The sequence below is a fragment of the Triturus cristatus genome, chromosome 2_2 (assembly GCF_964204655.1).
Source record: "Triturus cristatus chromosome 2_2, aTriCri1.1, whole genome shotgun sequence".
NCBI classification, from domain to species: Eukaryota; Metazoa; Chordata; class Amphibia; order Caudata; family Salamandridae; genus Triturus; species Triturus cristatus.
In genome coordinates this window covers 652,640,621-652,784,799 of record NC_140582.1, presented here as the reverse complement: position 1 = coordinate 652,784,799, position 144,179 = coordinate 652,640,621, and the positions used below count along the sequence as shown (strand labels likewise).

At 46.6% G+C, this 144,179-nt stretch overlaps 1 protein-coding gene across 2 annotated transcripts; it reads left to right on the top strand.

Annotated features, from left to right (window-relative positions):
* Nucleotides 1–43,071: 43,071 nt before the first annotated feature.
* On the top strand, nt 43,072–124,712 carry SCRG1 (stimulator of chondrogenesis 1). 2 transcript variants are annotated; one of them, XM_085641842.1, is made up of 3 exons: nt 43,091–43,345; nt 93,051–93,314; nt 123,328–124,712. In XM_085641842.1, the coding sequence occupies exons 1-3, from the start codon at nt 43,164–43,166 to the stop codon at nt 123,380–123,382; spliced, it is 501 nt and encodes a 166-aa protein (XP_085497968.1). In that variant the 5' UTR covers nt 43,091–43,163; the 3' UTR covers nt 123,383–124,712. The 2 variants fall into 2 exon arrangements, with proteins under 2 accessions (XP_085497969.1, XP_085497968.1); XM_085641843.1 differs by lacking the exon at nt 123,328–124,712 and having other exon boundaries at nt 43,072–43,345; nt 93,051–93,318.
* Nucleotides 124,713–144,179: the final 19,467 nt, after the last annotated feature.

The window sequence follows — 144,179 nt, the reverse complement described above, 5'->3', positions numbered from 1 at the left end:
TAGTGAGTCCGTGAGAGTGAGACAGTCAGTGTGAGTGAGAGTGTCAGTGTCAGTGAGAGTGTCAGTGTCAGTGAGAGTGTGAGAGAGTGAGTCTGTGAGAGTGTCAGTGAGCGTGTGAGAGAGTGAGAGTCTGTGAAAGTGTCAGTGAGAGTGTGATAGTCAGTGAGAGTCAGTCAGCCATTAATGCAAGGCATTTGCAGTTAGGGTGAGTACTCTTAAGCTCAACTTTCATTGTGACAATGGTTCGAATATAAAACCCGTACATGTTTGCTTGCAGAGTTGAACGATTTGTGGCTATTCCTAATGCTCTGAGGATACTACATTATTATATGCAAATACATACATGCAGAACAAATCAAAGAAACAATTATAGTGAATTGAATCCGCATGTTCTGAAAACCTGTAATTTCCCATCTTTCAAAAGAACACAAGCAGCAGCTGTTTTAAAGCACTGGTGCTTGTGCTCATCATTGCTAATTTATATTAATCGATTTCATTTTAAAGTAATTTAATTAAGATAGAGAGACAGCACATCGGGTAAGGATTACAACGCACCTGAGAAAACACATTAAACTCTTATCTAGCCCAGGAGTGGTGCGTGCATGCGCACGCATGCGCGCAGTCATCACTTTTTCAAGCACTGCACTCGTGCTTGTGGCGCGTCGCAGTGCGCTCCTGCAAGGTGGATGCCGCCACAAGCACATGTGCAGTGCTTGAAAAAGTGAAGAACGACGGCTAAAGGCCCTCCTATGCACCACATGCGCGCTGCGTAGGCAAGACCTAAAAAGGGCTCAATAAACGATCCCCACTGTTAGTGTCCCATTTCATTGATTAATTCTACTGAAAAGATCATGGGATGAAACTTGTTGGATCACGTGCAGTTATGGGCTAAGGTGCGTAACAAACTCTCGGAACTCTAATTTGGTTTCCGCTCCAGTCTAGGCACAGTTGAGCAGTCCTTAAATCTATATTTGCCAAATAAACTGTGGCCAAGCATGGCAAGTTATCCCTGGCATTTATGGATTTGATTCTGCTTTCGACTCTGTCAATAGGTCCAAACTGTGGGGTATTATGACCGATAAATTAACTATCTTATTAAAATTCAACCCCTCTTTCTGAGGCTTAGAATTTGGACCAGGAGCCAGACCTCCTTCAATAGGACTGTACTTGCAGACTGCCTGAAACTTGACCTTTGCCTGAGTATCCCTTGGATGAAGTATATTCAGAACAGATGTTGCAGCTTGGGGCGGGAGGATCTGTTTACCTGTCGCAGGAGTGCATCAGCCAGCTCTATTATTCCCTTGAAGAAAGTGTTTCTAGAGGGATGCCTGGAGGGCAGAATGCAGAGGGCTGCAGATAAGCCAACAGTCCAGTCTGTTTTGGGGATTTGTTCAGGCATCAGTCCCACACCATATTTAATATGGGTGGGCAATAAACACCATAAATGTTTGCTAGTCTGATTCAGGTTTTGTACTGTGCACTTTTTGGATGCTTTTCCCTCACAAGGTTCCTATTTTTCCCACCTACCTTTGTGTCCCTGAGAAAAACAATCACCACAAATTATTTGACATTTTATGTTCTTTTGTAAATTTTACTTGCTTGTGGGAGCCGGCCTCGTGGCGTGGTCCTGTTTCCCCGCGCTAAGCCGCACGAGGTCCCATGCACATCGGGGCTCCTCCATTTTGGATTATACGTCACTCCACGTGACCACCTGCGTGACCCTGCTCTACCCGGCCTCGGTCCCAGCGAGGCCCGACATCGAGACGCCAACGCCTGGCCTGGGCGATACCACGTGAGCCCTTCCCACTCCCGGCGGAGGGCAGTATCGATGGGACCCCCAACCGTCCTTCCACACCTAGGTGCGATCGCCCCACAGCTCTCTGGGGCCTGGCGCCTCTCCTGCTGGGCGTCTGGCCGCTCCCTACTCGGCCTCTCCGCCCCCTCCGGGCGCAAGGGTCCGGACATCAAAGGGCTCCCGTCCTATATCTGGGGCGACCCAACAACAGGACAGCAGTTGTATCCTGGAGTCAAGAGCCCTGCTGATCGGATCGCGGCTGACCCTACGGAAGAAGACTCACCCTGAACCCACCATTTGAGCCCTGCTGACGACGTCGCGGCTCCACCGTGCTTAAAGACCTTCACGAACCTTTGGGGCCCTGCTGACGCTGTCGCGGCCCGACCTTGTTGAACATCACCATCAGAGCCTAGCTGACCTCGTCGCGGCTCGACCGAAGCGGACCTACCACCGGAGCCCTGCTGACTGCGTCACGGCTCGCCCTAAGCGGCACTACTACCCGAGCCCTGCGGACGCCGTTGCGGCTCCCCACGTCCGAGCCGCTCTGAGATCAGCGCTCAAGGCCTGGCGCAGAGCCCTCCCGTACCTGTTTGGTACTAAGACTGTCCCGCTACCCTATCCCTCCAACAGACATTGAGACTCTTATAGGATCCCTCGATCCCACTGTAAATATTGAACGTATTACTGCTGATAAAGAACCAAGTCACGCAACTGATATTGAGTCCTGTGTGGTGGTGTTACTGGGCCGAGTACGATCATAGGAGAAAGACCTCCCCGAGGGGGCTTCTCAGCGGCGCTCGGCTATAACTTTGCGGGAGGAAGGTGCCCCGGAATAGTCTCCCCGACTACCCGGTGGGCCTCCCTCTAACATTTGGTGGCCAGCGACGGGATCCGAGCCAGACGCAATCGTACAAGCAAGTAACGCACCCACTACCTGACCAGATGGGAAAAGAAAAAAGGGAACCATGGATGGCCAAGAAGCAACCGTGGCCGCAACCTTCCAGTTGGAAAAACTGGAAGAATACACCCACAAAGAACTCAAACAATTCTGCAAGGACAAAGGGATCCCAACCACAGGATTGGGCACCAAGGAGGAAATGCAGAAAGCCCTGAAAGCCTGGGCAGAACCCGAGACCCCTCCACCCCGAGCCGAAGGGACCTCGGCCCGGGACGGAAACCTGCCGACCACGACCCCGACAGATGGGGAGCGGACCGTCCCAGACACCAGCCTTTCCCCCGAAGAAATACGAGAACGGGAAAGGGTCCGGACACACGAAATGGACCTCGCCCGACTCCGGCTGGACGGTGAGCTCCTACTGGCGGAGAAGAAGATAGCCTTGGAGCAACTACGGCTGCAAGAGGAAATCAAGGAAAAGAAAAGGCATCGGGAACTAGAGGAGAGACGGCTAACCCTCGAGCACGAGAGGAGCCTTAAAGAACTTGAACTAAAAGCTAAAACAGGGGAGACCAGCAACCCCAGAGGCCGGGACGCTCTGCCCCTGACCGAGCCAAAGGTTCACATCCCCAAGGATGTCGTCAAGGAGTACTATAAAAATGACGACATCCAGCAATGGTTCCGAGCGTACGAAGTAGCCATGACCTCCCATCGGGTACCCCGGAAGGATTGGGGTGCCGGCCTATGGGGGAGGTTCCTCAGCGAGGGCCGGGATACCCTGCTGCAACTCCCCGACGCGGTGATGACCTCATACGACCACATGAAAGAAGCCCTACTCACACGCTACGGACTATCAGCCGAGATGTACCGGCAACGCTTCCGAGACTGCAAGGAGCTCCCCGGTACCACATGGGTTGAATACGTGGACTTCTTCAGCCGAGCGTTGGAAGGATGGATAAAAGGAAGCAAGGTCACCTCATATAATGAACTGTTCGACCTCATTGTCTGGGAGCACCTCGCCAACAACTGCTTTGTGGAACTAAGGCAGCACCTCCTGGACAGTAAACTGACCGAGCCCCGGAAACTCGCCGCCGAAGCGGACCGATGGGTCAACACCCGGGTCCCCCGGAACCCTGTGGGGGACTACACACGGAGTACCACGGGACCTCCCCGCCAGCGAGGCGGAGGAGGGGGGTCCCACCGCAGTCGAGAATTCCCAGCCGGGCCGCCCAGAAGCCCACCACGAGGTCAAGCAACCAACCACACTTCCCCGACCCAGGGCCGAAGGGGGACCCCTATCGCACGACCTGGACCACGACCGACAGTGACCTGCTTCGGCTGTCAGCAGACCGGCCACTATGCAAGTGACCCGGCATGCCCCGCGAACCGACGGAACGGGACCACTGGGCCCCCTCCCCGACAAATAGCCGCCGCAGCCTTGGGGGAGGGAGAAGACGAGGAGGAAAACCACGACGACGGGTCCCCCGAGTGGGAACCAGCGGCCATGTCGCTTGTATGCCTGGGCTCCCGAGAAATGGTGCCCGAGCCGCCATCCCCAGCAACACCCAGAAGTACCAACAGTGGGTCACCATCAACGGGCGACGGGCCGAGGCCCTCCGGGACACTGGGGCCAGTGTGACCGCTGTCCGCTGCCATCTGGTGACCCCCGAGCAAATCCTGCTGCATGTCCTATGCCCTGTCCGGACCGCGGACAACACCGAGAGCATGTGCCGGATGGCCAGGATCCCCTTCGAGTGGGGAGGAGTGTCCGGCACCCTAAAAGTAACTGTCCGCGACGACGCCCCGGTGGACTGCCTCCTGGGGAACGACCTAGAGAGCTCACCCTGGGCACAGGTGGAACGCCGAGAGCATCTGGGGATGCTAGGACTACCCGAGTGGGCCTGCGCCACCACTCGGTCCATGACCGCCCAACCAGCCGCTGCCACGGCCCCCGACCAGCCGACGGGCCCCGAACTATCCACCTCCTCCGGCACGGAGGAACCTGATGAGGAGGCCGGGCCATCCGAACTTTCTCCCAACGAGGCCGCCCCCCTCAGCGAGATCCCCGAGCTGGCCCAGTGGCGCCACGACGGGGGCCCCACCCGCGAACAATTCCAGCAAGAGCAGAAGGCCTGCCCGTCCCTCGAGGGGGCCCGACAGCAAGCGGCCGCCCAGGCTGCGGGGGACCCCACGGGAACCCACTGGGTCTATTGGGACAATGACTTATTGTATAGCGAGCAGAAAGTCGCCGAACTAGGGGCCGGCCGGGTACTGGTGGTCCCCCTCCGATTTCGAGAGTTCCTCCTGAACCTGGCACATGACGTGCCCCTCGCCGGACATCTCGGCGGGACAAGACTTACAGCCGCCTCGTGACCCACTTTTATTGGCCCCGAATGAGAAGAGACGTGGACCAGCACTGCCGGTCCTGCCCGACCTGCCAAGCTAGCGGGAAGACTGGGGGACGAGTGAAAGCCCCCCTCCAACCATTTCCAGCCGTCCACACCCCGTTCGAACGAGTGGGAATCGACATCGTGGGGCCCCTCGACCCCCGAACCGCCCTGGGGCACCGCTTCATCCTGGTATTGGTCGACCACGCCACCCGGTACCCAGAGGCCGTCCCCCTCCGAACTGTGACAGCGCCAGTGGTGGGCCGGGCCCTGATGGGCATCTTCTCCAGGGTGGGGTTCCCCCGAGAGGTGGTGAGCGACAGGGGTACGAACTTTATTTCGAAGTACATGAGATCCCTCTGGCAACAATGTGGGGTCACATATAAATTCACCACCCCTTACCACCCACAGGGGAACGGACTGGTCGAGCGGTTCAACCGAACACTGAAGGGGATGATCAAGGGCCTGGAAGAGCCCCTAAGGAGGAGATGGGATGTCCTGCTGCCCTGCCTCCTGTTCGCCTATCGGGAGGTACCACAGAAATCCCTGGGCTTCAGCCCCTTCGAACTGTTGTATGGGCACCCCGTCCGAGGGCCCCTCAGCCTGGTCAAGGAGGGCTGGGAGGCGAACGTCCAAGATGCCCCCCCCCGACGTCTACCGGTACCTCCTGGCCCTGCGGAACCAGACTCGGAAGTTCCGGGCCCTGGCAGAAGCCAACCTCGAAGCCAGTCAAGAAGACATGAAACGCTGGTATGACGAAAATGCCTCAGCCATCGAGTTCGAGCCGGGCCAGCAAGTCTGGGTCATGTCACCCGTGGACCCCTGCGCCCTGCAGGACAAGTGGACTTCAAGGTAGTTGAGAGGAAGAGCCCCGTCACCTACCTGGTCGACATGGAGTCCCCGAGGAACCCCCTCCGGGTCCTGCACGCCAACCGGCTCAAGCCCCACTTTGCACGAACTGAACTAAGCCTACTGCTGGCTACCGACGATGGGGGCGAAAGTGACTCCGAGCCCCTACCAGACCTCCTAGGGTCCTCGGGCCAAGACGGCTCCTTGGAGGGCGTCCGCCTCTCCGCCACCCTGACACCAGAACAGCGCCGTGATTGCCAGAAGCTGCTGCAACCCTTCGCTGCCCTCTTCTCTCTCACGCCCGGGGTGACCCCCTGGTGCGTCCACGACGTGGACACGGGGGACAGCCCCCCTGTACGACACCGCGCTTATAGAGTACCTGACCGAGTCCGAGCCTGCATAAAGACCGAGGTCGCCAAGATGCTCGCCCTCGGAGTCATCGAGCCTTCCGACAGTCCGTGGGCCAGCCCGGTAGTCTTGGTGCCGAAGGCCGCCGCCCCCGGCACGGCCCCTGAACTCAGATTTTGTGTCGACTACCGGGGCCTGAACGCCGTCACCAAGACCGATGCCCACCCCTTGCCACGAGCCGACGAGCTGATCGATCGCTTAGGGGCCGCCCGCTACCTAAGCACCTTTGATCTCACCGCTGGGTACTGGCAGATCAAGCTCACTCCCGGCGCCCAAGAACGATCAGCCTTCTCCACCCCCGATGGGCACTACCACTTTCGGGTAATGCCCTTCGGTATGAAAAACGCCCCAGCGACCTTTCAGAGGCTAGTAAACAAGGTCCTGGCCGGACTAGAAGCCTTCAGCGCGGCCTACCTCGATGACAATGCTGTCTTCAGCGACCACTGGGCCGCGCACCTAGGACACCTGGGAGAAGTCCTGGCCGCTCTCCAAAGAGCCGGGCTCACCATTAAGGCCAGTAAATGCCAGATCGGTCAAAGATCTGTGACCTATCTGGGCCACCAGGTGGGGAGTGGCCAGGTGGCGCCCCTCCAGTTAAAAGTCGACGCCATCCAGGCGTGGGAGCCCCCCGCAACCCAAACCGCTGTCCGGGCCTTCCTAGGCCTCACAGGCTACTACCGACGATTCATCAAGGATTATGGCAGCATTGTGGGGCCCCTGACGGAACTCACTTCAAAGAAACAGCCCAAGGCGGTGCACTGGACGCCCCGCTGTCAGACCGCGTTTGATGCTCTCAAGGCGGCCATGTGCGCTGCCCCTGTGCTACAGGCCCCCGACTACAGCAAGGAATTCGTAGTCCAGACCGATGCATCGGAGTACGGGGTCGGGGCGGTCCTCTCCCAGCTGGACGCCAAGGGCCTCGACCGACCGGTGGCCTTTATCAGCCGCCGACTGCTGCCGCGAGAACAGAGGTGGAGCACCATCGAGCGGGAGGCCTTCGCTGTGGTATGGGCTCTCAAGAAGCTCCGGCCCTACCTTTTTGGCACCCACTTCAGGGTCCAGACTGACCACCGGCCCTTGCGGTGGCTCATGCAAATGCAGGGCGAGAACCCCAAGCTGTTACGCTGGTCAATCTCGCTGCAAGGGATGGACTTCACTGTAGAACACCGGCCCGGCAACGACCACGCCAATGTTGACGGCCTGTCCCGATTCTTCCGCCTCGCCGAGGAGAACCCCCAAGGAGATGGGTGACTCTCCCTGCCTTCAGCTGGGGGGGATGCATGTGGGAGCCGGCCTCGTGGCGTGGTCCTGTTTCCCCGCGCTAAGCCGCACGAGGTCCCATGCACATCGGGGCTCCTCCATTTTGGATTATACGTCACTCCACGTGACCACCTGCGTGACCCTGCTCTACCCGGCCTCGGTCCCAGCGAGGCCCGACATCGAGACGCCAACCCCTGGCCTGGGGGATACCACGTGAGCCCTTCCCACTCCCGGCGGAGGGCAGTATCGATGGGACCCCCAACCGTCCTTCCACACCTAGGTGCGAAAGCCCCACAGCTCTTTGGGGCCTGGCGCCTCTCCTGCTGGGCGTCTGGCCGCTCCCTACTCGGCCTCTCCGCCCCCTCCGGGCGCAAGGGTCCGGACATCAAAGGGCTCCCGTCCTATATCTGGGGCGACCCGACAACAGGACAGCAGTTGTATCCTGGAGTCAAGAGCCCTGCTGATCGGATCGCGGCTGACCCTACGGAAGAAGACTCACCCTGAACCCACCATTTGAGCCCTGCTGACGACGCCGCGGCTCCACCGTGCTTAAAGACCTTCACGAACCTTTGGGGCCCTGCTGACGCTGTCGCGGCCCGACCTTGTTGAACATCACCATCAGAGCCCAGCTGACCTCGTCGCGGCTCGACCGAAGCGGACCTACCACCGGAGCCCTGCTGACTGCGTCGCGGCTCGCCCTAAGCGGAACTACCACCCGAGCCCTGCGGACGCCGTTGCGGCTCCCCACGTCCGAGCCGCTCTGAGATCAGCGCTCAAGGCCTGGCGCAGAGCCCTCCCGTACCTGGTTGGTACTAAGACTGTCCCGCTACCCTATCCCTCCAACAGACATTGAGACTCTTATAGGATCCCTCGATCCCACTGTAAATATTGAACGTATTACTGCTGATAAAGAATCAAGTCACGCAACTGCTATTGAGTCCTGTGTGGTGGTGTTACTGGGCCTAGTACGATCATAGGAGAAAGACCTCCCCGAGGGGGCTTCTCAGCGGCGCTCGGCTATAACTTTGCGGGAGGAAGGTGCCCCGGAATAGTCTCCCCGACTACCCGGTGAGACTCCCTCTAACATTGCTGTTGAGGAAACATTATTTATTGTCCCTTCTTAGGGAGTGTTGGACCCGGCCTGGTGGCGTGGTCCTGACTTCCCTGGGGTTGGGCCCGTTCCCCGCCCTGGCCTCCACGGGCCACCCGTTCGTGCCGCACGAGGTCGCATACACCTCGGGGCTCCACCATTTTGTTGCCTGCCATGTGACCCTGCACACCAGTCCACCTGACTCCGCTCAACCCGGCCTCGGCCCCAGCGAGGCCCAGACATTGAGGCACCAAGAACTGGCCAGGGGGTATCACGTGAACACCTCATCGCCCTGGCGGAGGGCGGTATCGATGGGACCCCCAACCGTCCCCACACACCGAGGTGCGATCGGCCTCCATCTCTCCTGGGCCCGGCGCCTCTCCTGCTGGGCGTCTGGCCGCTCCCACCCCGGCCTCTCCGCCCCTCCGGGCGCAAGGGTCCAGACTTCAAAGGGCTCCAGGCCTATATCTGGGGCGACCCCGCAACAGACCGGCAGTTGTATCCCGGAGTCGAGAGCCCTGCTGATCGAATCGCGGCCGACCCTACGGAGAAGAACTCTTGCTTGAATCCACCACGAGCCCTGCAGACTGCGTCGCGGCTCCTTCTTGCTGAAACCTTGAAGCCCCCCGGAACATCAGGGCCCTGCTGACGCTGTCACGGCCCAACCTCGCTGAACCCTCCCTCGGAGCCCTGCTGACGACGTCGCGGCTCGAGCTGAGCAGAAACCATCTTGAGTGCCCCGCTGACCTGGTCGCAGCTCTCCACGAACTGAACGCCAGAGCCCTGCTGACGCCGTCGCGGCTCGACCCCTCCGAGATCCGGAGGTCCTCCAGCTTGAGGATAAGAACTGGGCCCCAGGTACCCTCGTACTGAGCTCCTGCCAAAGACTGTCCCGCTACCCCTTCCCTTCTAAAGAGACACTGAGACTTTTGTGGATCCCCCGATCCTTTTCGTGTAAATATTGATCCCGTAACCTTTAAGTGCTGATAAAGATTTGCTCGTCTTGAGACAACCTCCTTGAGTCCGGTGTGGTGGTGTTACTGTGCTAGTGCATGATAGGAGAAGGATCTCCCTCGGAGGCTTCTCAGCGGCGCTCGGCTACTTCGTACAGTGTGGGGGCCCCTCTGGGTGGTCTCTCCGACTCCCCGAGGTCCGCCTTCCAACATTTGGTGGCAGCGGTGGGATCCGAGCCGAACGCAGTACGTACAAGCCAGTAACCCACTAGCTACCCATCCAAACAACCGGAAGTCATGAGCAACCAAGAGAACAACACGACCACGGAGTTCCAGCCCGAACGGTTGGAGGAATACACGCACAAAGAGTTGAAACAGTTCTGCAAAGACAAGGGCATTGCAACCACCGGCCTAGGTACCAAAGAAGAGATGCAGAAAGCCCTGAGGACCTGGCTAGAGGCCGGGGCAGGCCCCTCCCAGGACGAAGGTCCACTGCCCCTGACTGTGGCCACATCAACCGCACCAACTCCGGCAACCGGAGGAAGAAACAGCCTAGAAATCGGCCTCTCCGAAGAGGAGATAAGAGAACGGGAGAAGGTCCGGAACCACGAACTAGAGCTCGCACGACTACGGCTGGACGGCGAACTCCAGCTAGCAGAGAAGAAACTGGCCCTAGAACAGCTACGGCTACAAGAGGAGATAGAAGAGAAGAGACGGCACCGAGAGTTGGAGGAAAAAAGACTGACCCTTGAGCACGAGCGAAGTCTCAAAGAGCTCGAAATCAAGGCAAAGAACGGGGGGACCGACACCCCCAGTAATAGAGACACCCTACCGCCTACCGAAAACAAGGTACATATCCCTAAAGATGTCATCAAGGAGTACTACAAAAATGACGACATCCAACAATGGTTCAAAGCATACGAGGTGGCCATGACCTCCCATCGGGTGCCCCGAAAGGACTGGGGCGCCGGCCTGTGGGGTCGGTTCCTTAGTGAAGGTCGAGACACACTGCTCCAGCTGCCAGAGGAGGTGATGACCTCCTACGACCACATGAAGGAGGCCCTGCTCACCCGCTACGGGCTAACCGCGGAAATGTACCGCCAGCGGTTCAGAGACTGTAAGAAGATCCCGGGCACTACCCACTACCTGGGTGGAATATGTGGACTTTTTCAGCCGGGCCCTAGAAGGATGGATCAAGGGTAGCAAGGTCACCACCTACGGGCAGCTGGTCGACCTCATTGTTTGGGAACATCTCTCCAACAATTGCTTCGTGGAGCTAAGGCAACACCTCCTCGACAGCAAGATGACCGACCCACGTAAACTCGCCGTCGAGGCCGATCGATGGGTCAACACCCACGTCCCCCGGAACTCGATGGGGGAGTACCAGAGGAACCCCACCGGACCTCCACACCAACGCGGTGGAGGGGGAGGGCCGAACCGGAATCGGGACCCCCCCGCCGGGGCCCCCAGGAGCCCGCCTCGAGGGCCGCCGCCGCAACACCTCTCCCCGAGCCTAGCCCGAAGAGGGGCGACCTCAGCCAGAACCGGACCACGGCCCCCAGTAACCTGCTACGGCTGTCAACAAACCGGACACTATGCCAGCGATCCGGTATGCCCCCTGAACCGAAGAAGCGGGGCCGACGGGCCCCCGCCCCGACAGTTGGTGGCCGCCGCCCTGGGGGAAGGAGAGGAAGAAGAAGAAATCCTCGACCGAGGAACCACCGAATGGGAGCCGGCGGCCATGTCCCTGGTCTGCCTGGGCAGCCGAGAAATGGTGGCCCGCACACCAATCCCAAGCAACACCCAGAAATACCGGCAGCAGGTCACTATCAATGGCCGACGGGCCGAAGCCCTTCGTGACACCGGCGCCAGTGTCACCGCTGTCCGCTGCCACCTGGTGACCCCCGAACAAATCCTACCCGATGTGCTGTGCCCCGTCCGGACGGCCGACAACAGCGAAAGCCTGTGCCAGATGGCCCTGGTCCCCTTCGAGTGGGGAGGGGTGACAGGCCTACTGAAAGTGACTGTCCGGGACGACGCACCAGTGGACTGCCTCCTGGGGAACGACCTAGAGAGTTCCCCCTGGGCTCAAGTGGAGCGACGAGAGCACCTCCGAATGCTGGGACTATCCGAATGGGCCTGCGCCATCACCCGGTCCATGGCCGCCCAGGCCCCCCGCTCATCCCAGGCCCCCGGTACCGCCCAGCCCGAGGGGCTCGCACCAACCCCCGCCTGCAGCAAGGGGGAGGCGGACACCGACACTGGACCGACTGAACCCTCCCCCGAAGAGATTGCTTCCCTAGGCGCCCTACCAGAACTTACACAATGGCGCCACGAAGGGGGCCCCTCGCGAGAACAGTTCCAGCAAGAACAGCAGTCCTGTCCCTCTCTCGAAGGGGTCCGACGACAAGCATCCGCACAAGCCGACGGTGACCAGACCGGCACCCACTGGGTCTACTGGGCCGAGGGCCTATTGTACAGTGAACAGAAAGTGGCAGAACTCGGGGCCAGCCGCGTGTTGGTGGTCCCTCTCCGCTTCCGAGAGTTCCTTCTCAACCTGGCACATGACGTGCCCCTCGCCGGGCACCTGTGACAAGACAAAACTTACAGCCGTCTGGTGACCCACTTCTACTGGCCCCGGATGCGAAAAGACGTGGACAACCACTGCCGGTCCTGTCAGACCTGCCAAGCCAGCGGGAAGACCGGGGGTCGGGTCAAGGCCCCCCTCCAGCCCTTTCCAGCCGTCAGCACCTCGTTCGAACGAGTCGGGATCGACATTGTGGGGCCCCTGGACCCCCGGACCGCCCTGGGCCACCGCTTCATCCTGGTCCTCGTGGACCACGCCACCAGGTACCCGGAGGCTGTCCCGCTAAGAACTGTAACGGCCCCCGTGGTGGGCCGGGCCTTAATGGGAATCTTCTCCCGAGTGGGATTTCCCCGCGAAGTGGTGAGCGGCCGGGGCACAAACTTCATCTCCAAATACATGCGGTCCCTGTGGCAGCAGTGCGGGGTCACGTACAAATTCACAACCCCCTATCACCCCCAGGGGAACGGGCTGGTAGAGCGCTTTAACCGAACTCTAAAGGGGATGATCCAGGGCTTGGAAGAGCCCCTCCGGCGGAGATGGGATGTCCTATTGCCATGCCTCCTGTTCGCCTACCGGGAAGTCCCGCAGAAGTCCCTGGGGTTCAGCCCGTTTGAACTATTGTATGGACATCCGGTCCGCGGGCCCCTCAGCCTGGTCAAGGAGGGCTGGGAGACGAAGCTCCAGGGCGCCCCTCCTGACGTCTACCGATACCTCCTGACCCTACGTAACCAGACCCGCAAGTTCCGAGCCCTGGCCGAAGCCAACCTCGAAGCCAGCCAGGAGGACATGAAGCGGTGGTACGATCGGAACGCCTCGACAATCGAGTTCGAGCCAGGCCAGCGTGTCTGGGTCATGGCCCCTGTTGAGCCCTGCGCCCTCCAGGACAAGTGGACTGGGCCCTTCAAGGTGGTGGAAAAGAAGAGCCCCGTCACCTACCTAGTTGACCTAGAGTCCCCCCGGAACCCCCTCCGGGTTCTACATGCTAACAGGCTCAAACCCTACTTCGCCCGGACCGAACTGAGCCTGCTGCTGGCGACCGACGAGGGGGGCGAGGACGACTCCGAGCCCCTACCCGACCTCTTGCAGAACGACGTCCACGATGGATCCATCAAAGGTGTCCAGCTCGCCTCCTCCCTGACCCCGGAACAGCGCATCGACTGTCAACAACTGCTGCAGGACTACGCAGCCCTCTTCTCCCTCACCCCGGGGGTGACCCACTGGTGCGTCCACGACGTCGACACCGGGGACAGCCCCCCCGTGCGACACCGAGCCTACAGGGTACCCGACCGAGTACGGGCATGCATCCAGGCCGAAGTAGCGAAGATGTTGGCCCTCGGGGTCATCGAGCCCTCTGACAGCCCGTGGGCCAGCCCTGTCGTCCTGGTACCAAAGGCCGCAGCCCCCGGCCATCCCCCGGAGCTGCGATTTTGTGTAGACTACCGGGCCCTGAATGCTGTGACCAAGACGGACGCCCATCCTATACCCCGGGCCGACGAACTCATCGATCGCTTGGGGTCCGCCCGCTACCTGAGCATGCTGGACCTCACCGCCGGGTACTGGCAGATTCAGCTTACCCCCGGCGCCCGAGAAAGATCCGCCTTTTCTACCCCTGATGGGCATTACCACTTTCGGGTGATGCCCTTCGGCATGAAGAATGCCCCGGCCACTTTTCAGAGACTCGTAAACAAGGTCCTGGCCGGGCTCGAGGCCTTCAGCGCGGCCTATTTGGATGACATTGCCATGTACAGCAACCACTGGGCTGAGCACCTAGTTCACCTCAAAGCCGTCCTGGCCGCCCTCCAAAGGGCTGGGCTCATGATTAAGGCCAGCAAATGCCAGGTCGGCCAAGGATCGGTGACCTACCTGGGCCATCAGGTGGGAAGCGGTCAGGTGGCCCCCCTCCAACCAAAAGTCGATGCCATCCAGGCATGGGAACCTCCCACTACCCAGACCGCTGTGCGGGCCTTCCTTGGCCTCACCGGATACTACCGGCGGTTCATCCGGGACTATGGGAGCATTGTGGGGCCTCTCATGGAGCTCACCTCGAAGAAGCAGCCCAAGAAGGTGCACTGGACTCCCCGCTGCCAATCAGCTTTCGAGACTCTCAAGGCCGCGATGTGCACTGCCCCTGTGCTCCAGGCCCCTGACTACAGTAAAGAGTTTATCGTACAGACAGACGCCTCCGAATATGGGATCGGGGCCGTCCTGTCTCAGGTGGATGAGAAGGGACTTGACCGCCCAGTGGCCTTCATCAGCCGACGGCTGCTGCCCCGGGAGCAACGATGGAACACCATCGAGCGCGAGGCCTTCGCTGTAGTGTGGGCCCTTAAGAAGCTCCGGCCCTATCTCTTCGGTACCCACTTTCGGGTCCAGACCGACCACCGGCCTTTGCGGTGGTTAATGCAAATGAGAGGCGAGAATCCCAAGCTGCTGCGATGGTCCATTGCCCTGCAAGGGATGGACTTTTCGGTTGAGCACCGACCCGGCAATGACCACGCCAACGCTGACGGCCTGTCCCGCTTCTTCCGCCTTGACGAGGAGAATCCCCAAGAAGATGGGTGACTCTCCCTGCCTTCGGCTGGGGGGGACGCCTGTTGGACCCGGCCTCGTGGCGTGGTCCTGACTTCCCTGGGGTTGGGCCCGTTCCCCGCCCTGGCCTCCACGGGCCGACCCTACGGAGAAGAACTCTTGCTTGAATCCACCACGAGCCCTGCAGACTGCGTCGCGGCTCCTTCTTGCTGAAACCTTGAAGCCCCCCGGAACATCGGGGCCCTGCTGACGCTGTCGCGGCCCAACCTCGCTGAACCCTCCCTCGGAGCCCTGCTGACGACGTCGCGGCTCGAGCTGAGCAGAAACCATCTTGAGTGCCCCGCTGACCTGGTCGCGGCTCTCCACGAACTGAACGCCAGAGCCCTGCTGACGCCGTCGCGGCTCAACCCCTCCGAGATCCGGAGGTCCTCCAGCTTGAGGATAAGAACTGGGCCCCAGGTACCCTTGTACTGAGCTCCTGCCAAAGACTGTCCCGCTACCCCTTCCCTTCTAAAGAGACACTGAGACTTTTGTGGATCCCCCGATCCTTTTCGTGTAAATATTGATCCCGTAACCTTTAAGTGCTGATAAAGATTTGCTCGTCTTGAGACAACCTCCTTGAGTCCGGTGTGGTGGTGTTACTGTGCTAGTGCATGATAGGAGAAGGATCTCCCTCGGAGGCTTCTCAGCGGCGCTCGGCTACTTCGTACAGTGTGGGGGCCCCTCTGGGTGGTCTCTCCGACTCCCCGAGGTCCGCCTTCCAACAGGGAGGCAAACATTCGCTACTGTAGAACGGCTTTCACTTATCTGCAAACGTTGCCCAACATTAAGATCTGTATGCTTTCTGCTGTATACATTGAACGTGCCATAAAGCAAAGGGCCACCACTCTTATGTGATGTTTTACCGACTTTTTATTCGCATGCATGTTCTTTTTTTTTAATGGTTATTATTGGATCACTGTATACTGATGTTGTGTTTTTTATATGTGTTGTGATTACTTTCATACATTTATGCTCTAACTAGGCCAAATAAAGTTATTTGAACTGATAGTATGGCTCCAAAACGTGTGCACCTAGCTGTGGATAGCCCAGCCACTCTTTTGATGAGCTATGGAAAGCGACAAAAACCCATGACATTGGTTGAACCCTGAGTATGGTGTCAAAAGACCCAAGGAAGGACCAGCACCCACCTGCACCCCTGCCCAAGTAGGAGAGGAAAATGGCAACACACTATAAGGACGCCCTTCCAGATACAGTGAGCAGCGCCGGGAAACAGTTACGGACTGCACCCACTACAAAGTATGAGTCTCCAGGGCAACTGCCACTATCCCCCAGTGGTCAGGGTAACACAGGGCCTGTTTATAATACTAATCTGGGGGTTGTGGGGAAGAGTAACATGGTAATGTTTCCTATGCCGCAGGGGGACAGACCCAGCCAACAACCAGGTCTGGCCCTTCCCCCAAGCAGACAGCTGTGTTATCTCCCCTCTCACAAGATGCAGTCTCAGCTAGGGATTCTGCACTGCCAGTGCCGTTGGAGTCATCAACACCAATAGCAAGTTCAGGATCGGCATCTACAGCTTGCGCTGTAGTTTGGGAGAGAGGACCCAACAGTTCAGCAGTGCAAGTTTAGGCCCTGTTGGCAGTTACTACAATGCACACTGGTGGGAGCATGGGACAGGCTTCGTTCAACTCTAGCCCCAATCTCATCGGCATGGACTCACCCACCCTTGCTCCCCCATCTGCGATAGCGAAGCATTTATTGCCAGAAACTAGGGAAAAGATTCAAAAAGGGGAGTTTTGTGAAGTGTTTGACCTGATAAATACAGGTGAGGTCCCCGGGAAAGGTAAACCAGGTAGGGAGTGTGAGAAGTTGACCTGGCATATGCTGTCCACTAGTTCTAGTGGGCACTTTGCACCAGTCCAAGCAACCCCTTAGAGGTGATAGGTTAAAGACAACCTTATTTGAAAGCTATCCTAGTGGTAGCTATGGAGAGCAGCCTTCAAGCTAAGTGTTGAAGGAATGTAAAGCAGCTTGTTTTACCAGTCTATAATCTCTTGAATGACCAAATGAAAGGAGAACCACACCAGGTATATATATAAAATATATGTTTTTATTACTAAACACACCTGACTAGTCTCTTTATGAGGCTAGAGGTCAAAGCACATATGTTACACTTCAAATATCACAGTAAATTAACACAATATACGATAGGCCCTAGGGGCGAACCAAACCATATATTAAGAAAGTGGTATAAGAACCACGACTTGACTAGACACAAGGCCTAGAGCCTGTAGAATCGCTGGGACCCCAAGGAACCACCCAAGGTAGTGACACAGGGGACCCATGTGGGACATGTGCAGTGTGAGAACACAGCCGCGAGCTTCGTTAGCTTCTACGGGGAAAGTCGCGGATGGAATTTTAAAGTTTAAGGACACTTAGAGGTGGACTAGGAACAAACCCTTTTGGACTTAGATGGTTCTAGGGCCAACACCCACGGGAGCACCGTAGTACTCTTGTTATCTCACCCAGGGAAGCCGGGTGCCAAGGTGTCAAATGGTGTCCGGTCACGTCGTCGTTTTCTATGGCAGGATACTGAAAAGTGCTGCTGCCGGGAAGAGGAGTGTCCGAAGAGATCCAAGCCTGGATCAAAGATGCGAAGAACCTGAAAGCAGAGGGGACAGAGTCTGGGTCACTTGCACTGACCCGGGGCACGATAGATGAATGCCCACCGATGTCGAGTGCTACAAGTGCGAAGAGGGGAGGCATGAGTCTTCAGCCACGAGGACCAGGAGGTGTCGAGGACAACCAGGAACTGGATTCGAGCTGTCCCACGAAGGATGTCGAGTGCTGCAGTGTCGGTGCCTGGATTGGACACAACAAGCCTTGGCAACAGCAACCCGCGGAGGAAGAGGAAAGATGCTTTGGTGCAGACCAGCAAGGTCCTGGGGACTCCCCAAGCAACAGAGAGCCAGGGCACATCTGGTGCAACCAGGGAAGCCTAATTAAAGTTAGTGTTGCCTTCACAGGGACCCACAAGTCAACGGACCAGGGATCTCGAAGGTACCTCAAGCGAAAATACAAAGGGCCAGCTCACGGAACACTCGTGGAGTGTAGGCCAGCAATCTTCAGTGGAAAAGGTGCTCGGGTCTGGGCTACAAGTAACCCAATGCACAGCCTCAAGGGACTTCGAGAAGCGAATGCACTTACAAATGTGCACGTGCCCAGGGGTTCCAGTTCCACGGTACCCACGAGGGCTACGGGTCCCAGCTTTTCTGGAGACTTGGGTCAGCCACTGGGGAGTCTGTAAACCCACCTCCTGTGTTGCAAATACTTCAGAGTCCGGTGGGAGCTTCGGAGATGCAAACTGGTCAGATGCGTCTTTGGTGCCTGCCTTGCAAGGGAGTAACTTCTTTACTCCAAGGGAGATTCTTCAGTCATCTAGTCATGTAGATTGTCGAAGTTCCGGGATTTCTGTATCAGAGTTTCATCCAGGTGTAATCTAAAATCCTGTAGCCAGGGGTTCCTTTCTTATACCCAAGGAAGGGGTTGGACATAATCTGGGGACCCACTTATGGAAGGGTCAAGAAAGAGGAGTGGCTACAACCATTTCCTTTGTCCAGTTTCGTGCCAGAGCAGGGGCTGGTAGCCCCTCCAACTGGTTTGAGCTGCACTATGCACAGGAACACCAAATGTGCCCCCAGTGCAGACTTCAAAGCACTCTTGGAGTGCACCCACCCAGCCCTAATCCACTAAAGCCTGTCTGGGAGGTGATAACACCTCCCTGTGACAGGAAACCTATTGTCCAGGCCTCCCCTGCCGGAGTTTCGGTCAGCAGCAGGAGGCCAGACTTGTGTCTGGGGCTGGCAGCATCCATTTTGTGATGCCAGGGCTCTGTTAGCCGGTACCGGGTATACCGTACTGTCATGCCTCTCCCTCTAGAAGGGTGGGATCATACTCCAACACCAGTTACTGGTGTGGGGGTATGATTCCAAGGTGTTTGACACCAAACAGGACATGTTTCCATGCAGCCATCCCAAAGTTAGAATTTACCACGAGGTTATAATGCACTTAAGAGTATATGGTCAAGCTGCATCACAGACAACCCCGGAGAATAGATTCCGAAGGCTGCAGAGGGGCTCTGCTCATGCATGGGCACCCTCTCACATAAAACCAAGCACCCTGGCTTCAGGATTGATAAGGCCTACCATAAGGGTGACTAATAGGTTTATATGTGCAGTGATAGGGTGAGATATAGTGAACCTATATCTCAGCAAGGGGTGCATACACCACCTTACTCAGGCTGCAGTAGCAGTCCTGTGGTGTTATTTTGGAAGGCTTCCCAGGGGTGGCGTAATATATGCTGCAGCCCCTGGTAGGCCTCTGGGGTACCTATGCCCTGGGTACATAGTATACCATATACTAGGGACTTATAAGGGCACCCCAGAATCCAATCTGTGGTGTACCTAAGGTACATGGAATCAATTTAGAGAGGAAGCAGCTAGGCTGGAATCCTGAATAGCAGTGCCCCAGCCAGACTAAAGTCGAAAAACTGTGAAAGATCAGCAAAAAGTTGGGGTAACAATAAGAAGCAGATCCTACTCTCCTACACCCCCCGCCCCCCAAACGCAGGGACATTAAACTAAACATGACCAGTTGAGTCTTCATGTTCTAAGTGGGAGTATCTGGAGAGTCCATCTGCATTGGCATGGTTACTCCCAGGTCTATGTTCCACTGTATAGTCCATCTCTTGTAGGGAAATGGACCACCTTAAAAGTTTGGGGTTTTCACCCTTCATCTATTTTAGCCATAAGAGGGGCTTATGGTCTGTCTGAACAATTAAGTGAGTGCCAAACAAGTATGGCCTCAACTTCTTCAGAGCCCAAACCACAGCAAAGGCCTCCCTCTCAATGGCTGACCAACGTTTCTCTCTGGGGGTCAGCCTTCTGCTAATAAAAGCTACTGGCTGATCCTGACCTTCATCATTCAACCGTGATAGTACAGCCCCTACCCCCAACTCAGATGCATCTGTTTGCACAATTAACTTTTTGGAGTAATCAGGACTCTGCAGAATGGGAGCAGTGCACATGGCCTGCTTTAGGTCATCAAATGCCTTTTGACAGCTAACTGTCCACTGAACTTTCTTGGGCATTTTCTTGAAAGTAAGGTCATTCAATGGAGTCACTATGGATCCATAACCTTTTACAAATCTTCTATAGTACCCAGTTAGGCCCAAGAAAGCTCTGACCTGAGTCTGGGTGGTTGGAGCAACCCAGTCCATGATGGTCTGGATTGTGCTCTGCAATGGTTGAACCTGGCCTCCAACTACAAGGTGGCCCAGGTACACAACCTGACTCTGCCCTATCTGGCACTTAGTGGTCTTGATAGTTAGGCCTGCTTTTTGCAGGGCCTCCAAAACATTCCTTAGGTGGACCAGGTGATCCTCCCAGGTGGAGCTAAAGACAGCAATATCATCTAGATATGCTGCACTATAGGCTTCCAGGCCTGTAAGGACTTTATTCACCATCCTTTGGAAAGTGGCTGGTGCATTCTTCAAACCAAAGGGCATCACCACAAATTGGTAGTGCCCACTAGGGGTAGAAAATGCTGTATTTGGCTTTGCATCATCAGCTAGTCTGATCTGCCAGTAGCCAGCTCTCAAGTCAAATGTGCTCAGAAACTTGGTTGAGGTCAAAGTATCTATAAGCTCATCTGCCCTTGGGATGGGATGGCATCAGTTCTAGTGACTGCATTGAGACCCCTGTAGTCTACACAAAACCTAATTTCTCTCTTGCCATCTGTGGTGTGAGGTTTAGGTACCAGGACTACTGGACTAGCCCAAGGGCTAACTGAGGGTTCAATGACTTCCAAATCCAACATCTTTTGGACTTCCGTCCTGATACAGTCCCTGACATGATCAGGTTGCCTGTAAATCTTATTTTTTAACAGGCAGACTGTCCCCAGTGTCCACTTCATGAGTGCACAAGGTAGTCTGACTTGGAGTCAGTGAGAACATATGCCTAAACTGGTTGACTACGTTCCTGCAGTCAGTTTGTTGCTGGCCAGTGAGGCTGCCTGCCATGGCTACACTATCTACTGACCCATCATCAGGGTTCTGAGAGAGGGTCAGGGAGTGGGTCACTCTCTGACTCCTGTCCCTCGTCAGTTGCCAAGAGCAAGCCCATGTCAGCCCTGTCGACATATGGTTTCAGTCTGTTGACATGGAGTACCCTATGGGGACTCCAGGAAGTTCCAAGGTCTACCAAGTAGGTTACCTCTCCCTTCTGTTCAACAATTGTATGGGGGCCACTCCACTTATCTTGGAGGGCTGCTGGGGCCACAGGCTCCAACACCCACATCTTCTGCCCTGGCTAGTAAACAGTCAGCACAGTCTTTTGGTCATGCCAGGCCTTTTGTAATTTCTGGCTAGCCTCAAGGTTTTTAGTCGCCTTTTTCATATAATCTGTCATCCTAGAGCGGAGACCAAGTACATACTCCACTATGTCCTGTTTAGGGGGTTTGAGAGGTAACTCCCATCCCTCCTTCACCAGACACAATGGACCCCTAACAGGATGTCCAAACAAAAGTTCAAAAGGGCTGTAAACAAGCCCCTTTTGAGGAACCACCCTGTAGGCAAATAAAAGGCAGGGAAAAAGTATATCCCATCTGCGCCTAAGCTTCTCTGGGAGACCTTTAATCATGCCCTTCAAGGTTTTGTTGAATCTTTCAACTAAACCATTGCATTGTGGGTGATAGGGTGTGGTGAATTTGTAATTCACTCCACACTCCTTTGACATTGCAGTCAAGTAACTAGACATGAAGTTTGCTTCCCTGTCTGATACTACCTCCTTAGGAAAACCCACTCTTGAGAATACACCCAAGAGGGTCCTTGCTACCACAGGAGCTGTGGTGGTCCTAAGTAGAATTGCTTCTGGGTACATAGTGGCATGATCCACCACCACCATGATAAATCTGTTCCCAGAGGCTGTCTGATGATCCATGGGACCAACTATATCAATCCCCACCCTCTCAAAGGGAACCCCCACCACAGGTAGTGGTATCAGGGGGGCCTTTGTGGTTCCACCTGCCTTCCCACTGGCTTGAAAGGTGACACAGGAGCGACAAAACTCCTTGGTGTCTTCAGACATGTGGGGCCAATGAAAGTGCGGGACAATTCTGTCCCAAGTCTTGTTTTGGCCCAGGTGACCTGCTAGGGGAATATCATGGGCTAGTGTTAATAGGAAGCCCCTAAACTTCAGAGGTATTACCAACCTCCTGGAAGCACCAGGCTTGGGGTCTCTACTCTCTGAGTATAGGAGTCCATCATCCCAATATACTTTATGGATGCCACTAGCATTCCCAGCAGCCTCATCAGCAGGTTGCTTTCTGAGGGGTTCAAGAGAGGGGCAGCACAGCTGCTCCTGGCTCAGATCTGCCCTGCAAGGGACCCCTGTCCCCAAGAACTCAGACCGATCAGGCTCAAGCTCCAATGGGACAGTTCCTTCTTCAGGACTAAGATCATCTCCCTCAGGAGGCTGATCTGTACTCTGAGTCAGGGGGGAAGGCACGGCCTTAACCTTACTGCTCCTCCTCTTGTGAGGCACCTGGTCCATTCTTCCAGGATCCAGGGCTTGTTCAGTGTTAGACATTTTGGCCTGAGACCTGGTCACAGCAAATACATGTGCAGGGATTCCTAGCATGTCTGCATGTGTCCTAAGCTCCACTTCTGCCCAAGCTGAAGTTTCTAGATCATTGCCAAGCAAGCATTCAACAGGGAGGTCTGCACTTACCACAACTTTCTTGTGGCCAGTTACCCCTCCCCAGGAGAAATTAACAACTGCCAAGGGATGGTCTGTCCTGGCATTGCTAGCATTGGTCACTTGGTACATTGCTAGCATTGGTCACTTGGTACTTCTCACCAAGTATAATCATTGTGACACTTGCTCCTGTGTCCCTGAATGCCAAAGCCTATTTTCCATTTATCAAAGGCTGCTGTCTGTATTTGCCCAAGTTACTGGAACTCACAAAGGAGGACATGTCCATGCCTCCATCACAGATCGGGACAGCCTGAGTTGGAACTCTGACTAGGCCAGAGTCCATCTCAGAACCCAGGGTTAACCCTACTACACCCTTATTCTGAGTACCACCAATTGTAGCTGCACTAGGGGGAACAGTTGCCTTAGGGGCAATGGTGGCTGGAGTTGAGTCTTTGGACTTTGTTAAGTCACTAGTCCAATGGGTTTTTTGCTTACAGATTTTACACCATGGTTTCTTTTGGCCTTTTCCTTTGTTAGATTGGGACTCCCCCCAAATGCAGATTTTTGAGGATCTTGAGAAGACTTCTGGCCTTTACCCTTTTCCCCACCCTTGTCAGAGTTCTTTGAATCTTGCTTCTTTGTGTCACCACCTTGGTTCCGAACCTTCTGCTTCACCCTGGTTATAACCCATTTGTCTGCCTTCTTTCCCAATTCTTGGGGAGAGGTCAGATCAGAGTCCACCAGGTACTGATGCAACAGCTGATTTTGACAATTATTAAGGATTTGCTCCCTCATAATTAAGTTGTACAATCCTTTGAAATCACACACCTTACTGCCAAGTAACCAGCCCTCCAGAGCCTTAGTAGCACAATCTACAAAGTCCACCCAGTCTTGATTCTGTGCCTTTTGGGTATCCCTGAACTTTAACCTGTATGGTTCAGTGGTTAGGCCAAACCCTTCAATCAGTGCACTCTTCAAGATTTGGTAATCATCAGCATCCTCCTCTCTAACAGTGAGGAGCTTATCTCTACCTTTGTCTGCAAAGGAGAGCCACAAGATTGCTGCCCACTGCTCCTGGGGGACCCTATGAACTTTACAGGCCATTTCCAGTGCAGTAATCCATTTGTTGATGTCATCCCCACTCTGGTAGGGAGGGACAATCTTGTTAAGGTTTCTATGGTCATGAGACCTTTCCCTAACACTAGGGATGTTGCTGCCACCATGGGGCTCTACCCCAGCTTCCTTCTAGTTTTCTGAAGCTGTAGTGACTCCCTTTCTAAGGCGATCTGATCTCTTTTGATTCTAAGCTGAGCTTCCTCATACTTGAGCAGTCTCTCTTTCCTCTCATGAGAGGATTCCCTCCTATGAGAGGTAACAAAGGTTCTATGGAGGTGTCAGAATGGTTAGACTCCTGAGAAGGAGATCTTGACCTTCTAGGCACTCTCCCAGGTGGGATAAAGAGAGGGCCATCTTCCTCATCTCCAGGAGGAGTTGTATCTTCCAGGTTAAGATCATTGTCATCTTCCTGGCCTGCTCCAGAGGTCAGGTCAGGGGTATCTGCACCCCTGGGCCTTTCCTCATCTGCTGCCCCACCCACTCTGCCTACCTCTTCAGACCCTGAGGTCCTTCTGAGATCATCTAAGAGCAGTACCTCTATGAGGCGTTGGGTGTTTGCACTTTTCCCTGTCTTCAATTTCCTAGTACTACACAATGCTCTCAGTTTCAAGAATGGGAGGATGCTAGAAGCCCATTGGCTTCTGACAGAGATCCACTAGTTCCTAGTCTTGAAGACACCACTAGTGAGGTATGGTGTATGCACCTACCTACTCTAGTGTGGCCTACTAAACTCTCTTGAGTTGTGGAAAGGGTGTGCTAAGCCCTTGACACACAACTCCAAGTTCAGTAGAACTTACTGTAGTTTAAGCTTGAATTATATGTACCTCAGGCACCTTTAGTGGTTTTCAGTTAGTCAATCACTTGAGATTATCTGGTAAAACAATGGCAAGCTTGAATGCCAACCGCTGCACACTAATGTGAGAAGTTGGCCTGGCATATGCTGTCCACTAGTTATAGTGGGCACCTTGCACCAGTCCAAACAACCCCTTAGAGTTGATAGGTTAAAGACACAGTAAATTAGCACAATATACGATAGGCCCTAGGGACAAACCAAACCATATATTAAGAAAGTGGTATAAGACCCACGACTTGGCTAGACACAAGGCCTACAGCCTGTAGAATCGCTGGAACCCCAAGGAACAACCCAAGGCAGTGAAACAGGGGACCCACGGGGGACGTGTGCAGTGTGAGAACACAGCCGCGAGCTCCATTAGCTTCTCTGGGGAAAGACGCATTGGAATTTTAAATTTTAAGGACACTTAGAGGTGGACTAGGAACAAACCCTTTTGGACTTAGATGGTTCTAGGGCCAACACCCATGGGAGCACTGGAGTACTTGTGTTACCTCACCCAGGGAAGCCGGGTGCATAGGTGTCAAATGGTGTTGGGTCGCGTGGTCATTTTCAATGGCAGGATACTGAAAAGTGCTGCTGCCGGGAAGAGGAGAAGTGTCCGAAGAGATCCAAGACTGGATTGAAGATGTGAAGAACCTGAAAGCAGAGGGGACACACCTGAACCTGGGCTTCTATGGGAATTCACAAGGGCATATTATCAAGCCCATTATCGCCGCTTTAGCGGCAGTTTCCTGATAATATGGCCCCAAGTGTTTAAAAAAATATGGAAGACCGAAAAAGCAGCCCGCCCACAAAGGACATAACCATGCACAACCCTTTAAACAAATTCCCTTTGCCTATTTGCCAGCACATATTAGAACACCTCTTGGGAAAGTACAACCACAGCTGTGACTCACACTTGCGGTATTAAGATTTATGGGATGGCTTCCACATCCCATCAAACGCCTCACCAATTCCAGCACCACCTAGGAATCAACAGTTTCTTATGCATCAGCCGGAGGTAGACAGGGAAAAGATACAGAAGGAAGGGCAGACCCATTTGATCCCCACCTATCAATAGTGTGCTAACCATTAGGGCTGAGTCCTAAGAAGGAGCCAGGCAAGTGTTGCCTTAATCATGACGTGTCTTTATCCTGCCCAGCTGTCTGTTAATGATGTTAATGATGGCCTGAAGCAAGAATTGTGCACTGTTAGGTAAACTTCCTTTGATGAGGCGATTGGGAAACTGCAGAAGCTGGGGCAGGTGGTGTTGATGGCCAAATCTGACACTAAAGCTGCGTTCCACCTTTTGATGGTACACCTGAGGGACACCTGTCTTCTGGGATTCACCTTGGAAGGGCATTACTATGTGGACCTGTGCATGCCCATGGAGTGCGCGATAGAGTGCTTGTTTAATGAAACCTTTGGCTGGTTCCTGGAATGGGCAGTAAAGGATCTAGTGGCTTCAGATGACATAATGCACTACTAAGATGATTTCATGTTCATGGGATCACCTGGCTTCCCAGCTTGAGGGAGGGCCCTCCTGGGCTTCCACAGGCTAATAGAAGCATTGGGGGTCCCGCTGGCAGAAGACAAGATGAAGGATCCAGGAACCACTCTTCCCTTCATGGGTATAGAGATTGACTCAGTTGTGGGGGTTATAGGCTAACTCAGAGCAAGGTCTCTGTTTTTCAAGCTTCCATTGAGGCATGTCTAGCAGCCAAAAAAGTTACTCTACACCAGCTTCAAGTCCTGGTGGGACAGCTGAATGTTGCACTTCACAGCATTCCCATGGGGAGGGCATTTTCCAGAAATATTGCCATATTCATGTCTGGTCTCAGGACTAAACATCACCATACCAGGCTCTCTCCTGCAGTCAGGAATTATTTATCTAGAAAGAATTTCTGGTTGACTTTAACAGTACACTTCTGTGGCATCAGCCAGCACAATCTAACAAAGACCTGGCTCTTTACACAGACGAGGCAGGGTTTGTGGGATTTGGGGCAGTACTTGGCAGCAAATGGTGCATGCAACACTGGCCAGCAGATTAGGTAGCATCTGGGATCACTAGGAACGTTACATTCCTTGAGTTGTTGCAAATCAGGGTGGCACTGCAGATCTGGAGGTCACTCTTGGCCAACAGAAGGATTGTCTCCTGGTCTGATAGCATGTTGACAGTTGCAGCCGTTCTTTAACAATCAAAGTGTTAAATGCCCCTTTGTTTTGAAACTACTTAAGACCCTCATACACAGTTGTCTCGCATCAAATGTATATTTCCCCGCCAAGCTCATCCCTGGGGTACAAAATACAGTGGCTGATGCCTTGTCCCGCTTTACGTTGGCACAGTTCAGAGTATGGTGGCCGCAAGTGAACAAGATGATGATGGACATTCTAAAGGACTTGTGGAAGCTTGGTGCCCCATTGTCCGGACCTGATTGCAGCACCTCTGGCCCCTAGGATGATGCCGGCATATGAGGCAGCATGACAAGCATTTGACACAACTTTTGATTCTGGTGACGGATCTGGATGGTTTAGCCCAGATGGTATCTTGCAGTTCAAGGCAAAGCAGAGGGATCAGGGCAAATCCTTAGCCCTGGTTTGAGCCAGCTTTCAGCAATCGCCTTATTCACGGGTCTGAGGGGCATTGAGGATCCTACAAAAGACTTTAGGGTTAGGAGGGTGACCAGGGGATGAGTGGCTCAGGATGGCAGGAGTAAAAAGAACAATTGATGGATAGAATGTTGACCAATGTCAAACATTCACCCCAGTACAGAGATCTAGGCCGAAATCCATCTTTATTTTGCTCCCCGTGCCATTCCAGTTTAAACCCAGCCATATGAAAATCAGTCTGACCATGCTCCCTATTGAAACAGTCCAGCCTGAACTGCCAAGTTAGGTTCTCCCTGGACAGAAACAAGCATCCTATGACCGGTTTCAGGATTTCATCTCTCATCAGCCAGGCTAGCTTGACTCCAGTGGCATGGAGAACACAGGATCCACGTCTCGGCATACCCATCCCACTCGGGGTGACAAATGCAAAAAGAGCAATTGATGGACAGAACGTTGAAAAATGTCAAACATTCACCCCAGTACAGAGATCTGGGCCTAAATCCATCGTTTTTTTGCTCCCCATGCCATTCCAGTTTAAACCTAGCCATATGTAAATCAGTCTTGACCCTGCTCCCTATGGGATCAGTCCAGCCTGAACTGCCAGGGCAGGTTCTCCCTCGACCGGAAACAAGTCTCCTAGGACCGGTTTTGGGGTTTCACCCTTCATCAGGAAGGCTAGCTTGACTCCAGGTCAAGGGTCTAAACTGGAGTGGCATGGTGAGCAAAAGAACGATGGATTTAACGCAGATCTCTTGACTGGGGGTGAATGTTTGATTTGCTCTGCATTCCATTCATCATCTGTGTGTCTTTTGCTTTCTCGCCCTAAGTGCTCTAGGTATGGCCATATGTGGGTCCTAGGCTCAATGTGTCATTGGATTCAAGCTAGCCCTGCTGATAAAGGGTGATGCCCCGAAACTGGTCCCAGGATGCTTGTTTCCAATCCAGGGAGGACCTGGCTTGGTAGTTCAGTCTGGACTGTTCCCAGGAGGAGGGTGGTCAAGACTGATTTGCATATGGATTGGTCTAAACTGGGGTGGCGAAGTGAGCTAAAGAATGATCTCTTGACTGACGGGGGGTAAATGTTTGATTTGCTCTACATTCCGTCCGTCATCTGTGTGTCTTTTGCTTTCAGGATGGCAGGAGTCCTATTGACATAGCTAGGCTGTCACATATCGTTGGTGTACTGACTGATGTGTGCTCATCACGTTATGAAACATGGTTCTTTGGCCTGGCCTACTCTCTCGCTTTCTTTGGGGCCCTCAGGATATCAGAACTGGTTGCGGCATCAAAGGAGGATCTAGTTGCTGGGGTTGGTATCTCAGGCATATTGCTGTCTGACGGCTCTCTCTGGCTTAGGATAAAAAAAAGTCTAAAACAGATCAATGGGGAAAGGGCTATGGGTGCATTTCTCTGCAGCCCCTGGCATGGCCTATTGCCATGTGGCCCTAATGCAGAAATATTTCCGCTGCCAGCCCCAGAGCAGTCATTCCAACCTGTTGGTACATGCGGAGGGTGTCGCACTCGCGCTTTCAATTTACATATGTGTGCAAGAGGCGTTGGCCTTTGTTGTGGAACATACAGATCACTTTAGTTCCCATTCATTACGGATAGGTACGGCCACTACAGCAGCAACGCTGGCTTTGTCTCCCAAAGCCATAAAAGGAGTAGGCAAAAAGAGATCTGCATGTTTTGAGCATTATGTCAGACCTCACGTGGTCTAAAGGAGGGCCTTCTCCACATCGTGCACTCTCCCCACAACACCCCCACCTGTCTTGCCTGTGCATACTTGGCCACATATGGGGCGAGTTCCAGTAACAATTGCCTCCTTTCTTCTCCTGCAGCCTCCAATTGCAGGATGGTGAATGTTTGCTGGTGTGGTCATTTTTTTATCCGCAGAGCAGATGAGCAGCTTTGTGGATCCTGGCTCGAAAGTGCTCAACTGGTGGCAAGAGTCAAGCTTCACTGAGTGGGTATCTGGGATCTCAAACTGTAGAATCTTTTTGTCACTTTTTGACAGCGATCAACGCTGGAGGCATCTCATCGCCTGATATTCTAGTTATCCACGCGGGGGAACTACATGGTTCCCTTGGGTAGGCAGGGCTTGTGGAAGGCACTATTCTTGGTCCTGTCTAAAATGAGAAAGAACCTCCTAGGAGCCCCAATACTGTGGTCAGAGGTTATACCTAGGTTGGTATGGCTGGGTGGAGAACACACTATGAGCAATTAATGACTCTGTGAAGAAGCTCAACCATTCGGTGCAGAAGATTCTGGAGTGCTCCTCCATGGGCACGATCTGGCATAACCTACTCCAGCTCTCTAGGGATGAGCTGTTTCACAGGGATGGGGTGCATCTGTCACCCAGGCGCAGCAAGCTCTTCATTCACACAATGGACAAATTCATCTGCGAAAGGGCGAGTTCTCCAATTACCTCATTGCCCAGTGGCCAGTGGCACAATTTCTAGCATTAGAGAAATGGTGCCACCCAACATTTGGACTGATTTCCTGGACTGACTCCTTGGCAGGGTGTTGATTTGCAGGGGCACGGGGCTGGCAGGAGGGGGGACTTACCTACTGGTGGTCCTGTACCTTTCTGCCCTACCCTGAGATGTCTGGAGGTGACGATTTAAGGGGGCTTCTTCTGGTGACAGCTACTCCAACAGAGGTGGAACGCTATCCGGTGCCCTGGTGTTACATGTTGATGTGTAATTGTGGGTGTTGCCCATCCCTCTGTGAGATAGAGGGGAATTTGTCATTAAAATGTGTGTTGCCAGTAATCTGTCTGATGACTGTGGGGAGGGAAGGGGTGATGTATGCAAAAAGGGACCTCGTGGCACAAAGCATTCAGGAAAGCTTGCACTGCAAAGTATACATCAAAGGATAATTCTTGTTATTTGTTGTACAATCACAATATATGCGCTGTGCCTATCTGGCATCCTTTATGCTCAAAGCCAATGTCTACGTTATGATGGTTTTCATTGCTCCTGGATTTTGTGGATTAAAAGGGCTACATCTTGGGGGCGTGGCTTGCAGCCGACAGCAATGGCCGCAGCCTAGGAGAGCTCCGCGCTCACTAGTCTCTTTCCCCCAAAATCCTGACATTTATCCGCGTCCACGGCGACAAGAACCAGCTGCTCCAACTACCGGGAGGCTCCGGTGCCGATCGAGTGCCGTCTGGGAGCTGAAGGTGCCGCCGCAGGGTCAGCATCGACGAGGCCGGAGGTGCGGCCTACTCCCCGGGACTGCGACCGGGGCCTAGAGTACACGGGCGCGGCCGAGGAAGTGGCGCGCAGCGTTGCCCCACTCCGAGGACCAGGACGCCGCGTGGGACGAAGCAAAGCGGCAGCGGAGCACGACACGTGGGGGCGCCGACCGGCGTGGACCGGGGCCTCGTGGCATTCAGGGCCCTGCGGTGCGAGGTCGAACTGCGGGACGGGGCACACACAGAGGAGTAGAGACGCGGTCGCGCGGCCCAGACACGAGTCACAGAGGTGTCCTGGCCCCCCCCCCCACCCCGGCACCAGCGGATAAGGGGCCCTGCTGCCTACCAGTCTGGAAGTGCCCCGGGATGGTCGGGACGGACAGCAGAGAGGGTTGATGAGCCTGAACTCCCTCGGAACGTGGCGGGGACAACACTGGTGATCGGATCAAGCGCCTAAACCCCCCCCCCCTGCACAATCCTACCGGGGTGCGGCAAGAACACAGAGTGGACACGACGCACCGTGGGCTGCATATGGTGCTCCCCGTCGCGACCTGAGGAGAGTAGGAGCGTTCTGGACGACGATCCCCTGCACGAGCGGAGGCGAGGAGGGAAGGGAAAACCGAAAGGCCGAGCGCTGACCTGTAAGGCGCAGTCTGGCAGCGGCGACTACCGACCTGCCCGCTACACCGCGAGGCGAAGTAAGCACCATGGGGGGGAAAGGCCAACGGGGGCCGCAGACAGGCAAATTGGATAAATATGCCTACCACAGGGAGAGCTCGCAGACCCCAGAGACTCCCAGGAAGAGTGAGGACACAACGCAGGCCGGTCAGCCCGGGGAGATTACCCTGCAGGATATAATGCGCACACTGACGCAAATGCAAACGGCGATAGGTACGATCTCCACGGACATTACACTGTTACGAGCAGACGTGTCAAAAATCAACGACAGGCTGAGGGAGGTGGAAGACACGACGGCCACCCTGTCCATGGAGACAACGCTGCTCACAAACAAAGTAAGGGCACTGGAACTGGCGCAGAAACAACTGGAGGCGAAACTGGACGACCAAGAAGGGCGCGCCCGCCGCAATAACATCCGCTTAGTAGGAGTGCCGGAGACCGTGCGCGGTCCGGCGCTGGACTTATATGTGGAAGACCTCGTCAAGAACAAACTCCAACCTAGAGGTTTGTCGGAGTTTTTCTCAGTGGAAAGGGCGCACAGGGTGCCAGGTGGGCCGCCCAAGCCGGGAGCCCCACCACGACCGATACTAGCAAGAATCTTCAACTTCCGCGACCGCGACGCCATTTTGCAGACAGCGCGAGTCGCTCCCCCACTCCGAGTGGAGAATAGCAAAATAGAGATATACCCGGACTACACAGCGCTGGTAACGAAGCAACGCAGAGACTTCCTGGACGTGAAGAAAGAGCTACGGAAGAGAGAACTGAAGTATGCAATGCTCTTCCCCGCGAAGCTCCGGGTGGAGGCGGAGGGCAAAACATGGTTCTTCATGTCCCCGACGGAAGCCACGGAATGGCTGGAGGGCTGGCGGAAGCCAACGGGACGCACGGGAGCGGCGCAGAGACATGGACAGTCCGCGGGCAGGGCGGAGGTATCGGACCCATTGCAAGAGGAGGCGGACGAACGACTATGACACCGGGCCAAGTACGATATGAACGTGGCGCTCGCCAGACAACGGGAATGGAATGACGACCTCGGTCGCTCCTGGAGGATGGCCGTGGTGGTTGGACCTGGCTGTCTCCCCGGGGCCTCTCGCCGGTGATGGCTCAGAAGGCCTACGAAGCCTGGAGACGGCGCCATACTGTAGAAAGCTGAGGAGGAGGCTTGTACGGCCGGAGCCTGAGCCCTCTTCACAGCCGTGGACATGATGAAGCTCTGAGGGGGAGACTAAGACTGGGTGCAACGGGCATCTCCCCCCCTGGCACACAAGTACACAGTTATGGGGACAAAGCACTCTGCTCAGTTGGGGGTGGTGGGTAGTTTGGAATCTGCCGGGCAGGGCAGCAGGGAGGTGGGGGGGGGCTGGGGTGTTTACAGGGGGTTTTGGTTCACAAGGTTTTATCTGCATACCGCAAGCTCAGTCAGCATCTGCATAGACTCTCCACACACCGATCATTATACACCGCATATACCACATACGATAGCACATGGGGCTGGACGCGGAACAGACCTTTGGGACGACCGACGATCCGCACACCACTGATCACACCAGTACTGGCAAACACCTAGTGGTTCTGTCCTGGAATGTCAACGGGTTGGGGGACAAGATTAAGCGGGGACTGGTGCTAAAATACATTAAACGAAAGGGGCCGGCGGTGGCACTGCTGCAAGAAAGGCACTTGGTGGGCACTGCATGTCAAGCCTTAGACAGATGGGGGTATAAAATGGGAGTACATTCGGAGTTCACCTCTGGATCCCGGGGGGTAGGTATACTAATTCATAAGCGCTGCCCCCTGATAGTACAACAGACATGGACCGATGCGCAGGGCAGATTCGCCGCTTTGGCGGGCCAATGGGAAGGGAAACGGTACAACTTCGTATCAGTATATATCCCACCAGCATTGCATGGCACCGCGCTCCCGGACCTGGGCGCATTCCTGTTGTCGCTCCCACAAGGCGCAACGATTATAGGGGGGGATTTCAACGCCGTAGTTAACACCGCCATGGATAGGCGACCCCCCAGAGGCCCCTGTAGCGCTAGTTCGAAACTTAAAGATTTTGTAGATACGGTCGGCCTCACAGATACCTGGAGAGCGAAATTCCCACACGACAGGCAGTATACCTTTCACTCAGGGGTGCACAACAGTGAGTCGCGGATATATCACATGTTTACCCAGATGCTGGGATTGGAACAGGTAGCGGAGGTGACACACTTGCCCAGGGGAATCTCGGACCACTCCCCAATCATGCTCACATACTCATCAGACATCCCGGGAAGGCGCAGACTCTACCCAATCTACCCACATTATTTAGCGATTAAAGAGATCAAGAAAACGTTGGTCACCACCACGAAACAATACTTTAGTGAGAATGAGCGCACGGTGGAGTCGCCAACGGCGCTCTGGGAAGCCTATAAGGCGGTCCTGCGGGGCCAGGCCATTTCCTCAATATCGCACCACAAGAAGCGCCAGCGCCAACAACTCCACGCGCTAGAGGAGAACATGCAAAGGGCAGAGGCGGACTACGCCGCCGACGCTACAGAGGCGGCAACGCATGGGCTACAGCTGGCGCAACAAGAATACAAGACATTTGTGTGGGAGGAGGCGAAATCTAGACTACAGACCACAAGACACACAGTATACGAGCAGGGGGACAAAGCGGGAAAGCTACTGGCCTGGTTAGATAAGAAAGACAAAGCTGGTAGGTGGATAGCAGAGCTGGCCGCACCAAACGGCGCGCCAATCACAGACCCCCAGGACATTGTAGAGGAGCTCGCGGCACATTATGAACGCATCTACACACCAACCGCAACGGCCACTATGGAAGAAAACAGAGCCTTCCTGCACGACATTCAAATGCCAAAGTTGGCTCACACAGCAGTGCAGGCGCTTGAGGCGGACATCACGCTGGAAGAAACGACTCAGGCCATACTCGCACTCCACACGGGCAAGGCTCTGGGGCCTAATGGTATCCCGGTGGAGCTCTTCCGACACCTGATTACGGTCTTAACGCCCCACCTCTTGAACATGTATAATGACAGCTTGGAAAGGGGGGAGCTTCCCAGAGACCAGAGCTTGGCCACGATAGTAGCAATACACAAGCCCGGGAAACCGCCAACCAGTTGCATGTCCTACCGGCCCATATCCCTGATCAACGCAGAGGCGAAGATACTAGCCAAAGTGCTAGCGAGGCGGCTCCAGCCTTGTCTGGGGTCGGTGGTTCACCCGGACCAATCGGGGTTTCTGCCGCATCGGAACACGGCGCTGAACCTGAGGCGAGTGAATAGTGTCATGGCGCGCAAACCCCTCATCCAAGAGGACGCCATAATTCTCTCCCTGGACGCGCAAATGGCGTTCGATATGGTGGAATGGCCGTTTTTATTCGCGGTACTTCACCACTTAGGTTTCGGTCCCAAATTCATAAAATGGGTGGAACTGCTGTACACGAAACCCATGGCGCAGGTTGTAGCTAATGGGAGAATCTCGGGCACCTTCCCTCTGGCTAAGGGGACTCGGCAGGGCTGTCCATTATCCCCTCTTCTATTCGCACTATTGTTAGAACCCTTGGCGGCGTGGATACGACAAGACCAGGTAATCCGTGGGCTTAAATGGGCGCTGGGGTGGGAAGACAGAATATCACTCTACGCGGACGACATACTCCTCTATCTGGCCTCACCGGCCCGATCACTCAATTGCCTCATGGATATTTGTGTGGCGTTCGGCCGGGTCTCAGGGTATACCATAAACTGGGGAAAATCACATATTTATATACTCTCAGGCGATAGGCCTCGACTCCCACGTAACTGTGCTGCTAAAATAGTGACTGAGGGATTCATGTATCTGGGCATCTACATCACGGCGCAGGAACCCCGCTTCATAGCTGAAAACCTTAAAAAACCACTGGAGCGTCTACGCAGGGATGTGCAGTGCTGGCGGTCTCTACCGCTCACCCTATTGGGCAGGGCAGCCCTCTTTAAAATTATGGCGCTCCCGAGGTTTCTGTACGCCCTACAAAATACACCATTCCCGATAGCCCCAGCATATTTTCAGGAAGTGAATAGTGAACTCAGTAAGCTGCTGTGGGATGGCAAGGCGACACGTATAGCGATGCACAAACTAGTGAAAGGTTGGTATGATGGAGGGATAGCACTCCCACACATTAAGCTGTATTACTGGGCCTCACACCTGATGGTAATCAACCAATGGCTTCATGCTGATCAGGGAGACCCGGCCTACCGTATGGATAGGCATCTACTGGGGGCGGATAACCTTATGGGAATACTTTATAATAGGACTCAACATAAGCATCTTATAGGCCCTACAGCACATACAATTAAGATCTGGCATGCAGTACAGAAGGAGATGCGATGGGAAGGAGTCATCACGCAGGCGACGCCACTCTGGGACACCAATAAACTGGGCAGGCTACGGAACACGAAGGGGTTTAAACAATGGGATTTGATCGGTATCTCAAAGGTAGGGGATGTGTGGAAAAAGGGGAGCCCCGTCCCGTTTGAGCATTTGCAGCGGAGCTATGGGATGGCGGACACTGAGGCGTTTTGCTACTTACAGATAAGGCATGCCCTTACGGCGCTTATACCACAAGGCACAAAACTTCCAGAGTCCACACCCCTTGAGGATAGGCTCCTTACTGATCATATGACGAAGAAGGCTATCTCCCTCACATATAAAAAACTCGTAAACAACCAACCAGACCCGACACAAGCCCTCAAAACTAAATGGGAGGCCGACGTGGGGGAGCTGGATGAGACTGATTGACAGGATGCGCTGGCATCGCCACGAGAAGTGGCGATATCATCCAGATTTATATTAATACAACTTAAGATACTACACCGTACCTATTATACCAGGACACTACTACATAAACTACACAGAACCGACAAACCACTTTGCGTCCGACAGTGTGGAGAGCCAGGCACGTTCTGGCACATATTATGGCAATGTGTACACATCCAGAAATATTGGAAAGCAGTCATGCGTACAATTGCGCTAGTCACAGGGGCAACATTAGTCCCTGAATCCAGGGGGTGCATCTTGAACATCTGGGAAGAAGCGGACATTACGCAGACAGTGCAAACATGGGTAGCGTTGGGGATGGCTTTGGCGAAAAGAGACATTGCGCAACAGTGGGGAGCCAGGCAGGCTCCGACCCTCCAAAAATGGTGTAATGGTATGGACGACCTAATGGTGACGGAGAAATCGGTCTATGTGCACAGAAGATGCCCCAAAAAATGGACTAAGATATGGGGGAAGTGGAATGACTATCGAGGGAACATTTGTGACCCCCCGCAGGATGAATCCCTATCAGATGACTCAGACTAACTGGGGGTGTATGGGGTGGCATGACACGAGATGTTTGACACGGTGGAGGAGGAGGGTGTTGGGGTCCTGAGGAGACAGAATGGGACCTTTGGCGCTCGGCAGCGGCTGACACGAGCAAACTGTGATGCACTTGATAATGCACGATATGGTATTGCAGTATTGGTTACAAATGGAAATGTTAATAAAAAGAGTTTAAAAAAAAAGGGCTACATCTTGGTGGAACCACCTTAACCAGCATTACGTTGTCTCATTCTTTGGGGATCTGGGAGGGCGGTTTCAGCAGGGTGGGCCGCAACTTACACGTTGTGAGTGCTCTATACATTTCCAGCAGAGGCTTATGTTAACAAAACCAAATGTACAAAAAGTCAAAATTCACTAAGTTGGGTGTAGAGGGTTCACAGGCGCTCATATAGTTTTTACACTAATATTTGGTGAAACTCAATATAGTACGGTGCATCCAAAATGGGAGGAACCCACCCCACCTCCCCAAAACTCAATCCAAGATTGATTGCACAATTCTCAGTTTTTAGAGCCCCTATCTTCAATAATAATACAGTCATTAAACAATAAATCACAAAGTAAATAGTGAAACTCTTGATTTCCTTTCTTTAATTTTCACAGATCCTCCAATCCCTTATGCCATCACGTTTCGTCGTAATGGGGAGTAACCCTTCGACTTCCTCAGGGCTGGAAGTAATACAAAATACGCATATGTAATGACATTACCATATACACCAAAATAAAACCATAATTCCCAAACTGTTGCAACCCAGTGCAAAGGGCTATTCAAATCAAAAATTGTGAGCAATGTGAGTACATAATTTATAAACAGTGACTTAAGAAGGATTTCATCAAGCAAATGTACAAAGAAAGGTTTGATATCATCTCTTTTTTTTTTAAAACACATCAACAACCTATATTATGGCCATTATCATCAATATTCTAGTATTTCTTAAACACAAATTCTTGTAACAAAAACACATTAACATCCAGTATCCACTGTTTGTGTGACATTGTGATGATCTAACTGCCACCATAGTGTAGGTTTATATGCATAGGGCAAAGATGTACCTCTATCTTTCCTTTGTATGATTCTGTAGAACCAAACATATGATAAAATGAATTAGTAGGCAACGGTCTCTCACGATATCTGTTTTGATCAGAAAGAGCATCATCTCCCGTCAACCAATCTTACCTCCAATACGTAGTCCAATATACAAAATTATTCAACTCTATGTTAAATTGTATCTTGCTCCCCGTGTAATAATAATCCCAATCCTAAAAGGTAACATGACGTATTATAACCATAACATAGCTTAAGGGCCGAAGCACTGCATTTATGTCATTCCATTCCCTAATTTCAATGAAGCACGTTTCTCACCTCCCAACATTGAAGGTTCTCCAAAGCAAAATTAAGTGCTGAAATCACTTCTCAGTTAATTCCACAATCAATATATTCCTCAGTGATGCTGATAACAGATCACCAGGTTCCTAAGAAAGTTTAGAACACAATCAAATATAGTACACCACCACGAACAACATAGATTTGAAGAATTTTGTATATTGGACTGTGAATTGGAGGTAAGATTGGTTGATGGGTGATGATGGTCTTTCTGATCAAAACAGATATTGTGAGAGACCGTTGCCTACTAATTCATTTTATCATATGTTTGGTTCTACAGAATCATACAAAGGAAAGATAGAGGTACATCTTTGCCCAAGCATATATGGCTCCTAATCACAAAGGGTTCTATACATATAAACCTACACTATGGTGGCAGTTAGATCATCACAATGTCACACAAACAGTGGGTACTGGATGTTAATAAGTTGTTTTACAAGAATTTGTGTTTAAGAAATACTAGAATATTGATGATAATGGCCATATTATAGGTTGTTGATGTGTTTTTTTTTTTTAAAGAATGGTATAAAACTTTTCTTTGTACATTTGCTTGATGAAATCCTTCTTAAGTCACTGTTTATAAATTATGTACTCACATTGCTCACAATTTTTGATTTGAATAGCCCTTCGTACAAAAAGTCAAAGTTGGAGGGGTGGAGGCCTCCATTTGCACTAAAGTGGGTGCAGTGGGTGGCACTCATCAAATGTAATGTAGAGGGCTGGAAGAGTGTTCAAACGACAACCTCAAGAGGCCGGATCAGGTTGAAAGCCTTGCCACAGCGGTTGCAGATTTTACCGCAAGAGATATTCAGATGAGGAAAACATATGAGGTAATTATGGGGCATATTGTCAAGGACAGCGTTAAAAATGATCGCCGGTTTAGCGGCAGAAAACTGCCGCTATAGCGGCGATAATGGGCTTGATAATATGCCCTTGAGAATTCCAATAGAAGCCCATGTTCTGGTGTGAACATGGGCTTCTATTGGAATTCTCAAGAGCATATTATGAAGGCCATTATCGCCACTTTATCGGCGGTTTTCTGCCGCTAAACCGGCGATAATTTTAACGCCGTCCTTGATAATATGCCCCTAACTTATTCAAAAGTCCGATTGGCCGCACTCTGCTCGTCCTACCAGCGTGTTACCCCAAAGCATTGTGGTCCATGAAGTAGCGTCGGCGAGTACGCCTATGCCAAAGTTTAAAGTGAAAATGAGTGTCGCGTTAGCCATCCCTGGACACGTGTTTCGAGGTAGTTGCCTCTCGTCAGCAGGGAGTAGGTATGTGTGTGGGGTTGCTGCGTAGGCTGCCATAAAAAGTATTCTCAGGTAAAGTACCACTCAAGGCGCGCAGGTGCCAAGCCATGGGCTCGTCAGCCCCACCGGCTCAAGGGAGCCTGAATATAAACAAAAGTCTGATTGCCGCACTCTGCTCGTCCTACCAGCGTGTTACCCCAAAGCATTGCGGTCCATGAAGTAGCGTCGGCGAGTACGCCTATGCCAAAGTTTAAAGTGAAAATGAGTGTCGCGTTAGCCATCCCTGGACACGTGATCAGCACCTGCGCGCCATGAGTGGTACTTTACCTGATAATACTTTTTTGGCAGTCTACGCGGCAACCCCACGCACTCACCTACTCCCTGCTGACGAGAGGCAACTACCTCGAAACACGTGTCCAGGGATGGCTAATGCGACACTTACTTTCTTCGAATACTTTTGGCACAGGCGTAATCGCCGTCGCCACTACATGGACCACAGTTCCTTGGGGTAACATGCTGGTAGGACGAGCAGAGTGCGGCCAATTGGATTTTTTGTATTAAGGCTCCCTTGAGCCATTGGACTGACGAGCCCCGGATCAGCACCTGCGCGCCATGAGTGGTACTTTACCTGATAATACTTTTTTGGCAGTCTACGCGGCAACCCCACACACTCACCTACTCCCTGCTGACGAGAGGCAACTACCTCGAAACACGTGTCCAGGGATGGCTAATGCGACACTTACTTTCTTCGAAAACTTTTGGCACAGGCGTAATCGCCGTCGCCACTACATGGACCACAGTTCCTTGGGGTAACATGCTGATAGGACGAGCAGAGTGCGGCCAATTGGATTTTTTGTATTAAGGCTCCCTTGAGCCATTGGGTTGACGAACCCCGGATCAGCACCTGCGCGCCATGAGTGGTACTTTACCTGATAATACTTTTTTGGCAGTCTATGCGGCAACCCCACACACTCACCTACTCCCTGCTGACGAGAGGCAACTACCTCGAAACACGTGTCCAGGGATGGCTAATGCGACACTTACTTTCTTCGAATACTTTTGGCACAGGCGTAATCGCCGTTGCCACTACATGGACCACAGTTCCTTGGGGTAACATGCTGGTAGGACAAGCAGAGTGCGGCCAATTGGATTTTTTGTATTAAGGCTCCCTTGAGCCATTGGGCTGACGAGCCCCGGATCAGCACCTGCGCGCCATGAGTGGTACTTTACCTGATAATACTTTTTTGGCAGTCTACGCGGCAGCCCCACACACTCACCTACTCCCTGCTGACGAGAGGCAACTACCTCGAAACACGTGTCCAGGGATGGCTAATGCGACACTTACTTTCTTCGAAAACTTTTGGCACAGGCGTAATTGCCGTCGCCACTACATGGACCACAGTTCCTTGGGGTAACATGCTGGTAGGACGAGCAGAGTGCGGCCAATTGGATTTTTTGTATTAAGGCTCCCTTGAGCCATTGGGCTGATGAGCCCCGGATCAGCACCTGCGCGCCATGAGTGGTACTTTACCTGATAATACTTTTTTGGCAGTCTACGCGGCAACCCCACACACTCACCTACTCCCTGCTGACGAGAGGCAACTACCTCGAAACACGTGTCCAGGGATGGCTAATGCGACACTTACTTTCTTCGAATACTTTTGGCACAGGCGTAATCGCCGTCGCCACTACATGGACCACAGTTCCTTGGGGTAACATACTGGTAGGACGAGCAGAGTGCGGCCAATTGGATTTTTTGTATTAAGGCTCCCTTGAGCCATTGGGCTGACGAGCCCCGGATCAGCACCTGCGCGCCATGAGTGGTACTTTACCTGATAATACTTTTTTGGCAGTCTACGCGGCAACCCCACACACTCACCTACTCCCTGCTGACGAGAGGCAACTACCTCGAAACACGTGTCCAGGGATGGCTAATTCGACACTTACTTTCTTTGAATACTTTTGGCACAGGCGTAATCGCCGTCGCCACTACATGGACCACAGTTCCTTGGGGTAACATGCTGGTAGGACGAGCAGAGTGCGGCCAATTGGATTTTTTGTATTAAGGCTCCCTTGAGCCATTGGGCTGACGAGCCCCGGATCAGCACCTGCGCGCCATGAGTGGTACTTTACCTGATAATACTTTTTTGGCAGTCTACGCGGCAACCCCACACACTCACCTACTCCCTGCTGACGAGAGGCAACTACCTCGAAACACGTGTCCAGGGATGGCTAATGCGACACTTACTTTCTTCGAATACTTTTGGCACAGGCGTAATCACCGTCGCCACTACATGGACCACAGTTCCTTGGGGTAACATGCTGGTAGGACGAGCAGAGTGCGGCCAATTGGATTTTTTGTATTAAGGCTCCCTTGAGCCATTGGTCTGACGAGCCCCGGATCAGCACCTGCGCGTCATGAGTGGTACTTTACCTGATAATACTTTTTTGGCAGTCTACGCGGCAACCCCACACACACTCACCTACTCCCTGCTGACAAGAGGCAACTACCTCGAAACACGTGTCCAGGGATGGCTAATGCGACACTTACTTTCTTCGAATACTTTTGGCACAGGCGTAATCGCCGTCGCCACTACATGGACCACAGTTCCTTGGGGTAACATGCTGGTAGGACGAGCAGAGCGCGGCCAATTGGATTTTTTGTATTAAGGCTCCCTTGAGAAATTGGGCTGACGAGCCCCGGATCAGCACCTGCGCGCCATGAGTGGTACTTTACCTGATAATACTTTTTTGGCAGTCTACGCGGCAACCCCACACACTCACCTACTCCCTGCTGACGAGAGGCAACTACCTCGAAACACGTGTCCAGGGATGGCTAATGCGACACTTACTTTCTTCGAATACTTTTGGCACAGGCGTAATCGCCGTCGCCACTACATGGACCACAGTTCCTTGGGGTAACATGCTGGTAGGACGAGCAGAGTGCGGCCAATTGGATTTTTTGTATTAAGGCTCCCTTGAGCCATTGGGCTGACGAGCCCCGGATCAGCACCTGCGCGCCATGAGTGGTACTTTACCTGATAATACTTTTTTGGCAGTCTACGCGGCAACCCCACACACTCACCTACTCCCTGCTGACGGGAGGCAACTACCTCGAAACACGTGTCCAGGGATGGCTAATGCGACACTTACTTTCTTCGAATACTTTTGGCACAGGCGTAATCGCTGTCGCCACTACATGGACCACAGTTCCTTGGGGTAACATGCTGGTAGGACGAGCAGAGTGCGGCCAATTGGATTTTTTGCCCCTACGTTATTGTAGGTTTTCGGAAATACCACTACAATAAAGAGCAATAGTGGTATTTGTAAATAAAGAGTCGTCACAGTTGTTTTTATTTTGCATTGTAAGGTTTTAAAATATTACCTTTTGCTAAATAAGGAAGGCCTAGCCTCCCTTCTTTGCTGTGTTTGGTTAGATCTGCCCAGGGCATTTAGAATGTGTCCCCACAGTGACATTCTCTGCAAAATACACCCAGGCTGACTTAGGGCAGTAGATATTGCTTTATGATGTACACTATGTACATACACCTCCACCCCTCCCCCACTAGCATACATCAGTCACTGCTGCAAATCTGCAGAACATGTGCCTGACCCGTATATACCCAGCCAGCGCCCCTCCTTTCCCGCCACTAAGCCACATAATTACATATCCATTACAATTTCCTGTGACACTGGAGAGGGATTACCAAACAAGTTATCAGATCAGCGGACACGTCGCATATATAGACATCTTTCAGGCAGGTCCCGTGAATGCGTGAGGCGCGGAGGGGGCTCAGAGCGCGTACAGTGGTTCTTTAATAAGCCTCTGGGCCAAAATGTGCAAAGGTGGACAGGAAAAACGCGCGTTGTGTAAAACCCCAGAGGCCGAATAAATGCCTCCAGTTTGCAGGATGTATTTCTGCTCACTGTACTCTATTGTAGGAGCTATCCCCCAAAGGCGAGCTCTGGCTCTCAGCCCCTGCCTCCCCGCCACGCTCCCCGGGCAAGACAGGGAAGAAGCCACTGCCCGCTTCATGCCTTGTTCCTTGTGGCTGAGAAGGCATATACTGTTCCCCCCGGGCGAGCCCCCCTCCCTCTCCCGGCGTCTGTATGGACTGGTTGTTGCTGCCGCTGGAAAGGAGCCGTTCATTGATTTCTAGGGGTTGGACGCGGCTGAAGAGAGGTAGTTATTCCTGAGCGCTCCTGGCCACGTTTTGGCTGCGATGAAGATGCTGTTGGCCCAAGTCTGGAGACAAAGGCGCGTTTGTACCTCCCTCCTGCCAAACCAGCCCCCTCTGCCCCCCGCGCCTCTTTTCTTTTTTCTCTTTCGCTCAAATGCTCGGCGTGAGCCTGCCGGAGAGACACATCTATCTCGAAGCTGGGAGGGAGAGCAGCACGGAGACAGGTAGGTCCTCTCGCGCTTTCACTCGTTTACGTCACTGCTGTGCACGGGGCCTGGGATGCGGTAAGAAGGACAAAGGCTGGCAGATGCAGCGCCGGCGGCACAATACAGTTTCACCAAAGAAGCGCGCTTCCAGCATAAACACATTATTTATGAGCGCAGGCTCTGCCCGCGAGGACATACTCCCGAATTCTCTTAAAAGAGCTAAGAGAATAAGGACACTGGCTACACGAAATAGTTTAAATATAAAAAGTGGCAATTTGCAAGAATGGCACCTATATCAAGCAGTTGCATTTTAGGAGGCTGTACATGACTGGCCGAGGCTGGGGTCTGATGTGAGCACGTGGACGTGTGATTCAGATGTACAACACTATCAGTGACAGTTGAATTGGCAGAAACCTGTTAAAGAGACCATCCAGCGAATGATGTCTCCATAGGTCTCAAACCCATGATGACACCTTGAAACAAAGCACGGACCCGGAACGCCACTTTGTGGTGATTGCTTGAGATGCAGGACTGGGTAAAGAGAGCACCTTGTTTCTCTACACTGGGTGCCCCTCTAAGACTGGCCTGGGGATCAGAGAATATTCCAAGTGTTTCACTGTCCTGAAAATGCAAACTTTGTACCTCAAATGCTGTCTTGGCGATAGAGCGTCTCATTGCTGGTAGCGCTTAAGGCACCCGCCTAGTTTTGCCCTACAACCGCTCCTCTTTAGCTCTCAAAAGTGTCCATAAACACATGGTTTGGAGATTCGAGTCTTCTTTTGGCACCCAGTTTTTTCTAGAGAATACTTATTCTGAGTGAAACGAGCATCCTGGTAAATGGAAGTGGTGCTCATGTACAAGGAGGCAATTCATCGACTCTGTCCTCCGTAGACGCGTTGCTGCTCTGCTGAGTACAGGGTGGTAACTGTGCAAGCAAAATAAAGGGCGGACTAATGCAATGTGAGCGTAGCATTCACAGTGGGGCGCATTTCAAGTCACGACTTTTGCAGCAATGTGGACGGATGAAAATGTCATCATAACATCATCCCAATCAATCTGTGCTATTGCCATGAATGCCATCTGCAACACGACGGGGTTACGTTTTTCAACACTGAGGGGTCATGGGAATTACCTTTTATTTTACGCGTTCCACAGTGGACGCAGAGTGGTTTATTTTCTGATTTGCACAATGCCCCCTCGCCCCCATGTCCACAAATAAGAACAAATATTACATTTTTGAACAATGTTAAATCCACTCGCATGTGACTTATTTGGAGCGAGGGGCTGTTTCTCAGCGCTCCTAACTTCGGCAGATGAGTTTGGGCACAAGAGGGCACATCTGTTTGGATGCGGTGTCAGTTTTGACATTCGATCGTGTAATCTGGAGTACGTCACAGTGCAATAATGATGCTTGGAATTGACGCCAGTCAGAGCTTTAAGTGGGCCGGGTCTTTCCGGTGCAGAGCACCGGCAGTTTTTTAAAGGGGCCATCGAAACGGGTCTCTATCGGGCTCTGTTTTGTGCCCTGGCACGAACCGTCCGTTTGTTTCCGAACTGAAGTGACAGCAGCGCTGCTCACACTGCTCACTTCTCACTGGTGGAGAAGTTACAGCATGATGTCATGCCAGGTGAGCGTTGTAGGGGAAGGAAATCCTTGGTGTCACCAAGGCTTTAAGTGTTAGCTTTTTCAATATTATATACAAGCCATAGTTGCTGCTTATTTATCTTATGCAACTAACATCATTGACAAAGCCAATAGCCCTGACTTGTTGTAGGTATGATGTTACTTGTTGTATCATGTATCTGGATACAATGGCAGAAACAGCAAAATAAAAGTCTCGCGGCACACTATGCTAAACGCAGATTTTTAGTTTACGTATTTTTAATCCACGCCCCTAATTACATTGGCCACGCCCCTTTGAGAGACCCCTGAGTTTTTTCATCCCACTTAAAGCCCTGACGCCAGTGATGAAGGTGCTTTTATATTCTGCAATCTCGGGGCGCACAGGGCATATTATGTAGACAGCACCCACGACGCCTCCTGACGTACTCTCAGCCTGGGCTAGCCCCCACTCCACGGTCCGCTCTGCACATAGTTAATGTGCATGTGAAGAGGGTGAGGAGTGCCAATACCTTGGATGCAGACGCTGATACCCCCGCGCCCCCCCCCCCCACACACACACATACAACTCTCTCCCCATCCCGCTGACACGGACAAAGAGGGGCAGTGGCGGGAAACTCTTTCAATGTGCTCAGGGAGAAGGCGTGGGGGGATACATTACTCTGACTCCTCCTCCCCCCCCCCCACCTGTCCTGCTCCACCCCTCATCCTGCTGGGAGTCCGTCAGGAGGGGGGCAGGGGGCAGGCATCGTCTGCCAAGGGATGGAGAAATGGGGGACGAATGAGGCCTCCGCACCAAGAAGCCCAAGAGAGGAGTCAGTTACATGCTTGTCTGCGTCTGTGAGAAAAATGGTAAGTAACGAGCGCAGTCGATGTTTGTGCAGCAATGTTAATGCCATTTCTGAGATAAAATCATGATACGCGACATTTTATCGTGCGGTTTCCAAAATAAATGCAGAGGTTACGATTCACAGAACGAATCTGAGACAAAATCCTAACTTTACTACTACTAAATGCCTTCTGTGAATACCAAAAGTAGCAAGTTTAGGATTTTGTCTCAGATTACTTCTGTGAATCGGGCCCATTGTGAGGACGAAACATACACCATTATATATTATAGTTTCCCTTGAATTCTAACAAAAGCAGTATAGTTTCTGCCTTATTTGGAAGCTTTTTCCTCGAAACTTTAAAGTTTGCGTGCGAGTGTCTTTGTGAAGCATCAGCACATGCGCCTTCACTAGGATGGTGCAGCTGGTCCCCACAGAGAAGGCAGTGGCTCTGCAATCATTTCGAGGAGTTTAGTTTTAAGAGAAATATATGTTTTGTGTGTATGTTTGTTACTTATAACAACGAATGAGGCACTTGGAGCATCTTCCCAACAGAAAAAAACACGCATTGATCAATTTGAACTTCCTTCTTCAGATCTCCTTTAAAATGGGTGTTAGACAAACTATCCGTAATGTATTTTTTCTTTTTTTAATAAAAGACGAATATGTGAACTGGATACATTTTAATACCCACGTTGCCTTGCACCATTGTCCACACAATTATAGGGAAGGCTTCTTATAGTGTTTGTGCTTTAGCGGCAGTTGTAGATGGTATCGCTTTAAGAGGCCTGTTATTTTTCCAATGACATTGTTCTGCCAGATTTATTGCCTGGATTCTTGATGTAGAATTGTGGGGGACAGGGGAGTTGACTGTCTTGACTGAAGGCAGGTACTGTGCTGTCTCTCAAATAAATCTTTTCAAAACCCCTCATGGAATATTGGATTTACAAAAAATGTTGTGATAATCTGAAGTAGTACCTTCTAAAATTGAGAGCACAGGAGTGGTGCCATTTGTGTAGGATATCCCAAGACCTACGCAAGCAGTAGCGGAGTTTACTGTTTCTGGGATTAAGGACCTATTTTCCGCATTACACGCTTCATAGCGCTGCCAGCAGAGAACACCCACGGATCCTTTGGTGATTTGAAGAGCATCTAGGTATACTTGGGTCTTTACTATATGTGTGAAGTGCTGCATCTTTTGAAAGCTGCGCGTCTTGCTCCTGAAGTTTCCCCTTGCATTCTGTGGCAATTCCTTCATGAGATTTCTTTGCGGTATTCTGAGGTGACTTCTTCACAGGACTCTGTGGAACTACGTGGTGCTACGTCAGGACGTGGATGCAGCTCATCACGTCAGTATTGCCTCAACAGCACGTTCAAGGCCAGGATGTTCGTCACGTCTCAACGCCATTTTGGAAACAACCTAGCAACGATGCACTGTTATCCTTGTGCCTGTGCTGAACAGCACCAACGCACACAGCTTAATTTCTACGTGTTTGTTCTACGCTGATGCGCACAGCTGGGTTCATGTCCTGTTAAAGCTGTTTTGCCATTCGTTGCAGGTTTTACACTAACGCCTTTCTCACACCAATACATATAACATCCTGGTTTAACTTGAACTCTGTGCACAGTAATCTGTTTCTATTCATCCTGCCGCTGATTGGCCCAGCAGTTTTAAATCCTTATGAATCCACAATGTTTACAAACTGCTGTGCACACCAGTAGCAGGATGAATAGAAACAGCTTGAAGCAGTTTGAATGGGCTAACCTCTATGGTGGTATGCGGTGTGATGCGATATAACCACAACTCGGTCTGTCTTTCCAGTCCCTACCAAAATCACATGCCCACAAAATACTATCCTTCAACACACGGTTGAACCTTTTCACTTGACCATTGCCCCTAGGTTCATACAGCGCGGTGGCATCATGTTGAACGTTGCAATATTTAAGAAATTCAATCCTCTCCTGTGACTTTAGCTGCACCCCATTATCTGTGATGAGAGCCTCAGGATATCCTTTCCTTGCAAAGAGTTCCTTATAGAATTCAATAACTGTCACAGTGGTAACCTGAGACACAAACTTAATCTCTGGCCACTTTGAGTGGTAATACACCATAACCATGGAAAACCTACACTCATGGGGTGAAAAGTTGAAAAGGCCAGAGATATCAAAGCCTACCTTCTGTCATAGGAATCCAGGCCACTCAACAGGTCACAAAGGAGCCAGCAACACTTTGAGTATTTTCTCACTGTTAGCACACACTTCACACTCACGTACCATTATATCCCCCAAATCTGTCTAAACCCGGTCACCAAAAGGTGGTCCTGGTCATCCTCTTCATAGAAGACATTCCTAGATGTCTTTCATGGGCTATCATCATAATGCAATCACGTAAACCTACGGGCGGCAGGCCACCCTTGAATAACATTTCTTCTTCCACTTCCAATTACTCGGATGCCCTCCAATAAGGATACAACTCTGCAGGAATCTCCCACCTTCTACGCCAGCCATCTTTCACATATTCCAACACATTTTTTAGCAACTGATCCTCTTCCACTGCAACCTTCCACATCCCTTCTTCCATGCCCTCAAAACCCCTGGACATGAAATCGGCAATACTGTATCTCCTTCTTTCTTACTTTCCTCGTTGCTGTCCCATGGAAGCCTCAATAAACAATCTGCAGTAACATTTTTTGCAGGTACCTGTTCAACCTGGTAATTGTACTCTTGAAGCCTAGACATAAGCCTAGCAATGCGAGCAGTGGCACAACTTCCCCCACCAGGAGGCAACACCCCAACCAATGGTTTGTGAACAGTCTTCAGGATAAAACGAGAACCCCAGACAAAAATCTGGAAGTTCTCCACTGCCCAGCCACTCACCAGAAGCTCTTTTCCTATAACTACATACTTCCTTACTGCCTCACTAAGTGCATGATGCATAAGCCACATTCCATTCTTCTACCCCACATTTCTGTGACAACACCCTTACCACTCCATAAAGACTGGCATCTTCAGTAATTTTGCATTCTTTGTTCACACAGAAAAAGGCTTTAGAGTAGGTGCTCCCACAATTTCAGATTTCACCAAATCAAAAGCATGTTGTCTGTCAGACCCCAATTCCAGATTTCTCAGAGTTAGTTCTCTTAAAGGCTCCATCTTTGTCGCAAAGTCCTTAATAAACTTGCTGTAGTACTCGCAGAGACCAGCAAATGAGAGCAACTTTTCTTTGTTATCAGTTGCAGGGGCATTGACAGTGGCATCCACCAATGACTGCTTTGGCACCACACCCTGCTTGGAAAATGTATGTCCAAATTATTCCACAGATTCTTTAATTAACTTGAATTTGCTCTCATTCAGCGTCAATCTCTACTTGCCCAACTCTGCACAGACCTCCTTCAATTGCTTCAAATGCTCTTGCTTATTCTTCGAAAAAATCAAAATATCATCTTGAAAGCACTTGACAAAAGATTCCATTCCCTTAATCATATGAAACTTTGCTCTCTGGTAAATGGTTGCCGCCGGTGCTTGGCCAAACGGCATCCTATTGAACTGGAATAATACTTAAGGGGTAATGAAAGCGGTCAGAGACCTAGATTCTTCACTCAGTTCAATTTGATGGCATGCTGAAAGCAAGTCCAGTGTAGAAAACACTGCTGCCCCCTCCGACATACTAACCACCTCATTAATATTTGGTAGAATATGGCAGTCTACTACAATGTTTTCATTTAATGCTCTAGGGTCCATGCATACTCTCAATGTTTTATACACTTTGGGGTCAAACCTATGGGAGATGCCCATTCGGAAGACTCTACTTCTTCGATAATCCCTCCATCCAACATGTACTTAAGGATACTACTAAGCTCCTCTCTCACATTAATGGGCACTCTTCTAAATTTTTGTTTCATCTGACTTGCCCCACCTTTGAGCTTAATACAATGAGAATATCTATGCAGCTTGCCCAACTTCCCTGAAAAAACATTGGGATATTGAGAAATGAACCAGGCACAATCCTCTGGGTCACTGACCACTAGTACGGGTTCCCTACTGAGAGGATTTAAAATGATGGCCAGCTTCCACTGACCCTTCCAACCAAACATGTTCTCTCCTTTCCTAGCCACATATAGTTTAATATAGCCGTTCTACCCTTGAACATAACATCCACCTTCATATACCCTTCCCTTTCAATAGTTGACCCATCAAAGCTCTGTGCTATTACATCAGATTATTTCAGTTCACTAAAATCTTGACACCCCCAAACTTCTCTAGAAAATACTCCTTAGTAATTATAGTCCAAGAGACCCCAAGTTTGCCATAAGCTCCAGCGCTCTATTAAGCACTTGAACTTTGCATTTGGGAGGCTTAATGACTTCTCCCTTCCATTCCAGATTATTCAAAGATAAAACTATTCCCTTATCCATGTCAGTATCTGATCCACATACACACACGTAACACACTCAGCTTCCTTCGCAGTCGCTGCTTTACTAATGGACAATGCAACACCTTTCTTCCTTTCTCCATTACACACATGTGAAAAGGGTCCCTTATGCCCACAATTGCTACACTCTCTGCCCACAGCAGTGCAGTGAGGTTGGGACTACCACACCTATAACAAGTATATGCTATGTCATAATTCTTTCCAACTAGCACATTCTTGCGGTCCAAATTGTCTACCACAGCACACACTTCATCCAGAGACTTCACATTCTTTGTGGCACTATCCTGCACAGATTTAATCCAAATCTCAGACTGTTCTATGGCTTTAGCAAAAGCAACCACTTTCTGTAAGTTTGGTCCCGCATAGTTGTTCTTGCACTTTTTTATTCCTAACAATTACTATAATCTGATCTCTTATCGCTTCCTCTTTTAAGGCTCCAAAGTTACAGTGTAAAATGAGACTTTGCAACGTGGTCAGAAAATCATTAAATGAATCCCCCTTCTCGTTGAGCACTAGCGTAAAATTTGAATCTGTTCAACGCCAAACTAAAGAAAGGCTTAAACCTAAGTTCCATCCGTAGAAGAGCCTCTTCAAATGCATTATGCTCCCCTTCTCCTTGAGGAGAAACTGTCGGTAATGTACTAAAAACAAACAAAGTTTCAGACCCCAAACAATGGAGAAGTATGTTCTTTTTCCTCTCCGTACCCATCCTATTACCATCAATAGCCTTCATATAAGAGAGGAACTCCTCCTTCCACCTTGCCCATGGTAAAGGAGGATCCCCTTTATTTTGTAAAAACTTTGCAGGAGGTGAAAACTGCATGTTTTGTACTACCAAAACAACAATTACTTTGTTCAGAACAAAATTCAATTCAGGGGTTAGGCTACAGACAACACCATATGGCAGGCCCACACTTCTACAGGGGTTATCTCTGAATAGGATGATGGCATAAGCTGGGCCATCCTGTAATGAGCCCTCTCGAATGGCAGCAGCAAAACTGTCAACACTGACAATTCACACGCATCACACGTTCTCAGCAGCCTGATGCCACACACAGAGACATCAACCAACACGTGTATGAGGCACACAACATAAATTACATAGGTGACCAGTAATTCCACCCATGCCTCTAGGAACATTAGCCAAAAACAAAACTCAAAACCAAGCTACATTGGTGTAACCTGACATATTTATGTCTCTCCTAAACCTCAGAGTACCATAACAGGAGGTGTGACAGACACTAGCATTACCAATGATATGATGGGAAAACACAACAAAAACCACCTCCTTCGGTGGTACAAAAGAGCATCATGGCAGAGCCTGACAACAGTGCAGATACATTGATATTCCACTGCAGCAAAAGGAAACTGTAGAGCCTGGAACATCAAAGAAACAAATAGACAGCATATAGCCAACAGGTATGGCCTGGGTAGTGCAAATGAAACAAACATCGCTGAACTCACAAATAACTCTTACAGCCAAGTTTCTTCCCTGGGCCCTACTTTATTTAATTTTTATGTTGTCCCTCCAACTTTCCTTATCCATTCCTGTGGACTCTCATCCGTGACATACACAAATCACTTTGAAGCATGACCCAAACCAAGAAGAGGGTCATTCTAATTTCATAACTGTCTCTGGGCTATAGATGATTGGATGAGTAGCAATTTAACTCAAGAAAGACAGAAGTCCTTCTGTCTTGCCTTTTTCGTCTAGTCCAGGCTTCTCCAACGATTAACTCAAGAGCTACTGGTAGTTCTCCGGCTACCTGTAAGTAGCTAGAGATGTGCATCCCAGGCTTTTAAATTAGAAGCTTTTGCTTGGTTTAATTAATATATGTATACCACAATTGAAAAACAGGTATTTGGGATAAAAATGTGTTAATTTTTTTTCTATGCTGCTGTTTGGCGAAAAGTGATTGAATTTGTAAAATATATTTGAAGCCGATATAGGAGTTATAAATCATGCACCCTACAGGAGATATTATGCTCATATTCCTAACTTGGTATAGGGACACTGAAGCCAATACTGGTATGTGTTACCCATTTAGAGGCATTCCAAGTTGATAAAGCCTTTGTTATGTTTTTGCTGGCAACCCTTCCAGATGCAGTGAGGTGATCACTGCTAGTAATCTTGCATATAGTGGCCCCTAAAGTAATCTGGTCTGATATTGTAACTATTACATCACTAACCATATGAGTGGCTCAGGATGATTTTCATTAAACAGAAGTAGCTCATGTTACAAAAAAGGTAGCCGATCCTTGATCTAGTGTAACTGTTGCTGGTCTATGCAGTGCCCTCTCCTGCTGCCATCGTTACAAATCTAGGTGATACCTTTAATTAATTATCGTCTTAAGCTCTTCAGATAAACAAGGCAAGGTATTGAATATTGTTTGATCTGGGAATGCTCAGGGAAAGTTTGCTTTTTTCTCATGTCACTTTGCAGTGCTAAAGCCAACACTGACTGTTAGAGCCTGTTCAGGGCCATAAATTTTAGGCTACGGTCGTATATCTTGGTATAGTGGTACCAAGCAGCTGTGTCCTCTGGTAGAACTCACAAGCCCATAGGAGTGCTGTTCCTGGCTCTTCCTGGACAGTTGCACCTCCTGCAGGTTTGGCAGGTTCCTTCTTTCTTTCACCAGGCAGCTTGGCTTCTAGGCACCTCAAGTCAGATAAGCACCTTCTTCCAGCAAGGCAAGACTTCAGGCGATGTACCCTCACCCCTGGGAAGCTGGGTGTCAGTCAGACACCAGCCTTGGATGCACAGCAGCCCTCTAAGTACTCTGTGAAGCACTCACTTCCATGGTCATAGACAACTTAGTGCTGGAACAAGTGAGTCAGCAGGTCCCACTTTTCTGCAATCAAAGCGGACAGGAGATGTGGGCAGTAGACTATACTACATGGAGTCTTTCTCCATAATTGAGCAGGTCCGTTTGTTGAAATGGTATAACTGGTGGGAAAGGCCAACTACTTCATTGTGGTTCATTAAAGTGTTTTACCTCACCATGACATATGTATATTGGCATGGGATGGACCATCTCAACATCCTGGGATTTTCATCCATTAGCCTCTTGAATGGTTAGTGATCTATCTGTACCACAAATGAAGGACTAAAGAGATATAGCCAGAACCGTCTCAAAGCCCACAATGTGACAAAGCATTCCTTGTAAATGGCCACCCAGTTTTTCTCTTTAGATAGTAACACATGACTAATAAAGGACATTGGATGCTTTCTACATTTGTATTTAAGTTGAGCCATTGCCACTCTAGCTCCATAGGAGGAGGCATCCATCTGTACAATAAAGGGCTGACTGTAGTGAGGAAAGAGGGCAGTAAACCCCAAAAAACTGGCCCCCTGCCGCCTGGACCAGTGCCTGCTCGGACGCCACCCTGCTCACCCCAGGCTGTGGGAATGCAACCATTCCATTGCCTTTAATGCAAAGAATATCTTCTGTCTGCTCCCCTGGCTCCGTGGCCTGCTAAAGCATGGCGCCAGACTAGTAGTCAAGGAAAGTAAGGCACCGGACGGATAGAAGTCGCACTTTGGAAAGTGCAAAAAAAAAAAAACAAACAGGACGTGAGCCTGCAACTGCCTCTTACTTTTAAACTCCCGGGGCTCAATACCACCGATGTGCCCCCTCCCTAAAGAGTACAGCTGGCCAGTACAATTCCTACAGGCCCAAGTTCACTTCCTCTGAGTGCAACAGCACCCTGAAGGCGGGCTGAAAGCAAGAACCTCAGCAATGGAGAGAAGACAATGCAGTGTAAATATGTAATATATATTTGTCCAACCCTAATCGCTTCAACTTCTCTTAAAATGTAACCTTGAGGGAATTTGCACCTTGTATATATGTAACTCTTACCACTAGTATCTGTAGTAGACTTATATATTTACTACCATTCTTATGTAAGCTTAGAGTTCTTTTATGTAGTTTATGTACTCTGAAGTCCTTATGTAATGCAACTGGTTCTATTGTAAAGCATTCTGACACCTTCGGTAAAGTTTGTGTTCAATAAAACACATAAATAAATAAATAAATAAATAGTCAGAGGCTTTCAGTACAGGTATATTGCACAGTTCTTTCTTCACGCCCTTAAAAGTTTTCGACACTTCGCAGAATATTTCACCTTCTTGGGCTGCTTCTTGGACTTTAAAGATGTTAAAAGTGCCTCCATGGTCCCACAAGTAGCTATAATGTAATAACCAGTGAGACCTAGAAAGGCTTTCACTTGTGTCTGGATAGTGGACCTTCCCAGTCTAATACTGACTGAATCTTGACATTCAATGGGTTAATCTTCCAGTTACCCATCTGCTATCCATGGTAGACATCTCCACCTGATACATGGTTGCTTTGATCGCCAGCTTCACACCCTGCATCCTGATTAGCACACACACATTCTAGATGCTGTAGGTGATCCTCCTCCACAGAAATGCTAAATATCTGAATGTCATATAGGTAGAACACACAGAACTCTACTAGCCCTGACATAACATAATAAACAAGGTGCTAGAACGTGTCAGGAGCATTTTACAACCCAACAAGCATTACTTGAAACTGGAATAACCCCTCTGGTGAAGAAAATGCAATATTTTCATTGGCACCAAGTGCTAAAGCTATCTACCAAAAGCCTTGGTGAGATCAAAGATGCTTTAGTACTTTGCAACACCCAGGCAGTCCACAAGATCATCAGCTTTCAGAAGCAGATGTGTATCTGTCTTAGTGACTTCGTTGAGGGCTAGGTAGTCCACACAAAAGAGCAATTCAGTGGAAACTACTTGGGCACCAATGGCACTGGACTGGTCCACAGACTGCAAGATCTTTAAGTCACTCCGAAGTCCAACATCTTATCCACTTCTGCCTTGATGCACTGCCAGGCTTGATAAGACATACCATAAGTCTTGCTTTTAATAGGCAGACTATCTCCTGTGTCAAGCTGAGGAACACAGACAAGTATCAAGCCTGGTGTCACAGACACGAAATGGGAAAATTGTCCCAGTACCTCCCTACATCCTTTCTGCTACTCCGGCATCAACTGAGGGGCAAGTGATATCCCATCAACAGATCCATCCTTCATGTTAGCATGCAGTAAGTCCGGATGTGGCTCACTGTTCCCTTAACAGCATCAGTCATAGCCATGATGCTAACTGTGTGACCTCTCCAGAGGTAAGGTTTATATGGAACACCCTCCTGTGTTTTTTGTGGCATTTGTGTCCAACAAGTACTTTACATCAAAAACCTTCTGCACCACCTTGTATGGTCCACACAACGTATCCTCTACAGCTCTAGGACAAATGGGCTCCAGCACCAACACCTCCTGTGCCTCCTGGCACCCAGGCATTGTTACTTTCCAGTCATACTACTGCTTGTTCAGCTTCTTTCTAGCCTGAAGGTTTTCCTTTGATTGACTCGTGGATTGTGTCACCAAACGTCCTGAGGTCAATCTCATAGTCCACTACATCAGTCTAAGGTGATCCACCAACGTATCTGTCTCAGATCAAGGTGAGTCCACACACTAGGTGACCAAAAAGACGTTCAAAGGGACTGAAACACACTCCTTTGTCTGTGGAATTTCCTGTAAAGCAAATAAGAGACATGCCAAGAACAGATCCTACTACATCCAGAGGTTGTCTGGTAGAGTTCTCATCATGCTCTTAACACTTGACCAAACTGAGTTTATTATTGATAATTAATTGTATTTGTATTGAAAACATGAAGAAAGAAGATATAGGGAAATTAATTTATTGAGAAGTAATGTGTTGTCACTGTCCCTGCAACTCAGTGGAAATATCCCACAAAAGCTTCAGTGTGGCTCACAGCGCTTTTTCGGAAAGCAAAAAAGTTGGACAACAGCCAAAGTTGACTGTGTGTGGACATACTAAATTAAAATATTTGCAAAAAAATTACAATGAAGTTGACATGTAATGCACAAGGTACAGATGCCCCCTACTGGTCATATCTTTGAAAAGTAACTTTCAGTCAGCTGCAGCACTCCAACCTCTTTTCCTGCACCCCTCACTGGGTCTACCCAGCAGTGTGAGATGCAATCTAGGAACGGGGCCCAATGGTATTTTCGGTGGCAATTCTAATGCCAGAACACAAGCAACGAACGGAGACTGTTAATGCAACACATAACAAAGGGATGGAAGGAAAGCTTGAATTAATCTCAGCCTAATGTGAGATTCCAATCCATTGTTTTTCGCTACTTTTGACAGAGACCAGCTGTATGCAAATCAGCCCGATCTTGCGCCTATAAGAACATCCCAGCCCGAATAGCAAGGCCAGGTCCCCTCCAGATTGAAACGCAAACAATGTCAGACAGGTTTCAGCATACTTAGGCCTCATCAGTGAGGTGCAGCTTGAGTTCTGTTGCACAGTGAGCATGAGACCCACATCTGGGCATTCTTATCACACTTAGGACAGCGCTTTAAATGGGCCGGTACTCACCGGTACTGAGTACCGGCACTTCCGATTTTTTTTGCCTTCAGTACCGGCACTTCTCTGTAGCCACGGAGAGTACCGGTACCCTGATCCAGAGGACGGCAGGCGCAGGTTAGGTTTCTGCTCCAGTGCAGGGCAGATGCCGCTCTGCTTCCGAGGAGTATGTTGTGTAATTAGTTAACCTGTTTTATTGCCATAAACGCATTTCTCGTGTGTTTTGACATGTGCTTCAGCTGGTACAGAAGTAATTAGGTATGATCAGATCTTTCCCTTCGCCCCGCCCCTAGCCCCGCCCACTTGCCACACCTCTATTTTAATTAGTACCTGCACTTATTTTTTACCATTTAAACCACTGACTTAGGTAGGCTACAACAACAAAGAGATAAAAGGAATGTTTCAATAGGCACAGCCACTGGCAGTCACTCGGGCTACATTCTCATCCATGTGTTTTTTGACTATTGTGCCACTCTAGACAGGGAACAGCAATACGTAAATTAGTCTTGGTCCTGCTCATATTGGAACAGTCTCACCAGAACGGCTAGGTCAGGTCACTTCCAGATGAGAACACAAGCAACCCCAGCCTATTTGGGCCTCATCAGACAGGTGGAGCTTGAGTCCAGTGGCACGGTGCGTACATAGTCCTTTTCTGGCAACACCTCCCACAAATATGGTTTTTACTGCAACAAACATCAAAGAGACTGTATTGAGCTGTCTCTCAACTGACAGCAGTGGACCACACAACATTGGAAATCAATGCACATCACACACTCCCAGCACTCTGACATCTCTATGATAGATAGAGATGACTAAGAGCGACAGGGTGTAAAAATGAATTGCAAAAAAGACATAATCATAGGGGTTTTCCACTGAAAGCTAATTCTACATTCCTCATAGGCTCACTCTTTCATTAATGTGAATTCTAGCCTACCACCAAGCAATGCTGGATTACAAGGTAATGCCCTGTAATTTTTACGGCCACTTCTTGAGGAAGTTCAACTATGCATTAGGGAGGATTCAAAAGCTGATGTAGGCCATGTATGTATGTCTAGTTAATCGGGAATACTAATCCATCGCTATATTAAAATATATAACTACTTACATACTGTATAGATATACCTACTCATCAAACACAGGAGGAATCAGCAGGCACTATATTAAAAATATATACCCTACTTACATACTATATAGATATACCTACTCATCAAACACAGGAGGAATCAGCAGGTACTATATTAAAATATATAACTACTTACATACTATATAGATATACATACTCATCAAACACAGGAGGAATCAGCAGGCACTATATTAAAATATATAACTGCTTACATACCGTATAGATATACATACTCATCAAACACAGGAGGAATCAGCAGGTACTATATTAAAATATATAACTACTTACATACTATATAGATATACATACTCATCAAACACAGGACGAATCAGCAGGCACTATATTAAAAATATATAACTACTTACATACCGTATAGATATACATACTCATCAAACACAGGAGGAATCAGCAGGTACTATATTAAAATATATAACTACTTACATACTATATAGATATACATACTCATCAAACACAAGAGGAATCAGCAGGCACTATATTAAAATATATAACTGCTTACATACTATATAGATATACATACTCAACAGACACAGGAGGAATCAGCAGGCATTTCACGAGGGCGGACAGCATCCTTTATTTGCATGAGAAAAGTTTAAATCCACACTCAAGGTGCAAGAATGAAAAATGGTAATTGAACTGGTACAAAATGATTCTATAACAGCAAACAAATATATCAAATGGAAAAACATAACAAAGTAACAGCACTCTGCGATGTTTGAGGACACAAATACTGGGTGCAAGGTATGGAAAAAGGCCATGAGCTGCTCACAGATCACATGGTGAGATTTAAGGCAATGGGGTTGGAAGCAGAGCATGGCTTAAAGTGATGTGCTGTAATCAGTCACAGCACGTGGCCAAAGGCTAGTCACCGCGGATTCTGCAGGAAGAGGGGCTGGGTGCATAGTTTGGTAAGAGGGCATAAACCTCACTGTGCCATTAAAACTCAAATTACACGTCTTGATAAGGCCCAAAAATGCCACATCATGAGGCCCAACAATCGCCAAACCAAGTCTCGAGTTGCTTTTGTTCCAGTTCAGAAGGGACATGCCTAGCAGTTCAGTCTAGATTATACCCTTTGGGTCCGGGCCTAGGCAGATATACAGATAGTTAGCCCACCTCTCAAATGGCACAGCTGAGATAAAAATGATTGAATGCACTGTACACAGGATAATTACCTGTTGTTCTGAATGCATTTCCATCCATCACTTTTCTGCAGTCTGATATATATGTGCATGCTTAACCTAATGCTTATACTGGAACTTCTCGGTTGATCTCTTGTATGGATTTGTAAGTAGGAATAGAGTATACATGGGTATATATATTTGTGTATGATCGTATATTTCACTTATATTATATGCTTTTGTATATGAATATGAGTGAGTTTAGGAAATTGAGTTCCTGGTTGAGGGGCTGAAACGCTACTGAAGCATCAACCACAATTTTTGTCATGGTGAAATATAAGCAAACCCTACATTAACCTGTGCTCAACTCTCTGGTAGCTTGGCACAAAAGCAGTCAGGCTTAACTTACAGGCAATGTATAAAGTATTCATGCAGTACACAAAACAATATTGCTTGTCAGCGCCGGGACACCTCTGTTTGAGGTAGCTGTTGTGCTTTTTTGAATTGTATTATTATTAATATTAAAGTGAAACACACATTAATGCTGAATACAATAAGGCTAATTTCGTATCTGGGTCAATAATTCTTATTAAAACCTTGATTAATCACACCAAGGAATTGTGTTTTGAAACTCAATAAAATAGAATGGCGAAAATAAGTGAAAAAAACGAAACTAGTTAAAGTTGAGTGAAGACTGACGGTTAAGTTACTACTAGCTACATCACAAATCCTACAAAATGGTAAAATCACAACTCGAGGGACTAACTTAACATAAACCCTTACCCCACTATCCACTCTTTCTTACATCACACATTATATCTGACATTCAATACCACATTACAACATCTACACGAGCGCATGTGATATCATTGAGTGTTACATTGTTGGTTGTAACATATGGGTGTAATCCCACCTTTCAATGTCAAATACACAAAAATAGCAAACAGTACACAAACTACCGCCATACAGCGAAATATGGTCTGTTACATTACACAGAACAAGATGCCTTGACCATACTAACTAATTTATGCATCCCTAATGTCTTACACCTATATGAAAAAACAATACCGACTAACAGTCTAAAAAATATAATATATATTGCTACTCAGGTTTCATTCCTAGAGATTAGTGAATGAATCTCTTACACACTCACCGACATATTCAATCAATCTCTTATGACCATATGGTTTGCCCCTTTAAGACATAACTGCAAGTGTGGGTGTTAACGTTGAGATTGTACCTTAACTTGTGATTTTACCATCTTCTTAGATTTTGTATTGTGGCTAGTATTGACCCCCGCTAACCTTTACCTTATGTTAGGTTAAGTTGTTTCCAATGAATAAACATCTACATATACCTCTTTTCAAGTCTACCTAGTTGCTCATCTGAATTCCCCTCTTGTACCTCCTTCGCTGGATGCTTGTACCAGTCTCACACCCTCTGAATTACTTGAGTCATTTCTCAGACATAACCTTGTTTATCCAGCAATGGCAGTCAGATGTATTTTTCTTGTTTGAAATCTCCCTGGAATCAATCCTTCCCAAATCCGCGTGGCGCCGAATATCCTGGCAGATGCCAAGGAACTGGAAACAGTTCATAAAAGCCTGGCGCTGAGTTCTGGCTCAAAATGACAGTCTTGCTTCATCGCAGCTCCTGCGGCCACAATGTAAAGGTTGTCAGCTTGAGATAGATGTTTTTCTCTATTTGATTTCAGATTTTCATCATGTCGCGCAGACACTATTCATTGTACAGCAGGTCAGAAACAAACCAACATAAGGGGATGCAATGATTTAGCAAACTGTGTGTGAAAGCCTTACTTCCCTTGGATGTATGTACATGCATGCACAGCCCGATTTACAAAGAAAAGCTTACATTGGCTCCCATGTGGTTATAACTAAGTTTGGAACACATTTCGCCTCTGCAAAGAATTCCAGGAATACTTCTAGGAAGTGACTGCCTAAGCCAAAACCAGCACGTCCATTAGATGACGTAATATGCCATCAGCAAGAGGCAGCCAAGAGTGACCTATTGCACGTGGAACTGGAACCGTGGTCCCTTTGCTCAGGGGATGGAGTGGCACTGGCACAGGAAACATGCTCTTCTGACTGTGGCGTTGATGCACCGTTCTTGGTCACGCTTTTCCACGAGCAGCCACAGGCATGGTTTACACAGTCACAAATGTGGCAGGTGAACATTTCCACGAGTAAATGTAATGCTTCGGTCGGGAGCGTTGCTTGGTGAGTAAGACTGGGGGGAGGGCTGGAGCTTCAGATTTTCGAACAATCACGTTGGCATCTAAGGCTAAAACACATTATACAACAAGCAACGTGCATAAGGGGGACTAAAGGGACAGTGGAAAGGAAGATTAATTCGGATGGGTAGGGGTACTAAGTGAGAGAAAACACAATAATGTGCAAAATCTCCAACATTGTTGAAGAGTTTCAAAACATAGAGGGAGATAGTGTGTGTGTCTTTTTGTCTGTGTGAATGCAAAACTTACTGGTGAAATCCGACAGACATCTCACCAAACCCGACTGAAAGCACCTGTACCCCACTATTTACCAGAAAATACATCTATTAGGGGAGGTGTAACACCCCAAATACCCCCCTGAAGCTCAGCCCCTGGCTCAGGTGCATTTACATTGAATAACGTTTCTTGTTTGCTCATGGTTAAAATATTTTTTTTCTGACTGGTAAACCACTTTTCCTTTACCCCAACCGATTTTGGAGTTAAGCCTCTCTCTTTCAAACTCTGAACATTGTTTTAGTCCCACACTGCCATGATTAAATCTGTGACCATTTGTAGTTGTTAACCAACCTTTTCCAGATGTTCCCGCCATCTAATGTTTTAAATCCATTCCATGATGGATTTCATACTGTCATAATTTTAAGTGTATGTAAATCATTTAAAAGAAAATTAAATCAAGGTTCTAGAATCTAAATCAGTCCTAATTTGTCTGAGTGACACTTTCCTGAAGCTCTGCTACCTACCTTTGATCTGACATCGCACCTCGGTTGCCCAACGGCCATGACATTTTATATACATTTTCACAGAAGGAAATGGGAGAAGTCATGGACCTAAAGAAATAAGGTAGCTCACCAGGTACATCGAAGGATGTGTGGAAAGGTGGACTTTTGACAAAAATCAATTACTCATGCACTACTGAGAAAGCGCCAAACAATATTCAACCACGTATCAAGATTTGCAATCAAATATGTCCACCAAAGCTACTTAGAAGAACTCTACAATTCTATGTACATTGCATTGTCTTATTGGAGATCTTTTGAATTTTTTTTAAAGTTTCCAACAGGTGAAGGTGAGTTCTTGGTAGACGTTGAGGGGTATTTCCAAACTCTTGTAGAAATTAGGATACTACCCACTCCACATCACCCCTTTAAGTCCAGAGTTCCAGAAAGCTTTGCTTAGAGTTCACATGCATCTCTCTACCTTGTGATAGCCTGGTGCCATTTGGGCATTATCTTCTGGTTATTGATTTTGAGAGAGAAGAGAAAAGTGGCAAATTCACAGCTTTGAAATGGCAACCTGTTGACAGTGTGAATCACATGTGTGATTCAATACACTGCAAAACATTTGCCTATCATAGAAATTACTTCATTGGCTTACGCTAATCTACCTACTTCTACTTCAGGGTATTTATTGTAATTGTCAACATCTACGAGCAGATGTCTTCCATTCAGCAAACTGGCAAAATCTGCAATAAGGAGTGACCATGGCTCTGATGGTATTTCCTCAGAATGATCAGGGAAGGTGGTTCTGGTGGCCCAGTTACTTACCATTGAAAACAGCTTTCTAACCTGTCTCCCACTTGCAAGTCTAGGTCAGGGAACTACACATTTTAGTGCTGAAATGGTGATGGGATTTGATAATAAGAAATAAGACTATCAGTGCTCAATTTGGGCCGGTGGGTGCCGGAGTGGGCTACCAGCACTGATTTTTGTGGACTAGCACTTATTTTTACTCATGAGACATTGGTTGAAAGCAAAAGAGGGAAAGGGGGAAGAAGTAGAAAGAGAAAGACAGAAAAAGTATCGGACAGGGATAAAGCAGGAACTGCCACAAGTGAGATAAAGGGACTGGGAGTGTCTGATAGTTGATGGAAAAGCCATCATGAGTTTGATTCAACACTATGCACCGTTGCCATCCAGGGTGCCGACATTTAAAAGTACCAGCCACGGGTTTCAGAGCTGATCTTTGGGCACAAGCACTGATTCTATCCCAAATTAAGAACTGAAGGGTACCTTTTGGTATATATCAGAAACGTTCATTAGTGGTCAGGGTTCAACCATGAATGTTCAGCGGAACTCTCATCGTGAAGCATATTATGTTCGGCCATGTTGACAGTGGTTCCCAATTCATCTGTTTCATCCCGATGAAAATCACTTCCCTCATCTGTTATTTTTTTGAGAGGACTGTCCAGGGTCAAGATTCGAACATGGATTTGAATTTACTCCTGTGAGATGATCACCTAGATGAACAGTCTCCAGGTGATATCTCACTTTTTTATTGTGTTTCCCCTTTTGCATACTCTGACATTGATAACTCATCATTATTCCTGAATTGACACATTGGTATTCATGGTGGACTTCCAGGTGGAATAATGAGGGATAGAGCCATTCAGGTGGCAACAGGTGATTAATGCAGATTAGTTCTTGAAGATGTATGAGTGGTATTTCTATACCATACTATACTATCCACTCCATAATATCTTTCTTCAGTCCAGACATGCAGAGTGTAAGAAATTGGGTTTCTGTTTGACCGGGGTGTGAACCCTGGTCAAGCAGTAATCACAATCCTAGTCTGGGTAAGGCACAAGCAAACCCCAAATTAACCTGTGCTCTCCCTCTGATCGCTTGGCACACAGCATTCAGGTTTAACTTGAAGGCAATGTGTAAAGTATTTGTGCAACACTTTAAACAGGGAAAACACCACACAAAAGGATGCCACACCAGATTTAGAAAAATAGTGTATATTTGAATAAATAAAACGACCAGAACCACAAAAATCCAATTAGGTAAACTAGAGATATTAAATTTCAAAGTTTTAGGGTAAATTAGCTCCAATAAGCACTAAGTACCAACAAGGGATATCCGGTCGCTCTGGACCGGGACAAAGTCACAAGTTCAGGCCGACCATGATGGAGCACGAGTCGGCTACAGGGACTAGGTTAAGTACCTTAAATCCTGGTTGCGAAGCATTGCGTGGATTCCAGGCAAGAAGCGTTGCACAGTCGAAGCGATGCATCGGTTCTGAGATAAAGTGAGGCTGCGGTGCTATGTCCTGTAAGTCATCATCGAGCATCTCATCAACGGGACTTGTGAGGCAAAGTCCAGACGTCGAGGTTGATGCACGCAGCTGAGGCGATGCGTTGGTTCCAAGTAGCTGCGAGGCTGAGATGCAGAGGCCAGCGTCATTGTTTGAACTGCCGTCAACGAGAGATAAAAGGACCTGGGTCAGAGGCGCCCTGCGCTGTAGACGATATGTCAGTTGCGAAGATGCAAGGTTGATGAGGACTTTCTGCTCCAGGCCTAAGCCACACAGCAGCGGCGATGCATCAGTTCTGCTCGAGGATGTACCACTATGCCATGGAGATGTATCTATTCGGCTTGAGGACGTGCCACTCAGCAGAGAAGATGTGTGGGTTCCACTGGTAAGCACCTTAGACCCACCCCACTTCCAAGGGTCCAGGATTGGGAAGGCACCACTTGGCAGGGTAGACTCATAGATGGCAGAGTCTAGGTGCAGTTGCAAGGTTGTTGGAAGCCTGTTATGTGCCTGAGGCTTCAGGTCAGAAGGCCAGCCAACTAGCCCTTAGAGTCACTCTGCCTGCTGGGTTCAAGAGATGCAGGTCCAGTCCTCAGCCAGGCAAGAAGGCAGCAGGTCTGCACAGAAAAGCAGGAGTCAAGCAGTGTCAGAAGCACAGCAGTCCTTCCTGACAGAGTATCCACAGGTTCTGAAGTGGTGGTGTCTGAGGTACAGTACTTATATCCAGTGGTGCCTTTGGAGTGAGGTCTACTTCAAAGAGACGCCTTTGAAGTGAACCGATATCTTCACATGAAATAGAGAAGGCAAGCACTGTATCAACGTCATGATCAGCATGCACATCTAGCAAAAGATAAGACTCTCGAATTACTGTGAATATTTCACTGGCCACACCTGTCAAGATGTGTGGGGGCATACGGCAAAAGTGTTGTTGTTGTATTGCAAGTGAAAGCATTATCCATGTCAGCTGCACCAATAGAACACTTGAGAGAGTTCAGGGTCCCTGGGTAGTGTGCATTGATTTTCAATGAGATGAAGTGTTCTGGTAGCAAAAGATGGCTTCACTATGGATGCAGAAGCATTCCCACCAAACAGCAGAAGGCTTCAAAGAGTGCTTAAATCCTGCCGGAAAAGTACTTGGTCCACTATGGGAGGGCCTGCAGGATGCATTCCAATAAAGGAACAGAATTTTAATTGCAATAGAACAAAAAACAAGTGTTGAAATTAGTGGGCACCAAGAACGGTACCATATTATCCACAAACAAATGTTCAAGAGGAACATTTCAAACACACGTTACTTGATATCCTCAGAACTCTACAACAAGAAAAAAAGCTGAAATTGTACCAATATGTAGAAACACTGGTCCTTGCTACAACCGTACAAAGAATAAGGTTACTCACCTTCTTATCTCATGTTGGAAGAGATGCTCGTTTACCAGTTCATTTATGTTGTGCAGTACGCCTTGAAGAAGAATATGCAGGGTCATATCAGAAGTATGCGCACAAATTGGACTATATCAAGCTTATTTATTTGCAAAATGCTATTGCAGACAAGAATGCCAGTATGTTCAGTATGATTAAAGCAACATGTGATGGGTACGAAAGTGAAGCAACAAGACTTACAAATTGGAGATAGAGTGTTTATTTGACAGCTGGGTCATGGAGCACAAAATAATCTATGGAATAAATGGCTATCGGAACCTTATATGTTGGAAGGTAATTTCCGTGTATGCAAAGTGCGACAGTAAGGGAAGGCAGTATAGAATCCTGCATAGATTTAACAAACATTTCAGAGACTACAGAGGAACCTGTTACCACTGATAAACTAAATAAGGAACAAACTGCGAAATGTAACGTGTTTGGGAAGTAAAACAAGATCTGACAGAGAATGAGAATTCAAGAGACCCTGAGGACTTTAAAAGGTTTGGTAAGAAACTCCTGGGCGTAGTTCGCGAAGTGGCACTTCGCGAAGCTACGCAAAGTGAAGTTCGCACTACGCGAGCTACGCGTAGCACTTCGCGAACTGCGTAGTACCTTGTTCGCACTGTGCCAGATGTCGTTTTCAATCATTGCACAGTGCGGACAAGCAACCGGCACTGTGCAATCATTGAAAATGGCATCTTGCACAGTGCGAGCTGTAGTTTTCTGCTGCTCGAGTAGATTTTTACTCGAGCTTCAGCTTTCTCAACGCGAACTGGTAGTTTCTCATCGCGAGCGGTCGCGAGCATACGCGACCACTCGCAATGAGAAACCTGACCTCCTCGCGTTGGGAATCTCGCCGGGAGGTTTATTTTCCATGCTCGCGATCGCCAACTTGCAGTTGCTGATCGCGAACAAGGAAAAAGTCTCGCCGGGATGTCATTTTGCTTGCTCGCGGTCGCCAACTTGACGTTGAGGACCGCGAGCAAGCAAAAAATGACCGCAGCACTACGCAACACTACGCTACGCGTGTTCGCACTGTGCTACGTGCAGTTCGCGTAGTGCGAAGTAGCGCAAACTTCGCAAACTACGCGAGCGTAGCGTAGTGCTTTGCCCAGGCTAGTTTGAACAGATCTATGGTTATTAATAATCAACCCCTAGTACAAACACCAGTCCCTGAATGCCCATATGAGACGCTAGCAGAACAGGCACCACTGGAATCAGTGTTTGCAAGTTTGTCTGTTGAACCCACGACAAGTGTAAGTACATCTGAATGGGAACTTCTTGAATTACGTAGATGATCAGGAAAGGATCTCGGCCTCGTTACAGAATTCTAAGTGTTTTCTCAACCAGTGAAACTTCAGCACACGCATCGGTGACGGAGTTTATCTGGATAGGTGAAAAAGAGCATAGCAAACAACTTGTTCATTCTGGATCGCAGGAAGTGTTTAAAGAAGGGTGTAGAGTAACACTCAAGTGTAGTGTGGCACTCAAGAAACCACACTAATATTTATGATGTACATTAAATATTTATATCTGCAGAAGTATTGCAGAATACATAGTCTGTGCTACGGAAATGGGACCATATGTTCGATATGTTTTGCAATTACATTATTGAAATGTTTTAACATTTATTTTTAGAATCTGCAATATATATGCTGAACATGGAAATTTTGGTCCCAGCATGACTCATTGCTCAGTAATTTATATATGAAGTGTTTGATTGACATTCATAATTAAAGACCACAGGGTTATTTAATTTACTACATGGATTAGCAGCGAAATTACTTTAGCGCAGACTCCAAGGCCAGGCTCGGTGCAGTCAGAAATAGATAGAATCTTCACGATGTGAAGCCTTGGTTCTGTTGAATGGTTTTCAAAGCAATGCCCGACAGGAGAAACAGTAAGAACTAGGAAGAGCTGAAGTACAAACAGTGCGAGAGGGACATGGCAACACTGGGAAAAAAATGAGGCCAGGGGAGACTTAGGGGCATATTAACAAGGAACAGGGAAAATTAACGCTAAGGGCGCTTAGTGTTAATTTTTTTAACGCCCGCTATCGCTGGATAATATCGCCTGGTTATCGCGTTATTAACAATGCTAACCACCTAGGCGATAAAAAATCCAGCGATAGCGGCATTTTGGGAGATTATCGCTGGTAATGCAGTGAAAAAACTACAAGGATAGGGATATCCTTGTTGATAGCCCATGGTGGATTTAGCCATGTAATCCACCTCCCATTGGAATACATGGCTAAATCTGAAAATTAGCAGACGTAAAAAAGCAGCGTTAACCGTGGTTAGCGCTGCTTTTTTTGTCTCTAACAGGGTTAGCGTAAAGCTTGATAATAGGAGTAATTTCTCCTATTATTTTGCTCTGGAACGCCCACTTTGCATCTCATTAGCGATGCAAAGGGAAGCATAGTGAAAAAGGGTGCTAACATGCGATTTTGCATTTTAGCACCCTGTTGTTGATAGGGCGAAATTTTTATCTCCGCTTCTTTGGCTTTTAAAGCCAAAAAAGCGGCGATAAAGCCCTTGTTAATATGCCCCTCCACTTTTTAAATAAGAGAAAAGGTTTTCAATTCTCGGAGATGGATAAGAACATTATCCATGTTCTGCCACCAGGTGGCACTGAGCTACAGAACACTGAGCTACAGAGGTGTTCAGTGAAAATAACTGTTGTGATTTATGTAAGCTGTCCTATCCAAGTATGTAAGCTGTCATATCCTACTAGGGAAGGCCAGGAAGCCTTAACTTGTTGTCTCTGAAAGTGAAAGCTTTAACACTGCCTCCAGGAGCATAAGCTTGAGAAGGTTATATTTCTTAAAGTTCTGTGATAAAATATACACAATGCTTTAACCCCTTCGGTGCTCATGACGGAACGGTTCCGTCATGAGCCACGGTTGAGCTGTGCTCATGACGGAACCGTTCCGTCATGACCACGCCCGCGCAAGATTCCGTCAGCACAGCGGCGGAATCTGCGCAGCATGGAAGGGGTTAAAGCAACATGCTATTTCAGTTCTACAAGTCTTCAAAATGTCAATAAAGTTGTGCTTCAATTACTTAATAATACGAAAATTGAAAATACATTATTAGTGACCACCAAGCTGCAAAATAGTCTTTCAAAGCCACCTGAAAACAAAGGATGTTTCAGTAAACTAATGCAAGATCTTTTCTGCCTATAGTTAGGTGAGCCAAGTGGCAAACAGGCCAGAGAAGTGCATGCATAATTATTTCTCTAAGAGAACTCAGGATTACTACTGAACAGCGAATTCCTAGCTATATGAACTGAATATATTTATTAAGCACAGGTAGAGAACGGAAGATTTACGTATAAGTTTATTAAAGGGTTTATGTTTAGCTAAACTAAGCATGTGAGTTTAATCTCCTGTATTGTTGTTTAACAGTATATATTTACACCGTTTTGGTTTAATAACACTTTTGAACGATTGCCTATATGAGTATTTCAAAACTGTATACATTATTGTGTAGGGTTATTGCTATAAATGGCGACACAAGTTACATGAACTTATATTACAAAGTTGTTATTTATACGCGCCAGAAGTATTCAAAGCACCTTTTCTGTTTTACACTCAAATCACTAAAACTAAGGGGGTGATTTACTAACATTCTTCACTGGGTTTGCATCACAAAGGTGACGCAAACCATCACAATATGTTTTTTTATTATTTCTTTTCGTTTCCAGCGTAAAACATGTTTTGCGGTGGCAATTGATTAAAAGTAACACAAAGTAGCTCAAAGTGCTACTTTGCTTTATTTAGCGTCAAGAGGGTGTTACATGAGCGTTCCCATGCAAACACCCACCGTTTTAGATGCAAAACACTATTTATCAAAAATGTGAGACAGGGTTTTGCGTCAAAAGATAATGTCTTTGGAAACCAGGTGTTAAAAGGAGAAATGTTTTCATTTCTTCTTCCTATTTCGACTTTGCTTGTGTGCTGCACTGTATAGCACACATACAAAGTAGGGAAAGTTTTTGAAGTTGTCTTAGCATAGTATTTTGCACTGGAAGGGAACGATTCCTGTACAAAACCTATGCTAAACTCACGCATACACCCGTAAACTATGGCACAAAGGTGTGTGCCTGGTGCACGGCAGCAAAACTTTGCACGAGTGCTAGGTAGAGGGGAGGAGAGTGTCATACCTCTGTAGATATGGCGCTCTCCTGCTCCCTCCCTGTCACTCAACACAGCACAGCATTTTTGGCTGCTGCGCTGCATTGGGTGACAGTTTAGTCAATCTGCCCCTAAAGGCTAAAAGGGAAAGGTCCTAGGTGAAGTTGGAAAGTGAGCTACTGCAGTCAAATAAAACACATGCAGCAACATTACACATCACAAACTCCTGTCTGGGATTAGTGAGACTAGGGAGACAGAGACTACATACGCGGAGAAGAGGGAACAAAAGAGACTTCCAAAGAATTGAAATGTATGCACTGCACAGAAAGTGGTTCTAATTTCAGCAGGGCACGCCTGACAAGTTTAGGAGTTCTGATCAGCTGGTACTGTGGTAACACTTCGAAAATGCAATAGGGTCTCCTGGTCTTACAGAATTTTGTAGTTCAGATACACGAACTGGAAGTTAATACATTATTTTGTCGGCATCTGTTGTCAGGTTTTCATAACCCTCCAGATGCAGTCCAATTCTTTTCAAAACAAAGGTAATGTTTTCTGGGCTTTAGTGGAGTGTGCTGCATAGATGCACTTGGAGTAGTCGAACCCAGACACAACGACTGGTGCTATCCAATGTCAGTAGGAAGAGGAGGATCCTGCGTTAGAATCTCATGAAATATAAATTCGCTATTACAGCCACATTTATTTGTAGCATGAAGGATAGATAAGCATTTGAGGTTGCACTGCAGTTATGAATGTATTGATTGGGGGCCTTGGCCATGCTCATCGAGTTAGGCCACTTAAATGTTAGGTGTCTTAGGTTAACTGGTATCAGAAGAACTGACCTCCATCTTGGAGGTGTTGAGACAGGATCAAATAGTATCCATTCTACACTGGATTCATTCAAGACAAACAGCAATCCTCATTGAGGTGTGCCTTGGTATAACTGGCATTCTTCTAGAACCTACTTTCACAGTGGCTTAGAATCAGAGAAAGTAATCTGCTGCTTTGCCACTAAACAGGGCAAAAGATAGAACAAGTCCTGTGGCTTTATGAATATGTTGGCTATATGAATAGTCAACTTTCAGCTGTACGTTGAGTTAAGAAAGATTGAGAACCACTGGAGTTATGTAGTGTCAACATGCAGCAAGTGCTTGGAGCTGCAATGTTGAAACCAATGATAAAGAATACTAAAGACTGCCAATAATTAAAGGATCTTGAAAGCAACCACATAGTCCTATTTGTGGCTATTTGAAGCTCTTCTGTCAGAGTGCGAACAGCAACCGATTTGAGATAGAAGGTCCACTTTCATAGTCTACTACCATGATGCAGTGTGTAGACATGGATGAGAAGAGTGAATCCAATAACCACCACCAATGTACACACTAGTGCTAGACGAGTGAGGTAATCCTCTCACCCAGGTCTACACACTGCATTATGGTAGGAGACTCCCAATCTGTCGTCATGTCTTTTAGCGCTTTGAATTTATAACCTTTTGTTCTGTTTGGTTTAATTTAGTACAAAGGTGGACCCCGTGATTGAGGGCCAATTTCTGTATCATCTGGCTTACTTCTGTGAGGCCGGTATCAAGGTTTTTATAGCTGTTATTGCAGGGGATGGCGGTATTTTGGTCCTGGCGAATGCCCCTGGACCCCTTTTGGGTTCCTAATAGGGTAGAGTCATGTTGACCTCATGGGAGAGTATTCTTTCCAAACTCCCTGTCAATCTTTTCTTTTAAATCCTGTTGTGAGACCGGCCTCACGGCGTGGCCCTCTCCATCATCCAGCCAACCTGCAACCACCCACAAGACACGACAGCCCCGACTCCGGCCGCCCCAGCCACCCCCGATCCGCGGGCCGGCCAGAGGCCTGACCAACTCACCACCCTACCACGCATGTCCAACCAAGGAAGCGGGAGCCTCAACACAGACCCAGAGGCGCCAGCCCAGTCACACCTCGGGTCGCCTTCCCCGGGAGGACTCAATCGGCCACCAGGCCCCTGGGGAGCAGGCGCCTCCCCTACCGAGCGTCTGGGGTCCCTCCCAGGGCCACCTGAAAAGACCAAAGAAGTGAGCGGCAGGAAATCCCGCCGAACCCCCTCCGTCACCCCAGTCCCCCCCTCTGCGAGCACTCCGGACTTCAAAGAACCAGCGGAGTATAACAAGGGGTGCCGGAGAAACAAGGACAGAGAAGACCTGGAACCATCTGAGCCTGCAGACGCTGTCGCGGCTCCTGAACGCTGAAGTCACCTGGGCCTGCTGAGTGACTCGCGGCCTCTTGCTATTGAACCATCTGAGCCCTGCGGACTAGGTCGCGGCTCCCGAACACTGAACCACCTAGGCCTGCTGAGTGACTCGCGGCCCCCAGCTATTGAACCATCTGAGCCCTGCTGACGGAATCACGGCTCCTGAACTCCGACCACCTGTGCCTGCTGAGAGACTCGCGGCGCTCCCCTTGAGGACGACTCGGGAAGAGATCGCCCAGAGACACGACACCCTCCGGCTCGAGGATTGTGAGCTTCCGCAGGGTATTTCGCAGAGACACTATCTTGAAAGACTGTCCCGCTACCCCCATTCCCCACGACTAACTTGTGGTACGTTGTGCCACTGCGGTACTATTCGCCTTTTGGGTCATAAAGATCCCTTGAAATCATCGATAAAATAACTTATCGTCCTACAAAGAATACGTGTGGTGTCCCTCTGTTCACAGTGCAGTTCAGGGTGTGCGCGCCTGGTTCGGCTTATTTGGGAGAGGTGGGTCAAAGGGGTGGGCAGGACGTGTATCGAACCCCCCTCCGGCGAACGCCTTTCCAACACCTGTCCACTGGGCACCAGAATAACATTGATTTTATCCCACCAGGAGACAGTTTTACTAAAACAAACCCACCTCTTTTTTTTGTTGAAATGAAATAGCACTCTGCACCTCAATCAAACATTTTTTGCTCACCCAATCCAAAACACCCCAGCTCCTCTCCATTGGAAAGTTGTTGCCCACACCGGGCACCTTGCAGTGCAGGTGTGAGGAGGGAATCCTATGATGAAGCATGACACCTTCAAGTGAGTCAGATTTCTCGTCCTAAGAAAAGCATTCTCCAATGCAAAACGATCCCTAGAGTTTTTCTTTCCCTTGTATGTACCAGACGTACTTCTGTGTGTATTTTACATGTAAGAGACTCAACATAGCTACTGAGTGACTGCATTCATAATTCACTCATCCCCCGACCACGTCTGTGAGATTCTGTGACTCCACTGCTCAGTTGCACAAATTCGGGTGCATGTGGGGTAGAGATATAACCTGCAATGGATTTTTGAGAAAAGATTCTGCACCATTTGCAAATGGGTGCCTAAGTCCCAGATCTCCCAGGCAACACACCAGGATGGTGTTTTCAGCCATGTCAAACGCTGTTGATCTATTAAATAAGAGCACTGACCACACTGCCATCCAACACCATCCTAAGGTTGCCCAGGATTGCTATTAAGGCTGTTTCAGTGGACTTATTGGGTCCTTTGTCCACCATGAAATAATCCAGGAGGATCTTGGTCTCTGTATATTCCTCAAGTGGGGACAAGATGCAGGCTTCTAGAGTAGCACATTTGCTTTCAGGGAGACGGATAGAGGGCTGTTGCTGCACATCAAATTCTAAAAAAGGATTTACATTAGACAAAACCTCTGGGTCAACGGTAGGCTTCTTAAGCAGGTAAGCTGAAGACAACATGCGTGAGCTTGCAGGGGACAACCTCTGGCAGAGATGTATGTTTAGGTTTTGATTATCAGTGCAGACTCGGTGATCTAACTTGGCCACTCTGGATTAGCAGTCATGTAGCTCAGTAATGAGGGTCGAAGGCCATGAGGATCTTTGAAATGTCAGAGTCTAGGAGTGAAGCTATGGAGGTGCAGACCAGAGGGAAGGCTGGGAGAGGCTAACACAGTGCTGGTTTGAGATGGACTGGCCTGCTGAAATATAATTGTTAAGTGTCCACTGGTCGCAAGAGCAGGATTGAAGTCTTCTGCTCATTGAGGTAGCGACAGCTGAACTTTTAGGAAAATTCCCTCTAACTGGTGGTAAATCAGGGTTAGTCTGGATGCATCAGATGTGGTGGGATTTCAATATACGTATTAGAGGGGACTCTTTGAGGGACTCTAACTAATATTGTTTATATATGGGCCTAACTTAACTTGCTGAGTGTGAGCACGCAAGAAAAAGAAAACTAGTTGAGAGTGGTTCCACTGATTGTTGCATGCCTGGACAAGGGATTTAACAAGAGTTGCTACTGGATGGTGTTGAAGCTGGCTAGAGGTCCAAGAGGATTAGTGCACAGGATAGTCCCTGGCAGTAAGAGGCTCTACTTTTGTGTTAAGTAAGGTGTTTTTTCTCAAAGGGTGAAGCTGGAAGCCTAATTGGTAGTTGCTCAGTGAGTTGTTCGTCTTCAGACGCAAGGAACGTTTTATCAAATGACAACCTAACTGGCTGCAATCAGAGTAGGAAAGTAGGGAGAATCTGTAGGAACCGGGTTCCATCAGCTATTTCTGGGCCAGGTCCCCAGGGAAATATGCTGAATTTGTCCTGGTGAAATTTTCAGACACCTGGACATAATTCAGCAGCACCTGCAAATTGCCTGCATTCTATTCAGAGCAGCAACTTGCGGGCAGTGAGGGAGCTTTCTTATTTTTACTTCCGACTGGGCATAAAACAAAGGCCTGATTTAAAGAGTGATCAGCATCTCTTTTGTTCAACTATCATCTTGGCTGGGAGCCAACTGTAGCCTAACACCTAGAAGTCAAGAAAACAAAGGCAAGCAGCTTATCACATCACAAGTATTTTAGAGAAACTATGACTTGGAGGTAGGTTTTTGACTTAGTTCAATCCCCTATGTACGAGCTCTGCGTACACTGTAAGAATGCATGATTTATATGTGAGTATGGTTAATTACACAAATCATGATTTAAAAGGCACTTTTTTAACTTTGTTATTTTATAGTGCTACTCATCCCAGTGTAGAGTGTCAGAGAGCTTAACATGACATACAAAGGCACAATACATCATACAAGTGTATAAATAAATGCCCAGGAAATGTAACATAATAAGAGTTATAAGGTGTAGGAATTACATATTGCCCATACTTACTTGACTAAATGTTAAGAGTGACTGATCGTGAGAAACACAAAGTCAGGATATACAGCAGAGCGCAGTGACTGTGGTTGTCTGCACTAAAAAGACTGTATTACTTCCCAAAGGAACTATTACTTGCAATCTTCGAGTAACAATAGATTGAGAAAGAAAACAATAAGTATCTAACCTCATGACTTATAGTATGCATGCAGCTCCTTGATGCTGATAAATAGATCACAGTGCTGTGTTAGAAGGATTGCAACGTATGACCTGGAAGTAAGAAAATGATCTCAGGGTCACAAAAAGTATGGCCATGTCCGAACTGGGGTGGCAGAGTGGGCTAAAGAACGGTGATGGATTAAACCCAGATCAGTTGACTGGGGGTGAGCGCTTGCAATGTTCAACACTCCGTCCATCATTTCCTTTGGTTTTTGCTTTGTTCGCCATAAGTTGGCAGGGTATGCTCAGACGTGAGTCCCTTGCTCACTTTGCCACTGGATTCAAGCAAGCCTGGCTGAAGACGGATGAAATGCCAGAAACCGGTCCTAGGAAGCTTGTTTCCCGTCCAGGGAAGACATGGCTTGGCAGTTCGGGCTGGACTGTTCCCATGAGGCACAGGGTCAGACTGATTTGCATATTGCCATGTCTGACCTGGGGTGGCAGAGTGGGCTAAAGAACGGTGATGGATTAAACCCAGATCAGTTGCCTGGGGGTGAGTGTTTGCAATGTTCAACACTCCGTCCATCATTTCCTTTGGTTTTTCACTAAAGGTTGTCCACTTATCTAGCTACATAAAATACAAATCTGTGACATGCATGTTGCATGATTTGCTTTGCAGCAGGCACATTAATCATATTTGCTACTTTGTGAGTCAAAACGGTGACCGGACGACTCTCCAAAAACCGCTATTATAATCCAAAATTGCTGTGAACACAAAGATCTATGTAGCAAGTGTATTAACCCTCTAGGTTATTTTAAAATACAGCCTCTTTGTGAACAATTAAGTAAGCTATAATAGATTTACTGTCACATATGTCCTTATTTTAAATTTCTTTGCAGCAGAATATATATATTTTTTTTTTAAATGCATAAATTGACTGATTCTGCTTTTCAAGCTCTGCCCATTGTGATCCGCAACCTTTTCTCTGCCATACCTTCACCCCCACTTTCTGGGTTCCTTCAGTAATTTCTTTCAAATTCCAGCGCTGGTTGCAATGCCTCTGTCATACATTGAGCTAAGAGTAGAATGTCCGTTCTGAAGACTTTCTGGATCAGAGTTAGTTTTCTCTTAAGACTGTCTGATTATTGCATGTGTGAGATTTTGGGGATATTCTCGGAGAATAACGAGGCACTCTTAACGTGTGAGATCTTTGGAGAAAGTGTAAGGAGCGTAAGGTTGAGGTCATTATTAAGTGGTAAGGTTTTCTCAAAGATACTTTTTATTTTTAAAGAGAATGAAGTGGCAGTATGAGACCCTAGCAAGTTTACCAGACTTCATTGTTAGGACTGAGGCTGTGTTTTCTCTAATGGTGAATATTTTGTTATGGAAGATGCATCAGTTGTTCACATAGTCCTGTATAAGGTTCAAAAGAAACCAGCTCACTGTAATATCTGCAGAGGCTTTCGATGAATTCTATGTGTTATTGATTCCGGTGGGAGCCTTCGGAGCCCTGGCGTCAACCGAGATATGCTTCACTGTCTCCAAAGGCCCCAGCCCCTTCACTTCAGTAGGTCTATTTGTTAGTGAGCATTCTGCTTTATTTCTTGTTTTCATGGGAGGAGCCCGTGAGGGCAGTCAGCTGACAGGGCACTTTATTTTCCAGATAGGCCAGGTTTTCCCTAAGGTCTAACAGGGCTATTTCTTTTGGATTTTGAGGGTTTGATGTTTCTCCTGTTTCAAAGTGGGAGGAAAGTAACCTAGTTTGCTGACTGCTTTTTCTAGATGCAGAGGTCCAGGGGATGCTCTGACCACTACACTGAGGTGTAGCTATCAAAAGAGCAGCGGAAAAACGAGTCAGCCACACACTGCTTAGAAAGTCAAAAAATCAATCAGGAGACATCTTTGCAGAAACACCAGAGGTGTTGGTACCTACTGTGCTTTGCACACTGCTCATGAAAGGTCACAGACTCTTGAGATCTGCCCAGCCTGCACATAGTTAATAAAAATGAATAATCGATGAAAAGAGGCATAAAGTGCGTTAATTGTTGCAGTCAGGCTTGAAGAAAAGAAGTGAATGCTTGCAGAAATACAAAAATTGATACCGAAAAAGGATTTGCTAGTTGTACATTGTTCCAGAGAATACCCTTTTCACCCTTGCAGGTATTCACTACAGAAGAGGTTTTCTGATGGTTGGGGAAGAGCCCCTTGTGCCAACATTCTTCTACCTCTTCTTCCACAGCCACTTCCAGGTTTCATCATATAGCTGGAAAATGGAGGCTAGAGGGGCCATAGGTTTCACAAATTTAATTTGAATGAAACCTGATGCTTCAAAGAGCAGGTCGTTTACATGAGTAAAATCGATAGGTATAAATAGCCCGGCCTCATTACAAATACGGTAGAGAGGAATCCCCATCATAAAAAAAGTATTCAGCTATTTCCATACATCGGATTACAGGGTCTGAGGACATTGGACTCCGTTTTACTGGGTGTGGATCCATACGCCATAAAATCAGGAGTCCTCCGAGCAGATTCTGTGGTCACCCGCAGAGCCCAATCCCAATCTCTCCCACCAACACTACAGAAGGAGCAGCTAACCTCACCCACCCAGCTTACTCCTTTTTTATTAGGTCTCGCTGAGCTAGCGCATGCGCTGCTCGGAGACATTTAGTAGGTGAGTTTTGAAAGTGCTACTGGTTGGCCTAGCGCTTGCGTTCACGCGAGCGTGCACGCACGCAGCCGCCATCTGTCTCCTTGGTCACGGGTCATTAAGTTGCTTTTTTATTTCCCGTGCTTTCCCCTCTGCCTCCGTCCGATCACTTTCACTTTCGTGGCTTGGCTGTTACAAGCAGAAATCAAACCAACATGAGTGCATAAGGCCCAACAATATCGCCGAAAATGTCCACATGTGGGCGTTGTTGGGCCTTTTATGGCCACCTTCATAATCATCTACTGCATTTAAGATTCGCCTTGTGGTTGTGAATCTTAATAGTTCTCCAGAGCGAGCCTCACCATCTCACCTAATGCCCTTTGACCATCTGGGAATGCGCAGGGAGGTAACTAAAAATGCGAGAGTGAGCCTTCCTTGCAGTAAGTTAGCGAAAGTTTACTTTTTAAGCCAGAGAACAGAATAGCTGGGTCGTCTGGTTCAGCCCGCTATGCGCCTGACTTTGGAGACATCGTCTATCTTTGCGTGGCTTGTCTTGTGTGACATAACACCCATTATAGTAATCTTGGCTAATTATGAACGCTATGCCATGGTATTGGCATGATGCTCTAATTCCTTGAGTAGATTTAGCATTTAATTGCACTATGCCATTCTTTAACCGTTTACGGTGATTTGACCTGTGGGATACTGGTGACATTTGCATTAATCTCGCACATCTTTGTGTTTACCTACGTAGGACCTCTACTTGGCATGAATACTGCGTGTTGAATTAAGTTAATTAACACCTCATAAGAGATCCAGAATAATAATATGCCTCATTTAAGATTTTATTTTTTACTTACTCAGTATTTTATATTTTCTCTTCTATGGACTGACATCGAGGGGTGAGCACAAATATTTGAGTTAGCTGCATGTATGGTCTTTTACTGTCTTGACATTGGTGTTGTATTCACTTTGTAATACTGCTATTTTAATGTGATTTCATCAGCCCTCTAATGCTTCTTGTCGTTTGTATGCGTCACTTGTGACCTGTGACTCGTGGAACTGTTGGCTGTGTTAAGTGCATTACCGATGTATTCATGTTGATGTACAGAAACTAAAGTGTCAAGAAAAAAATGTGTGGATCGAATTAAAGACTATGGACACCTCACGACTTCATGTTGGACGTTTAATTTTTCTTGAACTCTGAGTGCTCAGGACAATTGTTTTGTATTATTTTAACCCATGTGTTGTGGGTTATATTTGGGGCTGCCTGCTAGCCAACCCATGTTCTTGAGCACCATTTATTTGTAACTTTTCTTTCTTCTTTCCCCGGACTAGTTCGGTGAGCGTCCTGCTTTTGGCCTGGCTACTATATTCCTTCCATTTTATTTTCTATAGCACACATAAAAATGTAAATGCCAGTAAGTGAACTGAACAATTATTTCAGATAATATTAAAATTCACAAAGCACAAATGAAGCACATTTGTTTGTAATTCTGAAGTGTGGTGGAAACAAATTATGTAATATGATCAAAACAAATCACTACACAAGGTGATGTTGATTTCCATAGTTTCAACAGTAAAACTATGTATCTGTGCAACATTAAGGGTCATTTCAATAGAAAATGTGTTTTCTGTAATGGCAGTGCACTACTAAACCATGCATACTCTACTCTACGTCACTCCATTCTATTCCACTCTACGTAAATCTGTGCCTATCCACTCTGACACTCTACTCCACTCTTCGCCACTTCCACATTATGCCATTCTACTCTGCCATTCTACTCTGCCATTCCACACTACGCCACTCTACTGCACACTATGCCACTCTATACCCCTCTACTCCACAACACTTTACTCCAATGTATGCCACTCCACTCTTACTATTCCAATCTATTCTACGATGCTATACTCCACTCTGCCACTCTATGCCACTCTATGCCACTCTACTTCACTCTACACCACGACACTCCACTCGGCTCCGCTCTACGGCACAGCACTCCACGCCACTTTACTCCACACTACTTTACTCCACACTGTGCCACTCCACTTTATGCCACTCTAATCCATTCTAACCCACTCCACTACACACTTCTGCACTCTGACACTCTACAACACTTCTGTCTATGCCACTATACAAAATTCCACTCATGACACTCCACACCTCTTTACTCCACTCTATGTCACTCTACAACACTTTCCTCCTCTCAGTGCCACTCCACAACACTACTCTACGAAACTTCACTCTACGCCACTTCACTCTACGAAACTCTATTTTACGCCACAACACTCTAGTGTCAGAGTGGAGGGTGTAATCAACTCTATGATGAATATGTGTTCTGTTTTTCGAAATATGTTTACCACGCATGCCACAACAACGCATCGTTACAACAACCGCGTTGTTATTTCACATACCGTTACAACGCAAGTCGTAACAATGAATTGCGTTAGGGGGGCGCTGGATGTTGGAATAGTATAAATTACTATTCCAACTCCAGTCTGTGCGGGCACTAGGGAAGGTGTTGGATTTTATATCCAACACCTTCTGCCTCTCAACGCAAGTCGTTGTTATGACATGCTTTGTAACGGTATGCGAAATAACAACGCGGTCATTGTAACGACCGCGTTGTTATGGCATGCGTTTTCTACTCCCTCCACTCTACCCTATGCCACTCCAAGCCGCTTTCATCCCCTGTACACTACTCCACTCTACACCATTTGCCTCTTCTCCATTCCACATTACTCTTCTCCACTCCACATCACTCCATGCCACTCCACCCTACGCTACTCCACTCTACCTGCACAACATGCAGCACTCTACTCCACAGCACTCTACTCCATAGCACTCTACTCCACTCTGTGGCACTCCACGACACTCCAATCTGCTACACTCTTTGCCACTCCACTTTACGCTACTCCAGTCTATGCCCCTCCACTCTAGCTGAAAATACACCAACTTGCATTTGTAAAGAGAGATGGGCCAGTATTGAGGCAACATGGTGTCCCTGGAAAAAAAGCTAAAAGATTCACACTTTCCTCTTCCTGACCTCTCACCCCGTTTTTAGGTCTCGCCTACACAGCGCTCTCCCTCTCTACCTCTCTACCTCTACCTCACTGTACCTCTCTATCTATCTCTCTCTCGCTCTCTCTCTCTCTCTCTCTCTCTCTCTCTCTCTCTCTCTCTCCCACTCTCTCTCTACCTCTCTCTACCTCTCTCTACCTCTACCACTCTCTCTCTCTCTCTCTCTCTCTACCTCTGTCTCTCTACCTCTCTCTACCTATCTACCTCTCTCTACCTCTCTATCTCTCTCTACGCCCCTCTCTCTACACCCCTCTCTCTCTACCCCTCTCTCTCTCTCTACCCACCTCTCTACACACCTCTCTCTACACACCTCTCTACACACCTGTCTCTACCCACCTCTCTCTACACACCTCTCTCTCTCTACACACCTCTCTCTCTCTGTCTCTACACACCTCTCTCTCTCTCTCTCTCTCTCTACACACCTCTCTCTCTCTCTACACCTCTCTCTCTCTCTCTCTCTACGCACCTCCCTCTCTCGCTCTACACACCTCTCTCTCTCTCTACACACCTCTCTCTCTGTACCTCTAAGTGGCAGCCAGAGCCTGATAGCACTGCTTGTCCTTTAAAAAAACAAAACAAGCATTGGCATAGCCAATAGGTCTCGCCTTTGGGGCCTTATAAGTGTTTAACCATGCAACAGTTAATGTTGTTGCACCAAGGATATTGTGCTGCATAACTAAATACTTATAAGGTCCCAAAAGCGAGACCTATTGGCTATGCCAATGCTTGGTGAAGGACGTGCCCTGCCCATGGACATCTTGACGTTGCATAACCCTGCGGCCCCACCAATAACATTCACCACGTGCTCAGAGCAGGAGCAACATTTCAGTGGTTGTAGCCCTGGAATCAGGGGAAAACAGCAGAAAATTCATTAATGTTACATGTGGTCATTCCCTATTCCAGGGATAAAACCTCACAATGGTCGGATTTAGATGTGAAGATACCAACCAGAATCAGTTTCTGGACCCCAATATCCCTGCACCTCAATCTGGCCTACTTGTAAGGAGGGCCTGGGTTTCGGCAATCCTCATAGGTGCTGGATTGGAACATTTTAAAAAAAGCTTTAGGGCCTTAAATGTAAATTTATTATATTGATCCTATTCTGACTTCTGCTTTTGCCTAATTTTCTTCTAGGCTGCACTCAATCTCCATTAATTTTTTCCAACTATAGCTAAAAAGCGAATGGATGCAGTTGGTGGTGTACTCTTAACTCCCACAATGAAGATGGGGAGTAAAAAGCAGGACTGTGTCAAAAGCTGTAGGCAGCACTTAACTATATGCTACAGAAGGACAGTGGTTCGAATGAAGCACATGGAATAGTACAGCTAATTATACAAACTTTTTAGATTCAATTCAATTAAAGAAATCTTTATTCGGCCAGTCTGGCCATAAAAGACAAAGAAAAATAGTGCATGACTTAAAATAATTCAGTAACTTTAAAATCCACATTTGGTACACCAACGGGGATAAAAATCATAAAACAACAAAAATACAAATCAGTAAAATATAAATTCTAAAATCCAAGAATATACAACAGTTGTAGGAAAGTGGGTTTCTGCTGCAGTAACCCCCCGACTTTTTGCCAGACTACTGATGCACTTTTGACTTGATGTGCCCTGGGTCCCTGCCAATCAGGTCCCCAGGGCCTGTGTTCTTTGCCCAAAAACTAACCCAATTGGCATCTCCGGCCACAAATCAGACCCTGGTAAATGGTAACACAAATACCCAGGGCACTGTGAACAGGGAAGACCTCTAAGGGCTGCAGCACGTATTGTGCCACCCTTAGAGGCCATGTACCTTTACACACACACACTGCCTTTGCAGGCTGCATGTTTTGGTGCAGAACAAAGTGAAGCGTCGACATGGCACACATCACTGTGTGCCATGCCTACAACCCACTGCCCTGGCATAGATCAGTCACCTCTCTAGCTGGGTACCCTATGCCAGTGGTGAGGGTACAGGTGCATGAGCCATGTACCCGTACAGTGTCTAAGTCCATTCTTAGACATTGTGAGTGCAGTGCTGCCATTAAGAGTATATGGTGCTGGGAGCTTGTCATGACAAACTCCACAGCACCATAATGTTTACACCGAAAACTGGGAAGTTTGGTATCAAACCTCTCAGCACATTAAACCCACACTGATGCCAGTGTGAGATTTAATTAAAAATGCACACATAGGGCATCTTAGAGATGCCCCTGAAACACGACCAGGCTCTGGTGGGTTCCCTGACTGGTACACACCTGCCTGCCACCACAAGACATGTTTCTGGACCCCTAGGGTGGGAGCCTTCACTCCCTCAGCCCCGAAACAAAGCCTTTCCTGGGTGGAGGTGTTCACACCTCCCCCAGGCCAGGAAGAGCTATCAGTGGCAGGGGAGCTTCAAAGGCCTGACAGCCTTTGTAATGCGACCCCCAGCCTCTCCTGCTAACAGGAGCAGGCCCCCTTCCTCTACCCCCTCCTTTTAGGCGGGAAGACAGGCAGGAAAAACTAGCCAGCCCAGAAGGTGTGCCCACCCGTGCCAACTCCACCCCTCAGGTGGGGGAGGGTGAGGTGAAGCCACCTCTTCAGTGCCCGCCATCTTGCGGATGGCAGGCACTCCCCAATCATGATTAGGGATTGAGCTCATTCCCCCACGTAGGGTGAGCACACCAAGGGTGTAGTCACCCTAAGGTCAGTAGCCCATTGGCTACTGACCCCAAGACCCCTAAACGCCCCCCTAAATACAGTATTTAGGGGGCAGCCCTGAACCAAGAAAGCAGATTCCCGCAACCTAAGAAGATAAAGGACGAAAGAAGACGCCCAGCAGAGGAGACTGCTGAGAACAACTGACTTGGCCCCAGGCATACCAGCCCGTCTGCAGTTTCTGGAGATCCTGCGCCAAAAATCATCTTGTCCTGCTGCCAGCGACCTTCAGAACCCCTGGGAAGACTGACTGCTTTCAACAAAGACTGGATCTCCTGTGAACAGCAGCCCTGTTCAAAAGAAACTCCGAAAACAGACTCTGAGCCTGCTGAGGACAAAGAAACCCAACGCCTGGAACTACCACTGCACCCGTCGCCTACGGCCCGAGTTTGAGTGGCTCACCAGTCCCAGCAAGTTCCCCCAGCACCCGAGTCCACCGTGAGTTGACCCCTCCAGGACTCCCAGACGTCGCCTGCAGCCTCTGCATGGCGACCCCCCTAACCGCGAGTGGCCCGGTAAGGTGAAATCCGACCTCAAACGACACACCTGCATCCAGTCGCGCTGCACCCTGGAGAAAAGAACCCGAGGTGCACCTACGTACCCGAGCTCTTAAACTTACCTGCCCAGCTGTTGGTTCCTCCCAGAAGTCTTCCTGGACCAAGCCTGCAGCTAAAAACAAAATCGAAAATCCCCATTGAAAACAACAGGGCACCCGATGCCAAAATAGCACTCTGCCCCCTGCCGCCCAGTGCCGCTGAGGGTGCACCTTTTGTGCTGGCTCGATTCCCCATTTGCCCTGAGCTTTGCTCCCACAGTCAAGTGGCCTGCTTTGTCAGCAGCCACCAACCAGAGGCCCCTACCCCCATTGAATAACATTGGGCCTCAACACTCTGCACCCGGCCGCCCTAGTGCCGCTGAGGAAGTGGCGTTGCGTCCATTGGGGGCGCTGGGGCGTTGCCCCACTAGCCACATTGCCCTAAATTCGTGCAAGCAAATGAAGCAATTCTGAATTCTCTCAACTACTCCACTCTCGCGCTGCTGGGACACGCACGCGTGGCAATCGGCCGCTGAAGGGGGTGGGAGCGGGGCTGCAGCAGCACTCAACGCAGTTTGAGTGACAGTCAGACTGTCACTGACAGCGGCGGGTAGTGCGCATGTTCGGGTTTTGGCTGGTCATTGGCACTGTCAGCCACTACTATATTTTCAGTAGGAGAGCAGGGAGGGGGGAACCCGAGAGGCCATCGCAGCCCCCCGGTCTCCTAGTGGAGGGGCCGTATCCGCGCCTTAGCCAATCCTGGCGCTGCTAATGCAGCGTCTGGATTGGCTGAAAGTGAAACACCGGCCGCGCAGTCTGAGGTTGTTCCTGCTCCGGACCGGCCCAGACCTGTTCCTGCTCCGTAATGTTTTGCCAAGTCATAGTTATGTTCATTTATTGCTATGTCACGTCTTTTGTAATTACACGTATGCAGTATGTCTTCCTCCATCTTACCGCCGCTGGTGTTTAGATCGCTGTAAGCACGAAATGCATTTCGCATCTGTTTAATTAGATGCTTGATATGCGGCATTGTTAAGAAGTAATTAGGTTATGTGCCGCGCGCAATACAAACAATTAACCTGGAAAATCTGATATTTTTGTGCACACTTTAATAATACTGGGACGTGCAGTAAAGACTGTGGTTAGGCTCTGTATAGCCGTTGAGGCTGAAGGTCTGATCTTGTTGGCGATCCGCAGTGTGTGTATGTACCTTTTCATAATGAACATGTCCGACGATTGAATGAATGTGTAGTCTGTAATCCTGCTTGATGTGTGAAAGGTACATTAGCGCGTGTTGCCATGTGGTGTGTTGTGCGTTACTTCAACGTGATACGATGTTGTATGGCATCCTTTGATGCCACGTGCCGAGCTCTCACAGGATTTGTTGATATGTGCTCTGACGTTTGTGGTTCACTGGAGTGCGGTTCTGTGCTTTGCTGTGACGTCACGTGCCCTGGTGTAACCTGTTGTACACGGGGCCCTCTTGCCTGGTGTACTGTGGTGTCCTGCTCTGGTGTGTGCTCCAGTGTAATGAGGCATCTTCTGGGATCCCGTTGTGGGGTGTCATTTGTATAAAGCAGACAACCAACTGGCACATAGCACGAGACAGCTGTCATGTGTGGCTAGGTTCCTGGGCAAAATGATTTAAGTAGGTGTAGCGATAGAGCATGTACTCATTTTTCAGCTGACGAGGGTTACAAAACATCCTATGCTGCTTCCCTGCCACTCTGTTAAATGAAAACATACGTCATATGCCTGTACCTAGTGTTGGTAGATGTACGCCTCAGATGACGTGTATAGTTTGTTGTTTTACATGGTGCTCTGTCCTGGGTATGGGTGCCTTACCGTGACCACCATGTGGAATTAAAATCTGCCCCAAACACTGATCAGTGCTGCATGCCTAGGCAAAAGAGCACAGCTTCTGTGGGGAGATGGGAGGCTTTGGTTTATGGGCGGGACAGTGCTACAAAACGCCATCTCTTCCCCGGTCACAGTGTAAAAAGGAAAGCACACATCTACTCAAGTGTCAGGCTGGTGTGCGTGGCTTTAGGAACTATGTGCATTGTTGGTGCTGCAGAAAGTGCTCAGTCTGCCTCCTTCATGGGAGCTCATACAGGCTTCATCGTCATCCACGTGTGCTGCTTGAGTGAACAGATTTCTTGTTATTTTCTTAGAATGGTGTTTTGAGCTGGTGAGCAAGAGCCCCAAATCTGTCGGTATTGATCTTAAGTAGAGCTCTCCTGTCTCCCATCTGCTTCCTAGTCAGAATAACATGTGCAACCTCATTTTAACACAGGGCTGTTGGTGGTGTTTGTAGGGCATTCATGACTGCACACATCAGTAATGAAAGGAGAACATATTCCTGTCTGCATCATAAAACATAATTAATGGCACTTTCTGCTGTGCTCTTCACTGGTTTAATTTCTCAAGTTAAAGGGCGGTTTCAGCAGAAGGAATTGTCACTGCTTCGACTGATAATCCTCCCTATGTGCTATGAACAGGACCACGAATTTTGCCATCCTGCAGCGTGTGCCGCATAATTATGCCCGCATTTAATCTTCTAGCCAATTCATCCACCCCTTCCTTACTGCATCCCTCTATTCGCACCACAGCCTCATCCATCGACCCATAGCCTACACATCCATTAATTCACCCATCAGCATATTTGCTTATTCATCCATCCATCCATCTCAAACACATGTATTCACTCCGCCACCCATCCACCCACATCACCAATTATCCATCCATACATACATACACACCTGCAAGCATGCATCCACCACCAATCCTCCCATCCACAACTGGGAAATTACTGATTTCTGAGCAATGAATGCATAAAACATTAAGGTATTCCATGTCAGTGATATCGTTTTTGTTTATGTTTCACATGTTTTACTTAATCTTGCATTCCTTAAGAGTGCCAACTATTTCCAGGATGCTGTATTTCTGCATTTTGTTGTGTAGCATATTTCTTGTACAGTGCATACTTTGAACTGAGTTGCGTTCAGGCATTTTTAACGGGCCACCATTGAGAGCTTTAGAGCAAAGGCTGAAGGCAGTGTCAATTTCTCACAGTGCCTGTCAGTGGGTCAAAAAGGTGTTCAGAAAACTTGGCCATCCAACCCCTGGCCTCTCTGGTGAACAATCAAAGCAAAGGTCACTTATTTAAGTTGCGATTGTGATTCTGTGCAACTGTGTGTGAAGGAGGTACACAGTTGCCAAAAAATGGAGGAGGCAATTGTAAAGGAAAATACAGTGCTTACAGGTGAGTCAGTGCATTGTGTTTTTGGGGGTTGTAAAGTGAAGTTCTCTGATTATACTGAACAAGCGGCTACCTACGTCATTATCATATGAAATCTCTACTATTGATGTCATAACACTTTCGCAAGTGCTTTATCACCCTTCCTGCTTCCTCAAATTTGCTTGAAAATGCTCCATTTATCCACTCTTTTCTTTAAAACCCCGGTAGGTTGTTTGGGCTCGCTCGCTACGCTCGCTCGCCTCAGTGCAGTACCACGATAACTTTACGCCTCGCCTCGCCTCACCTCACCACTTTCAAATGTCACCAGCCGCCACTGCGCTGAGGGTATCACGAGAGTGCTTCACTGACCCTGGGGGACCCCTGAGTCTACCCCCAGAACCGCAACTCCCACTACCAAATACTTACCTCAAAACCGATAACACTTTTTTCCTCCATAGGATAACATTGACTGTTTTTCTGTGAAAAGTTTCCAAGTGTGGAGTTTGAAAACCTAAAGAAATTCTTTAAAATTGTACCGATAAACAAAAACGATTTTACTTCCCTTTTTGCAGGAGACGTCCCGGTGTAGTATCCAGGTATACTACACTGTGTAATAAAAGTAATCTCAAAAGTAACTTACCTGTTAATTCCTTTGCGCACGCTGCATCGCAAAATGCGATGCAGCGCGTGCAACGAAATTCGTTTTATTTATTTAAATGTGTACTTACCTCCGTTCATCCATATTCCGGTGTTTACATTTCCCCACCCTGCCCCTCCCCCGCCCCGCCTCACTGCCTCACCGAACTCCCTCCACGGACAGCTACTGGTATCCAGGCATACTACTCTGATTAAGAAAAGTAATGCAAAAAGTAACTTACCTGGTATTTTACTGAAAATCCGATTCAAGTCTATGTACTGTATGTACAAATCATTGCATTTCTCTGAAACAATACTGTAAGTCAAATCAAAGTACATTTACTATTGTAATCCAAACTGTTTACAAACTGCATTACTACTGTAAAGTATTTATTGCTTACCTGTGCCAGGCCTCCTCGATTCTAGAAAATAAAATAACTAAAAGAATATTTTTTATACAAAACTTATTGGCCTGAAGTTCAGTCTTTGAGTGTGTAAATTCATTTGCTGACTGAGTGTGTACAACAAATGCTTAACACTGTCCTCTGATACTGCCTTACTGCTCGACCACACTACCACAAATAGAGAGTAAGGTTCTATCTAGCTTTGCCTCTGCCTAACTTTGGGGTTCCACTGGACTCTGTGCACACTATACCTCACTCTGGTATAGTAGATACAGAGCCAGCTTCCTACAATAGTATAATGTAAATACCACGCAAGCTGATAATCACGAATACAGGAAATCTGCTTCACAATTCTGAAAGTGATATTAGCCTTCTAATTAATGTGCATCTACGGGCAACTTTGAACAATATATTATGAAAACTCGCAGTGGCTGTGCAAGAAAGAGAGGTAGACGAATGTGGCCACATTTGTGAGGGAAGCCTTATTCACTCCTCAGACACACAGTGTACGGTCTTTTACCTGTAAGCACTGGCTGCCAGATGCTCAGCCCACACTGATGACATCAGGTGCGCACTGCTGCACTCCTCACAGCAGCAACCACCCATCTCACCCCACAGCAAAGGGTTCATTGTTGTGGGTCTGTCTTCGTCCCCACTACAGTTGTTTCCTCAAGCACAACAGGCCGCTGTCTTCAGTGCAAAGCTGACTGTCCTTCCAGCACCATTCCCTCTTACATACGGAAAGACATGTCTCTGTCCTTCCAGCACTATTCCCTCTTACATACGGAAAGACATGACTCTGTCCTTCCAGCACTATTCCCTCACATATACGGAAAGACATGACTCTTTCCTTCCAGCACTATTCCCTCTTACATACGGAAAGACACGACTCTGTCCTTCCAGCACTATTCCCTCACATATACGGAAAGACATGACTCTTTCCTTCCAGCACTATTCCCTCTTACATACGGAAAGACACGACTCTGTCCTTCCAGCACTATTCCCTCACATATACGGAAAGACATGACTCTTTCCTTCCAGCACTATTCCCTCACATATACGGAAAGACCTGACTCTGTCCTTCCAGCACCATTCCCTCTTACATACGGAAAGACATAACTCTTTCCTTCCAGCAATATTCCCTCTTACATACGGAAAGACATGACTCTGTCCTTCCAGCACTATTCCCTCACATATACGGAAAGACATGACTATTTCCTTCCAGCACTATTCCCTCACATATACGGAAAGACCTGACTCTGTCCTTCCAGCACCATTCCCTCTTACATACGGAAAGACATAACTCTTTCCTTCCAGCACTATTCCCTCACACATACGGAAAGACATGACTCTGTCCTTCCAGCACCATTCCCTCTTACATACGGAAAGACATAACTCTTTCCTTCCAGCACTATTCCCTCACACATACGGAAAGACATGACTCTTTCCTTCCAGCACTATTCCCTCACACATACGGAAAGACATGACTCTGTCCTTCCAGCACTAGTCCCTCACACATACGTAAAAACATGACTCTGTCCTTCCAGCACTATTCCCTCACACATACGGAAAGACATGTCTCTGTCCTTCCAGCACTATTCCCTCACACATACAGAAAGACATGACTCTGTCCTTCCAGCACCATTCCCTCTTACATACGGAAAGACATGACTCTGTCCTTCCAGCACTATTCCCTCACACATACGGTAAGACATGACGCTGTCCTTCCAGCACCATTCCCTCACATATACGGAAAGACATGACTCTGTCCTTCTAACACTATTCCCTCACACATACGGAAAGATAATGATTCTGTCCTTCCAGCACTATTCCCTCACACATACGGAAAGATAATGATTCTGTCCTTCCAGCACTATTCCCTCACACATACGGAAAGACAATGACTCTCTTCTGCCAGCACTATTCCCTCCCACATACGGGCAGACAGTGGCTGCGTGTTTCATGGGTCCAACTAGACTGGTGAGCAACTGAATGTTTTCATACCTGCTTCCACGTGCACTATGTATCTCCTCCAGAAATGGCAACAATATTGGTCAGTGGAAAGAGATCATAGGTTTCGTTCTTACAACTCATAATCAAGCGTTTTGGGTTAAAGCAAGTGAATGAGTTGAGTGGCATAGGAAGAAGGTCTAAATTCCAAGACTGAGCAATCCAGGAGAGGTTGAGTTCAAAGTGTTTTAGGAGGAGTTTGCACAGTCATGTAAAAAACAACCCTTTGCTTGATAAATCAAAGTATAACAGACTCACTTCTGTACATTGTCAGTAGTTGCATACAATGCAATTATGTCACATCCATTATCTGTTGTTGACAATTGATTGTGCCAGTTGTTTTTTGTATAAGGTTTGTATGAAACTATTTGAACTGTTTACTGTAACAATATTGTTTCGATATCTTAATGTCTACTTAGAGGAAGAACCTACTGTTCCACTACCTTATACCCTGTACAAAGATATGTAAATGATGGAATACAGAATTCCCTTTTCACTTTACCAGAAAACAATTCATGTGTTGATTATGCACAGAGTTTCCCTACCTAGAATGCACAGGGCTAACCGACATTCAAATTGATACAGGTGTAGCTTAATTTGTAAAACAAAAAAAACAAAAAAATGAGTGCCAGAGCCCTCTCCAGGAGGCAACTGCAGTTGCGACACCCATTGTCTCCGTCAACACTGCCACTGAAAGTACCAGCATAACTACTAACCATCAAACTGCTACAAGTGTCACAATTCAGACTTTTCTGTGCCCCTAATGCTATAAGAATGGCTTGAGCGGAAGGTATTAGTCATTTTTACTTTATATTGAATTAATAAACAACTGTTCTTCTCCTGATCTCTAAATTAGATATACAGCACCACCAAGTGGCAGACTGTCAAAAGTCCCGGTGCTGACAAATAGGTCCCGGTGCCAACACCGTAAACCACTGTCTCAAATTAAGCACTGGGTGTGGATCAGTCATAGCTCACAAAATTGATATTTCCCCACACGTACTTTCCTATACCGTCCATCGTGTGACTCTCTACACCAGACTACTCAGATTCTCTGGGTGCCCCTCCCTGCTAGTAGTCGGGGGAACATTATAGCAGTAGGCAACTCGCCAGCCGCCTCACCCACAGTCAGTCATTAATCATGAGTAAAAGGAAAGCGTCTGTTCCAGTCAGACCTGTAGATTGTGCCAGGCTCAGGTGGGCAGAAAGAGGCCCTGAAGAGACTGCCCTCTTGTACCAGCTGAAAGAGATTCCCAATTCATGTTTTATTTGAAAGACTAAAATCTTCCAGAACTGTTATGTCAATTCCGTGACTCCAGTCACGCCTGTGGTCTGAACTTGAAGACATTACATTTAGTTCTCAAAACTGTGTTCCCAAAATGTGAGATTGCGTGACCGGAGTAAGAAAGCTATTACTTAAGTAATGTAGGCGAGAAACAGACAACTACAAAGTTCAACCATTACACATGAGATAAAATAGAAGAGGGAGAGCCGTGGCAAGTGAAAAGGTTGTTCTCAGAATGGAGTAGTTTAGGAAACAACCAGTTCATAGAAAATGGAATGCGTCCAGTACATTTAATTTTAACAACATAGCCAGCAGGATTACACCATGCATACCTTTCCATTCCAGTTTTTCAGACCATAGTTCCATATGAATATGTTTCGACTTAACTTACCGTATGGCTCGCTTTTCTGCTCCATACACCAGACTCGCTAAATTCCTTCCAACAGTTTTGCTTCTAATTGCTTTGTTTAGAATTATGGCTGTAGAGAGTTTATTCAAAGTTCAGATAATTTTAAAACCCAAGATTCTAAATTCAACTTAACTGTTATCATACATTACGACACACTGGGTAGTCCATGCATTTAATTAATATTTTTGATGTCACATTGGGTCACATGAATTGGTCCATGCGTAAATGTACATATTTTGGGGGATTAGTGTTTGTAATATAACTTCATTCTTTATTTTTGCCAATCTGCCTTCTCCCAGGTTGCTGCCAGGTAAGTCCCTTGGGTGTTGGGTGAAGTCACGAGTAGCAGCTGCTACCACAGGCTCGTTCTTTAGTGCCCTGGCACTACCCTGGCATTACCCTTGCTACCCTGGTCTCCTGGATCTGGAAGACAGCAGCAGGAGCAGAGAGTAATGTGGGTTTTAAAGATCCATGTTTATATATTCTCGAGTTTCCACTCCTTGACCTTCATAACCACCCTCAGGAGTAGGCAAAAGGCTGCTGAGAAGCCAGTGATGGAACAAGTATGGAACAATGTTATAAGAAGTCAAGTGGCATGTAATGCCACTTCCACCATGCTTGACTCTTTGGCAAATTGAGGACATTTGCCCAGACCATTTACCTACAGGCGGCATGACTGGGTTTACCAACTCTGTGAAACAGATGAAAAGTGTTTTTCAGAATATAGGATAGAGTCCACTGCAGTGTCAAGCCATGGCCTAAGCATTCCATCTGATTGGCTGATGATCCTGAGCGTACTTGTACAGACCGCGTCAAACCAATGGTGCATTGGTGTTGAAAGACATAGACTGAAAAGCATGGAGATTGTTGTGGTTGATACAAAGTGAATGATTTTAGCGGTCTTCAGATTATGTTCTTAGTTTTGCACATGATGTTTCTAATTGTTGTACATCTTCAACAGGATGGATAGGAAATTATCTAATTTTGGCACCTGAAATAAAAGATAGCTATGTCTAATTATATATTTACAAATAAAGTATAAGTTCATGTACAGCCTTAACAGCAAGGCACTTGCATGAAAACATGTCTCATTGATCCTCCTCTTTTTCCCCACAGGGCCCAAAGCAAGCTCACACCTGTGAAAATGAAACTCCCACTCGCTGTCCTGCTGCTGTGCGCATTGCTTGGGGCCAGCGCCACCCCCGCTAGCCGCCTCTCCTGCTACAAGAAGATTCTAAAAGATCGCAACTGCCACAACATCCCAGAGGGAGTGGGCGACCTGAGACCCGTGAGCGGGAACCTGCAGGACCACTTCTGGGAGGGCGAGGGCTGTGAGATGGTGTGCTACTGCAACTTCAGTGAATTGCTTTGCTGTCCAAAGTAAGAGATTCCCCTTTACTAAGAGCATTTTTGGGTCTGGCTACCAAAAGAGATTTACAGAACTTTTGTCAGTGGAAATTAATTACAATGGGCTGTCAGGATGGGCCATGGGGCATGCATTGTGATTTCCTTTAAATTTTCAATGGTCTCTGGTGAGGCATCCATAACGGTGGCCGTTGACTATTGTACCATTTGCTACCGGTGTCTAAGTGGATAGAGAGCTTTGGGTAATAGTGTATGGTGTTTGCACTGGAAAACTGTCTCAGCTCCCCGCCATTTGTAAACACATGACTTGGCATAGAGTGCACTTTGGCAAGAATGAGGCAGAGAGTAGTACCGCCACACTCATTTGAGCCTGCTGCCTTGAGCCGGAAACCAGTACTGTCCCATGGGCTAGTTTCCAGGAGACGGGTACCCAAGGCTTTCATTCTAGGCACAGCACCCACTTCAGTTGGGTGATCCTGAATTGTACTATGGATTGATCTCCAAGTAGGATGTATATTTTAATTATATAATCATGCATCTCTAAATTCATATGTATTATTTACATATGAATAAGCATTATCTAAAACAATTAAAAAGCACATTCTTATTTATTTCCATTTAGAAAACAAAAACACCCTGTTACACCAGGGTCTAATATGGTGTCAAATTGCTGCAGAATAATATTTACTTCAAAATTATAGAGATTTGTTTGCAAAGGGTTTTAGCATACGGAAACCTTCTGTTTCAGTAAATCAGATGGCTTGCAAACGCTACCACCCTTTTTAAAATGTACTGATCCCATTTAATGATTCAGAACGGGTGTTGTAAATTGTCAAATGGGTTTAGGAAACCATGCAAAATTGGTACTTGGAAAGGGCGTGTTTTGGGCATCTCTTGAAAAGACATATTCTTTAAGGTCAGAGTCACTGTAATCATGCGATTCTGCGACCATGGCTTTTTTCACATAATTATGGATTTGCTGCATTTGCCAACTAATCCTTCATCTGCTGCATAATCTGTAGATTTTATTTTTAAAAAATTGTTTCTAGCTCAGCCGGATCAAAAGTTACCAAAAATGTGGTGATGTGTTTGTGCGCAGTGGAAGACCCTTCACAGAGGTTATCTGGTGATCATTCAGTTGCTTATGTATTTGATTGTTAAACTGGTACTAATGAGGTGAATTTTGTGCCCAGACAGTACCACCATGTGTATGCATTCCAAAATAACGAAGTAATATTATAAAAAAAAGTTGCACATTATGCCGCATAATTTGTGTTTTCTTGCAGCATAATTGAGTCAACACTCCTACATAATTTGGTCCACCCCTGCCGCATAATTCCAATGGCCCTGCTTGTAGTATGTATTAACGTTTTGTGACCAAAATCCGGTCGCAAAACAATCATATTTTACTGATTATGCAAAGGTATTTGTAAATGGGAAGGTGTCCCGAGGTGTCCGCAATTTGCGACCTACCTGATTAATATTTCTGGGATAGGTCGAATTGCAACCCACTGTGATTCAGTAATTTGTAAGCCAACCAGTTAACCATGAAGGCCAGTTAAAAAAAAACCAATGCATTCTGCAAAAGTCATTGCACAAATTGTGAACACTTTTACCAAATGCATTCTTAGAACATGAGGCCAAAATGTCTTTATTTTTGATAAAGATAGATTGAAATACTTCTTTTGGAGTAGGTTGGTATTTAATATTTCATCAGCAGGTTAACGCCATTTATATTTCGGTGGACAGGATATCCGTCACCTTTGTGACTGAGTAACCCGTCCGTCGAAATCTAAATCAGGTCCTTAGTTTAAACTCAGACTGGGCTTCCGAGGATGGATTCAAGTCCACTCTGGACCCATAGTGATTCTCTGCTCCAACCATCTTTGACTACTCTGTTTGTTGCATCTTTGTTTCATGCTGCCTTTTTATGCCAATAAGAATATGACAGCGACACTGTGTACATTCTCATTCCGAGCATAGCAGTTGCCAGGTTTTCACTAGCTTCTGGTGAATGATGGAATTCATGGCAGCCAGACTGTGCTTCAGAATGGAGTTGGGTCTCAAGTGAAAATCTGTACTTGTAATACGTTAATGCATAGCCATTACAAGCGGCCACTACTTCAAGGGAAAAGAAGCCATCGTGATGGTCACCAGAGAGAAAGGTGATCTTACTTACAAGCGCCGACTTATCCAGCTGTATCAGAATCTCTCAGTGGTCACCCTAACGAAGCACAGAAAATTCTGCCACATAAATTCTTTCAGCCTCATCTTTCAATAAAAAGGAAAGCAAAGACGTATACGTTCTGTCGCAGAAGCACGATCACTTCTGGGTTTCCAATTGCAACAACGGCGGACCTTTCTTGCCGCACCTCACACCAGTTCCAATTATTGAATTGACCGTGCAATCAACCCCAACGCCAGCCGTTGAGAGGCGCCACTGTGTTCCAGATCAAAAAAGATTATGAATAGATGGGATTGCACAGTTCAGAGAGTCCAAAAGGCAAGTAGTTGTAGAAAAATAACTTTTTTATTTTAACTTTGAAGAGTTCATCTGGTATAAAATTGTCCAGCCAACGCGTTTCATTCCCCCATAGGGAAGTTCATCAGGGCTTATATTTTCAATTTGAGTCAGTGTAGTTTCCAAAACATTCATAGGGTGAAGTGTATTGCACTTAAACCCATAAGTCCCCCTAGGGCCCACGGCTTGCCACATCTGCGTTGTGGCTTGTTTGACGTGCACTCAGCCTTACAGACACATTTCCAGACTCATATAGAGCCAAAGGAGCACAAGAATACATTGGTTCAGTGCATCATCTGCGATCAGGAAGAAGGGCAGTAAACATTTTCTAGTAGAAAATCAATGCATATTCAACAGGAAGTGTCCATCATTGCCACAATTTCGAAGTCAGGCGGAAATTGTGACACTAGTGAAATTTGAACTAAGCTGCATTTTGAAGTCAGGCCACCAGTGGAACTAAAATAATTCTACCATACTGGAGTCAGGCAATGGAGGAATAGTGAAATAATATATAATCTTAATGTTATTATGTGGTCAACTAACACATTTGAAATACACATATTAGTTATAAGGCCACCACTGTGCACTCAGGTGTTGTGACATTAAATTCCTGGAAAGTGACGATTTACTCTATTTAAAGCTATGCCTGTTTATGTTTTATGTATTACTACGATATTGGCGAGTCTCTGATTTTCCAGTAAGGTCCCTATCTCGAGACTCTCCTGATACATCTTCAACAGATATGGGGTGGATTTAGAGGCATTTCATTTATATAACTCGATTGGGAGGATGTTCGGCCCATTGCTTTCCCAGCCTTAAGTGTCCCAATAGCCTGGATCACTCCGCTCTCCGTAAGGTCCACATCCAAACTGTCTCTGTCAGCTATCGTTAATGAGGACAAGTTTAAGATGGCTAGCAAGTTACTCGCTTCCTCCGAAGTGGCCTGTGAGGTTGGTATATATAAATGTTTGTAGTATTTTGCGAAGGCATAAGCCACCCCCTGCCTGTCTCTAACTGGTTTACCATCCACTTCAGTGACTTCAAATACCCATCTGGATGCGGTTTCTCTTTTATCTAACCATACCAGAAGTTTACCGGCTCTATTTCCAACTTTGGATATACAGTGTTGTGTCGCCCGGTATGTGGCCTTGGCCTCTTCTTCTGCAACGTCTATATATTCTTTTTGCTTGATCTGTAATCCATGCTGTATATCGTCGATTTCAGACAAAAGCAGCTCAGACTCCAATACCCTGAATTCGCCTTCTAGTGCTGTCTATTGCTTCACTTTCTCTTTTTTACAACCCTCAATAAGTGACACCCCTTGACCTCTTATTACTGACTTAAAGGCTTCCCATAGGACCTGGGCTGAATCCACCGATCCTTCATTCTCTTCAAAATAGTGGGCAGTGGTCACTTGCAGACCAACTCGGATCTACGGCACCTTAAGATACCATGGGTTAAGTTGCATTGTATTACCCTCGGATCTAGATCTTCTGCCATGAACTGCACAGAGTAGGGAATGGTCAAAAATACCCCTCAGGGGGTGGTACATCTCACTGAATGACAGGAGTTGTTCCGCCAGTCCAAACATGTAGTCAATACGAGACAAACTGCCCTGTGCACTAGAGTGAAAAGTATATTGACTAGTCAGTGGATTGCGCACCCTCCATACATCTACAAGTCCCATTGCTGACAGAAATTCCTCTAAGATCCTACCGTAATATTCTCCCTGTCGTACCAGCAGACTGTCTAGCTCTCCACAGAAAGGTGCATTTCAGTCACCCCTATGAGTAGCTCTCTCTGTGGCAAAGAAACAATGAGTGAGCCCAAGTCTCTGAGAGTTACAGTATGAAGCCTCGGAGGAACTGTCTGGCCTCCCAGTGTCCTGATAGTACCACAAAGCGTCCGTGAGAGTCGTGCTTAACATCACAGATAGTAAACGAAAAGAACTTACGTAGGAGGATGCCCACCCCCTTGAGCCCCTAGTGTAGCCAGCATGTGCCACAAAGTGTCCGTGAGAGTCGTGCTTAACATCACATATAGTAAACGGAAAGAACTAACGTAGGAGGATGCCCTCCCTCTTGAGCCCCTAGTGTAGCCATCATGTGCTACTAGCGTATAACGCCATCTATTAAGCACACAATAAGTGGTTCCCTTTATATGGTTTCTTGCAGAAAGGCTATATCGGGTGAGCGGCGTTTCAGATGTTGTGGCACCACACCTCTTTTAATTTTATGCCCCAACCAGTTTATATTCCAAGAAAGGATTTTATAACCACAGAAGACCTGGGCGGGTCTTAACTTATCTTGCATATGCACAGTCACAGCATCTCAATCGGGGGTAGTTGTTCCAGGTAAGTAACCCGGTATAAAGTTGGAGTTGCGGAGAACAACAGGGAGCCCGAGTCATATCGTAGGTTCGCCAGGGAGACATTCCAGCCCATATAATATGACAGTCGAGCACACTTGTCCTTAGTTACTAGCCATGTCATCCACATACTTAGCCTACAGAACATCGCAATACAACTTAAATAACCATCTCTCACCTCCCTCATCCTCCCTGCAATGTGAACTTAAAACTGCCCACCCCCCCAAACCATGCAGAGCGCCTGTGTAACCCATCCCTCATAACTAACCACAGGAGGACGTGTCCCAACCAATTCAAATTGTTCACTCCCCTCATCCCAAATACAAAATATGTAACGTTTTTACCATGTTGCGGCTGTCTTAAACAGGTCTCTACCGGGTCCCAGGTCCTCTTGACAATAGTGGACCCGTGCTACAATTGTGTTTTAGTAACAAGAGAAAAGTCTTCTATAAGGTCCTTGAGTCCCCCATTAGATCTAGTACATGAGCCCAACTAGACCAGCTTGGAGAAAAGTCCATTGCTTCTATACAAGGTTCTGCACATTTAATCTCAACGTGTGTGAGGTTTTAAGTTCCTTTGGGTTTCACCAGGCCTGGACATTATGCTTCTACAGGGGAACCACATCGGAAGACATTTGCTCAGCATCTCCTGCCGTTTGATATTGTTGTATCGTCTGTCATCATCTCTCTTTGGTATTCTTCTGACTGTATGTCTTTGACTGTCGGTTTCAGGACTGTCGCCCTCCATCTAGCCAGTCCCACATGTCCTAGGGTGAGCCAAAGAACCATGTTTTCCCCTCCACTTCCACCATGAGTTTGACAGGAAATAACATGGCGTATACTAGTTCTTTTTCATGTAGCACATTCTTCACCTCTAAGAAGGAACACCTCAATCGTTGGATCGATTTACCGCTCTGGGGCCTCTCCTACACTGCCCGGTCGCACGGTCATCGGATCTGTGTGCGGATGTACGGGGATTTAGGCAGCGATCCGCTGGAGCACGATCAGGTTGTGGCCATCTTGGCTGGCTGCTGGCCATGCCCTCCTATACAGTTTATTTTTGACAGTTGCTCAGTGATTCCTGGGTCAAAGAGAACAGACCAACAAACTGCTCCAGCACCTCCTTGCAATCTCTGTGCTATTGGTTTGTCAATTAGGGAGAAAGTGTAACCCCCTCCACTGACCCATCTTGCACGTTGTTGGGGAGGATGTTGGGCACTGTCTCAGTCTCCGCCTCCTCTCCCTCATCTGTGAACAGTAACATGGTTATATCTGCCCTGTCATGGTGGGGTTTCAATCTATTTACATGCAGGACCCTATAAGTGTTCCTGTGGGGTGTTCAGGTCAACCAGGTAGGTAACCTCACCTTTTTCTCAATGATTGGATAAGGCCCACTCCACTTGTCATGGAAGACCCTATGAGCTACAGGGTCCAACACCCACATCAACTGTCATGCATCAATAAGTAAGCTCTGAGTTATTGCACTGTCAAACTGTTTATGCATTTTACTTGGGATAAAAGTAAATTCAGAAATCCTGTCAAGGATCAGATATCTGGTTACATTCTCTGCCAAGTATTACATTGTACCCAGAATATTCCATTAGCTTTTGAGAAATTTTACACCAAAAGGAATTGGCAATTTGAGTTGGTCCTTATACATTGAAAATATTTAAAACAACTTTCTTAATAAGCAATTTATCTTCCCATGTCATCAATCTCTTGAAATATAAGTTGGATGTCAAGATGTTTATCACATACAATGATCACTCAGTTTCTTTTTTTCCAGAGGAAAAAACATTGCAGACCAAGCACTTTTTAAGCTTCAACATTTCTTTTTCAACAAGATAGCTCTCCTGCAGTAATGCAATGTTTGCTTTAAGATTGGCAAGATGAGCTAAAACTCATTGTATTTTAATCGGAGAGTCTAATCCCTTGACCATACTGCAACAATAAGTTAAAACCTAGAAAGCTAAACTTCAAAGAATTGGTAAAGAGAACTCATTTACATAAAAACATATCCATCATGAATTCATGACATTGATAAAGAAAGCAAAGTCTAATTAGATTATAGGTGAAAAGGAGAGGTTGGGAAAATAGATGAGAAAGGGAAATTGAAAAGAGAATGGAAGATAAAGCGAAGCAGTAAACGCAAGAAGAAACGGCACATATCTACAAACCAATCAGAAGGTTGGGGGTGGTGAGGCCACATGAGGAAGATGACACGCCTGCACTCCAAAACGTATCAGAATGTGACCATGTATGACAGAACATAAAGACACAGTGACAAAGGTTGAGACTGAAATAACCTGCAAGAATAAGGAGAAAATAAATATTTGCATCAACATTTGTGTGAACAGAATTCATACAACTATTTGTAAATAGCTTTCAATCAGTGAGAAACTGTATAAGTATCCACATCTCCTTTATAGTTATCCAAAAATATCCTCAGTTTGGTAGGATCGTCATATGTTATTGTCTTGTTTTTATATTTAACTTTGAAAAGGTATGGATAAAAAAGACCAAATCTGGCATTTAGTGCTCTGAGTTCTGGTCGCATTTCCAAGAATTGCTTTTGTCTGTTGGCAGTGGCTTTAGCAGTATCTTGCGAGAAATAAAAGTTATGACCAGACCATGAAACTTGTTTCTTTGCATTTGCAGTCATAATGGCCTTGAATAAGTCAGTATATCCAAGAAAAAGGATAACAACACCCCTGGGTCTGTTAGATGGAGAAGCAAAATTCAGTTTATGCCCCAATCTATGTGCTCTTTGAATATTTAAAGAAACTGATGATGGCAGGTATATTGGTTTGAAAATACTGAATAGGATCACTCCCTTCTGATCCTTCTGGCAGGTCATAAAGTCTAAGATTAGTCCTCTTGTTTCGATTTTCCAAACCCTAGGCTTGTTTTTGAAGAACAGATATTTGTGACTGCATTATGTTGATCTTTGCATTGGACTCACCCATTGTTCAACATCCGTCAATCTTTTTTCCAAGCGAGTCCGTTTGTCATCCAGTGTTTGTAATCTCTTATTAGTTTATTTAATAAATAGTCATAAAGCTCTGATCTATAGGAGTAATTCCATTGATACTGAGGAAGGGGTTTGGACTGGTGAAAGAGGATCCTTTTTAGGCCGCTTATGTATAGAGCCACTATGGTTTAGTGAAACTTTAGGTATAAGGGAGCTGGAAGCGTTTGCTGCTAGAGCCAATTTTGGTAACAATGAGGGGTCATTTGCATTTTGCTTGACATTATGAGGTTTTTCCTTAGTTTCAGAAGACGATGCTTTTAAGTTCAAAGTATTTCCAAAAGATTAAGAAGAACAAGTAGTGTTTGTTAATTTTAATTTTCTAGTTTTCCCCATGCAGAAAAAAAGCTGACAAAATGTTTGTAAAACTCTCAGAATTTGGTGAACCAATGACTGCTAATGGCAAAAGATATCTCAGCTGAAACTAAAGTAATCTGAGATTAATGGCTAGAAACTTGGTATTAACAGCTCTCACGAGCCTGCGCCATCCACATGAAAAAAGGTGTTTGTCAGTAAGCAAAAATGAAAGACTATAATCCCTCATACAAAGGATGACTGAAGTGATAACAGAAAATGAAGACAGCATTTGTAATTCTCTAAACTTGCTGTAACAACAGGCAAATAAGAGGAAAAACATGATACTTAACAAAATATGTTTCATCTTGGGACATTTTACTTGCATACACACAAATAAAATGCCATGCTGCAGCAAAAAAGCACAATAAATTGCCACTTGACAACCAAAATGCGAAGGACTGTAACAAATGTGTGAAGTGCAACCCCTTTCAAAAGGCAACATGACACTGCAGGAGCTGACTATTAAGGGGCCGATTCCGATCCTGTATTTTTTTTTCCCTTACGACTCATATCCGTATTTTTTTACGTACGAATCGTACAAGTACCGTACAAACGGTGAAGTACGATTCGGGAAAAATACATACGAATCGCCTCGGGAAAAGTCTACGAGACGTCCCCGGACAGTTTTACGTACGAGTCGTAAAACTGAAGTCCGAGCGCACAAGTACGATCCGTACCAGCGTTCCGAATGCACAAGCGTATGGAAAACGTCCCGTACGGAGCGAACTGTGTACGACCCCTACCCCGGGTACACTAGTGCCCGGGGTACGAGTCGTACGTCCCCCCCCACCCCAGCCCCGTATGTACGGACCGTACCCCAGGCGTACCCCCCACCCGCGTAAGTACGCGCTGTACCCCCAGCCCCGTACCCCCAACCTACGCGCTGGGGGTACGGCGCATACATACAGGGCTGGGGGTATGGCGCATACATACGCGGGTGGGGTGGGGATACGGTGCGTACATACGGGGCTGGGGGTATGGCGCGTACATACGGGGCTGGGGGTACGGCGCGTACATACAGGGCTGGGGGTACGGCACGTACATACACGGGTGGGGTGGGGATACGGTGCGTACATACGGGGCTGGGGGTATGGCGCGTACATACGGGGCTGGGGGTACGGCGTGTACATACGCGAGTGGGGTGGGGTACGGTGTGTACATACGGGACTGGGGGTACGGCGCGTACATACGTGGGTGGGGTTACGGCACGTACATACGGGGGGTGGGGTGTACGGTCTGTACATATGCAATGTTGGGGTACACACCGTACATGATGACACATACGATGTGGGTGATGGCGTGTACGGCGCGTACCGGGCCCCCTTTTCCTCGTGCATCATGGCGTACTTAGCTTTTCCGGCACTTTTTGGCTCCCGTAAAAATATAGCCGTGCGGAGTGCTGTGGGTACGAATCGTACTTGCTGGTCCGTAAAACGCTGCCTGACTCCGTGCGGACGTCGCGTACGCGCTGTCCAGGATCGGAATTTATGTATTTTTTAGACGTACAGTGTTTTTTTACGATTCGTACGGAAATGGTATTTCTGTACGAATCGTACTTGCTGGTTTGTACGGTGGAATTCCCGGGTACGAGTCGTACGGAGAAAACGCTCTGTACGACCATTTGTACCCGGGTTTTACAGGATCAGAATTGGCACCTAAATGTCTTTCCTAGTTGTTTTTTCAGTATAAAATCATTGCAATTTGTATTTCATTTGAAGCTAGAAATGTGGGTTCCACTTCTGGAGATTTATGGCCTGCCCATGGCCTTCAGTCCACAGCTTATGACAATTACAATCTTTTCTCTCTGGCTGTATTTGCCTTTTAATTAGACAGCACATTAATATAAGCAGTGTTGGAGCTTTTAATGTGGATGGCTAAAGCAAACAAAGTAGGTCAAAAAAAGAATGCTTCAAAGAATAAAGTCAGAAATATATTGGGCAAGCTCTTCATGTGACATAAACAATACAAAATGGCATTGTCAAAAAGAGGGTGTTATTTCACACTGGAGTAGCGGTGCCGGCTAAATTGCGTACTGTAGCTAAACACATAACGATTTTTGTGGTGCAACAGGTGAGAAAACACCCCTCAAATCCTCCAAAGGGGACCTTGGCGTCCAAAGTAAATGGTGTCTGTTCCTGTGCACACGCTACTGTGTGGTTTGAAAGTTCATCAATTGTAGGAAAATGCGAGTATTGTCTCTTGGCATATTTCCTTATTCTTTATTCAACACCACAAAAGTCCTGCCAACACGTGTTTCGTCATTAGGGTATTAACCCTCGACTTCTTCAGAGCTGGAAATAACAGAAATGGGACTCATATCATTATGAGTGTGTTGCTTTACAACAGAACTTTCAATCCAGGGTTTATGGCCTTTTGATTATTCCCACTGTAAAGGTGATTACTTTTCACCTGCTTTCAAATGTGCTTATTTGTTTTTACACATAGAGGTGTACTGTCACACCTCTAGACCACGAGAGGTATGTTCATCACTGTTCTGTTGTAAAGAGTTTAGCATTTAGGTGTTTTGGTGGGTAAATACTATATTGTGTCCCCCTACACTTTCTGTTGGCAAAACACTTCTAGTTGGATGTTTGCCACTCTCATTATCTTTCGCACTTCTTGAAGCACACCTATATCCTCAGCATCATGGAGGAACAAGGACTTAGCTTCGGAGATGATCAAGCTGCAGAAATGTTACAAGCCCCCTCTATTTTAGTAACAGAGAGTAGCGCTGCCGCAGGGAGCCAGTCTGAGGACTGGCAATCCCTGTCCTCTTTGAAACGCTAATGGGTAAAAATAACCTTACAACCGCAATAATGACAGAATATCTGAGTGCCAATATAGCACCTAATGGCCTGATTGTACGTAATGTTCCCCGTCTATTCCTGGAAATGGGGTGAACACCCTAAATATCGATTCAGAAATATCGACTGCTGAGAATATAGATTCAAAAATATAGATAGGACAGAATATCGAAATATCAAAATATAGATAGGTCAGAATATTGAAATTGGGGTATGAGATATCGCTTCCCATAAAATCGAATTTTAAAATATAGAATTCCATAATATCGAATGTTAAAATATAGATTACCATAATATCGAATTTAAAAATATAGATATCTATAATATCGAATTTATTTTAGTGTTATGTATGGTAGTATATGTGTTAAAATTATGTATTATTTTTGTAATGTATGTTTAATTTTTTTAAACTAATGAATGTTATGTAATTTAATTTTTGCGTAATTTAATTCCGTAGCAGGTTGTGGGTTTATAGTGGAATAGGGTGGGAAGTAATGTAATTATGCCTAATTAAATATTAATTATATTTATATATTTTGATAATTAATTGATTGATAATTAATTATTAATTGCGAATTAATTTTTATTAATTGGTAATTAATTTATATTAATTGATTAATTGATAATTATGTTCATTGTATTTTTTATTATTAAGAGCGGGTTGTGGGTTTATAGGGGAATTGGGTGGGAAGTAATTTAATTGTAATAAAGTAAATATTAATTTCTTTATTTATGTGTATTGATAATCAATTGATAATTAATTATTAATTGGTAATTAATTTGTATTAATGGGTAATTAATTTGTATGAATTGCTAATTAATTTGTATTCATTGCTAAATCATTTCTATTAATTGATTAATTGATAATAATATTAATTGTAATTTGTATTATTGGGAGTGGGTTGTGGGTTTATAGGGGAATTGGGTGGGAAATAAATTAATTGTAATAAAGTAAATATTAATTGTTTTATTTATGTGTATTGATAATTGATAATTAACTATTAATTGGTAATTAATTTGTATGAATTGGTAATTTGTATGAATTTGTAATTAATTTTTAATAATTGCTAAATAATTTATATTAATTGATTAATTGATAATAATGTTAATTGTATTTTTTATTATTGGGAGTGGGTTGTGGGTTTATAGGGGAATTGGGTGAGAAGTAAATTAATTGTAATAAAGTAAATATAAATTTTTATTTATATGTAGGGATAATTAATTGTTAATTAATTATTAATTGGTAATTAATTTATATTAATTGGTAATTAATTGTTTTCAATGGTAATTAATTTTTATTAATTGGTAATTATTTTTAATTAACTTTTTATTGGTATTGATAATTAATGTAATCTTATTTTAAAATTAAATCATTACTTTCCCTACTTTTGCACTCTCAGGAGTGGGAATAGTATTTTTTACCCTCCCGCTATCCAACTCTTTCCCTACTGTTGCACTCACTGGAGTGGGAATAGTAATTTTTACCCTCCTGCTGTCCAACGCTTTCCCTACTGTTGCACTCTCTGGAGTGGGAATAGTAAATTTTATCCTCCCGCTATCTAACGCTTTCCCTACTGTTGCACTCTTTGGAGTGGGAATAGTTATTTTTACCCCTACACTATCCAGCGTTTTCCCTACTGTTGCATTCAATGGAGTGGGAATAGTAATTTTTACCCCTACGCTATCCAACGCTTTCCCTACTGTTGCACTCACTGGAGTGGGAATAGTAATTTTTCCCTTCCCGCTATCCAACGCTTTCCCTACTGTTGCACTCTCTGGAGTGGGAATAGTAAATTTTATCCTCCCGCTATCTAACGCTTTCCCTACTGTTGCACTCTTTGGAGTGGGAATAGTAATTTTTACCCCTACGCTATCCAACGTTTTCCCTACTGTTGCACTCACTGGAGTGGGAATAGTAATTTTTACCCCTACGCTATCCAATGCTTTCTCTACTGTTGGAGTCACTGGAGTGGGAATAGTAATTTTTACCCCTACGCTATCCAACGTTTTTCCTTCTGTTGCACTCACTGGAGTGGGAATAGTAAATTTTACCCCTACGCTATCCAACACTTTCCCTACTGTTGCACTCACTGGAGTGGGAATAGTAATTTTTCCCTTCCCGCTATCCAACGCTTTCCCTACTGTTGCACTTTTTGGAGTGGGAATAGTAATTTTTACACCTACGCTATCCAACGTTTTCCCTACTGTTGCACTCACTGGAGTGGGAATAGTAATTTTTACGCTCTCACTATCCAACAAAATCTCTACTTTTTTTACATTACTTTTATTATGTTTACATTTTAAGCTTTTTTATATTATATTATGTATGTTTTATTGAATTGTTTTTAATATTTAATTACTTTTATATTATTTTTAATACATTTAAAAAATTCGATATTTTAGCTAACTATATTTTAACATTCTATATTTTGGAATCGAGATTTTAGTACTTACCTGTTTGTAGATAGGGAGTCAATATTCTGTCCTTCTATATTTTGGCGTCGATATTTTGGGCATTCTATATTCTATATTATGTCCCTCGATATTTAGTCACTGAACCGGAAGATGAGACATTCAAGAATGAATGGTCCCTGGTATCGTAGAAGTGTACTAGGGATCTTTTGATCTTGATAATCAACACAGAAAAAAGAATAACGCACGCCCTATTGGTGAGAATTCAGCCAGCAGAAGCGGCCATTAAGAGCACCATGTCTACTACCTCTGCCTTCAAGCTCAAACTAACTGAGCTAAACAATGAAATAGCAGAACACAAAGAATACCTAATGACGCAGAAAGTAACTAAGCTACAAAAAGATATTCGTAAGTTCGATAAGGAGAAGGTTTAGCCTTATCTAAAAAACAATTATGTCTTTAACAACACCTCTGATGCGAACTCCAGCTCGACTAGAAGAGGCTCATCTCCTAACAGCGACTCAACTACAGAAGAGTGGGGCTTTAATCAGCGTAGAAGGGGAGGACGGCAAGGCTTTGCAGGATTCCAAGTACCCCAATATCAGGGCCCTGGATTCTGGCCATACCCCATGTACCCTCAAGGACCCCCACAGTTTTACCCAACTGTCAACAACCAGCCTTTTTTAGAAAGAGGTTGGGGCAGAGGGCGCGGAAGAAGAAGAGGGAATCACCAACAACAACAGAAGAGAGTCCAATGGCAGGAATCCAACCAGAACATGGCGGAAACCCGGAGCCACACCAAAAGGAGACCCTGATTGTCAATCTCTCCCAAAGGACTCTGACTGATATAGAGACAAGAGTCCTAGAAAAGGGCCTTCGGTATGTTCCAACTCCCAGGACAGAGAGGTTTCACGAACAGTGTGAACTAAAAAAAGTTATTTTGGAAGGTACGCCTTAGAGCCTTCTTTAATGAGACTCCGACACTACAACAGACTGATTCGGGCTTACATAATGCCTCGACATTCACGCCCAACAATGGGATGGTACCCAACGAAGTCTTAACCTTCGAACAGGCCGTGCTTAAAGAGCTTGGAAGCGGGGTAACCAAGAAACACTTCAAAAACATTTCTGATGACCAGTTGACGGCTGTTAACTCTCTGGCCAATGACACCTCCATAACCATCAAACAGGCAGATAAAGGGAGAGCCACTGTGATAATGCAGAACAGTGACTATGACATTGAATGCCAACGGCAATTAGAGAATCGACAGTACTACACGCCTATCGCTAGTAGTCCTGAGACACGATTACACCAAACCATAACATCAATGGTCTTCTCGGCAGAAAGCCAAGGGTGGCTAAGCAAAAAGGAGGCTGAATTTTTGGTTAAAAAGGATCCTAAAACTCCATATTTTTATACACTGTCAAAAATCCATAAGGGCGTTCAACCAGTCCTGGGTCGTCCCATAGTATCCGGGATAGACTCGATACTTGAACCCCTGTCCACGTTTTGCGATCACTTCTTACAGCCATTGGTAAAACAGGACACAGCAGACATGCTATGTCTGCTAGCAAACTTCCCAACGCCAGTAACATCAGTCTATTGGTTACCCTAGATGTAGAAGCCCTCTACACTAACATCCTGCAGAGGGCCACTCTAGGTGTGTTTGAGAAAGCCCCCAACAAAACTGCCTGGGACTCGCCCACACCCAACAGTTTTGTTTTGGAACTAGCAACACTGGTTCTGACCGAAAATGTCTTTGAATTCAAAGGTCAATTATACCATCAGACCCAGGGAACTTCCATGGGGAGCACCATGGCCCCTAGTGCAGCTTGTTTGTACATGGCCTCTTTTGAATAGAAATTCATTTTAAACTACTCCAACCCATACAGGAAAATCTTTGCCTCTGAAAGAGGTTTATAGATGATATAATCATCTTCTGGCAAGGCAATGTAATGTAGATACATGTAACGATTTCTGCGTGTGGAATAATACTTTGAATCCATACCTCAAATTCACAAACTCCATTTCAGTCAACCAAATTCCGCTCCTTGATCTCTTGATAAAGCTAGATAATGGTACGTTGAGCACAACAATATATAGGAAGCCAACAGATCGCAACAGTCTTCTACTGTTCAGTAGTTGCCATCCACGTGCCCTTAAAGAGAATCTCCCTGTGGGACAGTTTCTGAGACTCCGCAGAAATTGTAGCCAACTGGAGGACTATAAAACAAAAGCAGAAACATTGGCAAAAAGTCTTGCGCAACGTGAATATCCCACACGCAATATTGCCCTTTCAAACAAACACGCACAAAACAACAACAGGGAGGCGCTATTAGAAGCTAGACTAAAAGCAGAAACAGAGATGTTGACATGTGTAACAACATATACCCCAGTCTCCAATAGGATAACAAATGTCATCAGGAAACATTGGGGCGTAATAAATACTGGGAGCATGACCCTTGAGCAACCACGCTTTGCCTTCAAACGATCAAACAATCTGGAAAACTTACTGATCCATACCAGGCCTCAGACATGAATGGTTAACACACAAAGACAGTTGTGGGACCTTCCACCAGTTCAGGTTCACTACCTGTGCAGCACCTGTACAGTCTGCGCCCTCACAACTGTAACTAAAAATATAATCTTCAATGCAACCTTCACATGGGAATTGCGTAAACACGCATATTGTAATACGGCAAATTGCATTTATATGATTACGTGTCCCTGCAATCTCAGATACATAGGGATGACTACACATCCGGTCAAAGTGAGAATCACGGAACATCGCAGTAATTACCGGTGTCATAAAGTGAATACTAAAATGTACACACACTTCTCCAACACTCAACATTCACCAGAATCTTTTCATTGGGTAATTCTTGAAACATTCACTAAAATCAGCAAAGAAGCATTGTTTTACAAAGAACAAGGATGGGTGCATCGTCTGTCTTCTGACAGACAAGGACTGAATGAGGACATTCCTTGGAGCGCTTTACGCACTTAAAAACCTACCTTGGGGGGGGGCGTGGCTTGCAGCCGACAGCGATGGCCGCAGCCTAGGAGAGCTCCGCGCTCGCTAGTTTCTTTCCCCCAAAATCCTGACACAGATCCGCGTCCACGGTGACAAGAACCAGCTGCTCTGACCACCGGGAGGCTCCGGTGCTGATCGAGTGCCGTCTGAGAGCTCGAGGCGTGGCCGCGGGGTCGGCATCGACGAGGCCAGTGGTGCGGCCTACTATCCGGGGCCGCGACCGGGGCCTGGAGTACGAGGGCGCGGCCGAAGAAGTGGCGCGCAGAGTGGGCTCGCTCCAAGGACCGGGACGCCGCGCAGAGAGAAAAAGAAGCGGAGGCGGACCACGACGCGAGGGAGCCCCGTGGCGTTCAGGATCCGGCGGTGCGGGATCGCACTGCGGGACGAAGCACACCCAAAGGAACCGTGACGCGGGCTCGGCCGCGAGTCGCGGAGGGGTCCTGGCCGCCCCCACCCCGGCACCAGCGAAAAAGGGCCCTGCTGACAACCGGCCTGGGAGCGCCCCGGGAAAATCGAGACGCGGAAGGGATTGATGAGCCTGAGCTCCCTCGGTGAGTGGAGGGGACGGCACCGGTGATCGTGCCCGGCGCCTCCGACCCCCTTCCCCTGGCACAGAGCGGACGCGACGTACCGGGAGATGCGTATGGTGCTCCCCGCCGGGACCTGAAGAGAGCGAGTGAGTCCTGGACGACGACCCCCTGCTTGGGCGGGGGGGGAGGGGAACGCCGGGCCTGAGCGCTGACCTGCAAAGCGCGGTCTGGCCGCAGCGACTGCCGACCTTCCCGCTACACCGCGAGGCGAAACAAGCGCCATGGGGAGTAAAGGCCAACGGGGGCCTCAGACTGGCAAATTGGACAAATATGCCTACCGCAGGGAGACCTCGCTCACCCCGGAGTCTCCCGGGACGACTGAAGACGCAACGCAGGCCGGTCAGCCAGGGGAGGTTACTCTGCAGGACATAATGCGCACACTGACACAAATGCAAACGGCGATAGGCACTATCTCTACGGACATTACACTGTTAAGAGCAGACGTGTCAAAAATCAACGACAGGCTGAGGGAGGTAGAAGACACGACGGCCACTCTGTCCACGGAAACAACGCTGCTCACAAACAAAGTGAGGGCACTGGAGCTGGCGCAGAAACAAATGGAGGCGAAATTGGACGACCAAGAAGGGCGCGCCCGCCGCAACAACATCCGCTTAGTGGGAGTGCCGGAGACCGTGCGTGGTCCAGCGCTGGACCTGTATGTAGAAGACCTCGTCAAGAAGAAACTCCAGCCTAGAGGCTTGTCGGCATTTTTCTCGGTGGAAAGGGCGCACAGGGTGCCAGGTGGACCGCCCAAGCCGGGAGCCCCACCACGGCCGATACTAGCAAGAATATTCAACTTCCGAGACCGCGACGCCATTTTGCAAACAGCGCGAGTCGCTCCCCCACTCCGAATCGAAAACAGCAAAATCGAGATATACCCGGACTACACGGCGCTGGTAACGAGGCAACGCAGGGACTTTCTGGACGTGAAGAAAGAGCTCCGAAAGAGAGAACTGAAGTACGCAATGCTCTTCCCCGCGAAACTCCGGGTGGAGGCGGAGGGCAAAACCTGGTTCTTCATGTCCCCGACAGAAGCCACGGAGTGGCTGGAGGGCTGGCGCAAGCCAACGGGACGCACGGGAGCGGCGCAGAAACATGGAAGGTCTGCGGGCAGGACGGAGGCGTCGGACCCATTGCAAGAGGAGGCGGACGTACAACCGTGACACCGGGCCAAGTACGATATATACGCGGTGCTCGCCAGACGAGAATGGACTGACGACCTCGGCCGCTCCGGGGGAAGGGCCGTGGGGGCTGGCCCTGGCGGCCTCCCCGGGGACTTTTGCCGGCGATGGCTCAGAGGGCCTGTGAAGTCTAGAGACGGCGCTCCACTGGAGAGAGCTGGGGAGGAGGCTTGCACGGCTGGAGCCTGAGCCCTCTTCGCAGCCGCGGACATGATGAAGCTCTGAAGGGGACACTGAGACTGGGCGCAGCGGGCATCTCCCCCCCTGGCACGCAAGTACACAGTTATGGGGATGAAGCACTCTGCTCAGTTGGGGGTGGTGGGTAGTTTAAAATCCGCCGGGCAGGGCAGCAGGGAGGGGGGGGGGGGACTGAGGGGTTTACAGGGGGTTTTGGTTCACAAGGTTTTAGCTGCATACCGCAAGCTTGGTCAGCACCTGCATGGACTCACCATACACCGATCACTCTACACCGCACATACCACATACGATAACACATGGGGCTGGACACGGAACGAACCTTAGGGGCGACGGACAAGCTGCACACATCTGACCACATCAGTACGGGCAAACACCTAGTGGTCCTGTCCTGGAATGTCAACGGGTTGGGGGACAAGATTAAGCGGGGACTGGTGCTCCAATACATTAAACGAAAGGGGCCGACGGTAGCGCTGCTGCAAGAAACGCACTTGGTGGGCACTGCATGTCAAGCCTTAGACAGGTGGGGGTATAAAATGGGGGTACACTCGGAGTTCACCTCTGGATCCCGGGGGGTAGGTATACTGCTGCACAAGCGCTGCCCCCTGATAGTACAGCAGACATGGACCGATGCGCAGGGCAGATTCGCTGCTTTGACGGGTCAATGGGAAGGGAAGCGCTACAACTTCGTATCGGTATATATCCCGCCAGCACTGCATGGCACCGCGCTCCCGGACCTGGGCGCATTCCTGTTGTCACTCCCACAGGGGGCAACGATTATAGGGGGGGATTTCAACGCCGTACTTAACCCTGACATGGATAGGAGGCCCCCCAGAGGCCCCAGTAGCGCTAGTTCGAAACTTAATGATTTTGTGGATACGGTCGGCCTCACAGATGCCTGGGGAACGAAGTTCCCACAGGACAGGCAGTATACCTTTCACTCAGGGGTACACAACAGTGAGTCGAGGATAGACCACGTGTTTACACAGATGCTGGGACTGGAACAGGTCGCAGAGGTGACGCATTTGCCCAGGGGAATCTCGGACCACTCCCCACTCATGCTCACATACTCATCAGACATCCCGGGAAGGCGCAGACTCTATCCAATCTACCCACATTATTTAGCGATTAAAGAGATCAAGAAAAAATTGGTCGCCACCACAAAACACTACTTTAGCGAGAACGAGCGCACGGTGGAATCGCCGTCGGCACTCTGGGAAGCCTATAAGGCGGTCCTACGAGGCCAGGCCATTTCCTCAATATCGCATCACAAGAAGCGCCAGCGCCAACAACTCCACGCGCTGGAGGAAAACATGCAACGGGCAGAGGCGGACTACGCCGCCGATGCTACCGAGGAGGCAGCGCATGGGCTACAGCTGGCGCAACAAGAGTACAAGACATTTGTATGGGAGGAGGCGAAAGCCAGACTACAGACCACGAGGCACACAGTTTATGAGCAGGGTGACAAAGCGGGAAAGCTGCTGGCCTGGCTAGATAAGAAAGACAAAGCTGATAGATGGATAGCTGAACTGGCCGCGCCCAATGGCGCGCCACTCACAGACCCCCAAGACATTGTGGAGGAACTTGCGAGGCACTACGAACGCATCTACACCCCAACTGCAACGGCCACTATGGTGGAAAACATAGCCTTCCTACACGACATTCAAATGCCAAAGTTGGCTCCCACAGCGGTGCAGGCGCTTGAGGCCGACATTACGCTGGAAGAAACGACTCAGGCCATACTCGCACTCCACACGGGCAAGGCCCTGGGGCCTAATGGTATCCCGGTGGAGCTCTTCCGACACCTGCTTACAGTCTTAACACCCCACCTCTTGAACATGTATAATGACAGCTTAGAAAGGGGGGAGCTTCCCAGAGACCAGCGCTTGGCCACGATAGTAGCAATACACAAGCCCGGGAAACCGCCAAACAGTTGCATGTCCTACCGGCCCATATCCCTGATCAACGCGGAGGCGAAGATACTAGCCAAGGTGCTAGCGAGGCGGCTCCAGCCGTGTCTGGGGTCGGTGGTCCACCCGGACCAATCGGGGTTTCTGCCGCAGCGGAACACAGCGCTGAACCTGAGGCGAGTAAATAGCGTCATGGCACGCAAACCCCTCATTCAAGAAGACGCCATAATTCTCTCCCTGGACGCGCAAATGGCGTTCGACATGGTGGAATGGCCGTTTTTATTCGCGGTGCTTCACCACTTGGGTTTCGGTCCCAAATTCATAAAATGGGTGGAGCTGCTCTATACAAAACCGATGGCACAGGTTGTGGCCAATGGGAGGATCTCGGGTACCTTCCCTCTGGCGAAGGGAACCCGGCAGGGCTGTCCATTATCCCCCCTTCTATTCGCACTTGTGTTAGAACCCCTGGCGGCGTGGATACGACAAGACCAGGTAATCCGTGGGCTCAAATGGGCGCTGGGGTGGGAAGACAGAATATCACTCTACGCGGACGACATACTCCTTTATTTGGCCTCACCGGCCCGATCACTCATTGGCCTCATGGATATTTGCGTAGCGTTCGGCCGGGTCTCAGGGTATACCATAAATTGGGGTAAGTCACACATTTATATACTCGCAGGCGATAGGCCCCGCCTCCCACGTAACTGTGCTGCTAAAATAGAGACTGAGGGATTTATGTATTTGGGCATCTACATAACGGCGCAGGAACCCCGCTTCATAGCTGAAAACCTTAAAAAACCACTGGAGCGACTACGCAGGGATGTGCAGCGCTGGCGGTCCCTACCGCTCACTCTCTTGGGCAGGGCAGCTCTCTTTAAAATGATGGCGCTCCCACGATTCCTATACGCCCTACAAAATACGCCATTCCCGGTCGCCCCGGCATATTTTCGAGAAGTGAATAGTGAACTCAGTAAGCTGCTGTGGGATGGCAAGGCGACACGTATAGCGATGCACAAACTAGTGAAAGGGTGGTATGATGGAGGGATAGCTCTCCCGTACATTAAACTGTACTACTGGGCCTCCCACCTGATGGTGATCAACCAATGGCTTCATGCTGATCAGGGAGACCCAGCCTACCGTATGGACAGACACCTACTGGGGGAGGATAACCTAATGGGAATACTGTACAATAGGAATCGACACAAGCATCTTATCGGCCCTACAGCACACACAATTAAGATCTGGCACGCAGTACAGAAGGAGATGGGATGGGAAGGAGTCATCACGCAGGCGACACCACTCTGGGACACCGATACACTGGGCAGGCTACGAAACACGAAGGGGTTTAAACAGTGGGATTTGATTGGTATCTCAAAGGTAGGGGATGTGTGGAAAAAGGGGAGCCCGGTCCCGTTTGAGCAGTTGCAAAGGGGCTATGGGATGGCAGACACGGAGGCGTTTCGCTACTTACAGATAAGGCATGCCCTTACGGCGCTTATACCACAAGGCACTAAGCTCCCAGAATCCAGACCCCTTGAAGACAGGCTCCTTACTGATCATATGACGAAGAAGGCTATCTCACTCACATATAAAAAACTAGTAAATAACCAACCGGACCCGACTCAAGCCCTCAAAACTAAATGGGAGGCCGACGTGGGGGATATGGATGAGATGGATTGGCAGGACGCGCTGGCATCACCTCGAGAAGTGGCGATCTCATCTAGATTTAAGTTAATACAACTTAAGATACTACACCGTACCTATTACACCAGGACACTACTACATAAACTACATAGAGCCGACACACCGCTCTGCGTCAGACAGTGCGGAGAACCAGGCACGTTCTGGCACATACTATGGCAGTGTCCACACATCCAGACCTATTGGAGGGCAGTCATGCGAACAGCTGCGCAGGTCACAGGGGCAACACTAGTCCCTGATCCCAGGGGGTGCATTTTGAATATTTGGGATGAAGCGGATATCACGCAGACAGTGCAAACATGGGTAGCGTTGGGGATGGCGTTGGCGAAAAGAGACATTGCGCAGCTGTGGGGAGCCAGGCAGGCTCCGACCCTCCAAAAATGGTGCAAAGGGATGGACGACCTAATGGTGACGGAGAAAGCGGTCTATGTGCACAGAAGATGCCCCAAAAAATGGACTAAGATATGGGGAAAGTGGAATGACTATCGAGGAAACATTTGTGAGCCCCCGCAGGATGAATCCCTCACGGATGACTCAGACTAACTTGGGGTGTCTGTGGTGGTATCACACAAGATGTTTGGCACGATGGGGGAAGAGGGTGTTAGAGTCCTGAGGAGACGGAATGGAACTTTTGAAGCGCTGCAGCGGCTGACACGAGCAAGCTATGATGTACTTGATAATACACGCTATGGTATTGCAGTATTGGTTATAAATGAAAATGTTAATAAAAAGAGTTTTAAAAAAAAAAAACCTACCTTGGAATAGCATCTTATCACTGCCTCACTGACACCTATTGCCCTTCATTAGACCCAGTACACTAAGATTCACAATTATGTAATATTACATATTGGGGATACTTCACACGAGAGGATAATGAAGCCTTATTGTGACCTTTCCTCCACTCCAAAATGGCCCCCAAGCTTTCCAAAGATTACAAAATGGCCCCTATCGTCCTTTTCTTTTCTTTTCTTTACCATGAACGGAGGATGCGCCAATCTCATGATGGTTGCCAACCAAGATTACCCTTATAAACTCGACACATAACCTATTAGGTTACTCTCCTATCTACATTTCACACAGTGCGGGACAAAATAATATATATCTTTAGTAGCCTCCCGTCCGCTCACCATGTATATACTTTTTATATAAAATAAGGCGGAAGCCCGGGTGCTTGAGTGCTTTATTAATTCTACAATCTACAAAACCCTGTACCTGGTCGGGGTTGTTTCCATAGACTTCAGATGTAGAAACTGACTAGCTGCTCAAGTTAGGGCACCCACTCCAAGATGGCGCCCGCATTAGAGAGAACAGCAGAATGGCTGTCTTCACTCACGCGAGCGGTCCAGCTGGTAGCAATCAGGAGTTAACGAGGAGGGGCAGCAGGTTTTTAAACCAGGCTTTTTCAGTACAGCATACCTTCCGGTCCCGGCAGCAGTGGGTAGGTCCTTGGACACATTGCGTACTAAGCAAACGTGAGTACTATGTTAACCTTTATGGTCTGTTGACGTTCCACATTCCCAACCCCTGTTAATGGGTTTCCCAGCCAGTTTAAAACATTAAACTAGGTAGATGTACTTTCCCTTCCTCCCTCCCTTTTTTTGTTCCTTTTTTGTTTCTTTTTTTGTTTCTTTAGCCCAACTTCAGTAGCAAATATGAAGCCTGTGTTGTTCCACCATAACTGGGATCACACTTTTTCATGCTGTGGGCAATGTTAAAGAACTACCCCTGAATTATGTGCACTACTTTATGTGCCAGATAGCATTATGTAGGAGCATGTTACTATATCTTCTAAGGAGGCCCACATATCCAATCCTCTATTCAATTTAAACGCTATTAACTTCGCAAGCTGGCAGCTTTTAACTGTTCCCTTTTATCTGCATACCCCTGCAGTATATGGGGAAGTTCCTCATATCATGACCTGCCGTGGTTTGATGAAGCAATAGTATATCCCAATTAGGGTGAGTCTCGTGCTCTTTGTGCAGTTTTTGGTTTTTATTACACGGATGTGGTCACTAAACACATGAGCAATAATGTGACCACTTCAATATTTGGCACCTGGTGTTTATATGCATGTAAAACCTCACCACTGTGTGCTGTGATTTAGACACACAAGGAATAGGACAGCAGTGTTTCACACTTGTGATATTTGTTTGACATCATACATTAATATGTGATTTTCTCTCCATAATAGGTAGAACCAGTACTACCAGCCATTAGACAGAGTAAATCAATGGTGGTGTAAATCCTAGACATTAATTCATTATTGTTTTCGATTCCACCTTAGTGTAGATAGTTTTTTAACTTTAGACTTGTAAAATTGAGAAGAAACATGTTGACCAACCACACGGAAGAGCGCCACACCTAAGACATTAACTTAGCATTGCGCCTTTCCTCTTTATTTTAATCAGGGTAGGAGACCCACAATAAAATTTAATTTTGGTGGTACTCCCAAACCTGTTTTAACTCACGTAAACATCACACACCACTTATTCATCTACATTCACTAAATCTCTCACCCCCACGGCATCAAACGGCTATTTGGAAAAAGATCTCTGCCAAAGTGCCCCTCAATGGGAGCCTGTCAGGCATTGCTGCGCCGGCCAGACGAGGAGCAGCCCAATGATGAAGCATGACACCCAACTGGGTGTGTGAGGGCATTACATTCCAAAGAAATTGATTCCCATCTCTTTGACTCTGTAGCCTACTGTCCTTTTATATTGCTGAACTCTAGATCATTCAGGAACAGCACAACTTTAATTTTCATATAGCGTGCGCACAGGAACAGACACCAATACAAAATGGCAGTTGTGACTTGAAGAGACAATTGGTTGCTTCATGCAAATGTCTTTCACACAGCAGCAGCACTGAAAAACACTTTCAGTATCTTAGTTAAAGAAAGGGATGACTCACACCTTGTTATCTGCTAGTTTTGGTATGTAGAAAATAAATTCACTGCTGTCATTGTTTAATTCAGAGGGGAATCAACAGGCAGCCATCTTTGCTTGTGTCAAGGCACGCCCCACAGAGATTGATGTTTTAACCATTCAGGAACCATAACTGTAGATCCATAAAGACAGTGTTCTAATGAGGACAAATCCTAACTGTTTATCCAAAGTAGTTTCACTGCATCACTTCATGAGTCTATTAATTTACCTGCATTATTCTAGCAACAAAAATGTTCTGCACATATTGGTAGTTATGTATTACTTATAAGAAACTAATACAATAAATAAACAGTCACCAAATCTTTGTGGCATATGTTATAAAAGCAATAATAACATGTATTAGAAGAAACAAAAGCAAGGGGAGTATTTTAAAATATCCATTTACATTAACCATTAACAAAGAAAAGCTTACACGAGAAACCCAAAGCACATTCCATAGGGAAAAAGGGGTTCAACAATGTAAATAGGTATCTTTTCTTTACAGGATATGTGTATGGCTAGCATTACACACATTTTGTAAACAATATTTTATCGACACACCATCAATAAGAGATGCCAGGAGGGACAAAATGTACTTCAACAACTATTTGCACCTAACCACATTTCACAGTGATCCTTCTTCATGGGGTGATACCACCTCAAGATCAATTCACAGCATGTTAGTCTAGAGGAGCTTTACATTGCAAAAGAAGTGGATTACTTACCTGTAACAATAGTTTTGTTGCTTGAACCTCCCCTAGATTCATATTTGATCCTCTAACCTGTTAGGTGAAGGATGAGAGTTGATGCTAAAAGAAGACATTACAGAAGTAAGAAAAAACCAAGAACTGGAGGATGGGGCATTGTGGGCTTTCGCTCAGCGTCATAGGGAGGTCCCTTTCAGCTTGACCTCAGGTTAATGCACACCTTGAAAACATGTACATACTGATTACGGATCTAACCACCAGATGGCAGGTTAATGAAAAGCATGTTAATCTAAAGGAGTTTCAAGCTCCAAAGATATTGTTAAAGATTCTTTAAATTATTAAGCTTTTGAAAGGCAATATTCCTTTCAAGGAAGCAGTGTCCATAGCATATCACTATGTTCATGCAATTATATCCTTAAAACTGATTTAAAAGTATGCATTGCCACATTAATAAGCAACACATCCCTTCTTCCTTATTCCTTCATCTCTCTTTGCGTTCCCCTGCATCTCTCCATCCCGCATCATGCTTTCTCCAGCAAATCCTTCAGGCCTTAAGCATTGGCTCATTAATCCTATTAGAACTTAGTTGAGATTCCACATTCGCTTGTTCTAGTGTGAAGCAAACCACTATTTGTATATCTACGCTCCATGCAACAAAGTACAAATAAAGAGGCAAAAAGTATAAACATTTGAAACATTTGGCCAGAAATAAACACGTAGAAAGACAGAAATGATTTACATTATGCCCCTTCCCTACAAATACACCACAATACATGAAATGAAGGGTACGTATCTGTGACAACAGCATCTCATGATTTAGTCACTTTTTGGACAGAAGAGTCTATTGGCTTAAAGAAGGATGTTAAAGGTATACGCTCATTCATTCCACTTGTTGATGACCCTTTATTTGGATGAGAGAAAGCTTCCACTAGTGTTCACTGTCTTTTTGTTGATAGGACGTTGATTAGATTTGGATTTACCATATCTTGCATTTCAGTAACATATACTAATACATATGTGAGAGTACTAACTAAAGGTTTTATTACTGAAGAGCTCTAACTGCAAGGTGCTACTCATCAATATTTTTCCTCTGTCCCTTCTGCAATTCAATATAGCCTTATGAGCCTTTGGCAGTTTACATCACGAGCAATGCTATTTACACGCGAATAAGGGAAGGGGAGTAAGAAAATAAGGGCCATATTATCAAGGAACGGCGATAACATTATCGCCGCTTTAGCGGCAGGAAACTGCCGCTAAAGCGGCGATAATGGGCTTGATAATATGCCCTTGTGAATTCCCATAGAAGCCCAGGTTCACACCAGAACCTGGGCTTCTATGGGAATTCACAAGGGCATATGATCAAGCCCATTATCGCCACTTTAGCGGCAGTTTCCTGCCGCTAAAGCGGCGATAATGTTATAGCCGTTCCTTGATAATATGGCCCTAAGATTCTTTATTATGCTGATGATGCTATTTTGTGATTATTTAAATTATAGATCTAGAAGAGGCTCTGGGTTATGTAATAATTTAGTGGGCAATAATGGGCATTTGGCATGTTCACAGGTTAACAAAACTATAGGCTTTCCAAACTTCCACTCTATCTTAAGAGGTCATGTAGCTGACTGAGGTGTGCAGTGTGCAGGTAAGTCCACACATTACCTGGGCATCAACATTGAAAGAAAGGCAGGGGAGGTGGTTAGCCGCTGAAGTCCTAGTTAACTTAAAGGAAGATTGTACTTACTGGTCTGGAGAAGGATTGGGTCATTAGGAAAAAACATATGTACATTAAATATGTACCCTAAATTACCTAGCGTACCTTCTTGCACATCAAAGAAGCTGTCAAAAAGGGAACTTTATGGGGTACATAAGATCTTCAATGGTTTTAGGTGCAAATAAAGGACAATTCTGCCTACATTATATAGAGCTGTATTAAAAATACTTTATAGATTAATCATTTGATGAGGTGGCTTTCTATATGTGGGTCTGATGTGCCTAGCTAGATGCTGTTAAATTTAATTAAATGCTATTAAATTTTACCCTTCGATGGGTCAATTTGTTTTTGTCTGGGGTGCAGTAAATGTGGTCTTAAGAAGGGGAATGGTTATATTTCCCAAATGTTCACTGTGGAAGAATCTGAATATCACTTTTTATTTTTATGGAGCTCTTGGGCTCATATTGGCTTAACGTTTCCCTTTACTGATTTCGGAGAAATGACTTCTCATCACAATGTTAAGGTACACTATCAGTTTCTAAGAAAAGCGCTTGAAACCTTTGGGCTGATGGATGAGAAGATCGACTTGGATGTTCTTTCCCATACACTGTTACATCTGCAAAACAATGTGATCTCCCACTCAGACTTTCACAAGTAACTGCCCTTATCCGGTTTGTCCACTATTCAGTTTCCGTAGGGATATTTCTTCAGAAGAATTGGGTGTTTGTGTTTCTATACTCAAGATAATTTAAATTCAATGCTAGATCCTGGCCTGAAATTAACTCCACAGAAGGTGCTATTTCAGAAATACTGAACCCCAACCTGATTACATAAAAGTGGATTTTTTGATACAAATGATTTCTGGAATAGTGGCAGGCTCAAAGGCGCATTTGGTGCGCATATTTTGGTCATGTAGCAGATTGACCATGATACTGAAAGGAGCAATAGCGAAAGGAGGTATTTGAACGATAGCAGTTTATTGAAATTGACAGGTACACATAAATATTGTCCAGAAGAACTGAGCAATGAGGAAGCTTTGGAAAAAGCAATGCTGCTTCAAATGCATACGCTGTAAAATTTTGATATAGTGTGGCTATATTGCAGGTCTTCTAGATTTAAAGCAGGTTTTAAAATCTCTAATAGGTCATTTTTATGTTTCGATTCTTGTGGTCGTGTGTGCGCTCCTGAGCGATGATTGCAAGTGTTCTGTGGTGAGCATGATACTAGTGGACATACGTGCATTGAGATTCCACCATTAACTTATAGTGCTTATATGATGATGGGCTGAGATGGTGACAACATGGCTCCCGGTAGAGCTGTGCTATCTGTAGGGCTGGGTGAAAGATTCCAGGAAAAAACAGAGACTTTAGCATATGCTTCCCCAGTGGCATTATTTGAAAAGGTTGCTACTAGGGAAGCGCAGGAGCAGAGTCACCACTCCTCTGATTACGGCTGCCTGTCCCTTGTGCAGGGGCTGTGCTATGGTAATTACAGGACAGAGAATCACACCCACCCTCTTCTTTATATTCCAATATTCCAATAGTGAGAGGTGGATGCCAGTCGTGTGGAAAACACAAATTGTCCCCCTGGTTTCGATTCTGTCATTCCACAGATTGAAAGAACATGAATTCACCCCTCGCTAGCTGTGTACTTAACTTGTAAGTGAACATAGTCTTACTGGTGTAAACCTGCGTAAAGTACCTGTCAAACTTTGTACTAGTCATCCTCAATACCTATTCTCTTGCGGTCTCGTTATGTGCTGTATTTGTAATGCCTTGTCTGTTACTGGGCTTAGGATTTGTCTGGAAACTATTGCTGGTGTCCTCTGGGATCAGATGTTTTTGATTTAAAAAATGATGCTTCAGTACAAATATTTGTTATCTGACTTCTGTCGTAACTGGGATCTCTGTCTACATAAAGAGTGTGGAATTGGGCCTCAGAGCTGCATGCGTCTCCTTTAATGCTTTCTTAATTAAAATATATTCAAAACAATTCTACTTGTATTTTACATCTCAGAATACATAATGTTGTTGATTACTTTTGATTGCGTATCATAGATCGTTAGATGTAACCTTGTATGAGTTAAAAGTCAACACAATGCCAGGGGTGATGGCTCAAAGGACTAAAGCATCCACTTTTGATCACAGTCTCAAATCCCTATTGGCCCACTCAGTCTTTCAACACCAAAGCTTCATAAAATGAAAACCACTGAATTGGGTAACAATAAACATTGGTTATTTAGCACCAGGAAGAAAGAGACGCTAAAAAGAGGTTTCCAAACTTATAGGGAAAATTAATCTGAGATGTTTAACTAATGTGCATCATATGGAGTAGATATTCACTTAACACTTGAGAAGCGCGTCCAGACTGACAGTATAAATACCTGTATCAATGCAATACAATACAATACATTCAATACTCGTGAACTGGCTTAGTAATGCTCTCACAAGAACAACACGCGAAAATGATTCGTTTTATTAGAAGAATCTGCTTGGACAGTACAAATGCCTGCCGTTAAAATCTGCTCCTGACACTCCTTTTTCTATCTCCATTTACCATTAATTCCTCTATTCATTTCTTTTATAGGGACATTTTCTTTGGCCCGAAGATCTCTTTCGTGATTCCATGCAACAGCCAATGATTGTGGTAGACATCAGCTACAGGAAGAAACTTTCCAGCTACAACAAAGTGAGATGTCCCAACAGATACCATCTTTTTAGTCTACAACACTAAAAGAGAGAATATTATTGGTCTAAGTAGAGTATTTCTCTCATAATGATCATACCAGAAGGAGAACTCTGCAGGACCCACTTCCGTACCTTAGTGTTTATTACGCAAAAATGGTCCTTACCTCATAATTGTGCCAATTTACGCTACAGCTATTCTACATTGGGTGTTCAACCAGAGATAAGGGTACCTCCAACTGAAACAAAATGAATATTCATGAACGTTGGTTAATTGCATAATCTCCTTGTATTATTCCAGACATGGTTGCCTCAACAATTTTTATTGTAATGGTTTAAACTAGGTCTGAAGAAGAGAACCTTTAGGGAATGCTTCTAAAAATGCACTTTTCATTTTGATAACTCAGCTGCTATTACAGATTGTTTTGGAAAAAGGGGTGTGGCATTCCTGAATTCAGTTTTGCCATCTTAGATATGGGACATATAGAAAACTTTTAAGCACTTTTAAGGTAAGGAAACCTAAGCAAAGAGTTGACAATTGAGAGTAAAATACAGCCTGATTTGCAGGTGTTTTATCATCAAGTAGTCCTAGGCAATTAGTGCTTTGAAAAACAACAACAACAATAAATATTTAATTATCAAACTTTTGATTATCAAATTATATTGTAATAAAACGAATTTGTCTTTGAACTAGTGCGAAAAATCAGAGAAAGGGACTCTCAAAGGACTAAAGTAAGATAAAGCAAAGGCTACCAACTCTGCATATCTCAACTATACTTGGGAAAGCAATTGATTGAATGTAGACACTGAACGTTTCCCTAAAATGTGCTCAAAAATAGAAAATGTTTTGACCTGTGATTTGTAGTTTCTGCTGAGTGGTATGTTAGGATCTAATTTACAATAGACTAATGCTCAAGTATTCAGTGACTTACAATAAAAACATTTGGAGCTGTCAAGTAAACTACAAGCTATAGCACCGTGACAAAAAATAGTGCAACAGATATTTGTTATGTTCACTTGTCTTTTCTATCCTACCTTAACACTTATGAATGAAGCAATTTTATACATATAATTTTAGGGATTTATAAAAAAGGGCTGCTACTTTGTAAGCAGCATTCCATACAAAGTACCTTGTGCAATAAACTTTTGAATTTGTTAAATTTGTTTTCTATGAGAATGAATGACTGTGATCAGTTATATGTTTAGTAGACCAAACGCATGTGATTGTTGTGTTCAATATATATTCAAATTATTATGATAATTATTCATGGTCAAATAAATATGTGAAGCAAATTTGTCTTGATTTAGTGAGTGTTTTTATATTCTTTTTCCCACTAAAACGTTGTATTGCCTTCCACAGTTTGCGTATTCACTTACTCAAAGAAAGACACGTGGCAAATGGTTAGCTCTTCTGTAAACCTTGGCACTACATGCACAGACCAGAGTCCTTAAAGTTAACATAACATATCCTTGTTCATTTTCAGCAAAAATTAGACAACAAACAGAGCGAGTTTCTCTCTGTGGTAACTCCAATACTCTTAGACCATAACCATCTAGCATCAATATAATTCTTTGACATCATCCCCCTTTCTATAGCACCAAGAGAAACTAGGATCACGTGAGCAGCTCAGTTCGCAGGCCACACCCTTCTCTAATGCAAGCTCTGCTTTCCCTTCTTCTTAGTGTACCATGCTACCACATGTGGTAGGCTCAAGCAAAGGGGATGGTGGGAGTGTAATCTGTTAGAAGGACTAGTAACTTACCAACAGTACAGACCTTACTATAATAAGCAATAGATTCTTACTCTAATGTCCACCGGCCCATTTCTTTCATGCAGCTTAGAAGAATGCCAAGCACTAAAAACAATCATCTAGGTATGGCAGCAATCCGAGCCCTTTCAGGCTCAATCAAAGATATTCTTAAGAACAGTCAAATTTATCACTGGCTCTACAGCAGATAACCAATGTGTACTGCATGAAACGTATCCAAGGGACTACTTCATATTACCTCTGTACCTGTCCTCCGCATGCATGCAATGTTCACTCCAGCTAGAACTGTTACACATTGTTTCCAACACTTGCTTTGTTCAACAGTAGGTTAACTCTCCCTGAGTACGTATCCTACTATCAACATGTGTGAGTTCCTCTCCTGTTTACTGGTGCCGTTGCATAAGCTGACATTCCCCCATTTGTGTCACCTGACCAAGGGTGAAGCCTCAGTATTTTCAAAACTGTGCAGCTAGTGCTGCCAGCCAGAGGAAGCACCACAAGCAGGATTGTCTGATGAATCAAGCAAGAATGGGTCATAGAGTAAGAAACCCTGCTTCTCAGACCCTGTAAGCCACGCTTGTTGTTTATCACAGCATTCTATGATCATAGGACCTTTTCTGCCCTCAACGTACTAGAATTTGGGTCGGAAGGAGCTGCAGTACCCATGGAAGTTAAAAGAAATGTTTGAACAGTGGGTTGCATTTATAATTGCCACTCACCTCTACTTGACATTTTGTGCATTATCATATCCGGGCCCACTAAGGATTATTCACACTACTTGATTGAGCTAGTCCTGTTAGAATAAAAAACAAAACCTCTATACAAACCAGGAGCAGCACAGGAGTGGATGTCTTTCAAGGGTCCTGAAAGAGCATTTAAAAGTGCTAATGCTTCTACATACAGCTCTTGGTATTACAATATTAAGGAGCATTGTTGTTTGTAACCATAACTGCATTTTAACTGTACTTTTTTCAGTGATTTTCTGAGATTTGCTTTTCAACGTATGCTAAAGTCTTATTTACAAAGCCAACCATTACTTTACTTAATGCTTGATAGTTTTAATGAATGTCTTGGCTATTGTGATCAAATACCACATGCAACCATTCCTTGCACCTAATCTCCTATTTACAGTTAACCCCCACTAAAAATGGCCTTCTTCCATTCACAGTCATTTATACAGTTCCCACTCTTAAGTACACTAACCTTATGATGCTTGAATAATGGACCAATAACTCAGGCGAATGAACAAATGGGATTCTCAAAATACTATCAAATATCATGCAAAGTTTACAACAACACTTAACATATGATTGAAGCCTTAGAGGAGGTATTGAAATAACTTAAGGAGCAGGATACATTACACAGTTTAAAGTTACACAACAAAAAAGACTGGATGAGTTTAAACACAACATAAAACAAAGGAAACTGTGAAAATGGATAAAGGATAAACATGATTATGAGACTGGAAGAACACTAGCCTTTCCAAAAGATTTGATCGCATTGAAGAATGATACAAAAAGACAAGAATAAGCAAATCCAGGACAAGTGGGTAATATATTCAAGTTCTGAGATTAGTTATTGTTAGAACTGGGGGTCTCTAGTTGGCAGACGTAGGTACCTTTGACCAAATAGGGACCCTTGCTTCTAGTCAGGGTAAGGGGGTACACTCCTACAATAACCCCTGCTAACCCCCTTGGTAGCTTGGCACAAGCAGACAGGCTTATCTCAGAGGCAGTGTGTAAAGCATTTTTGAACACATACAGTAATACAGTGAAGACACTACAAATGGACACCACACCAGTTTAGAAAAATAAGTCATCTTTACTAGACTTAACACAAGACCAAACAACAAAAATCCACAATACGGTACTCAAAAATAGACTTTAAGATAGTAAGAAATAGCTTAGTTCAATGTAGATGGTAAATGCGACACTTTACTCTCGAAGTACCTTGGATGCGTCACGTAATACATGCAATAAAAGGGTCGCAGGGAAGGTGATGGGTCAGTTCCTTGCTTTGGGGGAGGTGATGCGTCGATTCCTTACTGCAGCGCAGGGGAGGTGATGCGTCGGTTCCTTACTGGAGAGGAGGTGATGTGTCGGTTTCTTACTGTGATCCGGGGCGATGCGACAAGATGGCGCCTCGATGCGATGTGACCATCCGGTGTGATGCGAGAAAATGGCATCTTGATGTGATGCGACAACATTGGATACGATGCGTGCACGCCCGACGGCCGTGGGGCGAAATCGGTAACTTCTGAGCCGTGACAGGCTCTGCAACACGCTTCTCCGGTGATGCGCTGCCGATCTCTGCGGCAGCGACACGCTTCTACGGTGATGTGACGCGCTTCATCGATGATGCGACAGTGAACAGCTGCATCGGCGGCATGCTTCTTTGGCGATCAACAGCAACTGCAGTGGCGGCGACACGCTTCTCCTCGTTGCGTCGCGCTTCCAGCTCCCAGCGACTCGCAGTCTTCTCAGAGGGCCCACCAACAGTAGGTGCCTCTCTGTTCCTTTTCTCCTTTCCTTGGCAAATAAAGTAACCACTGCAGGCCAACCCCAACAGCACAGCACAGGGGCAGTCTCCTCCTTCAGCTTCCTTGGTTCTTCTCCTTGGCAAAGGGTCGTCTTGATTCCCAGAAGTGATCTAAAGTCTTGGGGTCTGGGCCCCAGTATTTATACACCAAAATCCTTTGTCTCTGAAGGCAGAAAGTGTCTGTACCTAGTCCAAACCAGTTCTGTGCAGTCCTGGAGCACTTTGTTTACAGTACTCCTTCTTTCCTTTGACAGTGTGGGCCAGGGACATCAGACGCACCACAGGAGGTGGAACCAGCATTGTGGAAGGCAGGCACAGCCCTATTCAGACCCAGGTGCAGCTCCTCCCACCACTCTACATGTAGATAGGTCTATTCAGCCCTGTGCTGACTCAACCTGTCTCCTGGAATCCCCCAGCCCCTGTCACTCACAAACCAGACATGGAATACACAACCTAGCAGAGTTAGGCAAGAAAATACCTAGTTCCTAAAAGTGGTATTTTCAAACACAGAATGTTAAAACCAACTTCACTAAAATATGTATTTTATCATTCTGAGTTCAGGCATACTAAACTCGAATTTCTACCATGTTTTCTGGGTCAGTTAGGATTATAACATGTTATAATCAAACTGCCCATGCTGGCCTATGGGGACTGGTAGCCTTGCAATAGTGAAAAACGAAAATGGCTGTAATTCACTACTAGGACATGCCACACCCACCAGGGCATGTCCTACCTTTTACTTACAATGCACCTTGCCCTTGGGCCTACCTTAGGGGTGTCTGATATGAAGAAAAGGGAAGGTTTAGGGACTGGCAAGTGGGTGCATTTGCCAAGTTGACATGGCAGTCACAGGCTACACACAGGCTCTGCAATGGCAGGCCTGAGACACACTTTACAAGCTGCTTCTGTGGGTGGCACAATCAGTGCTGCAGGCCCACTAGCAGCATGTGATTTACATGCCCTGGGCACGCATGGTGCACTGTACTAGGGTCTGACAAGTAAATCAAATTAACCAATCATGGCATCACTAATTTAATACAACACTTTACAATAGGGAGCACTTGCACTGTGGCACTGAATAGCAGTGGCACAGTGCCCAAAGCATCTAAACCAGCAAAACACATAGCAAAAACACAGGAGGCAACAGCAAAAAATGGAAGGGAGACCCACGCCAATGGTGCCAGGTCTAACAGTTATGATCCTGACAATGTGGAAACAGGTAAGAATAATAAACCTGTTGAAGGGGTACTTTTCAGATGAATATTGGGCACTACAAAGAGGGAGACATTGGATAGGAAAGGACCAAGGAAAAGATAGAGACCCTTGGGTGAAGCTTCCGCTATCATTGGCCGACCGTATCGCTCTAATTAAGATGGTTGTGATGCCCCAATTTTTATATCTTTTTAACAACATACCGATCCCACTAACTAAACGTTTTTTTTAAAACTGTGCGCTCTTTCCTCCTTAAGCTCGTTTGGGGCGGTAAACAGGCCAGTGAGAACTGGGAAACACTCTGGATTACGGGGGCTTTAGCGTGCCCGACTTTTATCTGTATTATTTATGCGCTCACACACAATACGCGCACTATTGGTTTGGCGTGCATGACTTCATCCCACATGTGGCGTGGAGGATGGAGACGCCCACCCTATTCCACTGAGCTCCATGTTGACGCACTATTAGAGACAGACCCCCCACTCCGAAATAAACACTGTTGATACCACTATAGGGGCCTAGCAGGCATTAGGTTGCAAGGCAGGGAAATTACCATTGTATTCTCTTCTACCTCTCGCATGTCATTCAAATTTGTTAGTGACACATGAGGTGGGTTCTATGCATGTTTTGCATCTGGTAGGGATAGTTAAAATTCAAGATCTGTTTCCTGACAGCGTCTTTTTATCCGACAGTGATCTAAGTTACATACAGAATAAAACGCCATTATTCATATTCCTATTCCAGAGGTTAAAGAAAGCGATACAAGCCCATTATCACACCTTCCCTGCAGAACCTTCAACATTACAAACTCTTCACACACCTGGCCTGGCAATTCGGGCCGGAATGTTCCCATGGGAAGAAGGGTCAAGACTGATTTGCATATGGCTGGGTTTAAACTGGAATGGCATGGAGAGCAAAAAACCAATGGATTTAGGCCCAGATCTCTGTACTGGGTGAATGTTTAACATTGCTCAGCATTCTGTCTGTCAATTGTTGTTTTGTACTTTGGTAAAGAGCAAAATATATAGATGAGGCGATTAAACAATTGTTTGATGTTGAATATTAAACCAAAATTGATAAGCAGTATCATAAAGAGTTTATTCATACCTATCTTGAGAAACTGACAGCAATGAAAGACATAGGATTGTTAAAACCTGAGGAGAATATGTACCTGAAAACAAAGAATCAGTGAATTCCAACATTCTACCTTTTACCTATGGCCATAGGAATATTGACCATATAATATTGCAATTGGTTGAGACCATCACCAAATACCTCATGGAGAGCAAAGATTTTATGATCACAATATATTACATACAATTTGAAACTGAATATATTATGGCATGCCTAGATGTTAATGCACCACACAGTAGAATTCATCATGTGATGGATGAGAGCATTTGGACACTATTTAAGAGAAACACAAACACATCAGAATGCTAAATCGATATGATTAAGATGTGTCTGAATGAAAGTGTGTTTCTGTTTCAAAGTGATCTATATAAACCCAGCCATGGGTACCTGCTGCCCCCCAACTATGAAAATGTGCTAATGGGCGGGTGGGAGGAGCAGGTACCCAGTGTTTCCCTTTGGTTGAGTTATACTGACGTTCTGTTTTTGATATGGAATGGTTTTACTAATAAACTACAGGAATTCTGCCAATTAAATGAATAATAACTCGCTAAACATTAAACTCTGCATGCATTGTAGCCAACAAAGCATAGATTTTCTGGATGTAACATTGAAAGTTCAATGGATCGCTTGGATACTTCACTGTACAAAAAGCCTGCGGCAGGCTTCATGCACAGAGTTGTCATCCATAAGTACATAAGTAGCATATACTTTATGTTGAACTGATCCATTCCAAGAGAAATTCAGCACAGGGTCCCATTTTCTTAAAACAAGAAAAGATTTAAAGTGACCGGTTACTGAAGGACATATTAAACAAAGCAGTAGAAAAAGTGAATAGTATTTCTAGTATGATCTCCTCTTTAAATCACAAACAGCAGTACAGAAGGTTGTGGATTCCACATAATCAATTACCAACACTGTTAGTACGATCACTACATTTTAAGAACAAGCACACTTGATCAAAAAGAAGGTAAGTAAACCCTAGTTTGTACTGAAAACCTCTAACATTTTTTAAAAACACCTTACATTTAAAAAATACTAGACCGTCAGAGGGAAATGTGAACTTATGAAACCCATAACTTGCCAATTCGAATACACAGATTGTATTGCTTTGTGTCTGACTACACAATTTATATTATGCCTTTTCCCTTTAGCAAGAAATATGTTGGGAGTGCTGTTTTTATTGCCAAGAAATGTAACACCTCAGAGGCATTACTAAAAATGATTTCAAATGCCCAGGAGCAGGGCATTTTGAAATATGTAATGAATCAGATTGGATGAAAGCTAGCTATTTTGGCATTGATAGAATTTCTAAATATCTGAGAGAATGTGACAGAAGTGGAGATACACAGACGCTAGAATCATGCTACATGAATCAGATTGGATGAAAGCTAGATATTTTGGCATTGATAGAATTTCTAAATATCTGAGAGAATGTGACAGAAGTGGAGATATACAGACGCTAGAATCATGGTACACTGTTGATTAAGAAGCATATGAACTCCATGGATTCAGTAACGGAGAGGAATTACCTGGCTGATCTTGAGAATATGTACTTTGTTTACATATTGCTGTTCTGTTTTCGACTTTGCCTAACAGTTTTAAGGGTTTTAATTGATATCTCCACTTTTTCTTTTTTTCTTCCGTTTTACTTTTTTATTTTCTCTTGTAGTAAAAGTAAAAGAAGAAACCTTGGTCAAATGAACTTTACCAAATATACAATATGGACTATGTGATCATGAGTCCACTGGGACATTATTATGATCTTGAGCAATTGGTTGACTGTTTCATCCACTGATGTTTCATGAAATAGATCAACAGGGAATAACAGGGAAACCCTTGCCATAGCAGTGCTGAGAATCTCCCTTTAGCGCCTCGATGGTGATGCCAGGCATGATGGCACTGGGAATTTCCCCTGCCACAGCCTTATAGAATAGAGAAGCCATGCACATTTCCACTGGCAATCCCCCATTGCAGTCTCGCTTAAATGGAGGCCATGCAATCCTGGCCAGTCGCCTTTGCAGAAGAACAATAGGCGCGGATGGTGGGGCCCAAAGTGTATGGAATAACATACCCTCAACTGGGTATATCATAAGGATATAGCCAGTCATCTCAGATTCCCACGCCTTTGAATATGGTTAGGGATACATTATCCCACACATAAAAACCTACATACTTCAACACATTTAGAGTGCTCCATTGTTTCTTTCACAGAAGGGATATATCTAGGAAGCAAGACATATTTTTATAAACTTGGCTAAATAAAAAAATATTGAAGAAAATAACCTAGGACAAAAACCATCACAGTGAGCTAACTGTGTGGAGGGAACATATGTTTATGACAGAAGCTATTAATAAGGTCAGAACAAACAGTCCAGGGTAAACCAACGCAACGTGCATGTTCACAGATGAGTCAAGAGTAGTGTGGATGGTTGAACAGGGATAGTAATTATGCTGGAGGGAGTAATGGTCTTCTAATTGTAACACAAGGTGTAGTGTTTGTTACAAACATTTACAGACTACCAATCTAGGAAAATATGATGGTTGACACCAAAGGTGATAACCCGTGAGAACAGCTTACCCTTCTTAACATGCAAATGCAACTTGTACAGCTGTTCACAACGGACATGAGGAGAAGGAGAAGAGCTCTCCAGAAAGCAAGTTTGAGCAAAGGCCAGTGCTTGATGACTTCAGCAAACTCAAAGGTTTAAAGACTATCCGACTGGCCAGGGATATCAACAACTTGCAACATCTCTTCACATCCCTTATCACTTCCCTGAAAATGCTACTTCCGGTCAACCAACATGAAGCATTTATGCACACTATAATTATTCGATCTGGGAGAAACTAACAGTGCATTACAACCATGTTCTGGCTGGAGCAGCATGGCAAGTCCTGCATGCACTCATATTCTCACATGGATACCTTGCCATTTCTAGAGGCTCCAGCAGATACAACAAGCACAGTGGGTCTAACATAACATAACATACAACATAAGTTACCTGGGTTCTAACAATCATATTCACGTGTATTAATTTACTATAACTGCAGAGGAAATGCCAGCCTCAACACACAGTTGATTTGCAATGCATAATGATGCATCATTGGAGACTCTAAACCCTGGGATGATACAGCCATGTTGGACACCAGGAGGGTCTGAACAAAGATCCACATACAGGAAATGTGTCCTACAAGATGAAGACGTAGACCATCTGCCCACTACTCTAGTCACTAATGTCTCCACAGCTCCTCTTCTAGGTGAATGAGGCTTCTCCTTGAAGACATGGTGAGGACAATTTACCACACCCAAGTCACAATAGAACAGAGGATTTGCATTATTACAATCACAAGATTGCTCTAGAAAGGAATAGAGTCTTCCCTAGAAAGTTTTTGGCAGATACTATTAAGTTGCATATTAGTGTCACAGTCTAGTACCATGGATCCATGGGAGATCCAGACGAATTTCAGAATAGGAGATTATCTCATAATAAGAGTGGAAATGATTGCTATTGGCAAGCTGATTGGATTCAGCAATGAGGCCAGAGGAGAACTGGAGTCGAGTCAGGGAAAAGAGATAACAAGGTAATCAACCAAGCCAGTTTCCCAAAATGGGGAGTGGCAGTGGCAGTATCTGTTGAGAATCACAAGCATAAATCAGCACATAAAGCTTGAGATTATATTTCAAGAATGAAGGGCAGACCATTGCAAGGCACAATGTAATGCTTAGGCCCTTACATTGTATTCACTCAGAGATCAGAAGCCAGTGGAAAGACAACAGCAGAGGGGTTTGAAGTTTCTGTGTAACACATTTTTAGGACCAAATAAGAGATGTTGCTATGGCTCAGCCATTTACAGCTCTGAAAGCTGCTTTTCGGCCCTTCAACATAAAACAAGGAGGAATGATGCTCTAGACTTTGCGATGATAAAAGTGTAAGAGTCCATTTCATTGATCAGGGGACAAGAGACAGACATGTCTGTCTTAAAACCTTTTCCCTGCACTGTTGACCCAGACACAGAACAATTGCCACAGTTGGATGTCCAGAGAGAGTAATCCCAAGAGTTCTGTGTTTTTTCCAGGACCATGAAACGTACCCGCCATCAGCTTTCAGTCCCTAAAAGTTGAAGAGTGTCTGATTATCATCGATACACATGTAAAAATGATAGCAATGAAGCTAAACAAGCTTGGTAAGTGGCTTAAACACTGAATAGTCCTAATGAAAGAAGAGGAGCCTGGGGAACTACATTTTTGCTATGGAAATTTTAAATAAGAGAAGGAAATCAACGCAAAAAATCCCTAGAACTAGGCACGAAAAGAACCTCCAATCCTGATGGCATAAAGGTCCTTAAATACAATGTTATAGTTTATGGTGCCAAATACGGTTAAGAAAGGCATACAGGGCAACAGAAGGACCAACATTGAGGCACGTCTGCCATCAACCTCCACCCTCAGATCATCAAAAATTAAGATATATACTCACCCAGTAAAACTGTGAGCCCAAAACTTAGCTGAGACAAGCCAATGAACCCAAAACAAACCAAAACCTGTGACAAAACAGCAGTTTTCAAGGGTCCGCTATGTTCCCAGGAAAATTTGAAATCCACTGTATGCACCAGCATATTCTTTCACAGATGCTGTGCACAAGGTTAGATGTCATCAATGTCCAAAATATAATTAAAAGCACCAACAAGGACATAAGCAAATATTCAGTATGAAAATAGCAATAAAAACACAAAGCAATCATTAAAACATCAATGAGTAGTGCAGGGATAGTGCATTTTCCAAAAAAAGAGCCCACTGCTATACAGAGGTCAAGGAATCCTGGTTGCATCAGATATAAAAATTATACTCTGCACTTATTAAAATTATGTTTCCTGAAAACTTGTAACCAGTACAGTTTAGTTAAGGGACAATAAAATCCACACAAAAAAGACAAAGTATAGCAGAGTCTGTGGTGACATCTCATGTGCATATACAAATATCAGAAATAGCAAATTGGCCTTGTGAGAAGCAAAGTGATTACCTGATCAAACCAAGCCGAAATCGTGACAGTAGTGCACATTCACAAATCGCTCATTCCAGAGTCAGGTAGGGTGCCACCCCCAAGGTTATCCCTGATAGTTGTAATAGTTCTGTTCCCCCCGTCTGCGCCCTTCTGAAGGAAAGAAAACACTTCCTGATCCAACCTCTATCTTTTTCGCAAATGTCTGGGCAGTTTCTCATAGAAGTACAGGCATCATAGGAACAAAGCTATCTCCCGAATGTATTAAAGCCAGGGTATCCTGTTCCGATGGTCACATGATAAGCAGTTCAAAATAATTTCTCTATTCAGGGTAACTTTCTCCTTGTACCACATAGAACACCACAACAAAAGGGGTGCAAGATTTATCTGATCCTCAATGCAGTCCAGATCCACTTCTTGATGTATGGTAAAATGCAAAGTGGTAACTGAGATTACCAAAAGGCGGAGACACACCCTATTTTCTTCCAGTTGGGCATTACTAGCACCACAATATCCTCAAACCCTTGCACCATAAGTAAGTATGGGCTGACATTTCCTCCTGTATACTTTAAGGCAGGGGGAGAATAGGCAATTGCCAATTGATGAAGTGAGGGAGAAGATTGTGCCAGTTCCACGCAAAAAACGATTCTTTCCATCATTGACATATGGAGCCCATGTGCAAGCATTGTCATACATTATACCAAGGTATGGAACCTGGGTCATTCTCTCAATAGCCCTACCCCCAATGTGGATGAGAATTTTAGCATTTTTGGGCCACAAACATAGTAAAGGTTTTAGTTAAGTTGGTTCCCAGCCCCAAGTCCTTCATGAAAAGCACAAAGGAAGAAATCAAGATCTTTAAACCCTTTGGCACTTCTATCGAGCAGCACAGCATTGTCTGCATATACAAGCCCAGGGATACCTTTCTTCCTAACCATGGGGACATCTCCCCCCTGTTTTTGTTAAAGCTGCTTCCACATCATTTTTATAAAGTAAAAACAAGAATGGTGCCACCACACAACCCTGCCGTACCCCGCGTTTGAGAGAAAAAGGGGCAGTGCACTCCCCACCATCAATGTACTTCACATATGCAGTCAAATCCATGTATGAGCACCGCAAACAAATGACCAAATCTTCCTCCAGGCCCACAGCATGGGTCTATTTATGCAATCAAATGTACATGAAAGATTCATGAGTGCTAAATAAATGGGGCTGGATTTAGCAAACATACACTTGGAAATCAGGAGATGTAGATTTAGCCCCTGTTGTCTTGTTCCGGAGTCTTTTTTAAAACCATATTGGACTTGAAAGAGGATATTCTTTTCCATGGGCCACAGAAACAGCCTGTCTAAAACTACTCTCCCAATGATTTTAAAGGTAGAATCCAATCAACGAGAAGTGGCAATAGCATTTTGGGTCCTGCGCGTTACCCTTTTTAAAAACTGCCACTATAATAGAAGAGCGCCATGAATTTGGAAGTCCTACCTTACATGCTGAATTGATAACATTAGTACACAAAGGGGACCATAGCTCTGGCTTTGCCATATATGTGTCCAGGAGTATTCCATCAGGGTTGTGGTGTTTTTAAATGGACTGCCAAGGGCAGTTTACAATGAACAGGGCCCCTTTATTGGGTAATTTCGTTTGTGTGGTAGACCATGCTAAAATGACGCACCCATTCCTTTGGGGCTATATGGAAGGAAACTTTATTAAAAGCTGAACCTAGTTAGAGACCGGCACTTATACCCCTCCAAAAACCCTGTGAGGCTTTTACTTGGCAAGAATACACCACGCTGCCCATTTCCTTTCTTTCTCGTCAGCCTTGCTCTTCCTGAGTGCCCGAGTATAATCCCTCTTCGGGTTCTTATTCCTTCCTGATCCCTGGGGGAATGTTTAAGTGCCCTGCCGAGCCTCTTGTCGGCTTACCTACAAGTCGTATCAAACCAGGAATTACTCCCCTTCATATTTTTTCCACCAGGCTTCAATAGCAGTTCCTTGATAGAAGAATTTAAATCTGTGAAGCCGGATACCCTGGCTTCGGGACCAACTTCTTTACCTAAACAGGTGTTAATCAGCCCCCAACAGCCCTCTATAGATTTCCTCAAAATACCCTCAATATTGGCAGTTCCCAAGACCAATCTATGCCTGCGTCTTAGTGATAATGGGCTGTCTCCATCCACTACTCCCCTTCATATCTATCCCCGGGATGTTCAGTGGGAGCGATATGGGATTATGGTCACAGTATACAGGAGGAAAACTCCCCTACATTAACCAGTGGTTGTACGTTTCTGGAAATAAAAACTTAATTAATGGCAGCCCCTACCAGTAAATGTCAGAGCCTGACCTAGCGGGAAATTGGTGACCATACTCTCCAAGGCGTGAGATGCCAAGAAAGTGGGTAAAAGACCCCCTCTAGAATCTGAATTTATCTCCAAGACGTCATCCGATGAGTAAAGTAAATAGGTTGATGAAGACAAGAAAGAGCCAGCCCCTAACTTTGCATTAAAGTACCCAGCCAAAATCAAATTGGGAAGTGAACCTGAGTATGTGTTCCTATTTACGACTGTGTCCACAAAATCAAAAAGCTGGAAGAGAATCGAGTTATTCTGGCTGAGAAGTCATTATTATAAAAATGTAGTATTACCACACCAAAGTTGGGGCCCCACTTAATATCAAAAGCCTGTATATTTCCCCCCAACAGAGACAACTGTTTAATGCTACTGCCATTGCCGACCCTAAACCAAGAAGCCAGGACCCCCTTGGCTCATCCAGAATGCAAAGGACAAGCATGAAAGTTATAACACATATATCCATCAAAAGGGACATCACCTGTGGCCCAAGTCTCTTGCAGAAGTATGATGTCGTAATTGTTAACAATCTTGCACCAGTCGTCTATTAACACTTTAGAGGCCAAACCAGAAACGTTCCACCATAACAGTTTCAAAGACCCCAGGGAAAGCCAAAATGGCTTAGCTCTGTTGTCCACTTTATGAGTAGCTTCAGTAGAGCTAGTTAGCCATGTATGAGGCTCAGGGAGACATCAGGGAGGTTGGCTTGTTGGGCTGTACAGCACTGCCTAGTCAAAGTACCTTGTTTGTTGGGGCGGTTTAAAGAGCACAAACTAGGAGTCTCAGAAGGAGAAGAATCAGTGGACCCGTAACCTTATGTCGGTCATTGTCCTCGATGCTAGACAGAGACAAGAATCTATTCCTAGCTAAGATTTGATCCGTATAGAGGTAGGGCTAAAAACAGGTGTTCAGGATTTCACTGCCAAAATTGGTTGGATCCAAATGCTTATAAAAGAAACCCAGAGGTGATATCCTTATTGCCCCGGCCCGCATATTACCTTGTCCTGCTTGAGCAAAGATTCCTCCTGCAACTTTAGGGTGAGAAAAGTTTACAATAATACAATCCCAGGGGTACTTCTTAGGCTGAGGGCCGGCTTCACCTACCCTCCTTACAAACAAGATCACTTTAAACAAATTAGTACCACACTTTACGTTTGAATGAAGCCAGTGGGTCATCTTGTTTTTCAAATCAGACATAGACTTTAGTGCTGCGGGGGCCAAACCAGGTACAAATCAGCACAACCACATGATTCTGGGGGGGGATGGATCACGGGAACAGGGTTAATATGGGCCTGTTGCAGGCCATTACTTGCATGGTGGGAAACCACGTTACAAGAGTCCTTCGGTCTGTCCGTACTGGGCTGTAGCACAGATGGCCGTGGCTCAAGTCTATTTATATTTGACCTCCCCCTCCCCAATTTGGTGCCTGAAAAATAGTTTAATAAGGTTGGGAAGAAAGTTGCGGAGTATGAGGGGCAGGGTTGCATCATTACATGTTAACTGTCCTGAGGGGCCTGTGGTGCCCCCTTTAGTCCTAATACAGGGATTCCTCTATAGTGGTGAGACAATCATAAATTGGTTGCAACATGGCATCACGAAAATTAGAAAACCTCGCCCTTAAGATATCCGAAAGAGCTCTACCCAAGAGCATCATAGGGTTGGGAACAATAGACGCAGTGGTCATAGTAAACTAAACTGATCAGTAGTCACAAAACTGTTTGCAACCCCTTTCTTAGGCTTTTGAGTTTTCTTTCTCCGTTTAGGCATAGGGACACCCCCAATTAGACTCTTCCTCTCCCACTTTCTTACTGTAAGCGACAACCACACCAGGAAATTCCTCCGACAGGGCATTGTCTCTTTTTAGGTCTCGCTGAGCCAGCGCATTCGCTGCTCTGCGAGACATTTAATGTACGGGGTTCCAAAGTGCTGCCACAGGCTTTTGGTGGCATAGCGCTTGCGTTCACACGCGCGGCCGCCATCTGCCTCCCTTCCAGCGCGATCACTTTCACGTGCTGCTGCGCGTGCATCACCAGCGTGTTTTTTTTAAACATTACTACAAGCTTCCCGCGTCGCGCGGCCAATGCTTGTTACTTCAAGTGCGGATGATAAGAGCATCTTGCCTCCGCCATTGTTACCCAGGGCTGCCAGTCAGTGCTAAAAAGACTCCAGTGCACCAGACTGTCACTTAATTATGTGTGTTTAAGTGATTAGCAGGCACTTGTTGCCTTGTTCACACCACCCTCGGAATCAGCCGCCTCTAAGAGGAGAATAGGCTGCAAATTTATTGAGAGAACACTGTTAATCCTTTGGGGGGAGAGCGGTAATGTAAACAGGGCTGGTCTGCATCAAGGTGCTTTGACAAAAACAATCGTTGGCAGAAACACATGTTAAACAACAAGCAGGTGTTCTGTTTCACAACTAGTGCACATTTGATGCTTTCAAGTAGGCAGCACGCGCAAACTGTTAGAAGTGCTTTGAAACCAGCTGCAGTGACTGTAATTAGCGCGGTTCGACACTTCTCTGCTTTCCGTGCCTGGGCACGACAGGCTGTGGGCAAGCCGGCTGGCTGCACACAAAGAAGCAGAAGAAAAAAAACACAACGTGTCTTTGAAAGCACCGATTTAGGAATGTGCGGCGCCAGTGGGAAGCAGCATACATAGGGCAGTCTGTGGTACTAATAAACTAAAAAATAAAAGAAAACGCTTCTTTTGCAAAACAAAATAAGGGTCTTCACTGAATCAACCACAGAAACATTTAAAACAAGCATTGGCATAGCCAACATGTCTCGCTTTTGGGACCTTATAAGTATTTAGTTATGCAGCACAATATCCTTGGTGCAACAACATCAACTGTTGCATGGCTGAACACTTATAAGGTCCCAAAGGTGAGACCTAGTGGCTATGCCAATGCTTGTTTTCAGGGGCCACCTGTGAGAAAGATGCTGGAACTCAGGGATGAGATGTATCTAATTTGTCGGCAAAAAGGGAAGCTGCCACTCCGCCAGTTTGATCTCCTTGGAAAATGACCCCCTAGGCCCAGGCCAAAAGGCTATCAATTGTTGTCACATGAGTAGAATCTGCTTTACGTTTCTACATAGTAAGTATGGCGAAAAAGGAGGTTGAAGGTGAAGGAAAGTGGAGGGAATATATATCAAAAACCACAGTACCTTAAAACCTCGAAGCTCAGCGAAGCCTCAATTTTCAAAGCAAGGGGTCAAGGGGGTGGCCCTATCCTGCCTCTTCCTGGTGCTTAATAGCACTTGTGGGGGTAATGCCCCCCCTTTCTGCTACGAGTTACACCTCCTGGAGCGGCTGGTTATGGGACCTGGAGTCCACTGGAAATCGTCCAGTGCAGCGGGCGAGATGGTGTCGCTTAATAGCGCTTGTGGGGGTAATGGGCTCCTCCCCCTGTCTACTCCGAGTCAGCACCTCCTGGCGCAGCTGGTTATGGGACCTGGAGTCCCCTGGAAGGCGTCCCCATGATTCATTTCAAAAAGTGACAAAATTAAATTACTGAACGTTATAATATACCATATTTTGTACCATATATTCCTACAATGTAAGCCAGATCTATCTTGCAGATCATATATGATTACCAAGCACTTATGAATTTACATGCCCTGTTAGGGATAATAATAATCCTGATATAATGTAGTGCCCTTTTTTCATTTTAATAAAAAGGCATTGACTTCTTGATAAAAATTAAAGTACATCAATTAGATGACTTCATGGCATGTTCTACACCATGCGGAGAAATAAAAGTAAATATAAATGAACCTTTAAGCCCAAGCACAATGCCGAGAGCCAAGACCCCACAGTCACTCCCATGTACACTCAGTTTGTGATCACAATATGTCTTTTTGCACATGATTTCACACTTACAAACAGTTCAAGGCCTTCTGATATTGAGGCAGTTCTATCCCATAATAGAAGGAATAGTTCTATACCTTTGTCTTGGACAATCGCTAATGTCAGATAACATGAATGAACAACTGTTCGCATGAGCTTGAAAAGCATTTCCTGAATCCTCCAACCCAGGTTGTACGGCCATACAGCGAACACGAAACACACCCATATCGAAAGTTCCTTCCACAGAAAGTGGGCCCTTCAACCATAGCATGAATTGACAATTACAGTCATGCACCTACCATTAAAAAGCATTCTGTGAGCCTTCCAACCTGTGATGCACGTAGGTAGAATATCAAAGCTCGCAACATGCTTACCACCATCAACAAGAATAGTATACTAATACTGTTGAAAAACATTCTGTGACCCTTTGATCCAATGACCTGTAACCACACACCAGAACAGATTTAGCAACACTGTTTCATACACAGACTCTTGAAATGGGTGGGTTGCGGTCGCACTCCCGGTTTAAAAAAAATGAAATTCTTCAGGCATCACTTTACACCTTTCTTGGGTGCTGATGAGTATCATCTCCTGACCCGTGAGGTGTAATAGTACACATTTAATGAAAGCATCCTCCAGTAAGAAAAGAACGAACTCAAATAGCACTCCTGACAACATTTGTCGCTTCCCAAATCATTTTCATCCACTTAAATGATTATTCAATCTGATTCATTCTTCATGTATATTGCATTTATTGTTTCATCAACTGCATAATTCATATGATTCTTCTCATATAAGCATGACAGTTATGATGGTACTCTGGTTATATAGGTACCCCAATGCATTTCGGGCTCTGCCCTTCATCAGGGAATGACCCCCTGATGAAGGGCAGAGCATGAAAGATTTATAACGAATTATATCAGAGGGAATGAGTACAGAAGAGCCAAACGGAACAAAGTCATTAGGATCCAGAGTATACCTGACATAATGCTACACTGTAGGTCTAAGACCAATATGCAAAAATACGTAGAAGGATGTCGCCTTTTGTATGGGTAAATGACAAGCCAATGGAGTCCCCTTCTCCAATACTAAACTAAGTCTACAGACATCTCATTAACAAGTCTGAGAGAGTGAATGGCGTTTCGATAGCAGAAAGGGAACCAAGAGAAAGCAATAACAGCCTGAAACCAAGAAAAATTCGGAAGTCTGGAAATAGGGCTGTCATGCTCTTTCATGAATAAGAAAGCCCTATATGTCATTAAATATGTGTTCCTGATCGTTCAGTCAATAGATCAGACATCCATGTGCAGTAGCGAGCACAACACTCTCCAGCCAGTGTTCCTGAGTCGGGACATTGGGTGTAGATCACAGATTAAGTATGCATAGTTTAGCTGTCGACAAAATGGAGGCAAACCAGCAGAATTTGTGCGAAGTAAGAGTCGGGAATCCTCGGGTGTCATGAAGGATCGCCAGCGGAGCTTGGAGAGAAGCAATGTACCCAATAGTGTCTCGTATAAGTCGATTGACCCCATCCCCAAAATTCTTGAGCGTAAGCCAGGACCAGACAATGTGTAGTATGTCACAGTCTAGGCCATACAAAGCAAACACACTGAGATGATGGACGGAGCGCTGAAAGTTTTCAAACACTCACCCCCAGTCACAGATCTGGGTTGAACCTATCATCGTACTTTAGCTTACTTCCCCACCCCAGTACACACCCAGCTATATGCAAATCAGTCTTGACCCTGTGCCTCATGGGAACAGTCCAGCCCGAACTACCGAGCCAGGTCTTCCCTGGACCGGAAACAAGCATCCTGGGACGGGTTTCGGGGTAACACCTCTCATCAGCCAGGCTAGCTTACCACTTCTGGACATACCCTGCCAACTTAGGGCGAACAAAGCAAACACAAGGAGATGATGGAAGGAGCGCTGAAACTTTTCAGACACTCACCCCCAGTCACAAATCTGGGTTGAATCAACATTGTTCTTTAGCTCATTTTGCCACCCCAGTTCAGACCCAGCTATATGCAAATCAGTCTTGACTCTGTGCCTCATGGGCACAGTCCAGCATGTACTGCCAAGCCAGGTCTTCCCTGGACCAGAAACAAGCATCCTGGGACCGGTTTCGGGGTAACACCCCTCATCAGCCAGGCTATCTTGAATCCAGTGCCAAAGTGAGCAAGGGACCCACATCTGGGCATACCCTGCCAAATTAGGGTGACCAAAGCAAACACAAGGAGATGATGGACAGAGCACTGAAACTTTTCAGACACTCACCCCCAGTCACAGATCTGGGTTGAATCATCATTGTTCTTTAGCTCATTTTGCCACCCCAGGTCAGACCCAGCTATATGCACATCAGTCTTGACCCTGTGCCTCATGGGAACAGTCTAGCCTGAACTGCCAAGCCAAGTCTTCCCTGGACCAGAAACAAGCATCCTGGGACCGGTTTCGGGGTAACGCCCCTCATCAGCCAGGCTAGCTTGAATCCAGTGGCAAAGTGAGCAAGGGACCCACGTCTGGGCATACCTGGCGCACTTTGGGCGAGAAAGCAAAAGACACACAATTGATGGACGGAATGTAGAACATTCACCCCAGTCAAGAGATCCGGGTTAAATCCATCATTCTTTTGCTCACCATGCCACCACAGTTTAGACTTGGCCATATGCAAATCAGTCTTGACCCTGTGCTTCATGGGAACAGTCCAGCCAGAACTGCCAAGCCAGGTGCTCCCTGGACCAGACACAAGCATCCTAGGACCGGTTTCGGGGTTCCACCCCTTTTCAGCCAGGATAGCTTGATTCCAGTGGCACAGTGAGCCCAGGACCCACGTCTGGGCATACCTGGCGCACTTTGGGCGAGAAAGCAAAAGACACACAATTGATGGACGGAATTCAGAACAGGGGTC

Excerpts from the sequence above, each read along its gene's own strand:
- SCRG1 (XM_085641842.1), top strand. The coding sequence starts at position 43,164 with ATGAAGATGCTGTTGGCCCAAGTCTGGAGACAAAGGCGCGTTTGTACC. Across the intron at positions 43,346-93,050 it reads GGAGAGCAGCACGGAGACAG|GGCCCAAAGCAAGCTCACAC; the intron begins GTAGGTCCTCTC and ends TTTTCCCCACAG. Across the intron at positions 93,315-123,327 it reads GAATTGCTTTGCTGTCCAAA|GGACATTTTCTTTGGCCCGA; the intron begins GTAAGAGATTCC and ends TTTCTTTTATAG.